Genomic DNA, 112,210 nt, shown 5'->3' on the forward strand with positions numbered 1-112,210 from the left:
TCCCCTCTGGCAGTGCATGCCATAGCAAAGGGATCAAAAGGCCTTTTGATCTCCCCAGTCTGGTCTTGAACCCGCAAGACACCTGTTCAGCCTCAGCAGGGACCTCTGGCATCTCCGTCCCCCTGCAGTTCACTGTCCCCCTCTGCAGTGGGGACCCCCAGCGTCTGCACCCCTGTGGCCAGCCCTCCTTCCTGCCCTCTACAGCCACCAGCCGAGGAAGGCCTGAAGATAAGAAAGCACCAGCACCCCTCTTATGGCTTCTGATGGTCTACCAAGCACTCCACCTAGCCGTATAGAGAAAAAGAGAGCCTGTCCCATCACGTTTCACGAGCAATAGGTACAACCATACACCTCACCAAGTCCTGCCCCTCCAAAGGGCACGGGTTGAAAAATCGCTCTCAGAAATCTGTTTGCGGAAAGATAATTCAGTATTGCTCATAAATCAGGCCACTCAATTTCACTGCCAAGATATTCAACAAATTTCTTTTTTGGGCTGCTCATTTTTCATTCCTTCAGGCTACGTTTAACCAAGTAATCTCCCCATAAATCCCAGCTCCCGCTGCCATTCGCAATGCAGTGGGTCTTGTTTAGAAATTCTTAGAATCGGTGCATTCCTGCTGCATGACAACCCTCCGACCTCTTCCCTTTCGAAAGGAGCAAAATGGAAATCGGTCTTTCTCCAAGTTTATCAGAAGGGCAGCCAAACACTGATGTTATACAGTAAGATCTTGAACTGGGAACTAGGCAGCTATTTTAATCAGTGGGCTTATTTCACGTCTGTCAAGGACAGTATATTTAGAACTGGACAAGCTGTTTCTTCACTGCACCCATGATCTAAAAAAATGACCCAAGCACAGCATTTCTCAGATGGACTCTTATGCACTTTGGCAAACTCCCGTGAAAGAGAGTTTAGATAACACACCAGCTATCAACAAGGGCCAGGATTTAAAAAGTGCAAAGAAATGTCCATGCAATGTAGAGCTGGAGCCATCATTGCTGTTTAATCAATCATAGCTATTTAATCATGCCTTCTAGGCGCCATCAGATTATGTGAGTGAATCACTCGGGTCAAGGCACCAAAATAAAACAAGCTCTTTTATCACTGCTTATCCGCCCAGAGTAAAGCCTATGTGAAAGTGATGTAAGTGATGATCTCTGAGCGACTGACAGTAAACAGAGGAGGAAAGTTCTCCTGCTGCACTGAGACAGAGCGTGAGCCAGAGGGAAGGAAGAGCTTCTTTAAGGTACCACTTTCCCAGCCACGCCACCATGCAGTAGTGCAGCAGGCTGTCGGCGTTTTCAGAAGAGCATAGCCCCCACTTTGGACATCAAAACAAGCAGAAGGATTTTGGAAAGAGCTTGCCTCTAAACTAGCTGTCCTTACCACAATGCAAAGGTGAGAAGAACTGGGTGGGGAGCAGTCTCTGCTTAAAATCAGACTTTCGTTTAGCTGTTGAAATAAGAATGGAGCAGATGCAAAAACAGGATCCTTAGCGAGTGTTGGCAGCATGAAGGGTCTGCAGCATCTGCAGAAATGACTGGGGTTTGTCCAGTTCTAGCTAGAGCAGTAAGAAAAGTCATCCCATGCCTCACTGCTTGGCTAGAGACACTGAAAAAATTGATTTAGCCACCAAAACCAAACTTCTGCACAACATTTGATTGCAAGAGTTTTCTTTCTTTTTAATGAGCCATTTGTATAACAAAGGCATTACTGTCCAGTATGTTCCAACCACCTGAGTCAAAGATACCAGTAATGTCACCCCATCAATCTCACCCAGTCTGCCATATGCCTTGTGTCACCAGTTGAATGCTGTGGGCTACAGCAGGAAGAGAAGACGCCTGTGCTATGATCACCAAGGATCTCTGCAGCTCCTGCGCTGCTTGCAGGGACTACAGCTTATCCGCTGCAGCTTGGGTCACAGAGCTGGCTCCAAATGTCAAGGTAAAATGCAGGTACTTAGCACTACAGTCTCTTCTTCATCCCCTCACTAGTAGCAAGGGAGCTTGGATTGGGGACCTACTGCAGTCAAAATCTGAAGTCTATGAGCCTTTTGGACTTAAGAGTAAGACAGTGAGAGGAAGGACCATTCTCTGCACCCATGTCAGCAGATTCTCTGTCCCTTAGAGGACTTCTCAGCATGCCTTTACAAGTATATGAGTAGTAAGAAAACACTGAAGCACAATGAAATCTGGGCCAGTCTCCAGCAGACAGGAGTCTGCAAGAGCTTCAGTATACTTACTACTTCTCCACTTTTCTACTTTTTTAAGTTTTAAAGGAAGAAAAAAAACTGAGTTAGGAGTTTGGGTCTCAGATATGCCAGTGAACGAACTGCTTAGTAAGGCTGAAATGAAATTACCTGTTCACTCACCACACAGACACCGCAGCCCAGGGATGGCTCCAGACTCACCCACCACAGCCCTTCAGGGTGCCCCACACTGCCCCTGCACAGGAACCACTGTGGAGGGACCATCACAGATAACCACCAGACAGAAAATGCAGAGGAATAAAAAAAAACAACCACCACCCACCCCACCCCATGCCTCCTGCTTTCATCGGGAGCCACCTCTACCCTCTTTAACAGCTCTTAACAATTATCAGGGGGAAATGCTGTGATGATCTTCAGAAGCTAGTCTTGCTCCAGGTGCTGAGAACAACAAAAAACCTGCCTGCCACCCTGAGTAGGGGGAAATCCCATCCTGATCCTTGATCCTATTACCAGTGTCACTGGGAGCACAACAGTCTCACAGGTTGGCAAAACACCTCCCCCACCCTTCCCTGCGCAGACCCCAGCCTTCCCCTGCAGGGGGGGAGCGGCATTGCCCCTCGCCATCCCTTTGCCTCACCTGCTGTAGCGCAAGTTGCAGCCTTGGGCTGTCCCTGGAGTATGTTCGACAGTGCCTGGCACTGCGGGGCCCTGGCTCTGGCCTCCTGGAGGGCTGCAATGCAAACCTGTACTTTTTCTGCTGGTTTAACATCCTTCCACTCCTCTGCTCCCTCTCCTTTTCCTGCACATCAGCTCCACTCCTCCCACCATGCGTTTCTCACTTTGCAGCTCTGTCTTTCCTTTATCTCCCTTCCCATACCCCATCTTGCTTTTTGCCCCCTTTACCTACACGGGTCACAGTTCTGTAGTCACAGGAGTCACTCTTCGCTGCCGGATCCTCTCCATATGAAAGTGCAACATGGAGTGACACCTACATTTCAGCAACATGTTTTACTGCAGCTGCAAACTGCAGTTTCAAGATGAAGAACTGGGGTCCTAACCGCTTCCTCCAACACCCACCGAACCTGAAGTTATTTTTTAAATAGTATTTCACTGGAAAGAAGTATAACGCAAGCTAGCAAAATACCGTTTCCTCCATTAATGCCTGTGGAGTTATAACATTTTTGCCATAATCTGCCTGCAGATGTACCGTAGGTATTGAGAAAGAGCTCAGGGACTCAAAAGATTCAGGAAATGACCACTTTCTGGGGTACAGAGTCAGCTTGTTTTGTACAAACCGTCTGGCTTACTAAGACAGGCTTGTCTTAGAGTTGCCAGCCAAGCGATATGAGCTACTGATGTACGTCTGGAAAATATTTATGATAAAAATTATGGTTGCAAAAAGAATAGCAAGTAAGTAGCTGATCCAGCTGGCATGCAAATAGGGCACAATGTTTATCAGCACAAATATGTTCATCAGCACTACCACCTAGTCCTTCTGGAGAACAGTAGGTACTCAGGGATGTTCATGACCATTAAGAAGTTGAGTTTCCTGCAGCCCCAATAATAAATATTATTCCTGTCTTACAGGAAACAGTGTTTAACCATCTATCATGCCGCCTGACACAGCAACATCAGGGCTTTTGCCCTGACGCACTCTGAGATGGGAAGTAAGGCACTTAAAGCCTTTGACTTCAGCGGTGTTTCATCAGTGCAACTCGGGACTTTGTCAAGCCCGAAGTAGCTGGGTAGAAGAATGCACAGCAAAATCGACATTATTGAAAAACAGAGCAACTGGGCATTGTTATAAAGGCACGGTGCACGCTCTCTGACATCCCTCCTCTGCCTAAGCAAGCTCTGCAGGTTGCTGGAGACGCACTGCAGCAGCAAGTTGCCTTGCAAAAGGGACCTCCCCAGACCATCACGTGCATGGCGATGCCAGCCCCTGCCGAGCGGGCACTACACAGGTGCAAAAGGCTGGAGGGAATCAGAGGGGACAGAAAGGCCCTGGGACAGGGAGGTTTCGCATGGACATGGCAGCCTGCGTGCCCTACTGAAACTGCTCTTCTGCGCACAGGAGGAGGAGGAGAAGGAGGAGGAGGAAGGAGGGCCACCTCTGAGAGGTGTTGGAAGGCAATGCTGGATTAAAAAAAAGGCAGTGTCCCTGGGAGCTGCTGGCTTTGCATGACCTGCAGCTCTGCCTGTGCCCCTGGGGCTCCCTGGCACATCCCGGGGCTCCCCAGAGCTCCCTTTCTGGGGTGAGTCCTCTGCTGCCCACGCGTGCTGCTGAGCTTATACTGCTCTTGGGTCTCCCCCCCTACACAGTCGCCTGTTTGCACAAAACTCAAGGAACTGAGTATTTTTCTCTTGTCTTAAGAGTGGCCAAAAGACAGACTGATACAGCATAACCAGGCAAACTTATATCTCCTTAGGAAACCAGACTAGTAACAGCCTGGTAAGGAGCCATGGTCTTCCCTGGTTTTTGAATAAAACAATTTATCTACGAATTGCTGTATTAGAGCACACCTTAATGTTGCTGACGGAGGAGAAACCAGCTCCCAGCCATCTTCCACATTACCGTGGAAAGGTTGAAGGCAACACCTGGTGAAATCTAAAACAATCAGGATCTGCTTCAGCATCTGCCCTTTCCAGAAATGTCCTGAGACCCACCCTACCAGCAAAGGCCAACAGAGCATCCATGCTCCCTCATTAGCACAGTAGACTCCATTCGTGCTATTTTTTTCACTGTATGTTTTCCAGCCCTATGGCGATCCTACAGTAGACTGTTTTAAAAGGGCCAGATAACTATGAGTCATATCACCAAAAAGTACGATTTGGCTCTAAATCCATAAATGCTGGATTCAGTTCCTTGATGGGCAAGTGTTGTTAGTGTGACCTGGTTCCTTGTACTCTCCCTTATTCTCGTAATAAAACAGAAAGAAAACCTCTCTGGCCATCTGATTTCATACAAATGTTTCTTCTTTGTCTCAGCACAGCTTGGCCAGCTTTGGGATCCAAGACCGGCTTTGTGCCCACCCTGCTCAGGCTTTCTAGAAATGACTTTGTTCCAGTGCGGGTCACTCAGACTGTGGGATAAATGGAAACTTCAGTGTTTATTAGTTTTCATTTTCAGGGCTGAGTGTATTTCAATGTTGACTCACAGAGTGATTTTTAAAGGAATAATTGCTTCCAGATGTCATGCATATTTTGCTCTGAAGGAATACTGCAATCTTTGTTAAGGTTACAGAGCTAGAAAGACTGTTTTCCTCTATCTGAGTGGCTCTCTTGAGAGGATTTGGGAACACTACATGTCCCATGTGGATCCAACAAATGCAGGTAAGCGTTAGGCCCAAGGTTTCTGAAAAACACACTTGGTTTCATATGACACACTTCGTAAAGCCGAAATGTTGAGTATGCATTCGTGATACAATTTTTGGTTTGCTCTGTAGTAAGAGCATTGTGTTGGGGTGTTGCAGTAAGGCCCAGTCAAAACCAGACATTCCTAGAAGACCTAGACCTCCAATTTTACAGGAACATACTCGGACTAGATGCAAACACACTTCTGATAATGCCAAGTCCTCATTGACTTCAGTGTGCAAAGGCTGGAAAAGATAGAAGGTCTTGAAAAAGAGGCATAGGGGAAAAAATAAAACTCTGCCACTAGGGACATGCTCAGTCTTGACTGGTTTTAATTGCACTTCTTCTTCAGTCAGCTCATTTCTGGGCTTTCTCTCTCACTCTTAAAATATGTGGACACATATCAGGGTAAGGTAAAGAATTCATATAAAATCGTTCAAAGATAAGGTCAGAGCCCAGAAGAAATACAATTTTATCCCTTCTGGGAATCAGTAGTTACATTATCCAAACTTTGAGAGCATGTTCTAAACTATTCCTGAGCAGCTTCGAAGTTGCATCAGTTTGGGTGCTGTGCTTCCAAGAGGTGCTCTGTCGTACTATGTATTACCTAGTGAAGGCTCCTGAATCTGTTATCCTAAATTTCCAGTTCCAGAAGGCATTATTTCCATAAACATAATCACTTGTTGAAAGGCAGATGTGTTCTACACATCTGGCACAACATAGGCGTGAGCAAGATTTCATGCGAGGCCCGTTAAGTGGAAAGAAAGGTAGGAAGAGATCGCCCGCTCCAGGTCACGTTGAAAAAGTGTGTTTTGGACACAGACAGATCAGCTAAAACACTCATACCAAGATGAAAATTACTGGTGAAGACAGAATAGTTGCAGTTTGTTGTCTGTGAAGTCCTGCAGGTTTGCTTATTTGCAAGGAACTTTGTATGGCACCCAACTAGGGTGGTAGTAAGTTGCTGAAAGTGAAACGTAGCAGCTTTGGGGGAAAAAAAAAAGCAGTTTATAAGTTGATAACAAAGAACTTTAGTAAGATTTAAATGCACTATTTCAATCTTTCTGCAATGGAATGATCCATTTTCTATTTTGAAAACATTTTTTTAATTCTACGAAATACAGTAAAATCCACTATGCACCATGTGATTAGCAAGATTTATGAAGTTTTTTGGGTTTTTTCCATCCTGTATTAAGAAAAAATTTGAAATTGCAAACCTACCCACAAAGTGAAAAATTAAATTATCTCATTGCTCTACAACTAAGAGTGGGCGGTGTTGAAAACTACTGTCCTAATAACACAGGACAAAACTGACAGCACTAAAAAAAGGGCTAGAAAAAAATACAGCTAGAAATAAACTGTCCTCTGCATCAGAGCACTCCATAATAGGTATGAAAATATGTTCCTTTTCCTACAGAAATAGATTATACAGAACACCATCATTTTGTGTACAACACCTACTTCGAAATGGCCCAAGAAGCTGTCATACCTAAAATAAGAAAACAATCAAACTTGTGTCCATGATCAGCAAAACTCTGAATTTCATTCTAATACCATAACGTGAACAGTTAGTAAGTACATGCTAAAATATATTGAAGAATGCAAGGAAACACAGGTTTAACTTAAAGGCTTAACTGGGTAAGTCCCAAAGACATCCAGGAGAGTTTAAGCCTGTGTTTGAGAGATTTCTTGAATAGGGCCAATTAATTTTAGTCAAAGGCATGCAAAGCTGGAGCTCTGCAAAACTTATAATACTGGTGGGAGCAGGCTGTAGCCACCAAATCTGCACCCCTAAATGCACTTAGTATTTGGCCCTCTGAGCACTAAACAAATAGATTAAAATATTAATAGAGTTTGAGAGATGATATGCTAAGCATTCAACCTGTTGATTGTATCAAAGAATTATTACAGATGCTGGTAGGGCCACCTGCTACCACAAGCTGCCTCGTGTGTCCCATCACATTCTGCTATTTTCCGCTGTTTATAACTTTCTCAAGATACAGCCAAATATTTTTATACCACGTCTGATGTAACTAGATATTTCTTTGCAATCAACGAAGACCTCTCAGTCACCACCAAGAAGAGATTCTGAAATGTACTGTTTTGCCCAGGTTGAAGTTGTCCACAATTTTACCCATTTCGTTGAAAAGCCCTATTGCTTCCAAAATATTAAAGCCCAGGAATGGGATTTGGCACAGGCTACGACAGTGAGCAATCCCTTTTTGGCATCCCCACAAACATTATCCCAAACCCGATGGGGCCGTGAGCCTGGCAAGAAGTGATCACAGTTCACACGCGCCCAAGAGGCCCTTGTCTCAAGGCGCCGGGCTAGATGTTCTGACATCCAGCGGCACTGGCACATTGCACAGCTCTTCTCTGCGTACGGCATAGCCGCAGGCTTTGTTGTAATGCATAATACAAGGGATTGAATTTACACAGGTCATAATTTAATCTGATTCCTTTCATTCTGATATTCCCTAGTGCTTGAATGCTTAACTTCATGATCTTCAAGTTCTTTAAATTGTATCAGGACGTGGTACGAAGGACATCAAGACACCCACAAAGCCTTCCCACAAACGTATTTAAAAAACAAAATCACCGTGCCACCACAATGCTCCTCCAAATATTTTCATTTTAACTAAAAGCAATATAAAATAAGTGTAAGAAATAGTCCACAAAGAGAAAAATGAGTTTCCTTTTCCTCAACAGCCAAAGGAGCTACATGTCGGGACATGTTGACCATGGCTCACGCTTGCGTAACAAGCACTTGCTCCGCATTAGAGATGCTTCCACAGGTCCCATCAGCACAAGCAGTGCCTGGAGAGACTATGCTGTGGCTCATTACTGGAGATATACTTTGCTTTTGCACGTTTTAAATAATATTCAGTACTCTTTATTTATAGCTTCACTAATAGGTATTATTGCAGCAGCTGGAAGAGGTGCTGTGTAAAGACCCAATTCAAATTAGCGGTTAGGCTCATTTTAGAAGTAAGTCTTCACTTTAAAACAGGACTAAGTCTTGGCAGTGCCCAAATCTTGCAATGTGACTAATGTCAAGCAGCAGAAATCCTATGAGATCTGATATTGCGCAGGGTTTCCCATCCGCATGCCTTCCAGCTTGAGAAGCAATTCAGAACCACAGCTAAGGACAAGCATCCAGCTTCAAAGATATGACGTGGACTAATCTCTATTTTAACCCCCCCTTCTCTTCTTCTGGGTATTACAAAACACACAGTTTTGGCTTTGAAGCTTCTGACCTTATCATACTAAGTCTGGAGCTGATACCTCTTGGTTGAGAATGAAACAATTAACAACCTTACCTGGAAATAAGGTTTCCCTGCTCTTCTGACTTGCGTGAAGAACAAGCCATTGCCCGGCCCAGCCCGCGTGGAACAGCAGTGCTGGCAGCTGGTGGAGAGCAGAGACCGCTGTTCCACAGGGGTGATGTCCCTCTGGGATTTCCCTCTCTCCAGCTGCGACCTCCTCTTCTCGCTGCACCAGAACATCTCACAAATGCTCTAAAATGACATTTGCTAAGGTGGAAGCAGTGGTTTGAGCACTGCAAGACTGCCATTGACATCGTCAACATTCAGACACCTGTTAAAATGAACAGTACTGAGTTCTGTATGCTGGCATTCCATATTCCGGCTCAAGGCAGATGAACATCTTAAAGTATCCTTTGAAACAGTATAATAGCAGCTTGTTTAGACTGAGTTAGTTTGGGGTGGGGATTAGATCTTTTTTATACGATGCAGGACACAACAGGACTTCCAAAATCTGGTGAAGCCTCTAAGCTTTTCTGCAACACAGTAGATTAAGTTGTGGAGGAACATAACAGTCCCAAGGATGTGTCAGTGATTCAGTGCACTGTGCTCTGAGCAAACATGCCCCGGGGATGATGCATACCAGTGGTCTGACAACACCCCACCCGTGCAGCTGCCACAAGGCTCGTTTTCCTGAGGACGTGGCAAACAACATTTCCTGCAAGTCTCTTCGGATTTCCCTCGGGGCAGAGTCCACTTCTTCTAGCAGGTCTCCTATGACGGAGGTTTCTGAGCCCAAGAAGGAGCCCTGGTTTGGCTTCCCTGACTTATTCAGCAGCCCCCTGGAAACCTGTGGCAGGGAGAGCAGCCTGCTTTTCCTGACACCATCCAGCTGCCAAAACCAGTATCCCCTCCGCAGTGCTCCTGCAGCCCTGCCTGGCCCCGCGGCCATGGGGCAGGGGCTCGGCCGGCAGCAGCCTGCCTCTGATTCATTCTCTGAGCAACACCTGCTGCAGCGGAGGGCGGTGGGAGCAACCGGGGCAGGGGCGGAAAGAAAATCTGCGACCTTGTAGGAGAAGACTGTGCCATCAGGAACATAGAAGAGAATAGAATAGAATATTTCAGTTGGAAGGGGCCTATAATGATCATCTAGTCTAACTGCCTGGCCAAACAAACTGCCTGACATACAAAATATTAAGCAGCAGTCTTATTTCTGATATTTCCTCACTTTTAAGTCTCAGAACTTGCAACTGAACCTACTCAAAGCATAAATTTGCATGCGTAATTTATTAGATTATTTGCAGTCCTTCTCGCTGCTGGAGGGTGAACACGATGTCCTTATATCCTGATGCTTATAAATAATTAAGAACACAACAGAACTCTTCACTAACAACTACTGCTGCCGTTTCCAGAACTGATTTCTAACCCTTTCCAGGACAGCTGCACAAGTTAATATTAAAAAAAAAAAAAAAATTATGCTGATCCATATTTTTTAACTTGCCAGCTGCCTGCCAGGGTGGTGGCGTGCATGGTCCCGACAGCGGGGGCAGAGCCTCAGCGTCAGCCTGCTGGGATGTCCCAGGTCTGCTCGGTGCCAGTGCTTGCAGCAGTGGCTTGGGAAGGACCGTTTCCCAGCTCAGCCAAAAGTACGCAGGGACTTACCGGTCTGGCCACTGGGAGGAGGCGGGTGGTGCAACAGGGAGGCTCCAGCACCCCAAGTTTGGAGTGGGCAAGGAAGGTAGAACATGGCTGAGCTGGAGGTGCTGATCGCCTCAGCCACCTCCACCCCTCTCATTAGTTAGGGCTCTGCACCTTCCCCTCCCCTGTAGGTGATAGCGAGAGGTAACGATGGGCACCCGAGGGAAACAGCTGGGCATGCTCAAAGGAGCAAGCTGGTGGGCTGCAGTTTCAATAAGCTGACTTACCAAAAAAAACCCAGAAAGGGCCAGTAGTGAGACCCCAGCATCAAAAACTCCAGCTCCCCCTCTAATGTTGCAGCCACTCACACACTTTTTCTCCTCTTGCTTTGTCATTTGTCCTGTAGATCAATCCGTTACCTCCATCTGATTCAAACCAAAGAGTGCCAAGTAAATATGAAGACTATTAGAAAACTTTTTTTTCCCCCTAGAGCAAATTAGACAGGTGGAGGTTACATTTCTTTCGAACATTGACAAGCCATTACCAGGCATAACATAAAGCAGTTGGCTGTGCACACAGCCACGCAATGTTTTGCTGGGCTGATACAGCGAGATCAAGGAACTTGTGTCTGACACCTAGCTGCAAATGCCAGAGAGGCTCCTGAACACCACCAATTTTATGGCAACTCTCACACCAGAAGACCTGATCCTCCCAGACAGTGGAAGTGCGCAATGGACCACATTAAACATTGAGAAAATACCACAGCAGTTCCACATGCCAGTAAAAGTGAGTGACACTGGAAAACAGCTCCTAGCTGGCAAAAGCCATCCCAGCATCAGTGCGTATTTTCTGCTAAGAGTTTACGGGTGAAGTCTGCAGATGCAGGAGCGTGAGCAATTGCCCAAGCAGAGGGAGTCGTAACGTTTTCCCACGAGGCGGTGAAGCAAGACAGCCAAGCACGGCGCGCAGGTGGGTTTATCTGCCCTGGGAAGTCACCGCTACCTCTGCATTCACAGAAGCGGAGGGGCTGGGTACCCCACTCCTCCACTGCTCATTTTGATGCATCCCCCAGGTCCTTCAGGAGGGTTTCCTTTAGGGTCAGAGTGAACAAGCTGAAACAGTGGGCAGGGTTTTTTCTGTGTACAGCACCAAATGTAGCAACTGGAGCTCCTAGCCCTACCGCAGTAGGAAAAGCGTTTGCAATGTCTTTATCATTGCACCCACACACTACAAAGCCTGTCCTGGGCCGGAGGTGGACTAGCGAGAAAAGCACAGCCCACTCTGCTTACAGAAAGCCTTTTGTGTCCTGTCAGCATCACCTAATTACGCTCAGTTGATTTCAGTCTTGCAAAGCTGAAATGAAAGATAGTTGTTGTTTTGGCTATCAGCTCTGTCACAGGTAACAGACACTGTTGCATGTGGTGCTCGCCACAAAGTAATTGCGCTGAAAGACTTCCATGCCATTGCCACACCAGTGGTAACTATTTAAAATATCAATAAAAGGGCTCTGTGCAGGACCTCAAAAGTAGGGCAACGCTGTATGGGGAGAGAACTACAAAATTCAACACTGTGAAAAGTGTTGGTCTGTGTATTTTGCTCCCATGTACCTTGAAGTTACTTGTGGAGTCTGTTGATTACAAAAACATGTTTAATTTTGCCTGTGATCAAACACATGCCCGGGATGCAGCAGCAAGCAGCGCACTTCAGGGAAACGTCACACAGTTTTGGGGATCGTGAATGGGCAGCACAGCTCTCTCAGCATGTGAATTAATACCACAATTCTTTAAAAGTTTCCATTTTTCCACTTCTTTGCCATGCTTTTTCAGTAGAAACACTAGCTGTCACGATCAGCATTCCTGTTGCAACATCTCCTCTTGTGTGCATCCTCACAGAGCATCCCCATAGTTCACTCCCAAACATAAAAGCAGGACTATTCTTAACACCTTTCGCCCAGGCCAAAAGCAGCATCTCATCCCAAAAGCAGCCACCAGAAAGGCACAGCCAGAGGCGCGTGCAGGAAGCACCCTCCTGAGGTTTTGCTACTGCTGTGGTACCCGTGACCAGGGTCTGAAAGCAAAGCCACCCACCAGCACACACTAAGAACCAAGCTGACCGCTTAGAGGAAACAATCAACTCCAAAATATTTTGAATTGGCAAACTTAATCTAGGCTCCGGCCCAGAGCAAATTAAGGTTGGCCAAGATACGACACCCTCATAAATCAATTTGACGTGGTCTGTCATGGCACAAGACCACGACGCTGCATTTCATCTGCAAGGAGGAGGCTGGTAGATGAACTCCCGCGATACCTTTCCTACTGCCTGCTGCAACAGCAGTGTCAAGCAAAGCCGCTCGGCTGGCAGCGCTGGGGCACCCCGAGCCGGGGGAGCGGGAGCCGATCCCCGGCGGGGATGCGCGGCCGCTCTCAGAGCTGTGCAAGCTCCCTCTCGCGGCTGTTTTACGCTGTGCTGGAAAGGCGCGGAGGACTCACAGAGCCGGCACCTGTGCCCTCCAAACTGGGCGAAACCAAGATGCCCGGCCCTGGGGCTTCCCTCTCGCAGGGCGGCGGGGCAGCCCGGGGTGCAGCATCGCCGCTGCGGGAGCACCCGCGGCTGGATTTGCCTCCTGGGGAAACAGCCACGCTCTCGTCCGTCCCCTTGCCCCCAATTACAACAAATTAAGTGATAACTGATGGCTGGGTTTTGACACGTTCAGTGAGGGAAGCAGGCTGGAAAAAGAAAATCCATCAGAAAACTCTTCCCCAAGTTGCAGGCTAGTCTATTGGGAGCAAGACCCTATCAAAACCCACGTTTCAGAAAATAATTCGGGACAATTTAAAAGGCCGATCCTAACCTGGGGGGAGACTTGGGACAGAGGAGCCCGAATATCTGATACCTGGCAAAAGCAGACAAAAAGCAGGAAAATTCACTTCTCTTTAGTGTAACTTGTTCCTTTCTAACTCACCGTGCCATCTTCACAGCCTCAGCCTGCTCTGGGCTTTGTGCAGTAATTTAATTTGTGTGTCCTGTGTTTCTGATCAGATCTCATCTACCATAGGCACTGTGATATGTTAGCATAACGTGGCAAGTTAAGCCTGGAATGCCTCCAGCCCACAGACACCCAAGAAAATCTAAGATTTCTTTGCTGTTTGTGCAGTTTTCTCAGACTGTTTGACAAAAGTTATTGGTGGCTATTTTTTAAATGAAAGGAGTAGTGAGAAAATAACTTTGCGGCATATTGGGCTAGCAGATTGTTCAGACATTGTACAGTGACAATAAAGCCTTTAGGATCCTTTGATTGACATATATAATGAATGTAGCTGTCAAACTTTTGTGCAGCAATTTTATTTTGCATTGACAAGCTATTTTACTGGCCAGGGTTTTGCACAAAAGGAATAATTCACATTGTTGTGGTGCTGCTATTTACAGAGCCCAAAGGACAGTGGCATGGCTACAATATAAATATTAATACTCAGATTTCTTTTGAAATACACAGTTCTGTATGCAACATATACTACGTGCACATCTTGATAGAGGGAAAGAGGCATTGTTCTGCAGAGAGAAGGGGGGCTGGAGCTGCTGGGGGTTGTTGTTCATTCACTGATTCATTATGTGGCCTTTGGAAAGGCACTTAGTCATTCTGCAGTCTAATGTTTCTCTCTGTAGGGTGGAGAACAAAGCCCCAACACAAACTGCACTCACTGTTATCAGTCAGAGTGGCAGAGGTCGCAGAGGCGGCGCAGGGTCAAGGGGCTCCTCTGAGCAGTCCTCGTGTGCACGGAGCCCAGAGGCACGCTCAGGGCAGCTGGGCTCTTCTGAAACAGCTTCCTTCTCCTACCGAAGCAGTGGCAGGGTCTGTCTGGGCTACCTAGCACAGCAGCTACCTTACTTTGGTTATGAGCAATAACTTGCCATGGGTAGACAGACTATTACACTGAAATCGCTAGCCTTGGAGAAAACAGGCAGAAAACGACCCAGCAGGCAAAGCGGAACGTAAAGGAGGAAAAAAGGAGTATAAGCAAGAATGACTCTCACACTGCATTCGTTACGCAGTCAAGCCCACGAGCGGGTTGTACATCTAAAGGTAGGAAATCACAAAAGACATGTCCTGTTCCCTGGGGAAAAGGAAGCAACTTCTGAAATTGTCTTTAGAGGCTATTATTAGCCCTGTGCTAACACTGAAGTACCCTGTGCCCAAAGCCACAGTGTGCGAACACCATATACATAAAAAGAGATGTTCACAGCTCTGCAGCTAATAAAAGTGCTGGGCCCATGCTATGGTACCAGTATCGTTTGAGAAGACTGCTGAGTAGCAAGAGAAGTTACGGAAAGGACTTGCACAGCACAAGCTTGGAAAGGGCACAATAATCCAGCTTGCGGTGCTGAGGTCAGTAGGCACACCTTTTTTTTTTTTTGTTCATTTTGTTTGTTCAATCATTTATTTATTCATTTTAAAATTAAAATTAAATACCAAGAAATTTTAGAATTTAATATGAAATACCAAGAAATCTCTACTTTCTGTGACAAAGCCAATTTGGTAAAGGGTACCAGAGCATTTCACAATCCATTTATGTACCAAAGCGTTATATATATCCAGGAAGCAGAATAGGAGCTGTATGTCACTGTGCCTCAGGCCTAAAAACAGAGGAAGGAGCCAGGGCATAGAGGAGAGAAGAGGGAAGGAGCCTTGTCCTCATTCACATCACAGCCCTGTAAAGGCTTTAACCCAAAAGATAGAACTATATGGTGAATCGTCCATGGGGGACATCCTTGTTTGGGACAGAGGGGTTCTCCAGATGTACTTCCCGGGTGGGAAATGAGCACCAAGCTGGTAATACAGATGTCTTCGGGCCAAACTCCAATACACACCTATAGATTCCACAAATAGATCCAGCCTTAAGCCCAGGAGCGATAAAGGTGGAGAGGAGGAGCCAGGATGGTTTAAAGGGCAGATTTAAGCAGTTCAAGGTAGCTGGAAGCAGCACTGACGCTTGTGGGTTGCCGTGTTCACTATTTAAGAAGAAGGTAACAACTGCATGGCACATCGGGTGCAGAAGCACAGAGATGTTCCTCGCTGGCTTCAAGCTGATAGTTTCTTAAAAGCAACACTTGTTGGTTGGAGTCAGCTTTCCGACCAGCAGTGCCACCTCCTCTTCCTCCTTCCCCAGTGTCAATGATAGAAAATGGCACATTACTCAACTTTGCCAGATTTTAGCCCTGAGAATTTGATTCCAAGCAGTTCGGCATCTGCTTTAGCCAAAACAGTTCAGCCATTTCCAGGAATATTATTAAGGGAAAAATATATTGCTTGGCATGCGTTAAATAAATCCAGACAACCTTTTATATGAGGATCTCTAGCTTCAGAAGGGGAATTTTGAAATTTGGCAGAGAGGCAGCCTTTGTGGTAGAAATGTGTCTATCCCTATTAAAATCTACCCAAGTTTGGCCAGATTACAGAACAAGGAAAAAAACTGCAGTTAAGGGCTCAGCAAAGGCTTTTGAGACTCACAGTTGCCTGCTATTTCTGCTGTGGGCAAGAAGTCCCTTACCTCCTGCAGAGTCGCCTTGAGCTATGAGGGAGGAGGTCAGACACAGACCTGTTGCCGCAAGAGGTGCAACTGAAAACCAAGGAGCTCGGGAGCAAGGAAGAGACAGGACCTGGAGCCCTGGCAAGGAGAAGGACTGGCAGAGACCAAAAGAGATAGAGATTTGTTTCAAAATGGGCCTGCCTTTGGGAGCTAACAGGGGCAGACGAAAGGGGAGGGAAGACGGAAAGGGATGGGGAATAGGACTGGCGAGGGATGGAGACCTGGACTTGCAGAGGTGGAAGAGGAGGTGAGGCAGGTGAGAAAGGGGTTTGCTTTCTGCCAGCCGGCGGCAGCTTGTGCTTACCCGTCACCTCGGCCGGTTATGCCTGCACAGCCTCTCCATGGCTGGATGATGAAGGTATGGAGCCAAGGGTGGGCTGGAGAGACCAGCATTTCCATCTGACATCTCCATATTTTTCCAAATTTGACTGAATTTCAATGTGAAACAAGCCCAAACTTCTGTGACAATTTTTTAGCCGGTAAGAGTTGAGAAAACACTGACTCTTGCTCCTCGTGAAATGACTGCATTCGCCCACCTTCAGAGAGCCGACAAGAGCAGCAGTTTCCACTGGTGGCTGGAGGACACCCAGCGCCTCTGCCCCACCGGCCAGGCACTGCTGGTCCCGGTGACAGCCCGAGCCCGGGACTGATACACCTCAGCCCCGTCTGCCACACAGCCCGGGTTCAACCTCAGCGCCACAAGCGCTGAGCAGGCAAGGGGACGCTGCAGAAACCGAACTGCGACCAAATAAATCAGGGCAATTACGACAGATAGAGGCACAGCTGGAAGAATTAATGTCGAACAGACAATCTCATTGCTGACATCTCCCAATAATGAAGGCTTGAATGTGCTGTCTCAGTAAAACTCTCTAAACGGGGTTTGTGTGCAGTACACTGAGACTTTCTAGAAGAAATATAAATATAGGCCCTCATTCTGCAAACAGTTTCACGCACCCAAACCCTTGCATTCAGATAGCATCTCACTGACTTGGCTGCAAAATCAAGGCCATTCGCTTTAAAAGCACAGACAAGAACAACTGTTCAAACAGATGCAGTGGTAACTGTATTAGTTAATTATCCCGACAACTCTTCTTATATCATGGAAATACAGTTTGAGAACCGGCAGATAAATGCTTTTGCATTTAAAAGGGAGAAATCAGTATTTGCATTGTATCTGTGGCATGAATGGGACTGATGGTCTATGAGAAGGTGGGCTCCAGGGCTCCTATTCATCTCTTACAAATAGGGGTTAAGAGGATTTAGAGATTTACAATGAAAGCACTTACCCGCTTGATAATGTTGCAGCATTTTAGTAATTCTTCAGTCTTGGCTCACGGAGAAAGGACAAAGCCAATCAACCTCCGTCTGAATAAGTGTGTTAAGTAGAGTTTATCTAGACCATGCTGTTCCTTCATCACTGCCCCCGGGGATTTACAGCCCAGCACACCAAGGCAATGGTTTCAAGGCAAGCAGAAAGATCTGCAGAGGAAACACACACGTGAAGCAGCCATCGGACAAAACCACCCCACCTTTCACGGAAGGGTATCTTGTCCGTGATCTTCAGCAGACTATGCAGTCCTTTCCTGTGGGACCTCAGAAGTCATTTTCCACGTACAGAGAGCTGGCGTGTCAACATCACCCTAGAGAACAGTTTCAGTTCATTAACTGCTGCTAGGAAAAGGGTTATTGTTCCTTTTACCAAAAAACTCATGAGTAGGCTATGAAGGACAAATTGAAGGAAAAGTTAACATACCTTTTAACTCCTTTCCACAGGACACATCCACCGTTCCCTTTCATCACCCCCAAAGCAGGAGCAACACCAGAACTTTTTTTTATATATATATATATACTGGAGTGCAAGGTCTGGTTAAAGCACGGTGGCGAGCAGAGGGACTCGGCGGTGCTTCTGTTCCTGTGGGAGAGGGGAGCCATTCCTCCTGCAGAAGGCCAAGGCTCCATGCAGTCTGCAAAAGGCACTCGACAAACATTTTTGCTTTGCCAGACTCAAGTGCTCGGTTAATGATTCACCCTAAACAACCAGGCGGGGAATTAAGGCAAGGAATAAAAGAGCTTGTTCTCCCTTCCATGTATTGGCTGCATTAAGGAGAAAGAGCTCCATGTGGAGCCAGTGCAAGAGAGAAACTTCACACCCTAAAGTGCTGCAGTCAACTCTTCCCAGGAGCATCAACCAGGTTTATGTATCACAACAGTAGGTATGGCCAGACCTAAGGAGTCAACACAGCAACATGTGGGCCTTGTGTTATATTTTTCATTAGGAGAACCCAGATGCTTTACACAGACATTGCCTCCCAAATGGGGAAATCGAGGCATACAAAGCACATTTGGGTGACTTCCCAACGGGCACAGGCCACTTGAAGAGCCACAGGCACAGCTCGGATCTCCCCCAGCCCCAGGCCTGGAGTGCCTGCAAAATCCTCCTTTCTTCTTATGCCTCTGAAAACCGTCTGCATGGTTAAGGCAACAAGGCTAGCCATTTCACAGGGGATTTCAAGAAAATGACATGCTGCTTGTTTATATGTTTTTGCCCATGAGACAACTTCGATATGCCTTGTGAAACACATGCTTTCACAGAAATCCGAGGAGGAAAACCACATAACCAAGAATTCAGTAAAACATCTTTCCGTTTGGAGCAGACAACTTTAACAAGACTGTTTTAATGGGAAGAGGATTTGTAGATATTTTAAAATGTTGGCAGCAGTTTTTGCTAGACAGAATTTTATGATATCATTCATCATATAGATTGCTAATCTGCAAAAAAAATCCTTTAAGACCCAGTGAAGACCGTACAACAGAAGTCCTATGATTTCCATGTGCAGTTTGGGAAACATTGGCATGAGGTCAGGCCAGTTCCAAGCATAAGGTCTACTTAATTCTTTCAGGTCTCTCACACCGTGCCACTTGGCTCTTGGAAAGACAACTTGAGCTACTACAATGCTTCCACAAAGGACTGCACAGAATGACCATGCTCTCCTTCCCTTTAAAGAGCTGCATAAGCAGATAAGTGATTCCATGTTCAATAACCAAAATTAAAATTCCCTCTGCAAGAACGTGGCTATTCTGCTTGAGAAACCACATCTCGCTCTGCGTTGTAGTCAGATAGCTCTCTGTCAAAAGACAGAGCCCAAGTTCAGAAACCTTCCATGACTGCTGCTGATCTCTTGGAGTCCACAGCAAACACTTCTTTGCCGTCCCAACAGCTGGGTCAGCTCTGATAAGCTATAAAATTCCATAGGAATTCCCAGGAAAATGTATGGGACTGACTTTTTAACCAGAGCAGGTGCAGGGGTGCACTTATGGGCCAAATATACTCAGCATCCCCTAGGAAAAAATATAAATCATAGAATCATAGAATTCTCATAGAATTCATAGAATCATAAAATATCTCTTTCCCACTCACAGCTTCTGTCCAGATGGACAACAATTGTCCATGTTTTCCCAGGACTTCCGTGTGTCCAACAGCAGTTGGAACCACCATGCAGTAATCCACTCAGGCTTACCAGAAAACGGTGAAACCAAGACACACATGCACTATAGTGCATATACTCTGCCTCCACTGAGGGTATTATGACACTTTTGGAAAGTCTTCCTCCATATATTGCTCAGGACTGCATGGTGGATTCACGTAAGTCTAATCCTGGGCGAAAATGGCTCCTACTGAGTAGGTACCATTCACACACATACAGTCAAGGACCTCCCAAAGCATCAGATAACCCATGTAGCACCTGGGCCTCATTCCCAGCTTAGGCAGGGGACATTTGACATTTCTTGGATAAAATCCTGTATTTGCGAATTCAAATAGCTATTAGTACAGATAGCAGGTTTATAGAGTCTGTTTTCAGACCCGACTGCTTGAGATACCTTCAAGCAGCTCTTTCCCCACCTCCTACATGCTTCAGCACATAAGAAAATCAGACTGAAGTGCCTAACTTCAGCTGGTTTGCGTGGACCTCGTGCTTTGCAATCTCTCAGAGCACTAGCAGTTGGCCTCCAGCATTGCTGACAAGGACAATCGTGTTGGCAGGGTGGACAGTCATGTTGGTACCGCAGTGACTGACCCCCTGGGTCTCACCACGCTTCACTTAGAGGATGTCTCATAGTTGTTTTGACTTGAAGGTGACCTTCATCCCACCTGATAAGGCCACCAACAGACTGAGGGTCAGGCTCAGGTCCCAAGCCTGTGCAAACATCTGCTGGCAATCGGGCAAATGGGATTTTGCTGTAGAAAAGAAGTCTGATTTTGAGGTCTGCCCCAGCTATCAGGAGGAGACAGGCCCTTCGATGCGCAGGCTGAGGCATCACATCGCAAGCAGTCTCAGCCAAACATGCCTATTTATGGTGGCAAGTTAAAGGTGCTATGACTCAGGTGCCTGAACAGGGATCTCTAATAATACCTTCCAACTACATGTAATATGTAAATACACTATGTGGGCAGGAAACGTATGAAAAAAGGCAGCATTTATTATAATTATTTTAAAGGAACTTCAAAAATATTTAAGTATTTAAACTTTATTTACAGCACAGGAATAGCTGCTGGGAAGAGAGCGGGAAGTGGGTAACCTCCTTTTCCCCAGCTTTCCTACCAGCCACCTGGCAACACGAGGTGAACTCCACCTTTCTGCCTCAGTTTCTTTCTTTTACAGCCACACCAGGCAATACTCAGCTGTTTAATAAACTGATTTGAGCTCTGCTGATGGAAAGGAAATTGTAAAGCCTGGTGAGATTTACAACAGTATAATACAAGGGTATTTGAACTGTGGCTTCTTCTGACAAAGTGGACAAATTCCTGGATTTCTCGGTTGGTGTTCATAGCAAATTAACCTACTAGGAAAAATGCTGGAGTGACAGCCGTGAGGAGCAGAGGAAAGAGGCAGAAGCAGCTCAGCACGAAGGGGGTGAGCAGCAGGGGTGGGAAGGCTCCCCAGGCCTGCGCCTGCCCTCAGGAGAGGGTCCAGGGTGACACTGGTGACTCATGCGATGGCCCGCGTGTGACGTGTGTATTTGTTCGCTGTGCTGGGGGGTGAGATCACCACGCGTGCCCATCGATGGCCGAGCCGCGGCTCCTTGGGGACAGCTCACTCCTCTGTCCCTGGCTCCAGCTTGGGAGCATGCAACATAGGATATGCCTATGCAGGCTCCAGGAGATCCATCTAAAATGGCCACAAGGTAGCTGCCTGACCAGAAGGCGACTTCCTGATAACAGAGCAGAGGATATTCAGGAGAATTTTAGATCTGTCTCTTTTAAGAGGGGTTTGAACCTAAGGGATGTTTTTGGACAGTGACTCATGGTGCCCAGTGCACAGCTGGAGCAGGACTGCACATACAATTACAGTTATTAAAGTCAGTCAGCTATAAACAACCGCCGCTTCAAAGTGGGATTTGAGAAACCACAATTATTTCCCGTTCAAACTGTAGAAGAAAAATGTGGTATTTTTTGGTACCAGCATGCAGCAGTGTTTGCAACAGCTGTACATGTTCAACTGAAAGGGAAATTATGTTTTCTGACAAATTTAGTTTCTGATATTAAAAGTCTGGTCAGTACAAGAAGATCCATCAGCCATGAAACACATGCATTACAGACGCAACTTTCAGTCCCCCGCTGCCAGGGCAGGCTTTGCACCAGCGATGTAGTCATACCTATGCTAAAGTACCATTTAGCAAACCCTGGCATCATCTGTTCCCTCCTTTCTAATTTACAGAGAGAACAAAACTCACTGATAGAACGACAACTTTCTAAAGAACAAAATAAATCCATAGAAGTTAGGGACAGCAAAGAATTTGAGGAAAATAACTGTTGAAGTAAACTCTCAAATGAAGCAGAGAACCTTTGACAGCAACTGTGGCTTCAGACTCCCAAAACATAGGGAAAAGCAAAGTGAAGCAGAGTCTTGTACCCGGCTCGTTTCCAGACATGCACCTGGGGAACTCCTTGCATGGGGCTGGCATGAAATCTTCATGGCAGGATGACCACTCAGAAGCTTTCCAGCAAGCACACGGCAGAGAAGAAAGCTGTCCTGTACCTACCCCAGGGATTCAATGGAACCATCAGTCCAGAGGAGACGTCAAGGAGAGCATCAAGAGCGAGGAGCAACCGCATCCAACGTCCTTGGGCCAGCTAAGCTGCAGTGCTCCTTGTCCAGTTGGTAACTGCCCCAACACTTTGGTTTTAGCAGTTTTAAACAGTCAAACCGAGGTGGGGCAGGGAGGAGTAGTCTGAAATAACAGTTGTGCGTGTACTATGCTCCCCAGCTTCTTCTGATAGCAAAATGATCTCTTTCGGAGAGCTTACCACTGCTTCTACTAGCTTAAAAGCCTGGCTAGGTACAACAGCTACCGACCTGGGCCTTTTTCCTCCCATCAGATTTGTCCAGAATGTGATTTTTCCTTGCTGGCATCACACACCTGACAGGCAAAGAAAACTTGAAGCTTTGAGACAGGCGGTTCCAAGGTGCCCACAGAGGGGTTTCCTCAGAGTCTCTGCTAAACACCGGGTAACAGACTGGCTTTACTGGAGCAATACACTCTGCACCCGTTCGGCAGCACCCAGCGTCTGTTAAGGTTTCTCAGAGAAGCTCGCGTGCCTGGGGATTTGAATTATCTCTGCATTTAGGAAAAAAGCTGTTGTCAGCATTCAGCCACCGTAACAAGGACAACAGCATTCCTACAACAGCACTACATCTCTGCTTATCTCCACACTTACACTTAGCAGAATATTTTCTCCTTTACCCCAAATCATTCAGCACATCTCTAAGGGTATCTTCTAGTTTAACCAGCCAGATTCTGCTCTTTAAGGTATCAAGCCTGGAGACGAATATAATTTTTATGTTATGAATTCAGTATTTTCAGGCCTCCCTGGCTTCAGGAGAGACTTAAAAAACCTGCAAATAATGCAGATTGCTTTGAAATTTTTTTTTAAACCCTCCAACCTGAAACAGACATTACTGGGGCTTTGTGTACTCAGAAGTAATCAAGGTTAGATCAGTCTGACTTCCTTCATTATCACAAACAAAATTCAATTTAAAGATGACACATATTTAGACTATTATTTCTAGCTCTGATAACACAAAGATTGTTCGGTTAATTGATTTTTTCTTTACCTTTTACAATACAAGACACTACAGTACTCTCACTTGTTTTAATGAGTCTCTTTACAAATTAAACTTTTCAGGTATTACTATTAAGGGACATTACTGTTTCACATGATAAATAAGATTTACAAATAGGAGATTTCATCCCAAAATGAGTAGTCCCATTATGAATGGAAATGTGGGTACGTCCCTATTTGCAGTGCACAGCTCTAATGTCACAGCTACTAATCTATAATTTAAAAAAACGCCCACAATTTCTGAAGGTTTTCTCCTATATACCCATTTAACATTTTTAGGATAAGTAAATTTTACATAGATCTTAAATAAATAGATGTTAAAAAAAATAATCCCAGCAAGCATCATCACCAGAATAGCAAAAAAATAATCCCAGCAAGTATCGTCACCAGAACAGCAGGTCTAGTCTGTTTAAATTTCAACAATCACTATATGAAAGAAAAGGCAGTGAATTACTTACACTGTTTGTCTCCATGCCAGCTTAAAAAAAAAAAAATCTGAGTTTATTTTTAGTCATAATTATCCACTCAAAGCACAGAGACACATAGGACCTCATTCAAGTGATAACACGTGTAGGTGAGTTACCATGCTTCATGTTTCCATGACCTGTTTTAATCATCTTTGGGAGGCTGAAGGCCCTTTCTCTCCTATCAGTGATTGCTGGATCATGACCAAAACTCTTTGGGGTGTGTCCTGAGGGAGAAATTTATACAACTAAGTTACCTACAATGTCTCCAAAGCCCATTTCATTTGCTGGAAGACGGCAGGCTGACCCTTCGGCCATCTCAACTCCATAAGAGCGTGAGCTGAGCCTGAGGCCTTTGCTGTGGCCGCGTATGACTTGCTTTTGGCAAGCAGGTTCCAGGATGACTGTGTGTGTCATCCCAAAAAAGTTTGTTTGACTGTAAATACCCACAGAAGAACTGGGAGCAACAGGGAACGCCGGAGCGCAATCCTAGCCGATTTGCCGAGGACAGAGTGAGCTGAGTCAGCCCATAACGTGATAATACGACAGAGGATGAGTACGCAGGCGGTGTAACAGCCACCAAATAGCACTGGGTCCCAAGCCAGATGTGGTAAGCAAGGAATAATGGAGGCTCAGGCTTTCCTCCAGCAAACGCACAACAAGAAGTCTCTTATTTGGACAAGTGACCTAATGCTAATAGGGAACAAAGGACAACTGTGTCCCTGAAGGACTGTGGCCTCACAGAAAGGGTCTGGGACAGCACGTCCATGCTGTGAGACATTTTGAAGAAAGAGGTGAGCATGCGCCTTCCCCACATCACGGCTTCCGTGCAAACAACATACAAACACGTAGCTCAAAATAATTGCGGCAGCCTGCAATAATTTGCCAGGCTGGCTGACTGGGGAGCTAGGGCGGTGGGGTGCACCCCAGAAGGTAACCCATGAACACCTCACAGCCCCACACAGATAGGCAGTGCTGCGCAACCCAGTCCACCGTTTCTGAGTCCAGTTACTCAAGTTCCCAAAATAAATCCAACCCCGCCCCCCCAAAGCTTTCCCTTACATCCCCATTGTAAGCTCATAGTAATTTCTCATCTCAAACAACAGTATTTAATCACTGCAGAATAAACCAATTAAATCAAGACAATACACACAAATCATTAAAACCTGCAACTTCAAATTCCGTATTTCTAAATCTAAAAGCTACCCTACAGAAAGTTGCAGGTGACATGCCGATCCAGGTCTGGTTGGCACTTCCAGAATCTCATACAACTCAGAAGGAATCCCAGTCCTGTCATTTTTCCTCCAGGTTCCAATACCTGTTGACCCATCACGCACATGCCGAGGACATCGTCTGACTTTCGCCTAACGTGTATACTGACCAACAACAACTGCACAGTAAGCTCTGGGAAGGGGGTAGCTGGAGATATAGAGATGGAGATATATATATGCACAAGTACATTAGATTAAGCTATAGAATGAAGATGCAGCTTCGGAAGGTCATTCTGTACATGAATACATTGTAAGAAAGTTTTAAACTCCTTTTGTATATTTACTGTTTAGTTCAAAAAGCTTTAAGTGAAGGCATTCGCTTGAAGTTTTCCAGCCTTTTCCTCATCCATGCAAAGAGATTGGTTTGGCACAGAAAAGCATCCTCTCAAGTATGACTTCAGTAAGCTTGAAATTTTTCACAAAATTAAGTAATAAAAAAAAAAAGGTATCTGTTAAGGCACATATTTGCTACATCCCAGTTGAAATGTATCAGAGTACTCCTGCAACCATTTACACAGCGCCCAGCGGCATGCGCTTTGCTTACCTTGTGTCTGGAGCAGATGTAGGGTATGTATTTCCCCCCCTCATTAAAGTCACTCTGATTAAATGTATTTTCTGAACAGGTCATAGAAATGTCATTCTTCCAGGAGCAACATCCATTTCCACAGACTACTCACTTAGTAGACAACCCTGCTACCCCCTGAACCTGAGCAAATGACGTGGTGAGGTATTTTGCAGTCCTTCGGAGAGCGGTGAGCTGAAACCACACCGTACCTGGAAGCCCCCACATCAGCATGCTCCTAGGTAAAGATGCAACCACAGTTCCAGGTAGCTGCTTTCCTCACCCAGTCCACCCGAGTTGTCCAAGCTTTGGTGGTGGTATTTTAACCACATTTAATATTTCCATCCTCTCACTTTCATTATAGCTGGTATCACAAACAGCTTTAGATAAAACAGCTGAGCCCCAGGCTTCTGTTGTGGAAGGTCCTCCCAACCAGTTTCATGGCGTTCAAATAGAAAACCAAAAGGTTCCTCGATATCCGAGATAAAATGGGACTATTCAAATATGAACATCTGCAGTTTTGGAAAAGACAGTAATTAGCACAAACGAAACTCCCTCAGATAGAAAAGTAAAGCAAGCACAAAAGGTAATTTTGTCAAGACAGAGACAGTACTGGGAGGGCCAGCTGTAAGGGCATGTATTGCTCACCCTTTTCATCGATTTGACAGCCATCAGAATGGTTGCCATGGGCTCAGCGATCTGATCTTCATAGATGTCTAAACCGGTTTAAATATCCCCTAAGGAAAGAGATTTTAAAATAACATAGACAGAGGAAAATTGAAAGAGAATGAAAGGAAGTGTTTCTAAATCCTTAAGGTTTCTAATCGTTGCAGGATGAAGGAGAAAAATAGTGTTTGAGCAGCAAAGACGGCTGTAGACAAACTTTTAACGAAGAAGCTCAGACACCAAACAGCATGCCAGAACGAAAAGGGAGGAACACATCCCTGGGGAAAAGAGATGACTAAACTTCAAGCAGAGAATCTAATTACTTGGCTTTGGCATTCATTCTACTGTTAATTAGGGTATCTCCCAACAGAAAAGCAAAGCCGTGATTTAACACTGAGGGCCATATGACTCACGGACTGAGGGCAATGAATGGAGCTTGGAGTGGAGATGCCGATTTAAAAATCCGTGAGCAGGTCTGAAACATAATGTTGATCCGTGCCTACTTGATCAATGCTACTGATTAGTAAATGGCTTAGTTATTTTTGACAAAACTTGGTGTAGCAAAACAAAGAAATAAGCTATTACTGACTCAAGTTACAATGGACATGATGAGACTAGACATTGTCTTGAGAAAATCAAGAGGAGCCCTTTGAAATGACCTGAAGGGGACAATAACGCTGCAGAAATTCCCCTCATGCAAAACTGAAGGCAGCTCGCAGCTCAGCGTGCAGATTGCTCGTGATAGGGGTGCAGAGACATTATCTCTGTGCTCTAGAAGAGGCAGCCTGAGGAGAGCCCTGTTCCATTACCCTTAACCGAGGCCGCTGGCAGAACCTCTTATCTTGCACATGACAAGGGGGATGCCAGAAGTGGCCCTGTTAGGACAGAGGGATTTGGCCCACAGGCTCACTCAGGCAGGAGCCAAGCCAGATTTTCTCCTGTGAACCTGAGACTTCTGGCTACAGGAGGGCACTAAAAGCTCTCTCACTACAGGGAAAGCAGGGTTGGTCACCAGATCCATTTTCTCTCTGGTCTGAGATGGGGACCAGCTCTTGTGCCTGGCCCTCTCTTTCCACCTACAATAGGTCTCCCCAAGAAGCAAAGGAAGGTTGAGCCACATTCAGAGCCTCAGACCATCTCAGGCTGTTTCATTAGGTGGCATTGGTCCCAAGGGGAGCGCAAGGATTAGAAATGGGACCTTTGTTAAAATGTCTAAACTGCCAGAAACCAGGACCCAGGGCAAGCTCTGGAGGGCACCAATGTCTACGAAGTACGTAGTGCAGAAAGTGATGACCTGCTGGAAAGTGACTTCCAAGGCATCTACCAAGAGCCGCAGCCAAGTAGTGTTTCAGGGCACTACTCAACTTTTCTGGGCAACTGTATCTCCGGAGCTGGTGCCAGTCTTAAATTCCTGTGAGAGATACCAGACACCTGAGAAATTCAGGAGGTCTTAAAGCGATACAGATACCAGTCTTGGAAATGGTTCTTTCGAAGTTTGTGCTGGAATTATTTACAAGTACCTTTTCCCTTCTTTTCCTTTCCCCTCCAATGTAAAAAATCTAGTTGAGGTGACTCGGCATAGGGATTAAGACTCCTTGAAGTACGGAATCAAGATGAAGCTAAAATCTTCCAGAAAAAAAATAGCTGAAGCTGTTGCTTCTTGCAAACTCTTGGCTTAAAAGTCCTGCTCACAGAGTGCTTCCCACCGGCTTTTTCCTGAACAGCATAAACACTGGCAGTACTCATCTGATGGTCAGTGATGGCTCCGACATATCTGGAACAGCTTAAAGCCACAGCCTTTATGCAAAGCCATGCCCACAAAGACAAGAAAGCAAATTTTTAGTTAAAAGGAAAAGTTTGATAGCTCCGGCTCCACTGGACAGTTAGAAGAACAAGGGTGAAAGTGTCCTCCAACCAAGAGTACGCAACATGCGTGCCAGACTGGGGAGGAGGGAAGGACAGTACCCTTACGAACATTGCTAGGGCAGAAAAGTATTTGGCTTAAGTATCAGGCATTCGCGCTGCCATAGTATGAATGGTTATACAAGCAAGCGCTTGAAGGAAAAGTCTGGCTTTTTTCTTCTTGGCACATAATGAAACCGAAGACAAAGGGTGTATAAATAAAACGGGATGCTTCTGTAGTACAGAATGATAACAATCTCAGCAATTCATCGGCTCATGCCAGGAAATTCTCCTCACACGCTGCTTGCAGGTTATCAGCTTTATCAGATTGGATACAAAAAATGAAATGACAGAAGCGAGGAGGCAAATACAATGTCTCCACAACAGAGCTTGCAAGGAGAAAACAACACTTTACATGGGGAAAACCCAAACTATGGCTTGACAAAGGGCTGGGTTAGGAGATAAAGGGCGTATGGCACTCGACACCCTACTTACCTATGTATCGTATCCATCATGTCCACAGCGGTCAGTTATCACTTGAGCAAAACCACTGAAGTACAACTACTGAGAGTGGACACATACCTACCTCGGGTCTATCACTCGGTGAAGGAAGGGTGTCAGACATTCCCAAATAACACAGACTAGTTGTTCTATTATGCTGCTCATCACTAGAGCGCAAAGTATTTCACAAACAGATCAAGTATCATCATTTTTCTTTCACTAAAGGGAAACCTGAGCTAGCGAGCAGCAAAGCGTCCAACTTACCCCACATCTAGCAAGTCCGATTCCAAGCAGCTCTTTGTGACTAAGTCTGTGTCCCACTCTTCAAACTGAGATGAATTTACATATTCCTCCTAACATAACAGATGAGAGCTACAACTAACACTATTCTGAAGATTAGAGACCCTATAAATCGCAATTTTTATTCATTTCTGTAAGTGTTAAGAGACTACAAAAGCCCTACTGAAAGTTTACAACCTTGACTTTCCAGATGCCACAGGACACTTGATGGGAGAGCGAAGGGAGGACACTCTCGCAAGCAGGTTGTGCCAGCGCCATTTCACCCGCGCCTGAGCTATCCCATCGACTGTTGGGAAGCTCACATGTGGAACCATACTAATGCTCCTCGCACCACCAGCTGCTTCAGAGGTGAAGTGACACCACGAGTCATTTGTCCAGGTCCTCTGGGTTCGGCGGCAGTATCGTTGCGTCAGGAATCTCTCGTGTGTGGAAAGCTCTTGTGTTGCTTCTCAGCATTTGATTTGGGTGACCACATAAATGCTTGTGTGGGCAAGTAGAAGCCCAAGAAACACTTCTACAGGTACGTATTCTCTTCTGCACAACTTGCGCTAGTGCAGCCAGCCATGTTCATCCTAGGGCCTTGCCTGTATTTATTCTATATACCTATGGAATATGTTCTATTCTAGATACCTATGCACTTTTGACATCCTGCAAAGTCAGAACATGAACAGCTTTCCAGACAGACTCCTAAAATTCCCTCTTCTAGGCAAAGTGACACACAAGAGACCGATTCCAGAAATCTTAGCTTCAGATCACCTGGTGTCTTGAACCCCTTTTGAAATATTATTGTGCCTACATCTTCCTTACCTAAACACTCAAAATACTTAATCATATAATATTATGAATGAAGATCTCTGCCATAAGTTTAACAGAATTAGAGCTTCGTATTTCAAACACACCACTATAATAGGTAAGTTAATTCCCATAACTTGCATTTATTAATCAATTATGGATTTATTTTAGCTGAGTTTAAGATAATTAACCTTCTGCATGTTTCAATGAAGCTACAACTACAAAGGCAATCTCGATATAAAACAGAAAAAAAACACAGCTTTGTTTTCGGGGGTTTGTTTTCATTAGTTCACTAGTGGTGAGAGATAAAGAGTCCAAAGGAGCCTAGATTAAATGTATTTTCTAGGAGCAATGCTCTACAAAAAATACAATTAACAAATTGAGAAGCCTGAAATAGTTCAGCAGAGAAGCCCGCAATACTTTTTCAGCATGTCACATGGCCGTTGTTGTGCCCAGCTGTAACTCCTCACCAGCAGCATTTTGCCCAGTTTTCATGGTCCATAGACTCTGCACCAACTTGCTTTAGGAGTAGCTCCCATAGGGCGCGAAGGAGAAACTCTCGCAGTTCACAGGAAAACAGCTACGTCCATTCCTTAGTTTGTGCTCATGGGGGCTGTGCTCTATAGAATACACGTTTATGTCACAAAAATGTGTACTCAACCCACAACTGGGGGGGGGGGAACTGGAGAATTAAGTGAAAACTCGCTAAGTTAAGAGCTGCTGGAATTTCAGAATGTGATAAAACTTCTAAAGACGATAATTACAGTCTCTGGATCTCTTCACTCAAGTATTTTAGATGCAGAGAAATGGACTGGAATAAGTATGAGTTACTGATTATTTTGATCTAGCAACTACTTATCCTTTTGACATGCATAATAACTAAATATTTGTAAAAAATATGTATTTACAGTATAGACTTAAAATAAGCTAATTAAACCCACAACTTTTTGCTCCCAAACGAATATAAAAAGAAAACAATATGGTAGTTTATACCCCATTTATTAAGACAGAGCCATCGATTACTTAATACACTGGTTGGGTAGCCATAAATCACATTATTTTCTTACTATATTAAGATGCAAGACAGTTTGGCAGCCAGTTAACAGAAACAAATTAGGCAGGGTGGAGAAACATTTAAGCTGCAGCGGGTTAAAAATCATCTAAGCTAGGGAGACCTAAACCAGCACAGTTATACAAGGTGCTGGCATCAGGCAACGCTCGGCACGGCACGCTCGCCAGCCAACTCCTCGAGTGCCCGGCAGGCCTGCCAGGGCCCCTTCAACTGGAATGTTGGGAAAAGGTCCAGGGACCATCTTGGGTGCCGCTTTTTTGGACACCTACCAAAGAGCACATCACCAAAGCTACAGTTTTTCTGTGCAGGGATCGCATAGTTTTTTATAAGAATGAAGGCTTCTGGTAAGAAAGTTTATAGTGCAATCTGAATTAATTTGTGCCCACAGTGTCATTATTCATTCTCCCAAAACAGTTTAAATATAATCATGTAGGAATTTGCTACCTCCATAAAGATATTACAAAGTAGTGCTTATACAGTTGGTGACTACATAGATTCAATTTTAATAAATATATCTCTTCATGCTTTTGTAAAACTACAAGTCCAAAAGCAAGAAGTGACAAAGCAGCCAAGTACTTTTGTGTCTTCCAAAAGCTATTAAAATTCTCAGGGCTCTAAAAAGTTAATATACCTTATCGCACAGGAAGCACACACCATGTTCAATTTAACAGCTGCTCAGAGAAGAACAAAACCCAATTCTGCTTCCTCTTTGCCAACGTGCCACCAAGTTACAACGCCTGCTGAGAAATCGGAGAGGTTGCTTTACTCCAGACAAGCAAGTTCAGATATGTTCCTGCTTGTCAGTGTAGCTGTGTGCTTAACAAGGAAATATGCAACATTAGCTATATCACACATACAGAGTTATGTATTTTTTTCTACTGAAGACAGAAGAAAAGGGTCAAGCACCAGGAGCTTCAGCTCATAAATACATTGTGTTGGCCCTAATAAACCTAGCTGATAACAGCTGTAGCTTTAATGCAAATTTACAAAGTGAACATTTATTCAGCTTGAAAAGCATATACACAATAGTTACCTTGACAACAATAGATTTAAAGACCGCATCAGGTTAACATCCTGTTGATACTCAATTTTTGTAAATGGAGTATTTTACGAAAATAAGAAATGGCGATGCTTCATTGAAATAACAGATTTAAAAATTTGCTTCTTGAAACAACTCCTCTTAAATCAGTATGGCAACATGCAAGCAAATGAAGTAAAAGCACCAGATTTCTTTTCAGTCTTTAAATGATTGTAAGGTTAAAGCAATCAAAAGGTGGGGTTTTTTCTTTTAGAGAGTCTTGATTTAAGACACAGTGAGAGGGGGAAAACTTAAAAAGCATCTTCAAGAGATCCTTACCTCATTGCAAAATATTTACTTTATGTATCTTGCTGTGAAAACGTATCTTGCTGTGAAAACGTCAAGCCTTTTTCTTTTCAAAGCCCTCATCAGTAGCATTTTCAATTAAAAAGGAAGAAAAGAAAGCTTAAAATTCAGACATTTTAAGTCAGCTGCATTTGGTAGACACAACCCATGGCCAAGCTAAATGATTCTTTGTACATCAGTATTGCAAAAAGGGAGAGCAATTAGCAGTGTCATACTATGCTTTGTAAGAGTTAACACTTTAAAAGCCAACTGATTTGATTTCTGTCTATTGTAAGATTTTTTTAAAAAGCAATTATGAACCAAAAAAAATCTTCTTTGGTCACAGTCAGGAGACAACTGTTTAGGCAAGTGTGGCAATAGCAGGAAAACACACACCAATCAACTGGCTGTAATATATAAATACAGCTGAAGATACAAATACAATAGTCCTTTTATTTGCAATGCATGCCACGCACAGACAGAAAGTTAGAGAATTTTTAGAATTCCAATATACTAATGCTCACCATATTGGTGTACTTCAGGGAGCTTCAGAAAAAGACCATGAATACACACTTGCTTGGAGGCATCTTATTAAGAGAGAGATATATATGGGCTATGTAGATTCTTGCAGACTTTGGCACATATATGATCATTTCACACCACCACTAAGAAAATAAGACTCAACAAGTGCTTTCATAATTTTAAATGTGGTTTTAAAAGGAGACAAATATTGATATTTTAGAAAGAATCACAGAAGATTCAGTTCATATTTTTCCATTAAATACTGTATTTCAAGGTAGCTTTGAAAAAAACCAAAGAACCATGCTCCCTGCAGATTCATCTCTCTGGTACTCAGCAACTTCCGACTTGACAGCTTCAGCCTTACATGCAACTTTGTAGCAGAGACAAGCTTTAAAGCATTCTGCAAATATTTTGGTTTGCACATGGAGACTAAAGCAAACCCATTTTGTATCACAGAAATTCAGAATCTTTGCTTATTTCAAAGTAGTGCAGAACCTTAAAGTTAAATATGGACTTAAGGATGTGACTGTCAGGATGACATCTAGCAAAGGCCTGAATTCATCTTATCGAACACTATGGATACACAGACAGGTCTTTCAAAGACTGTATGCTTCTGATTTAAAGACTACCATTTTGTAGGCAACAAGTCTGCAAATATACACAAAATTTAAAGTGCATAAATGCAAAACATGGCTTTGTAACTTATTTTCTTAAGAGAAGTTTCATTCTGACAAGTAAATTATCTGGACAAGTGTCTACATGTCCTTAAGAGTATTTTCAGAAGAGTTATGCCTTTAAAACTGATAAAAAAACCCCAGCCCGTAGACCCTCATATATAGTCAAAATACAGTATCGTTACTCTTCTCCAATTCCACGGGGACAATCAAGATAGATTTCTAAAAAGATTTTGATTTAATGTCCTAATTTTAAAAATTGTAACTCTGTTCTACAATGATCCAGTTAAGAGTAAAAAACCTCCATGCGCTATATGTCAATGCATTCATGACATTGTTTTATTTACACAATAATTTTCCAATGTTAGATAACTCGTTATATGGAAATTACAATTATTTTAATTTCCGTATCTTGGTAAACTGGAGCTGTTGCTGACTTTCTAAAAATATAATTATGTGTGTATTTATATGCAACAAACCACCAAGTTGTGCTAAGTGTTCAAAGATCTTAATTCCCACATAGCACCACCACCCTGTTCTTTTCAAATATTGTCAAAGATCTTTGTAAGATTTTTTGCAAAACAATCCTGCCAAATATGCCCTTTCTATAGCCCTTTCTGCAGAAAAGAGAATCACCTCGAAAGAACACTACGAGATTGAGGCTCAAATACTTATCTGTCATGTAACCAAATTAGATTGGAAACATGCTAGCATACCTTATTACATTGAATCCTATTGTTAAAAAAAACAACAGTGGTTTGTGCACATCTTTTGAAGACAACACATACAACATTTTCTAAACAAAATCAGAAGGTCAAAGCATACTCCTCAAACAGAAACGAGGAATCAACTACTTGCATTCTCAACATACTAACATTTTAGTGCCTTTAGAACTCAAAATGTATTCATTAAGAAATACACTGCAACTTGAGTAGTCAACGCTCAAGTCTACTGCAATTTAAAAAGTGATTATATTTAGCATAACCACACTAGCAAGTTATTCTGTATATTTCAGTGAAGCAAAGCTTTAAAAAAAGTTGTAGAGAAACAGATCATTCCTTTTTTGTGTGTTTTAAGGAAGCAATAAATCCCCTCCATAAAGATGATTTACACAAATGCAAGAGCAAACTTTCTGAGATAAGGGTTTGGGGTTTTTATTTTTTTTTTCCCAAAGATTCCACCACATGGTAAAAAAATTAAATGACTGTGTATTCCTGACCACATTGATAATGTCACAGCTAGAATCTCATCAGCTAGTTTATGACAAGCAACTGCAACGGGTGTAAACAAAAAACAGGTCCCTACATCGGGACAAAGCTTGGTTGCAGGTTGACTGTATGATACTAATATTGAAAGCAAGATTTAAAGTAAACTCATCTGGAATTCAGATCCAACCGAGGGAACAGTGAGAATGACACAGTGAAGGTACACTTGGGTGCAATTTCATGCTGGTGACTTTTTTTTTTCCTCTTTTTATGCTTAGAGCAGATTTTAAACCAGGAGTTGCATATCCAATGACACACACACAATTCAAAACTTAAGTGACCATTAGCACATTTGTACACACACTTACACAAATTTCGTATTTACATATTCCAAACAAAGTCCCATTTTAACAGTTGAAGTCTTTTAACACATGAAAGAAGATAAGCTACTACAAAGAATGCATAACGGGATCACAAATTTTCCACAAGCATATAAACACATGTTTTAAAGTGCTTTCTGGGTGCTTCAGATTAACCCCTTGCAGTATGAGCTCCTATGTAGTGCTGTTCCAGTCATTACAAAATTATTTAGATCATTTCCCTTCAGGTGCATTGTAAGTTCAAGAAAAATGACGACACCATTGATGTAAAAGTTTTAAGCTCTACCAACATAAACGTATACATTACTTCAGTTCAGATAAAGTTGTCAAATACTTTGGTTTATCATAGCTTGGGATAAATATTTGATAGAACAGAAATTGCACCTCTCCACTCTTAAGTTTTTTACTAAAAAAATACCCCAACATAAATTGACAGTATTCTTTGGCCAGTTTGCATGTACATCTATTTAATAAAATAGTCTAAAAGTGAACAAATGCCACTGCTGTACTGTCAATTACAGGAATAACCATCCCTTACTCAATGGGGAGTATCAAAACATTAAGCTTAGCAGTTAGCTATATAACAAGCTGAAACACCTTCAGCAACCATTACAGGGGATCAATAATGTTTTAGAATACTTTTTGCTTAACATTTATCCTTTACATTACAAAAACTGTAAAATGCTCTATGCCTGCAGACAAGTTCATTGCTTTGCAGTGACTACAGAAACATTATTCAGTGGTGTACACTGTTAGGTTTCTGATAAGCGTGTAACAAAAACCAGGAATATGGTGTGCTGAACAACCAATATTCAGCTGCACAGTATTTGTGCATTACCTATACTAAGTACTAAGAAAAGCCTATTAAAAATTCAGCTAACTGTTACAAGTTACGTGAATATATAAAAACAGAGCAGATATACAAGTATAACACTGAACATACTGTACTTTATTAGCACAAAAAGCCAGAACAAGGCACAGCAAGCAGAAAAATACATCAATAGAAGGGTTAGTGTAGCATACAAGAATAACGTTTATTGTACTTGCAGCCAAAATGTTCCCTACCTCGCACAGGTCACTGCCATAGAGAAGTAAGTAATAACATACTGTAGCAGCTGGTAAAGAAACTAGGGAGCACTCATAATTGGTACAAAACATTAAACAGGGGTCAGGGCATTCCAACAAAATTTTAGTGCAAAAATGTCTAAGACAGAACTATTTTAAGTTCCATCTCCAATTAAATAAGCAAACAGAACTTAGAATCTTGTTTCCAAGTAATCTGTTGAAACTATAATCAGTGCATATTACTTTAAAACATTTTTAAAAGCACAAAGGGAAAGATATTTACAAATGAAGTGTAACAGTACCTTTGAAACCTGACATTTATTTCAGATATGTCAGATTTTGTATTCCGATTATAATAATTCAACCACTTGTAATTTTCTCCATAAAAATATCAGCCTTTAAATAACTAAACATTTTTTTCTCATCACTATTACCTTCCATTGTAAGTTACTAGCAGTCAGGCCACCAAATTCTGTTTTAGAAAAAAATGCAACCTTTTGTTTCATGGCAATAATCTAATCCCGTGTCCTGCCACTGAATCAGTAATCCACACTGGAAGGTATTTAACTGTCCAAGACAGTATTACTTTTGTTAACAATGCCACTTAAATCTCCACGTGTTTAAAATAGAATTACAGTACTGAGCAGGCATATTCAAGTCTTAATGATTAGGAAACCTTATACACTGAGAAAAGCATGATTCATCTGTTAGCATCAAAACACTATTAACTCTTAATGGACTGCTTCTAATGAACTGTTCTTCATTAAAAGAAAATACGCTTATTCACTAGTATTTGGAAACTTGTTTGTGAGCTAAATTAGTACTTTGAGTAGTGGAAACTTTTCAAGAAGATAATTTTAAAAAAATACTTCAAATATTAGCAAAAATGCTCCCCTAATAAAGCCTTTCTTTATTAGCATTACATGAATGCCCCATAGAAAATGCCTCATAGTTTCTTCATCCAATTACTACAGCTATAAAAGGGAAACAAAATATTTAGAAATTAGCAAAAATATTTTCATTAGGCCTTAATCAAAAACGTGCAGAATTGTGTCTGCTTACTGTTTCCAAGAGGCATCACAACTTAGTTTGATTAACAGCAGGCAGCATCTGACAGGATACTAACACTCAGCTTAAATAGGATATTGCAGAAAAGCTAGACATTGTTGGTGCGCTCACTGCAGTTAAACTGTAACACACAAAAAAAAGCATATTCTAGAAGCTTATTCTGATTTCCATCTACTTTGTTTTTATAGGTTCCCGCTCCAGCCATCGCACCCTGACTTTTTGTTTATAGTGATACTCCTTTAGAAAGTCTTGCAACATTGAGGGTAGAGGAAGGTCGTCAATTCCATCATACGTAGTGCACCTGCAGATTACTGCCCGGCAGATATACTGCAGACTAAAGGGGAAAGTCCTGTTCAGAGATACAGTAAGTAACGGTTCAAAGAACATGCAAGAGCTAGGGTCTTTGTAGTGTTCCAGAAGCCCTGTAACAGTGGAGGAGTGAAACACGCAGGGATCATGGGCATCAAAACTAAAGTTGTGATTCCACTGCTCAATGCGTGCATGTAGCGATCGGTTATAACGACGGAAGCTCACAGAGAAGAGGTAGTCCTCTTGCGCAGAATCCCTGAGCAAAAAAGTGCCTTCGGGTTTACCCTCCAGAAGCGCTTCTGCTTCATAGCGGTCCATCACACCCCAGTAACATGGGTTACCTGTGATCTGAAGTAAGTCTGGCACAAGGCAATGAATGTAATCAATTTGAGTATGCACCTTCCAAGCCCCCTGCCTGCTGATATGGCTGTGGCTCTCTCCAGACATCTGACGCTGCTTCTGCCTGCGTGACTGCAGACAAAGCGTTGTTGTGTCCTCTTCAGAGTCACAGTTTCCTGGAGGTGTTATGTTTTTGTCCCCAGTCAGCTCAGTCATGCCAGGGGCTAACTTTGGTCCCAGTTTATACAATGGATTAACCTGTGCTGTAGCTTCAAAAGTATGTATTTGGGCATTGGGAGGGGGATCAACCCCTTCTTCAATACTAAGTCTACGTCTCTCTCTGAGCCTGTCTTCTTCATCTTCTGTGGAAACCAAGGAAGGATCAAAGGTGTCAAAAAAAGTTGAATGAGGACTCACAGGCGCTGTGTGTTGTTTAATCAGATGCCACTTCTGAGCCAGATCTGAGCCTGCAGGAAAAGGGCATTTCTCAAGCATTAGTTCAGAGAGATGGATCTTTCTTTTGTTAGAAAACAGAGGTTTGGACTGTTTGCTGTAAGTTCTCATGGGAAAACACAGCCCAACAGTATCTTGTAGACGCTGTCGCAGAGAACGGCTACCTACTGTCCTGTTAGATACTGCATCCATATCATGGACAGAGCTCACCCCATACCTTCTCTCCCTCCTCTGCAAACCACTTCGTGTTCTACCAAATCTTTTTTCAGTATCCAAGGAGCTCTGGGTTTTGGTAGAGCAGGAATGCTTCTTCTTCCCACCCCAAGGAGCATGCCGAGAATAAGAGTCCCTTCGAGCAAGTCTAGCTCCTGTGGCGACACATGAGTCATTCTCTTTCTCAATGCTTATTTCAACAATTTGAGGAATTTCTGTGACACAGTTTTGGTTCCGCCTAGCCGAATTCTTTGAAGGACTTAAACCTAATTGCAAAGCAATGTTTTCTCTCAGAGGGCTGCTGGGTTGTTGTTGAGCCAAACCAGTTATCTGGATAGCTTTCTCTTTAGCAGATGAGCAACTATTGGAGTTCACAACTACATTTTCATTTTGGCTTCCACTCTCATGACTGAAGAGATTCTGGCACCTGTATTTGAAATTGTTCCACATCTTTCCCACTTTATCCATGGATTACGTTATCTAAATTCAAGAAGAGAAGAAATATTAAAATAAAAATATAGTTTAAAAAAATGAGGATACGTCTTCAGTTACCAATTAAGTTACAGGCACAAGACAACTGTTAATTGAACACACTACGTTTGAAAAAGTGCCCTAGTGTGTGTATGGTTATGTGGAAGTGACATGCATCACACCATTTTGATATTTAGAAAAATCAGCATGAAGCAAATGTTTGGGAAATTACAAACATTTTATTTACAAGCAGGCCCTCTCATTCTTCTGTAGGCACGTAGGTAGGTCTGCACAGTTGTATTTGATGGACAGGAAATATGCAGTCTAACATTCTTCATTTAGGAAGAATTTGTAAGCCGTATGTAAGGTAAGACTCCCTGATAAGCTTCCAATAAGCAGCAGAAAAACAAATCCTGAAAAAGAGCTATTCAAGTCACTCCAAACTATGACAGCAGTTAGTGAAATCCAACAAGTGCATTGCAAATGTCCAGATACACCATCTAAAAGAAAAAGCTCCAGCCGCAGGTCAGATAAATTCCAAGCTATAACTGACAAGATTAAAAAAATGAGCACAAAAATAGAAATTTAGGGGAAAAAAAGCATTCAGCATTCTTAGATGAGGCAATCACCAAAAGACAAGGAAAGGCAGTAAGGTATCAGCAGAATTTTAGAATTATAAAGTCTCTGATATATTAATAAAAGCCATACATATGAAACTTCTCAAAAAAAAAAAACCAACAAACTGTCTGGCTTTATTACTTAAGATATAAAAGAATGAAAGAGCCCAAGGAGCTTTTCTATCTTTAGTAAGAGCACTTAAAAAGAAAGCAGCTCCGCAGCAGAAACACGATGACAGTGAATCATGAAGATACAGTAAAAAGCTAAAAACATTAGCAGTGTGTATTCTGTAACTACTTCTTTAGAAACCAAGTTTGATAATTGGAACAAGACTGCCAAAAACACAGGACTGCCCTAGGACAGACAGAAACAGGCTAATTCTGTACTAAAAAAAGTCAGGCAATGCCAAGCTAAATTAGATCTAATTAAGTTCTGAGAGAAGTGCTAAACTTAAAGGACTAAAACATGTAATCTTATCTAATTTAACTCTTAATGGAAACTGCTCTCTTCTTTGGAAACACATTATTTTGAAGCAACATTCCTCTGCTGCTGCAGCTCTTTTCTGTTCACAGCTAGAAAGGAATCTGAAGCAGTGATTGAATGCACCGGATCTCATGAAATAACATGGATGATAAACAAGTAAGCAATACTCTAGCGATCCAGTCTAGAAGTCCCCTAAGACAGAAGCACAGCTGTAAGCCCATGACTTTATAGCAGAATCCACTGAGACTGGGGAAGAGTCAGAGGTATGGCTTACATGAGAATCATGAAAGAATAATGAATGTGAAACACCTAGCTGTTAGAGGACCAGAAAGCAAAAGGAGCAAAAGCTTTCTTCCCCACCACCTCGTCAGATACTTCAGCAAACCCAGCAAGCTAGATACCTAGGTATCTACATCCAATTGCATAAAATAAAACCTTAAGAATTTAGTGTGGATGCAGAGAGGTGGGGGGGAAGCTGGGAAATCAGGCCTTAACAGTCTCTGGAGATTACTGGTACAAGTTGCCTAGAACACGGTGTTAATGACAATTTGAACAACATCCCAGTAGTTATTAAGGAGGGAGACACTTGCAGAGAAGTGTTATACATAGAAGAGGCTATAGAGTTCTGCGCATACGTAGAAGTGAAAGTGTGTAAGCAAATGAACAAGGAATGTCTTCCTGATTAAAAAAAAAAAAAATTCTTAAATTTGTTTTTTCTGGAGTTGTCTGGACCAAGCTAGGGGACTGGGGGAGTTCTAAGAGCAGCAGAACTAATAAAGTCAGATCACATACAGGTTTGTAGGAACCATGCAACCATGTATCATGCCATCACAATAATCATAGCTGTTTGTAGTGTCTCAGAATATCCACACGGAGCAGGAGGCAGCATATCTTTGCTGGCTGCCAACCTATCAACACAGTATATATAAGGTTGACTTCTACCTAATTTTCTCTCAAGTTGTACATTTCTTTCTATTTCTAGTCACAGAGATGTTTAAAATTTGGGGGAATGGAAAAGGAAAAGAGAGTATATAACCTCCGTTCCCTTGGGAAATCAGGCTAGAAACAGTACACATCTTTGCAACAATGAACTGGAATTACTTTTCTAACCAGTCATACACTAGTCAGTGGTGTCTTTTATTCTAAAATTGCTCTTTATTGCTTTTCCTTTGCACTATTAGTCTAGAATGTCTTTAGACTGTTAGATGGGTGGAAAGTTCTCTACGCTTGCCCAGAAAGCTTCAAGAACAAAGAACAAACAACAAAACCCCCCACCCACAAAACCCGCACCACACCGGTTTGACAGACTACTTTTCAAAAGTTAAATTTAAAAGGTTAACTACTTTTTGTCACACTCAAGAAAATATAGACACCCTTCTTACCCAGAAAAGCATATGAGTCACTGTATCTTGTCTTCAGAATATACCTCAACATGAACTTGCTAGATTCCTTCTCTGAGTTGTGGACATGATTACTACAAAGAAAAAAAACAGTATTTTTGTTAGTTGTTAGAATATCTTTTAATTTAGATATTTACAATTAGTCGGTGGTATCAAAGGGATATTTTACTAATTATATCTTAAATGTGTGCATGGAACTGCCTGCTCATTACATATCCTTAATGCATATTAACATAAACAAAAAACTTCACAGAAATTCCTTTTTCATCCATTAACAACATTTGTCAAATAGAGTCCAGGGAGGCCCCTCAAATGAAGCTTTTGAGAATCAAGAGCGAAGCCACAGCATCTGGATTGCTGAAGTGCCAGGCACAATGGGCATACTCAGGCCTGTAAAAATGGTTTCCTCACATTTTGGTCTCAAGTCCAAAACAGTGGTTCCCAAGTTGTGGTTGGCAGTGCTGTCAGGTCACCTCATACCGCCTCTCCTCCTTGTTTCCAGCTGCTACATCACATCAAAAGGCAGCTAAAAATACACTCTTTTCTAATATTACTTTTCCAGGTAAGCAACTGCTGTACTTGCCACAAGGATGTTATATGATTGTGAAGCAAGAGGAATATGAACCATGATTCTAAAAATGGGAAAGTGGAATACAAGACAAGTTCTTTATTAAAAGAGTAGGTCAGCACTTCCCTAAAATAATCATATTGTTTTTCAGAAATCCAAGAGGAGCTGAGGGATTTAGTATGCTTGCACCACTGTCAGAAATCTAACAGTAACAGGACAGAGGAGAATAATTTGCTTCTCTACACTAGAACCAAGCCCAGGAGAGCAGTTAAGAGTTAACAGAAAACATTAGGAACTTACGTTAAAGTTTTACATGCAGAACAGGGAGAAAAATATTCAAATATGATGCATATTAACTGGAATAAAAAACTATGGGGTTGATCAATCACTAGGCAAATATTAAAAGTTAATATTCCTAGGCAGAAACTCCAGACTAACGTCAGAAAAGTACTAAACATTATCAGTTTCCATTCACCTCTGGAAGCACTAAAATTACTGAAACGCTTTTAAAGTTAGGCCATACTACTACTATCGAAAGACTCCATAAAAGTAATCTTTCCAGAGAGCAACAGAGTTACAAGTACAAAATCTTAGTACAAAACGAAGATTCAAGCAAAAGTAAAGTTCTTTTGCAACTTTAACATTTACATCCATTTCTTTTCTCCCTATTATGGTCCTAGCAAGTCTACAAACACAAGACAGTAAAACCTACTATAACTGGTTCAGAGCAAGGCCTTAACAGAGCAAATGAAAGGTAAAGTTGCTCGAATAAGGGCTATAGAATTTTCAATAAAGCCTTACTTAAAACATTAGGTCATTCAGGCCTCTGAAGACATACATGCATTCCAAATAAAACCAGTAATGCTGTTTTACTGGGCACAGGTGGCAAAGGGGCTGCATGCTAACCGTTTTAACTCATTAAAAACACAAAAAGTACACGGAAGCCTATCTTGAAATTTCATGCTTAATGGTACCTATCTTAACTTTATACAACAGTATTATTCCTCAGTTCTGCTCAGAAACATGAACAGTCAATGTACCACATATCACATCACCTTGCTAGCCAGCTGATATGGTCTGTTGGACAAGCTGCCCCGTGGCTTCAGGAGATAGTGGTTGCTTTGGGAACCATCCTTCGCTAATGGAAAACAATTTCTTGAATTTGAATTAAACTTCTCAACCTTGTGTTAGAATAAAACTTGAGTCATTGGTAAAGTATTTAATATTCAATCTACTGATTTTAAATTAGTTTAAATCAATGTGCAACAGATGTATGGTTTCACAGATTTCTTGTGGCACGCTAAGGTTGCCAAAATACAAAATACTTCTGAACTGGTCCTAAAGCCATCCTGGTTTTACAAAGGAGCACTGCCAGTGGTTATTTTAGACTAAATAGAAAATAAATTTAATTCCACCAAAATCCACAAAGTGAATTCATCAATTTGTAGATTTTCTAAGAAAAAGAAAAGTTATACTGATGTTCCTAAAACAATCTCTTTTCAACTAAAAATTATTTCTATCTTAAAAAAATAACAGGTAGTAAGCACTTTACAGGGATTACAGAAGCAATAAGCAGTAGTATCTTAACACCATATTCCCATTTGCAGTAAATTCAGAGACATTCAAAGCCATGACGTTTGCATGAGTGTAATCTTCAAGTATTCTGAGTGTACAAATGATGAAACTACAAAGAAAGCTAGGAAAACCAGTTGTGTAATATGATTTAAATAAAGACAACAGTTACAACCTGTTTGTAATCCTGAAATACCACATATTAATAGATAACTGTGAAAATTCAGTCCACTCTTTCCAGAAGCGTCATGAGATCTAGCCAGAGCTTCCCGCCTGTGACTTCCTAGGAGGAACATTCAAAGCCAAGGTTGTGCTCTGTCCTAAAGATAATACACTTGTTTCACTCTCACAGTGTTACCCAATTTAAAAATTAGTTGATATGGCAAATTACATTAAAAATATTAACTCCTAAAAATGTACCATCTTCACAAAAGCTGATACACTGCATAACGTATGACACCTTACAAAACAGGTATAGTATGCTTATTTCAAAAACAAGAATCTACAGGATTCTTTGTTTTGGTATTTTCATATGACAATAGCTTCAAAACATTGAAAGATAACAAGGACAAAACATTGAAGGAAAACAAAAACAGACAATTCTTACAAGTCAAAAAAAAAACCTGAAAGGGGAGGGCAAAGAGGGGAGGGCGAGAAATCACAGTCTCTCTGCTCCTTGCACACTGTTTAGTTCAATGCTAGCATGAGCCTACACGGGCAAGCAGGCTAACACATTCAGTGACACAAGGCACATCACCTTGGACTATGGAAGTAGAAGTAAAAGGAATGGAGGGAGACTACACTTCTATTTGGATTGTTCCTTACTTTAAAATTATTCACTTAGCAGTGACAAGAGACTCCATTATTTTGCTTCCATTAAGGTATGCTTGCTGAAAAGGTTAATGTCCTATTTGCACATTGCTAAATGCCTGCTACAGGCTACTGCTCCTAGGGATGCACTAACAAAGCTGCTCGCATAAGCACTCCTCAACCTTATTCAGTCAAAATGAATAAGGCTGGCAAACACCTACCGTTTGAAGTAACCCACTTGAAGGAGGAAGAAAGGGCAATACTAAGGATTACAAAGCGATTTCCTCCCTTCCAATACACATTCCAGAAATAATGAATAACTACTGTAATATTAGAGATAACATTTCTTAAAAAACAAGGAATATGTTGGCTTAAGTGGAACCATGCATTTTTCTACACACACACAAAAATGTGCTCACTGCAGACAGCTTGAAGAACTGATTTGGAGGGCTGGAAGGAAGAGGTGGCTGTTATTTTTTTAACTAGACAAGGTAAAGGGGCCCAGTGTCTCAAGCGTTCATGAAAGCCTTATAGGGCAAAGTACTACTGTTTTCTTCCTAGCAGGCTCTGATAATTTGGAAGTGCAGTTGCATAGGGAGAAGAATCTGAAGGTCTGAACCCCCAGATCAAAACTCAAACCTGCCAAGAAGAGGTAAAGGATACTGAGCTGTAATTCCAACAACACACAAAATTGGCCTAAGTCAGCATTGCAACCAAATGAAATGGCGTCAGCCTCTTCCTGGCCATCTGTGCTGGTGCAGGAGGTGGTCTGTACACCTTATGGCTGCTCATTCAACCAGCTCAAGGAACTGATCCAGACTAAAATGAATTCTCAGAAAAAGTCTCAATCATTTACTCCATCTGGTTTATGACTTCTGCATAAACATTCATGTTAACACTAGGGAGGAGCAGAGGAGGACGGAGGAAGCAGCAGCCAGGGCAAGACTGCTTCCTTCCACAGAAGCACTGATTTGTTCTACTCACAATATTAAGACCTTAGATGGCTACTTTGAAGACAAATATCAATCTGAAGCCTATATATTAATCAACTGTGGGGCTCTGGCTGCAAAGAGAGAGATTAGGACTCTATTTAAGCTGTTGCTTTGAACATTCATGTTGAAAGTTCAGCCACTGAAAACGTTTACTTCGAGAAATAAAATGCTGAGTTGGCTTGATGCGTCCTGCTAAAACACAGGGAAAGCTACAAGTTTCAAGGACTTAAGCTGGCAGACTGTCAAGTCAAAGAAAAATAATGATATTTTGCCATTGTTCCAACCTGAAAGTAAGAAGTAATTTCCTCCCCCTCCTTGGTGCAGATGCACAATGAGCAAAAAGTGGTCTTAGCTTGGACAGCTGATGTTCTGCCAGTTTCTTTCCAAGCAGCTACACATTGGTAACTTCAGTTCAAAAATATTGTTCCAAGATATTTTGAATGGTGGGATACATCCTTGTAGCCCCTTAACTAGGCTTTGGTGTTCAAAAAGGACAATGTCAGGACTACATGTGTTCACATGTTAGATTTGAAAATACTGTACAGTTGCCATCCATTTCTTTTCTGTTCAGAAAATCTAAAATCCCTGAAACAGAAAAACCATCAACGGAAGAACAGAACATGAACAAACTGAATCAAAAATAAAGAGACAGTTGTTTCTGAAGTACTCTTTTCCCTGTACTTACACAAATCTAGTGGATAATAATACAACCATCATGAACAAAGCTAGTATTTCTAATTATATAAGGATCACAGAACTACACATAGCAAGCATAAGTTTCAGTTATTAATACAGAAATAATGCTATACAGATCTACTGAGAACTCCACATACTAGTAGATATCTATGGCAGAAGCTCTGCAAATTCAAGACAATGATGCATATTAATTCCAAGTAAAGACACCCTCAAATCATTTAGGCAGTGTCCTGATGGCCACTCATCACAACATGTAAATCCACACAAGCAAATGAAACAGAAGCAGTTTCCTGTAAATTACCTCCACACACCCTAAGTAGGCAACTCATAACTTCACCTTATCATTTGAAAAAGTAAAAGAAAAAAGCATTAAGTTAACAAAGTAAGGTACCTGCTACAGAAAAGAACTCTAGGTGACTCACTGAAATAATGTTTTCTGTACTGCTATGTTTAACTCTCCTCAAACAGAAGCTGCCAATGTACTTTTTTTTAAATTCAGGTGAGCAGAAAAAAAATGGTTCCAGTCAGTGTTCAAGTTAAGTACAGCAGCCCTCTTGATGATCTCTGCAAAAGCCCTAAGTACTCTGAGAAAAACTTATGGAGCTCTCCTCCAGCAGAGCAGAATTTGTTTCTACTTTTAAGAACACTAACAAAGCATATCCTTCTCTATCAAGTTCTAAAATATAAATAGGTCTCAAACCGATATGAAGAGTGATCTAATGGTTATTCATATGTAATTCTTGGGAGTTCTGAGTTAAGAAAAAGCATACCTTAATAGCTATGCTTCACTAAAAGCAAAGGCAATTGGAAGCAAAGTTGAAAAGATGGGTCAATCATACACCACATCCTTGACTTGCTCAGTAGAAACATCCAATTTAAGATATTTTGTAAACAGAGCATTTCATTCAATTGCAAATTGGCTATTTTGCAGACAGTTCCTCCATTCTGGGATCAATTTACACTGTTTTAACAGTCTTATTTCTTCTCACTACATTTTTCAAAACCTCAACAGCCTGCCTAATGCCTCTCCCCCACCATAGTACGCTTGCCCCCCACCAGCTTACAAGCATCTCCTTTACACACAGAGCTCTTCTCATGCACCCAGCTACTTCCCATGTTTCCCTTCTATCTGACCAAGCAAAAGATCATATTCTCCAATACAAACTAGCTATCTGCCACCTCTTAAAATTGATAAAAACAAAGTTCTACTTGTCTTTCTGTAGTGATGTATCTACAATGGTGATTACATAGGAAAAAGCAGTATTACTATTTATGCAATTTGCAAGACATATTAAAAAAAAAGCCACCTTTCTTTCAAATGTGAGTGAAATGGACCCAAAAGTTCAAAAGTTTCTAGAACGACAACAATTGAGAAGAGTGACAGCCTAAGCCGTGATTTCTTAGGAATTGCAATTAAAGAAGTTAGTGTTAACCTGAAGACTAATTATTGATACATGAACTTAAAAAAAAAAAAGTCTCTTGCACTATGAGTTGCTCAGTTCATCAATTTGCCATTTCTAATTAAAATAAAAAATGCACTGACATTTTATGGATAGCATCTGTATTTTTTTGTTCAGTGCTAACATTACTGGAGCAAAGTACTTGGTAGTAGCAAGGTCATACGCACATGTAAAAGACAAGAAAACTCAGGAAAATTCCACAACTAAAAATGAGCTTCTCTTTGCAGCAACATAAATTACTTGAAATGTTTAAAAATATGAAACATTTAATTATAATTTATAGTACAACTATATTAATGGATGACCTGTAAATTGGTCAAACTCCCTTGTGCTACTGCAATACTGAAGAGAGATTAAACTTCAAGCTACTGGGGAGAAAATTGCTGGACTAGCCTGGTGTCTTATCCAGTACAGCTATGCTTTACATGAAGTAGAACGTGGCCTGGGATGGACAGTTCAGATAGCATCCACAAATTTATAGTGACCTTCATAATGACTTAACTCCCAACTTACATTCTTTCATGCCAGAAGTTTGACAAGTACACTCTATCACTATAGCACCACTGGCAATCTTAGATCAGTTTCTGTATAAAACGTGTTTTCATAAAATAAAAGCATATTTGAATAACTGCAGAATGAGACCAGGGGATTTAATCTGCAAAGTATTTGGCATGCAAGGAGTTAAAATCCTGCCTAAGACTACCCCACAGCTGCTGTCAGCAGTCAGGCTTGTCAAGAGAGGCTCTGGGCTGCCTTGACAAGACTAATTGGCAGCAAGCACCTGGTTCCCTAGGCTGGGCCAGGGTAGGTAAAAGAATATAAACCCTGTAAAGAAGGAGAAGCAGCTGGAAGGCTGCCAGTAGGTCTAGCCTGTTTCATGTTTTCACTTTGATCCACAGGCAACTCTATCCTAGACTATATCCAGTTAGAGCTATCAGAAACATTTTTCTGCAACTTTCCAGCTGAAAGGAACCCATGCTTTATGGTTTTGTACCTGCGAGCTCTGCCACTGAGCGCCCACCAAGCCTCGCTGTGCAGGGTCACGCTGCGGCACAGCCAACTGCAACATCAACACTATTATTAAATTGCAGCGGAATTGAAATTGTGGTTTTCAAATGCCACCAAAAATTAACTAAAGGCATTATTATAACTTTAAAATTACGGACTGATATGCCAGAAAATCAAAACTAAGACTGTCTTGGAAATTCTGTATATTGGACATATAAAGCATGTGCAATGACAGTTTATGATACATAGCAAATTACAGTGCATCTTTAAGGAAAGGAAAAAAGTAAAAAAAAAAAAACCAAAACAAACCCCAAAAAACCCAAAACAAAACAAAAAAACCCACCACACAAACAAACAAAACCCCCACAGTATTCTGGAAACTAGCTAAAAGTAGGCTGCATGAACCACTTCAAGTGGGACTTCCAAAAGTGTGAAAAGAGACTTAGAACATATTTTGACCTCTACTAGGAATCATGATTTCAGTGAATTTGAAGCTTTCTGAAATTCTGCCCTTTGTTTTTTCGCAATATTAAAATTCAAGTAAAAAAATTTAAAGCATTAGCCTTGCAGGTTCAGCCCTTGAGGCAGGGAGATTTTTCTTAGGAATAAGGGAAAAAAATGTATCAGTTTGTTAGCTTAGCAGAGTTTTATATTATTGAACCAACAAGTGTCTAATTATATATACAGACACATACAAACTATAAATATTAATATATATAAAATATATAAATCAATATATTTCAGATTTTAATTTTTTATGCAAGACAGTTTAAGTATAAATACTGAAAAGTCAGAACTAAATTTCTTTAAAGCAAAGTGCTCAGCAGAGACTATATTTATGCTTCTGCCAAGTTTCACGTTTTTAGGCATTTTACTTTTAGCTTGCTAGTCAAGAATTCCAACAATGTACAGTAGCACGAATATTTCCATAACTTAAATAACTGGAGATTTAGAAGTGTTAAAAGGAAGAGTCAGTACTTGTACATAGCCTCTGTATGAAAGACATTTCAGTCAATAAGTATTAATGCAGAATTACGGAGTTTGTGAAATCAAGAGGCTGTAAAGGAACTGCTTGATAGTCACACCACTGGTATCACTAGAACAAACCTGCCCTAAGCCACAGATCATGCTGCTCTGTTTTTAATTGTACATGTTATATAAACAATTGCACCATTCCTTTAATTGACAGTGATGTTAAACAGTACTAATACAAAGATCCATTAGCAATCTTTAAACGGAAAAAGCTCACTGTAATGAGATTATAAATTACTAAGTTTAGAGTTACTGCTCTAGTAACAACAAATAAAGTTTCTCAGAGTGACAGCACAGCAAAGCAGCCAACTCTTTGCAAAATCTGCTCTCCTTTTGTATTCTGCACCTTTACACAAAGACGACTAATGAGTAAATTCAGAGGCTCTCTTGGTCTCTACTCAAGGAGCAAGGAGAATTCCACGTTTTTAAATGGAATGCTCATGACTCAAAACATAGTATGAGGATGTACCATAAAAGCTTCAAGCGAAAAAAAAAAATCTAACTCTTCATGTTGCCAAAAATGTAAGACTATCACTATATGCACAGGATAAGCATCAGAGAGACTGAACAATCACTGATTAAAAAAAAGTCAGGTCTGTCTTTCCTCTTAAGAGCATTTATTGCCTCAATCCATTACAACTGAGGTGTTAACTAGATTATTATGTTACTATCTTATCTTTAGGGAGCTGGATCCTACTGCATAGTGAGATGCAAAGGAGGTGATACTATTTGTCAAGATGTGGCTACATCTTTCTTCTTGGCCTTACATAATGCAATCAGTTACATCAAAACTATTTGAATGAAATGCTTATTCTAGCAAAGAAGCACCTGTGTATGTTAATTGAGCCCCCACAGTATGAGAATTTTCTAAGAAAAATGTATGTATTTGGTTAGCTCCTAAATTCTTCTGAAAATAAAATACATAAATGTTTTGCCTTTCGATGTCATCTATCTAATCCTAAAGCTAGCTCCAGAATTGTTGCACCAAGACCTAGTCATAGACCAATAATCCACTGCTTAGCTAATGTGCATCCCTATTAATCAATAGGAGGAAAATGGCTTATCTGAAAAGGCAACTCACTAACCTGTGATACCACCCTAACAACCCAACGCACACAACAACTCATTCAGTATTGGAAAGTTGCTAAGTGTCTATGGGCTCTTGTCTGATACAGGTAAGTATAAATTATAGGCTGCAAGAACTCCCAAGAACATGCAGCAAAGGAACGGACTAGAAAAATGAATCTTTACAACAGCACTACCAGCTGCACAAGACTAATAAAACTAATAATCCTCTTTTGCCCTTAATCTGATCTATGAAAGCAGAGATTCAGTTGTATGAATGGTGTAAAAGACTGCATTTAATGCAGAAAGAGTTTGCAGCACCACATAAAACTGAGCAAACCTAAATCAGACAATGATTACTGGATGATGAACTTGTCAGAGAGCAGGTATTTAAAAAAAAAAAAACAAAAAACCAAAACACCACACACAAAACCAAACAAACCTTAAAACACAACAGAGACAGTGAATGATTTATACTATTTCACCATATCAGCTTGAGATGATAATTTACCACCCCCTGCATGAAAGGAACAGAAGAATACAGGTCTTTCTAGGTTGTTTCTCATTAACAGAATTTAGCCATAGCCAGGGCACCCTAAGGGTGATAGTCCAAATTCTCATTCATAGATGAAAACTCAGAAATTTCCTTGAGATACCCATGATTAGCCACAACTTGAGCACCCCCCAAACCATTAGATAAAGCTGAAGGGTCTGAATAACTAAAACCAGTTGTGCAACTTCACACAGAATTTTAAACTCTTCTGCTATAGATCGGCAGGAGTCTATCAGTCAGGTGGGGGGGGAGGAAGGGAAAACCAGAGAACATTGTCTAGTGTTTGTGTGTACATAAGACTGCAAATTTCTGATAGCAATGGCATCAGTGGCACATAGGCATACAGGACTAACCTGTAGGTAACTTAAAATCCGTCACGATTTGAAGAAAAATGAAGATTTACCTTCATAAGAGTTCTGATAAACAACCAGACTGCTACATCTTTCAGCAAAATCTGTCTGTTCTCTCCTATACTGAACAAACATGGAAAAGAAACTCCTGCTCATCCGGGTACTAACTTCCTGTGAAGTTCACACAGCCACAGTGAGCTCTGCTGCTAGTTCAGAGTAAGGACAGCAATAAAACTCAGTGAAGGTTATCTCATACAACTTCAACTGTCTACATAATTGACATGGATTTTCTACGGGGGAAATGCATTAAAAAAGATACTTTAAGCTGTACACTCTCAACAGGCAGGCCATCTTTCTTAAAGCTTGAACTAGCCACCTCAAAAGCAGCAGAGAAATTCAGCCTATTTGGCAGGCTTAAGGTCTTCTTCCCAACAAGAGGGACATGCCTTTGAAAACTTTTTTTTTTCAATGTAATTTATTTATTACCATCACCCAATGCTTCCCATTATCAGACCACGTTCAGTGGCTTTCTGATTTGGTCTGAATTTTATAGGCCGGGTAGCTACCTAAAATAGTTCTTCAAAGTTGAAGTTGACGTAGGAAAAGTGTCCAAAAAAGTTACATTTCGGCTGTCTTAAAAACCCACCTCCTCATCTTATAAATTCAGGAAGTGTGGACTTTGGGTGGAACATCTTCTGCTGTCCTTATAGAAGTACACCCAAACTTGGTCCAGTTTGGAACTCCTGAAGGAAAAAAACCTTTAGGTTCATTGTCTCAGTAGCCTTTCCAGATTTTGTCTGTTAAGGTCTCTAAAGAATAAGATTGAGCTTTTTTTGATGACTGTCATGGCAATCAGTACTGACCAAATGCACACACCCTACTCGCATTAAGTGATTGAGTACGCTCCCTACAACCCACAGTTACACATTAGTATGACGAGTGGCATCCTTGTTATGCTCAGAAGTAACATATCTGTTCGCATACCGGAGAAGCCAAGCTTTAGCCCAGTACGGATACCTCACCTTCTCTAAGAAAAGCCTTAACACGGCCAAAGGTACAGTCAAGAGTACAGGTGTTGGTAGGAGTCTGGAGGTATTGGGGAGCTGATGGGACAGGAAAGCAGGAGGAATGAGTGCATGATTCTGGAGCTGACATGTGCCAGGGCTGTCTCACAGAGATTTCCCACCTGGCTTTGTGCCATAAGATGCCTCTCAACCCCCCAGTTAACTTGGGACAATTCTGGTTCCCAGGCTCTGCACAGCTTACCGCAGTCCAGAGATGTGCTTGAAAGAAAAATCCTGCTGAGCACACAGAGTGCAGGCAGTCTCCAGGGAATTCCACAACGAAATGTTGCCATATCCAGATCACAAATTTTCAAAAAGAGAATTGACTCAATTTTGGCAGATTTTCATATAAAATTAAAACATTACATCTCAGCCAGAGGTCATCCACTGACAAATTTCAAGTACATGTTCCAGTTCAGAGGTGCACTACAATATTTCAAAGAAGAGACTGCCATAAAAAAATGGCACAGACAATTATTCTAGTTTTGTTTCTGAAAACAGATGAAGAATTTTGGCTGAAAGCTTTAAACAAAATTAAACTCAAGGCAAAGAAAAGTCTTAAAGTATTTCAGTCCAAAAGATTAGAGTTCAACAAAGCTATAAACAACTGAATACAGCATCTCTTAAAAATTTTCTAACACTTCCTATTATCTATGGCAGTAAGAGATGAAGGAAGAACACCAGCGGGAACAATGACTCATGTGTGAACTCCCATTCTCACTTACACAGCAATGCACATTGCTACAGAAGTTTACAGCTGCACAACAAAATAGGACACTTTGTCAATGATATAGAATCACAACTATTCAAATTGTCCATTAAGAGTTTGCAAAATGATGGGTGGACAACTAGATGCTCTTGGGGTTATTTGTGTAATGGACAATGTCAGGTTCAGTGTAATAAAAGAGCAGGGTGATCCAGCAAACAAATAAAACATAAAACTATCTTCCTCTAAAAATTCCAACTGTTTACTCTTTGAGATCACATTAACACTCTATGCCATCTTGCTTTCTCCAGAAAACATTGTATGAAAGGCAAATCAGAGTGACCTTTGCAAGCCTCAGAGATATTACACTGAATTGGAAGACTTAACAGCCTCTATCTTGTACAATGGTATACTCCATCCTAAGAGTACTGAGTGGAGGCAGCAAACAAGAAAGTGAGGCAACATGGACATATACAGAAGGCAATATTCTCTTAAGTTATTACAGAAAATAGAGGACTTTTAGACCCACAGTAAGCAGGAGTTGAAGTCCACAAGGACCAGATAAGAACTCTCAAAGAGTCTGAAGAGGGGAAAAACCCCACCTCAACAGTAAGAAAATGCAATGACCAGGAGAGGTTTTTGTTCACTCTTCTGACTCTCTTCCAAGCAGTCCTGGACATCCTATCTAACCTCAAATCATATACAAAATGAAAACAGAAACATCCATGGCCACTAACTCTTTACTTCCAGTTACCATTGCTCAACTTCCACTATGGGCAATTTAAAGCTATTTGAAGTATGACGAGAAGAGCGCTACACGCAGATAGCCTAAAATTGGAATACCTTTGAATATAGCTACACCTGGTCCAAAGTTATACCTTTGTCTAAATACTGTTTGGTTGTTGTTGGTTTTTTTTTTAGTTTTTTTGTGTTATAGAATAGAATAGACTATTTCAGTTGGAAGGTACCTACAGCAATCATCTAGTCCAACTGTTTGACCAATTCAGGGCTGACCAAAAGTTAAAGCATGTTATTAAGGGCATTGTCCAAATGCCTCTTAAATGCTGACAGGCTCTTAACACTGACCACCTCCCTAGGAAGCCTGTTCCAGTGTTTGACCACCCTCTCGGTAAAGAAATGCTTCCTAATGTCCAGTCTAAACCTCCCCTGGCGCAGCTTTGAACCATTCCCACATGTCCTACCACTTGATACCAGGGAGAAGAGAGCAGCAGCTCCCTCTCTGCTTCCCCTCCTCAGGAGGCTGCAGGGAGCAATGAGGTCGCCCCTCAGCCTCCTTTTCTCCAAACTAGACAAGCCCAAAGTCCTTAGCCACTCCTCAAAGGACATTCCTTCCAGCCCTTTCACCAGCTTTGTTGCCCTCCTCTGGACACATTCAAGGACTTTAACATGTTCTCCCAACAGATTTCCCCCACAAAAGACTTCCATGGTCATACGTCCATTCTACCTGACAAGACGGGAGAAAGATGCAAAAGCAGCAATAGTTCTTTTAACAGCAACACCTGTTGGCACTATATTACAGCCCAGGGATGGCACACAGGTTTGGTATCACCACCACCAGCGGTTATGCTACTACTGACACGCTGCAAGCTTCAGCTCTGTAGACTCCACACACGCAGAACTTGATTTTGCCTCCTTCTCCTCCCTCACTTTATGATACACTCCTTTGCTGCTGCTCCTCACCAAGGAGGCTCAAGTCTATCCTCTTTCTGTGCTCTCCCATACAACAACCGAAGTACAGTTTACTCCTATCTGCTTAATTCCTGCACATATAGGGTAGGTATGCTTGCAAAGTCTTTTCAGTAGCAATTTTCTACATGCGTTTATTTGAGCCCCAGGCTTAGCTCCTGCATAGAGGCATTTAACTACCTATGCTGCCTCGAATGTTGAAGTACAATCACTTCCCATTAGAGCTAAATACATGGTTCAACTCCAAAATCAGTAAAAATATTATAAAATACAAATGCAAAGCTAAATGAGTAGGAAACAAGGATCAGAAGCACTGGATTCATCTATGCTTAAGGGATTTACAAATGGTGCTGTATCGGTAGGCCTACCTAGTAAGATTTTGTAACAGAGACGTAGCTTTGTACATTGACATTCTTTTCCTGATTTGGCTTCCATCACTCCCAAATCAAAGACCAGAATTTTTGCCGACGTAGCTGTATCTGTAACACCACCATAACTCCTGCTATATGCAAACCATGAGGGTTTCTGACAGCACAGTAATGACAGCTGAGATCAAGACTACTTTCCCATGCTAATAACAAACCCAGCTATGTTTGCAAAGTGTTTCCCTCTAGATCATTCCTTATACCAGTACCATGGTGTTTTTATAAAAGAAAAGTGCATATTGAACATTAGGAAAACTTACAGCGATTAATGAGACTGCAGAACTAAAATACCCTTCAGAAGAGAGGCATCAGCTGAATACTATCACACAGTATTCAACGACTAAAGTACATCATCCTGCTGCCGCAGAGAGCCACTGTTGTCTCCTCAGCCCCTCCAGGACACTAGAAGAATGCTCATAAACTAGCAAGGCAGAAGAGAATAAATTCTGTTAGGTATGTCATCCATGATGTCAGCATATTCTTAAACCAACAACTGTTAACTTACTGTCCTCTCTGAATTCAGAATAACTTGAAAAAAGACAGGGTACCATGCTTTAGAGATGACAACCTCACTGTTGGCAGGAAGCTTGGAGGCAGTAGGCTTTAAAAATGCCTCCACATCAACTTGTTTCTAAGAGTGAAAATTAAAAAGCTTCCACAAAATTGCTATCTATTTTACAAGTAAGCTGTACCCCAATAACTTTCTCACTAAGTGAAATCAGTTTTATACTTCCTTGAGCAACAGCTCACAGTAGATCTACAAATTACCTAGGTAACAGAGTTTTGAAAACCTTACTAGCACCTACTCCTATGTTTGCCTTTGGCAGAAAAAAGTTTTTGACTCATTTTTATGTTCAATTAATCCACACTCACATTCTTCATAGAAAGACTGCTGGAAAAACTCAACTTGCTGGAAACAGTAACTGTAATTACTGACCCTCTTCAAGTCAGCCAAAATCAAATTGCAAAGTAGATTTTTTGGCATTAGAGTTATAACTTAATGGTACAAAGAAAAGCAAGTCTGTGGGTAACAGAAGAAACCAAGCCCAAGATTTGTGAGGACTCAGAAAATGAGATACAAGCAGTGAGTTTACAGGAAAAAATTGAGAACGGACCCTGAACAAGATTAGCCTCTTTCTAGATTTGCACTGCATAACAAAAAGGGCAAAACTATTTCTTTGCACATCTTTGCTGTATCAAACTTTTGTCAAGAAAAGCATTAATATTAAAAAAAAGGAATATAATTTTATCAAATTTCATAGTAATGAACAAATTGTAAACCACAGCTGTATGGCATTTTATCTCCTTACATAACAATATTTTCTTTTCTCCACAATTTTCAGGTTTGCTTTACTCACTACTCTCTGGGATTATGAGGAAAGGAAAAAAAAAAAATCTTAGTGCCTCTGTATTTCTCAGGAGAACAGAAAACACCACTGCAGGTGTCCCATTAAGAAACTTGCGTGAAATTATACATGCCTCTGTCGATGAAACTGGCAAATCGAGATTCTTTTCACTTATTACAAGGCTTTAAAACAAGTACAGTGATGACATATTCCTCAACCATGCATAGATATACTACTAGTATGCCACGTTAACTAGCATTGAGATGATTGGCTTATGGTACAAAATTGATTCACCTCTCATATTTGACTAAAGTTTAAAAACTATTATAGAATTCATAAGCTACATAGATGTTTTGCAGTCTTTGTTTCTACTGCTATACAGTCAAAATACAGGGAATTACTTGCATAACTGAAACAAAAAGTGATTTCATAACATGATAATTTTTGAGCCTATAAGCAAGAACTTACAGGACTAAGACCTAAGTCATTTATATCTTAAGAATCATTTACAAAATAGGTAAAACTGCAAATCTTCAGCTTATCTATTGTCATCTATGATGCTCAGGGAGATTATTTTCTATCCAAATAAACCAACTGTATTGCTGAAAACAGAGCTGTAAAGTTCTTCTGGAGCTCACTACCAACAAGGATTTCCAAATATCAGTTAAATATAGATAGCCTCAAAAAGACAACTGGTGATACATTACTATGCTAATTTTTTTCATTCTTAAAATTCTGATCAAAACTAGTTGTAAAAAAAGCCGAACAGCACTCACCAAAAAAATACAACAGTGATCAATAGATGTGGGGAAGGGATGAACCAAACAATGCACAAATGCAGGGAGATTTCAAACTTTCAGACCACTTAAGAGTTAGTCCCTAGAAGCCAGCTTCCAGACCCAGTCCTGGAAACAAGTATAAGTTTAATCAACAAAAAGTCAGTTTTGCCTGAATTATATACATTTCTATGGTCTACAGTAGAACAAAATGTTTTTCCAAAACCACACACCATACTGAATCTAAGTCCAAACCTTAATCTAAAATACAAGATGACTACTACTTTTTCAGACACAAATTACTCTACTGGTCTGGACCTTAAGGCCCCTAACCTCATTTATTCTGTTCACAACTGTTAGACAAATATCAAAATAGAAAACTGTTCAATGCAGTGGTCATCAGTAATCCACATAAGCAACTCTGAGCTATAGATGAGTGCAATTACTTGATAGTTTTGAATTTTAGTCACATTCCTTCTGACAAAAACACTGAAAATCCTTTAACAGATGCTTCACTCCCAAAGGAGTTTGAGAGAACAAAACCATGTCATATGCATATACGGACTAACAGTTCTACTGACAAAAATGCTAAATCCTCTAACAGATGCTTCAGACCCCAAGGAATTTGAGAGAACAAAACCATATCATCTGCACATGAGAATTGACACTGGTCAACCCAGACTGAGGCAAAGCAGTTTTCTCACTTCTTATAGCACAACTGTTTCAGCATTATAAAAATTAAAGCTTCTGACAGATTCCCAGATTTTCTCATTTTAGTTCCAGTAACAGGAAACAGTAGATCAGCAGGTCAATCTGAAAGAATCCTTGTATTTATTCAAATAAATTTTGCTAGAATATAATTCAATGGGCAACAAAAATACCTCCATAATATAGACTACTGTGTGGATTTACTGGACTTGCAAACATTTTAATTGAGACATGAAAGCACCATAGAAGACCATAAGAGAAGTTATTTTGGAGTTGTCATACTGGAGGACTAATGGCTAAGTTATCCTTCTAACAAAGAACAAAAAAGAATTTTCATCTTCAAAGTGAGTAAGTGAATAGGAATTAGAAAAATCAGTATTTCTACAATTTTACAGTGCGCAATACGTTAAGCTTCCAGAATAAATGTAGATTTTCTCCAGAAGTCCATTTCAAACATTCTCTTCTAAAGATAACTAAGTCATCAAACGAAACTAACAATCACAATGCATAATCCAAGATGTGACAGAATTTTGTTAATTGCCAAACCAGGCTATAAACTAATAATGTCAGCAAATACTAACAGGCAGATGATGCGCTCCTGAAATACAGTAATGGGATGTAACATAAGAATAGCCCAGACCATCAAAGGGTACACCTAGTAAGAAACCTGTCTGGCCAATACATGCTGCTCAGGAAAGAATACCAGAACAGGTGAACTATTTATTAACAGATCCCTGATATCTTCTCCCAGAGTCAGTACTTTGCAGTTCAGGGCCTTAAACCCAAAGGTAGTACCTTTGCATTCTCCAAGATTATATTAACAGAAACTTTAGTCTCATAATCTCAATCTAAATTATTACATATAATTGTCCTACATCTGTAAGAACCAGAGGTCCTGTTGTCAAATTTCTTGCTTCCATAAATAAGGCATCCAGATCTTAAGGACAATAATTATGAGGAACTTCTTCAGTAGATAAACCACTTACATTTTTGAAGATAAAGCTGGTCTGATCCTGAAACTTTAAATCCAATTTATATCCAAATCTACCCAGCATTGCAACAATCTGCATTAAGGCCTTGACTTACTACTAACAAAGAAACAAATAAATAAAAATAAAGCAAAAATCAAAGGAGATCACGTTTATTGCCAAAGTTTTTAAGAATGTCAAATGTCCAAACGAGTTAAGCCACTGGCGAGAACTTGTAGAAATACCCAGTGAGATCTTGGCAGCAGAAACTTTGCTCACTGGATTCAAGAGACTTTTCTTATATTAAGGGTATGGCTAGATGAGAGAGACTTAAGAGAGAACAAGTCACTGCAGTCTGAAGGGACAACACAACACCATTACCCCTCTGCACCCCCTCGCCCCATCACACACCCCAGCCCACTCTCAGGCCAACGCCCGCACTCAGAGCTGGTCTCCCTGGCAAGTTGGTCTCCCTCAACAAGCCATTACCAACTAACCCAGAAGAGAAAAGAAAGGATAACATCACGGATTAAATGAACCGGTTGAATAAAAATTGAGAAACTGTGTCAGAGAATCTGGCGACTCCAAGTGCGTAATAAGGCAGGTACAATTTAGGACAGTTCAGACAGAAGCTTTATTAACTACGATCACAGTGAGAGAACATTGACAGCATCTCTTCTGGTTCTCTGCCAAGTGATGACAGAGACCCAACCTATATACTATTTCAGAAAAACGAAAAAGGCAAGGAAAAACAATCATTTCAGTGTTAACAAAGCCAGGTACCCATCTTTGGGAGGGATGGACTCCTTACATCCCTTGCTAACAGCCACAATTCTAAGGAGGACTTAAGCAGTAAATAACATGACAATATGGAGAGATGGCTCTTGGTGGAGCCTATAGGAGTGGCACACCTGATATTATCCTAGCTCAGAAGTGGGGAGTTGGAAACAATCACAGACTGCTAGCTTTTAGTTGAAAGGAATGTTGTTTTAGTAAAGATAACCTCGTGGCCAGACCTCTCAATCTTAAGTATTAATAATTTTACCACCACAACTGTTTGGCAGCTTAAAAATACATAGTTATTTTCCTCTTCCAAGCCATGAGTAAGACCAATGAATGAGAAATGAGATTTACCAAGTCTAAAAACTGCAAGATACGAGTGAATAGAAATTTTAACTTACTGAGCCAATTTTAAATAAAAAAACGTGTTTTGGTAAAATTGCTGGTTTAACTACTCATCCAGCACATCTGAAGTAATAAACAAATTTTTATTTGGTTTACAAACCAATTTTAAAATGCTATTTGTATATTTAATTGAATTCCACTTTCTATCCAAGTGAGGTTTAACATATGTTTAAAAAAAAAGGTATATAATTCACCATTCCTCAACAGAAATGTGAAAATTAAAGATCTAAGAAAACAAAGCATCAACTAAGCAGTATAAGTGTTTAACCAAATCTATCACACAAAGATTCCAGTCAACTGAAGATTAAAGATAATTTGCAGTCTAAAATTAATTCACTTTATCCATATGCTACTTCAAAAGAATAAGAGACCTCTTATTGCACTAGTGGAATGATTAAAATACTTCCTTCTTCACAGAGGCCAAATGTAAAAGCTCTCCAAAAACAAAGTTTAGTAATGGGTACTTTTTCCATAAGCGAGTCAATCAGTAAATCAGACTCTGCTGCACAGGCCTCACTGCAAAACCAAAAACCTAAGGTACAGAGGCAGAGTATATAGTTAGATATAAAAGCAGATGTACCTAAGCAGACAGAATTCAAGGTATCAGAAGTTAGAGACATCTTGGAGATGGAAGTCTGGCGTTAAAGTTCTTTTCAAGAAACAGGGCACTTGCAGGTCTGCCCTATTAAACGTGTTCATCCTTAGCTAGCCAAGTTCCATGAAGAAAATTAGAGTCAAACTGGCATAAGCAATCACTCCAACCTAAGTTTTTGCTGGTTTAAATACTTCAGCTGATAACACAGTACATAATCTAGAATTCAGCTAGCCAGGAACACACCGTATATGGCTACCTAAAGAAAATTCTTCAGAGTCCTTAAGAAGTATTACTTATCTGGGCAGCCTCCATCTCCCCCTCCTTCTTATCCCAATCTTTCAAAGATAGGCTTTAAATGTTTTGCAGCTGTCCAACATTAAGGCTGAAGAATTCAACAACCACGGCTGTATAAAAGCACAGGGTGAAAAGCAACTACCACGTTATCCAGGAATTCAGGACCAGTTACAGATCCAGAAGACGTTCCTGACTGCAAACTTCTTTAACAAAATCTGGATAAGGTCCCAAAAGCAGATAAACCTGTAAAATTACTCTTTCTTCCTTCCAGATAATTCTTCAAATGAGCTTCTTCCATATAAACTAGTGCAGACTATGCATAACTACATTGAGTTTTAGCCAACCTCTCTCACAGCCAAAAATATCAACCACCACCACTGCACACATTTTCTTACTGAGATTTTCAGAAGGTCTGCAGAATCTTATAACCATGAAGTTAGTGAGCCATTTCATATTTCCTGAAACTAAACTGCACATTAGATGATTCACCAATTAGTGTATTCATGAAGCTTTAAAAAGCAATCAAAATTTCATTTTTGTTGAAAAATTTAACAGAGATGTCCAGCTGTATGCATGGAGAGAGCATGTGGGCTTTTCTCCTTTATTTAACCTAACGAACAGCTATGTTAGCTGGTGAAAAATATTCAGCGTGTCAGAGTTAATTTATAGAGCTGACAAAGTATAAGGGCTCCAGAAGGTATAGCATACATTTACTAAACTTTAAATACAATATTTTAACTAGATATAGCTCAAAGATTAAAATAAGCTGTCCAACAACCAAACCACACAAATACATATCGTTTCAGAGCACTTCTTATTTAATGAAGCAATTGCATGTTTGTTTCAAACTAATGCATAGGTTTACAGTATCAGAAAAGTTGATAATCCTTCTGACCCCAAACCCCATAAATCAAAATGCATTTTTTTTAAAGAGGTAGACATCTTTAGAAAACAGCAGGCATCTCAATATAGTGCAGGCCATGATCAGATGGAGGGGAGGCACTGCATATTGCTCAACACAACCAAGCCTTGTGGCCTTAATGAAGCTTCTAAGCATAAATACCACAACATAAATACAAAGTGCTAATTTCCCCTTAAGGTTGAAGAAACTACCAAGCATAGCTCTTGGGGAAAGAAGAGGCAAGGAAATCAGCCTAAAATAGACAGCTACTCAAGAATTACTTAACTAGCCAGCCTATACTAATATTTTGGAATAGGAATCAGTATTTTAGGAGTTTATGGTGAAGCCTTTACATCAAAAGTTCTTTCTTTCATTCTACAAAGTCATGAATGTACATTTTAGTGAAGAAATTGTTTAGATTTTACATTTGTTTTCACTATTTGTAGCAGTAGATGACACATCACCAATTTAACTAAATCTTAAGAATAGATAAACCTCCTGTATGACAGTTACATGGAGTCATCTGAGTCCCATGAAGTATCTACCAAAAATTGAGCTATTGAGCAACAGGCTATCACAGGACAAGGTAATTTACAACTATTAAAAGCACTCATCACTATCCTTTGATTAGACTGAAATACATCTCTTACTTAACCTTAAACCCAATGAATGAGACCAGAAAAAATGCATGTTATACCATCTTGGGTTATTAGTCCATCACGGAAACATGTGAATTGCCACATCAAATTCGATGAACAGTCATCTCTCTAGAACTTTGCACAGAGTGACAGGTTTCACATGTTTCAAAGAAGATTAAAAAAAACCCCTTCTAATAGAACACAGTTGATTTCTAATCCCTTCCATCTGCTCTCTCTTTCTTAGATGTACCTGCCATCATTAAAAGACCAATAGAAGAGAAATTCTAGATATTCCTCCAAGGACTAACCCAGCCATTTTTCCAATGTTCTCATACATATGAAGTCACGTCAAGCTATTGCATGCTACCCAGCTGTCCGAATTCACTAGCTAGTTGTATTGCTAATGCAATTCTGAAACCAGAGTAGATGCAAGACCAACTGGAAAATCAGAACAGATTTCAGCAGCTCAGCCCATCAGGTCTCAAAATTGTTTTGTTTTCTCTTTTTTGTAGTTTGCTTTGGACTGACAAAGAATGCACCCTAGAAGTATAGCTAATTCACTCTGCCATAGTTATTAATGTACAAAACCCACAGAAAGACAGAATTAAATCTGTTCTGACAGAAACCCTATTGCTAAGGCTATTGCTTTGACACCAGGTCCACTTGAATATCTTGGTTTACAGATTGACAACTGAATGAATTAGGAGGTTGTTAACACGGAAACTTGCCTTCTTTCAGTATCTCACTGTAGTAACCTCATCAACTGGGGATATTCAAGGTAATAAGGGTTATGTTCAGGCTGAGGGCTACATGACATCTTCAGCAGGAAGCCTTTAATGGCACAAACCTGAGTGACAGGAGATCTTGAGGTGTGTGAACCACACCTCAAGATTTTTATGGATGCAACACAATTTAACTACAAAATTGCCCTAATGTAATCTGTGAGCACAGTGGCCCATAAGAGATTTGAATTCAGAAGAAAAATTATGAGATCTAAGTGAGTAAGGCAAACGGCATTTGGGGGCTATGATATACTCCATGGTCATTACCTAATGACATAAACCCAGTTTCCCTTCCTGAAATAAACTTATGAAAGGACTTTCCATCCTCCTCAATAATTCGTTGGACTCAAAAATTCTGGCGCCCATAAATTACAATCTCCATGTTGCACAAATACACTTTGTGAGGAGGAATGGGACTAAAAAGTCTCTTTTGTAAGAGTACTGTATCTTGGAGTAACATCCCTAAACTGAAGTTAATCAGGTTTACATGAAAGGAAATTAGGAATTACACCCTCATTGTACAATCCCTTCATCGTATAAGCACTTCTAGAAAGGCACCTTAAAACACTGATTCTGTAAAGAACTTCACACTAAAGGGTCCGGCAACTGAACAGTCTCATTCCAGTATTGGGTCCTAAATCATATGATATTAACAAAATTATTAAAGTGAAACTACTCTAAAGCTACATTTTAAATGATAATGCACTTAAAACCTAGTAAAATATTTACTGTGGTGCTTACAACCACTGATGGGTCTTTTTTGCCATTCATCCAGAAGGGGGGGGGGGGGGGGGGGGGGGAAGTGCCCTGAAATGCAATTGCTCCTCTAAGGGAATTTTAAGTTTAAAAAATAATTACACAAAAGATGTTAAGATAAAGTAAAAACTCGAGAAAACAGAAGACTCAAATGTATTTGAAGCATTTGAAGTATTTAGCTGGCCATGAAAATGCAGTTTAGTCTTTTGCACGATGTTTTAAAGCCAGGAAAAAACCTCTCAAGATTTTCAACTCTCATCTTGATATCCAATGCACATACTTAGTTCACATGTCTTCTGAAGGAGGCAGAACAATTTAAAATGAGATCCAGTCAACCTCTGTGCAAATTTATAGAACACAAGTATTTTTAAGCAAGGTTATATAAATGCAAGCTTTAGTAGTACTATCCATTCACGTCATCTCCCTCCAAATAATTCACTTGGGCCACAACTATCCCCAAAATATTCTCCTGTAATAGGAGTATACTGCACCAACCAAAGCACTCCTGAAGTTGTTGCAATTTATGTGAGAAAAGGTGTACCTTTACCAAACTAGGCAATGTCACAAACCATAATGGAATTAGCTTCAATGGAAAAGCATAGTATTTTTCATAATAGGGTTTGCATGGCAGGGTCAGGGATCACACCTCACATGACGGGATATGGTACCCCATATGATGATTAGCATAAAATTTACAGTTTACAATCATAGAAACATTGTAGAAAACTTTGACAAGTTTTAGAGGAGAGAGAAAAGAAGACAGAAGCATTCTGTAAGTATTCAAGGGAATGGAAGCGTAACTATTGTACATCCTGTGTTCATAAGAAACATGCTCAGATGATACACAAACCTGATGAAACAAACATATCAGAGACAGAAGTGTATCCCACGGGATTAAGCCATTGTGATGCAGTGCAAGTATTGAATTACAAAGTTAACAACAGCAGAAATAATACGATTTACTGCTTCTACGATTCCAAGAAACCATTGGTAACTTCGCGTTAGATGCATATGAAGACGACTTCCAAACTTTTGTGAGCGCCCATGAGGGAAGCAGCCTGATGTTTAACGTACCAGCCCTCCACAGAAGGGGTTAACAGTAGCTTGTGTGCCCTGAAGACTCTTTAATGGCAGTTTTGCAAGGGCGATTTCCATACGGACTAACATGCGTGCAAACTCAACTACGGGAGACCGCCGACCAAACCCCCTGCTCCCGCACCAGCTTCAAAATTAACCTGGAAGCCCAAGAGGAGCAGCAGCTCGGCGCTGCCTTCCCGCCAGCTGCCCCACACGGGGCGCCCCCGACCCGCTGCCTCGGGGTGCCGACACCGGTTTCGGGCTGGGGCGGGTTTAAGCCCCAGCCCCCCAGGCTTCGCTACAAACGCCAGTCCCGGCTTGCCCCGGCTTTCCCCGCCTCTCTCAGGAGGGTGGCCAGCACCGAGCAGAGCTGCCCCCCGTACCGTGTCCCCCCCCGCCCCGGGGCGGCCTTCTCCCCCGCGGGCACCCCGCCGCGCCCCGGCCCGGCCGAGCCCCGCGGCGGCGGTCCGCAGCCGAGCCCTCCCCCTCCCGCTCGCCCGGCCCCGTCCCTTCCCCCGGCTCCCTCGGGCGCTGGCTGCCCACGGCCGGGAGACGGCGGCAGCTCCCCGCCTCCCTCACGGAGCCGCGGCCTCGGGGGGCAGCAGCGGGTCCGGGGCCGCGGCGGGGAGCGGCCGCCTCTCGCTGCCGGGGGGCGAGCGGCGCAGGTCCCGTCCGCCGAGCCCGAGCCCCGACCGGGAGGCACCTACCGCTGCGCCGCGGCGGGGACAGCGACGCCTCAGCGCCGTCCCGGCGGCCCCAACGGCCGCAGCATCCTCCGCTGCCCCGCCCGGGCCCGCCGCCTGCCGCTCGGCGCGGACAGAGCGATCCGAAGGAGCCCCCTCCCCGGCCCCCCTCCGCCGAATGGAAAATAGTTCCCCGGGCCCTGGAGCGGAGAGAGCGGGAGCGACACCTCGCTAGCCAATGAGAGCGGACCTGGCCCTCCGCAGCGCCAATGGGAGCGGCAGGCTGGCTGAGGCGGGGCTTCGTGCAGCCTACCGGGCCGCAGCGTTCGGACTGACCCGCTAGGATCTCTACGGCTAGCCTCCATTGACGACCATCTTGGAGTCGGGCACGATGCCCAATCTGGGAAGGGGCTCGCCGGCGGCCATTTTGGGTTCGGGCGAGGGGCGCCGGGAGGGGCTGGGTCACGTGGCGGGGGCCGACGGGAGGAAGCGGCGGGGGAGGGGGTGGTGGCGGCCGCCGGCGGGGCGGGGCGGGGCGGGCCGGGGGGCGGTGGCTCAGCCCGGCCCGGCCCGGCCCCGCCCCGCCGCGCTGTGCCGGGTCGGAGGGCGGCTCAGGCGGGCCGAGTTCGCCCGTGGCGCTCGGCGTCCGACTGGGAACCGCGGTGGCCGCCAGGGGCAGGCTGGCGGGAGCCGGCCGCGGCGCTTCTCCCCGGAGCGGAGGCCGAGAGGCTCCCCGCGGGCACCGGTTAAGACGTGCCCGGCCGCCCTGGCCTTGCGGGACAGCCCCTGGGAGACCGTGCCTCGCCCGGCTTCCAAAGTCCCACCGAGCCCGGGCCCGGGACGGGGCTCGGCCGGCCCCCCGCGAGCGGGCTGGGGGGCGCCCGGCTGCCCGGCGGCGGTGCGGGCCCCGGCTCTGCTCCCCGCCGCCCCACCGCTCGCCCTTGAAAGCTTGTAAGAAGTGTTCAGAGCAGCTCCCCGACGTGGTCGGAGTGCGTATTCTTTCTTTTTTAAAGAGATGGCTACCTGGCTGACGTACCTGCGGTGGCAGCTGCTCATTTAGGTAACGCCTCCAGCTGCCCTAGCATTGTATTGGGAGAAGTCAAGCGGTTCCTTGCAAGCAGAAGGGCCTACTAAATGCTTACAAATTGAGGCTCTTGAAGACACGTGGGTATTGCTGGAAGGGATAATACCCCGTACAAAACCGTTTCCTCTCCCTCCCTTTAACAGGGAGCAAATTCATTGCTTGGCTGAAGTACATCTGAAGTACATTTGCTCACGTCAGACAAAGGAATCGCTCATTGCTGCACCAGTACAAAAAGACAACTTAGTACTCCGAGTAACGGAGCGCATCTCATCTTTCTGCATCTAGCAGACAAACTGGGACACTGCAGTACGGAGGGTAGGCAGTTAGATGGGAAAAAAATGGTTAGATCAGAGGGTAGGGGTCAATGGGCTGTACTCTACTGGAAGCCAGTAGCAAGCAGAGTATCGCAGGGGCCAGCTCTGTTTGACACCTTTCTCAGTGACTTTTGAGGAGGAGATGGAACGCATGCTCATCAAGTTTGCAGGTGATGCCAGAGTGGGACAGTGGAAATGCTGGGCGACAGAGCTGCCATTCAAAGGACAAATGCAAGGAAGTTCAACAAGTCCAGCACCTGGGAAGGAAGAGCCCTCTGCAACAATACAGGCTGGGGAGCAGCTTTGCAGGAAAGGACGTGGAGTGTTGGTGGACTGCAAGTTGGCCACGAGCCAGCAGTGTGTCCTGGCAGCAAAGGAGGCCAAGAGCATCCTGGGTTGTATCACCAGGAGCATAGCCAGTAGGCCAGGGAGAGTGATTATCTGTTTCTGCTCAGCCACACGTGAAGAGTGTGTCCAGTTTTGGGTCCCCGAATGCAAGGAAAACCTTAACAAACTGTAGCGAGTTCAGTGGAGGCCACCAAGCTGTCCAGGGGAAGCTGCAGCACTTGCCCTGTGAGGAGAGGCTGAGGTAAGAGGCCTCATTCAGCTTGGAGAAGAGGCAGCTTCAGAATACTTCTGCATACAGAACACAGCCTAGCATATACATTACCAGCAAAAACCCTAAAGATGAAATAATACACTGTATAAGCAATTCTGCACCTTGGAAGAGGATGAAAAATATAATGAAACATACATAATTGATGTTAGTTGCATTCAAAATTATACTGATGAGGCCAATGTGTGAATTTACATTTCTAGAACAGGGTAGCACTCATGAAGGATTTATGTGCACCCAGCACAGATGCAGCTAAATTGCCACTTCGCAGTCTACATAAACAGTGCAAGAAAAAATGAGCTAACAAGTGGTAAAAACAGGCAAAACAAATATAGAGGCAACATAGCCAGAATCTAGTTAGTCTAACAGCTCAGCAAGGGAAAATGCAAAGTCCTGCATCTGGGGAGCAACAGCTCCAGGCACCTGTACATGCTGGGGGCTCACTGGCTAGAAAGCAGCTTTGGAGAGAAGGACCTGAGGGTCCTGGTGGACACCAAGTTTAACATGAGCCAGCAATGTGCCCTTGCTGCAGAGAAGGATAACAGTATCCTTGGCTGCATTAGGAGGAATGTGGCCAGCAGGTCGAGGAAGGTGATCCTTCCCTTCTACTTTGCACTGGTGAGGCCACAGTACTCACCAGTACTGTGTCCGGTTCTGGGCTCCCCAACAGAAGAGAGATATGGAGCTACTGGAGAGAGTCTAACAGAGGGCTGCTAAGATGATTAGGGGATTGGAGCATCTCTTCTATGAGGAGAGGCTGGAAGAGCTGGGATTGTTTAGCCTGGAGAAGAGAAGGCTCAGGGGGATCTCATCAATGTATATAAATATCTGAAGGGAGGATGTAAAGAGGACGGAGCCAGGCTCTTTACTGTGGTGCCCAGTACCAGGACCAGAGGCAATGGGCACAAACTGAAACACAGGATGTTCTGCCTGAACATCGGGAAACACTTTTTCACAGTGAGGGTGACCAAGCACCGAAACTGGTTGCCCAGGGAGATTGTGGCGTCCCCATCCTTGGAGATATTCAAAAGCCATCTGGACATAGTCCTGGGCAGCCAGCTCTAGCTGATCCTGCATGATGAGGGGAGGTTGGACGAGATGACCTCCAGAGGTCCCTTCCAACCTCTATCATTCTGTGATTCTGTAACATTTAATATCACCACATCACCTGAGAGATTTTGCTTCAAAAGCTTCACTTATCTTTGTGCTGGTTTTGGCTGGGATAGAGTTAATTTTCTTCACAGTAGCTGGTATGGGGCTATGTTTTGGATTTGTGCTGAAAGCAGAGTTGGTAACACAGGGATGTTTTCGTCACTGCTGAGCAGTGCTGACACAGAGTCAAGGCCTTTGCTGCTCCTCACCCCACCCCACCAGCGAGTGGGCTGGGGGTGCACAAGAAGCTGGGAGGGGACACAGCTGGGACAGCTGACCCCAACTGACCAAAGGGATATTCCATACCATATGACGTCATGTTCAGCATACAAAGCTGGGGGAAGAAGGAGGAAGGGGGGGGACATGAGGAGTGATGGCGTTTGTCTTCCCAAGTAACCGTTAATCATGATGGAGCCCTGCTTTCCTGGGGATGGCTGAACACCTGCCTGCCGATGGGAAGTGGTGAATGAATTCCTTGGTTTGCTTTGGTTGCGTGCACGGCTTTTGCTTTACCTATGAAATTGTCTTTATCTCAACCCACGAGTTTTCTCACTTTTACTCTTCCAATTCTCTCCCCCATCCCACCAGGTGGGAGTGAGTGAGCGGCTGGGTGGGGCTTAGTTGCCGGCTGGGGTTAAACCACAGCAATCTTTTCTGCAGTTACCCAGTACTGACTCCACTTGTATAAAAGTTCCATAAGTCAGTTTTAACTTCAACTTGTAGGCTGTTTCCCTTTTAAATTACTTCTGCAGCAAACTAGCATTCGTTTTCATTTCTAGTATATGGTAAATATTTTTATGCTAGACACTTACAAACTTCTCAGAAGTATAAAGTTTTAGTAACATAAAACCCCAGATTTGCTGTATCTCTTCTTCTTCATAAAGCAAATCCTCCTGATGTTACCATTTTTGTCAGGATTAAGGTTCAGTAACAGTCGTCTTCATCTAATGAAAACACTTGCCGTTCTGGACTGCTACTCCGGCAAAAAACTAGTAACTGAATAGAGGGAAATAATCAACTGCTTTGTTCTTACTACCGTATGTTTCATTTTGGGGATCTGATGATAGGATGGAGGAAATTAAAGAAAATAGGCTGCTACTTGCTATATACAAGATTTCCTAATACCAGAAGAACTAGGCTGTAGCCAGAGCCCAGCAGGATGGAGACTGTGTGGCTGGTGGTTATCATCCCCAGGCTTCCCCAGCCTGACCCGCACAGCTGTGGGATCTACTTAGATTTTGGGAGGAAGCATTGGTGCAGGGCAGCAACACTGAGACCTCAAAGCATGATGCCACTTGCCGTAGTATTTCTGTACTAATGTGTTAGTATGGACATCTTAAAGAACTGTATCAGTAAGACTCAGAAGGATATAAGAAAGCCATGGGCAATTGTGGACGCTCCAGATTATGAGGCTGCAATGAGTCTATTAAAAGAAATCACATCACCTTCTTTCTCAGGATGTGCACACACCCTTGAATGCAAAGCAGTTCTCTGGGGAAACATCTGGGCAATCCCTTTTTTCATAAGGCAATTCATTTTCCTGATGGAGGGCAATGATCCATTCATTGTGGGAGGACAAGGGGACACTGTGAAGAAACAGGGCTTGGAAGAAGGTGATCAGAGGCTGGAAACAGAGCAGGCTGCTACCTCCCACACTGGCCTGCTTTCATCTTTCGATGTTTATTTCCCGGGCGTGCCGCCAGCTCCTGTGTGTGCTGCCAACAATGCAGCGCAGCACTGCTGGGCATGCCATGCACAGTGCCCTCAGCCTGCCTCTTCTGGGTGACACTGCCCACTTTCTGTGCTATCAACCACCATGGTTGCTTCACCAGTCCTGAGCTACCACATTAACTGCATTTCTCTAGCCCAGCTCTGCTGGATTGTTGCTTCTCAGTGTGTCCCTGACTGATCCTGCTTCTGGGTGAAAAATTGCCTGACCCTGGCAAGCTCTGCAGCTCTGGCTCCGAGCACCTTCTCCCGCTCCCTTCTCCAGGGTTTATCCTCTCTGCAGCCTAGAGCAATTCTGAGAAAGCAAATGCAAGCATAGACCTTAAATAAAATGTTTTAATATCAAACAGAACTTAATAAAGTTTGATGAAGTTAATCAAGGCATACGTTCTCCCCTCACTCCTAGCAGCAGCATCATTCACATACCAAACCTCAGTTAGTGCGTCAGGAGTTGTAAAATCGAATTGTAGTTCAGCAAAGCAAAATAGCGCCCTTTCAATTCTGGCTGGCGTAGCAATCAGCCTTCTCTGCAGACCCAGCATCCCTGCCCTCTGACCAGAAGTCTGTGTGTCTGTGAGAACCGTGGTGCAGCTATAGCGGTAGGACTTTTCCTGTGCTAGGGTGCTTCTTCTAGGCCATAGTGACACACAGCCAGAGGATTGCCCATGAAAGTCAGAGCAGTCGTCAGAAGTGTGATCATTTGATACTGCCTCCTCACTTCCAGGCTTTTTCCCTTCAGACTGGAACTAGATGAACACTCCTCTCTCCTTCAGCCAGGCAGAAGAGAAGAATTAGTGATGGAAAATCTAAGAAAATGGCAAAGAAAGAGAGCTGGAGTAAAACAATAACCCCTTTCATTATCCTGCTGAGGAAATCTGGGTGTCTATGGTTAAATCCTGTCAGCAAAGAAGACTTGAAGCAAAAGGATGATGAGCATGTACTAGATAAACCACAAGATTTGGGAAGAGGGACTTGCAATAGGGACAGAGACCTCTGCAAAGCAGAAGTGGGCAATTCTGGGGAAGGTAGAGCAAGCTCACACAAGTGTGGAGCCTTGCCTGGTGTCTAATCCAACAAAAATAATCCCAACATGGAACAGATTACGAGCTGAGGAATCCCCATCAGCAGGCCAGCCAGCTTCATGCAGCTGGGCACCTTGAGTTACCAAGTGCTACCCTGCTTTGCCTTCACTGACCTCTGACAGTTCTGCTCGCATGTAAAATCCTGACAGTTCTGCTCGTATGTAAAATCAGCCGCAGCACGGTGATCTGGTTGTTTGCAAGCATACTCATTGTTAATTTTACAGGACCAAAAGTTGCATCTTGCCCAAATGAATAGAAGGCAAATTTGCACTTAAACCTGTGAGCACCTCAGGTATCAGAAGAGAATTATATTTTTGAAATGTTGACCTGAACATCCAGCACACCTGCCCTAGCCAGGGACTGCCCTTCGAAGAAAAGGCAAGGCTGCTTAAATGACTGGAACCAAGCTGGGGAGACATAGGTCCAAAGGCTTTTAATCTGGGCTAACTGAACATGACTAGAAGTAGAGGGGCGTGAAGTAAGGACACCTTGGTGTAATCACTGTGGCGGAGGAAGAGCTCGGAAGCAGTTACTTGCTTTCTCTTTCAGTCCTTTGCTTTCTTCTGCCTGCTTCAGTGCAGTTGAGCTGGGGGAAAGACCTAGAAGCCTTTCTGGATTTTTCTGAAGCTATGTCATTTGCGTGGATGAACTAAGAACATCTATGATGCTCCTTTCTCCATCGTTGCATACCTTGAACGAGCATTGACACCAAGGCTGAAACATCAGCTTTCTGATTCAGTTGCAGGTTCCCCATTTTGCACAGGTGTTAATAGTGATTCCTCCTGCTGGGCAAAGGACAGCCAGGCTCCAGGACAGCTTCAGGCAGGCGCAACGCATACAGTGACATTCAAAACTACTCTGACATGTCCAAGCACCACCCAAGGCTGTAGGATGTGGTCTTGATCTTTCTTTTACTGAGTAATACGAAGAAACTGCTAGAACCGGTCCCTAGCCTACCCTCTTTTGCTTACGTGCTTGCTCATTAAGTAGCTTCCAATCATCCCAAGAGTCTAGAAGTCTGTTCTTGCAGGTGCAAGGAAGGTATCATTTTAAAATATTTCCCTTTGAAATGCATTTATTTGTGATCTACTCTGGTGCTCTATTACTAATTTGTGAATTGACATACTTTTCTCTTGTTAGCAGTAAACAGCATCTACCATGACCTTAAAATGAAAGGGTCTGAAGGTTTTAAGAGGAAGGTAGACAATTTGTAGAAAGTCAGTGCTTAGCATTTTTTGAAAACCAGGTCCCTCTTTAAGGTATTTCAAATTGAACACATAAAAGCGAAGAAACCCAAATCATTAGCTACTTTTGAAAATTTTAGCCAGGGAACACTTTTTTAGTGCTGGTTGTGGAGTCATTAATTATCATTGCATGGAATGTAATAACAAACCAGAGCTCCCCAATGGGCAAAAGCAAACTACTTCTCTTCTAGCTTTTTTTTTTTTTTTTACAGCAACAATAAAACATATTATTATGCACTTCCAATCATGAATATTCTCCAAAGCAACTTGATATTAAAACCCAAATCATCTGACTGGATGAGTTTTTACAGATTGTTACAGCAGGGCAAGCCAGGAATGTTATTAGAGTGGCCTGAGGCACAGTGCTATTCCATGGAAACTTAAAAACAGTTAAAAATTTAAAGTGTTCCAAAATTCATTTTCTCAAAGGGGATTTGTGGCACTGCTGAGATTAGAGCTGTTCCTATTCAAGCAGCTATATTCCTGATGAGACCTTCATTTGTGCCTATTTTGTCTGAACGATCTGGTTTATTTCACTGTGGCAGAATACTAATGTGAGCTGGCAGTTCTGTTGTCTGGACTTGTTTCATTTTCCCTCCTTTCTTCAGCAGCAATGCATTTGCATAGTTTTTCAGGCTACAGCAACAGTAGGAAAAGATTGGGTTGAAACCTAGTTAATGCCACCCAAATACATTCCAGGTTTGTGTTTTCAGTGCTCGGTCTCTGTGACTGCACACTGTGCTGCAAGACTGGCAGACCATGCCTTCTGCGATTCAACGGAAGACCAGTTTTCAGCATTGATGTAGCACTTTTCATCTGCAGAAGTCACAGTTAGTTAGAACGAGGCTAAGCAAAATGATGTGTAACTCAGGTGCCTGACACCAGCATGAACAGGGTTGCGTTATTTCATCTTTCCGAGTTTTAGAACAAAATTTAGGTGCAAAGAGGTAAGGAATCAATGCAAGAGACATGGGCCAAGGTTTTTGAATATAAGTATGAGCAACCTACAAAGTTGCTTTAAAACATCTCTTTGTTCCCCAGGTCACTTGACTGTCAGCATAATTTGACTATAAATTGAAGCAGCCAAACAGTCCCCAAGAGTATCTGAGTAGGCTATATTCTTCCGTGGCAGTGCCTGCCAGGAGGTGTTTTGGGAGACATTCTGGTTAGTGGCTTCACTCCACCTGGAGATTTCCACACTTCCAGCAAAGACGTTTTGAACTTGCTCTGTGTTTTCAGAGCACTGAAGATCAGTGATGTAGGACTGAGGATTTAAATCTCTTACTCTCATAAAAATCCGATTATAATCAGTAATGTTCGGTGTTAGTGGCTACTAATGTGAGTTCTGAAATCTGACAGCTAAACTTAAAGAATGGAAGAAAGTGTTGAAGGAGTCCATACAATGTCAAAACACCTGAATGATTTAACTTAAATGATCTTGTGTCTAAGCATGTGCATGTGTGTATGCATAAATATAAATATAGATTAGTAATCAATAGCAAAAAGAGAGAACACATCTCAAATTTTCTTAACTCTCCATCAAGAAACATAAAAAATACACAGTGTATTTATTTATTTGCATTTGGGGTTTTGTTGTTGTTGTTGAGGGGAGAATGCAAACTGGGAAATACAACTAAAGCCATAACTGAAGTGAGCTGCACAAATGAAAATTATAGGCAAATGAGAGTGAAAGGGATAGAATACTAATAAACGTACAATTCATGTGAATCCAGTGTCATTTACATAAGGGTGAACCAGGTTTAAAATTAGCACCTATTTCCTGTATCAGGGCTGTCTGGATTTACTACAGATTGGACATTAAAAGATGTTGTCCTTATAGTACCAACTCAATAAAGACTTGAAGCTTTCTTATCTTGAAGCAAATTCACAGAATGACAAAGTCACAGAATGGAGGTTGGAAGGGACCTCTGGAGGTCACCATGTCCAAGACCCTGCTCAAGCAGCATCAGCTAGTGCAGGTTGCCCAGGACTGTCCCCAGCTGAGTTTTGAATATCTCCAAGGATGGAGACTCTACAACCTCTCTGGCCAACCTGTGACAGTGTTTGATTGCCCTCACAGTAAAAAAATGTTTTCTTGTGTTCAGATGGAATATCATGTGTTTCAATTTGTGCCCATTGCCTCTTGTCCTGTCTCTGGGTTCTACTGAGGAGAGTCAGCCTCCCTCTTCTTCATTCCCTCCCATCAGGTATTTGTACACATGGATGAGATCCCCCTGCACCTCCTCTTCTCTAGGCTGAACAGTCCCACCTCTCCCATCCTCTTCTCCTACAGAAGAGGCTCCAGTCCCTTAATGATCTTTGTGGCCCTGTGCTGGCTGGACTCTCCAGCAAGTCTACATCTCTCTTGTACTGGGGAGCCCAGAACTGGACATAGTACTGCAGGTGTGGCCTCACCAGTGCTGAGTAGAGGGGAAGGATTGCCTCCCTTGACCAATGCTCCTCCTAATGCAGCCTAGGATGGTTTTGGCATGCTGTTTTCTGGGCGCAGTGGTGCACGCCTGCAGTCCCAGCTACCTGGGAGGCCGAGTCCACCAGATCGCTTGAGATCAGGAGTCACGGGCTGCAGTGGGCTATGCCGAGCAGGCGTCTGCACTAAGGCCAGCATCAGTATGGTGATCCCCAGGGAGCTCAGGATCACCAGGCTGCCTAAGGAGGAGTGAACCAGGCTAGGTTGGAAATGGAGAGGGTCAAAATTCATTGCAATAGACAAATTAAAGACGTTGAGAAAGTTTTAGATGTGAATTTTAAACATAGAATGGAATTACATTGTCTTAAATGTGCTATATTTTGAAAATATTTCATGATAGTTTGACTTATTTTTTAAATGAGGGGAGACTTTTATCACATATTCAGCTAACTAAATAGTAGCTATTCATTTTCTAAATTAGTTTTCTAAGCTTTATCTAGGTTAGAACAGGATGTATTACCCTACCTACCTTGCCATTGACATAAAGGGAGCATAGGTGACTAGTTTAGGCAAGATACCTGGTGCTCAGGTAATAGAGCTAGGTAAGACAACTCCCTGATCTCCTACTCACACACCCACATACACATATACACACACACAGCGGTTTGGCAATGTAATTATCACTGAACCAAGCACATTTGTCAAGCACGTACCTCTTCCCAAGCCTGCACAGCTGGGCAGCGATACACCGCTGCTGTGGCTGTACTTCCTCAAGGTAAGGCTAGGCGCTGCTTCATCCATTTCTGTATCACCCTGTACTGTTGGAGTGACAGTGAAAACAGTGCGCTTTTGGGGCATTGTTGTTGTTTCCCACAGACAGTTCAGGAAACTTTTCTAGTTGCTCTTATGGACCTTAAATGGGTTGTTGGGATCGACTTTGGCTAAGTCACTCACGTTGCAAAATGGGCTGAACAACAAACTGCATGTCTCATCAGACCTTCACTTCACCAGCAAGTATTTCTGTGAGTGCCATGCTTCATTGCCAGCTACCCAGACCACTTTTGCATCTAGGATGGAGTCTGCTTTTAGGACATGTCTATCAGGACCAACATCGGCTCCAGGAATGTAGACATAGACATGTCTGAGAAAGCAAGCAGCAAGTTATGGTTGTTTTCAAGCCTCTTCTGAGGCAAGAGGAGGCCTCGGGGGTACATCTCAAAGTGTAAAACAGTGACCAGATTAAAGGAGATTTAAAGCACAGATTAAAGGAGCCCTTATTAGAGTACACATTAGAAGAAGTAGGACAACTAAAACATTTTCTCAGGATGCACTCAGAACCACACAGGAATCGTTTCAAAGAGCAGTGGCTTATGACTAAAAGAGACAGTTTAAAGTGTTTTTGGACATCATATGTCTCTCATCTTTACCACAGGTTTAGCCTTGCATGGACAAACAGTCCAACTCCAGCACAAGGGGCATTTAATTTCTTATTAAATGATGCTGTTTAAATGTTGGCAGTTTGAAGCAATGGTGCAATGCTAGATTTTTATGCTGTGACTCTTATGACCCCTCTTCTCCACCCTTCTTGTCTTGAAAGCCCATTTGGGTTAACCTGCACACATTGGCTGGGTGGGAGCACAACCTATGTTCAAATAATACTACTGGTTCCCGTGCTTATTTTTCTAAGCAATCCTATTGTCTCCAGTCGGGCTATTTCCATCAATAAAGACCGTTCTGGTAGTAAAGGTATGTACTATTAGATTTTTTTATTTGTAACTGACAAGTAGATGGCCTTTTAGCTGCCAATATCCCTAAAGTATATGTAGCTATATAACTAGAATAAGATTTACTTGAAGAAACTTAAACATTCATGCCGATCTCTCCTTAAAACTTAAACGTCAGAGTTACCTATCTCTGAAATAACTAACTCTCACTGATTCCAGTGAAATAGATACTAATTACCCTTTGAGGATTTGAACCTGGAACATAACAGAAGGCAAAATGTAACTCACAGAAATGCATAATAGAAAAATAATTATGATACCATAAAAATAACTTGTAGTGCTGTTGTAGTGAATATTCTGCACTTAGTTGTTTCTTTTAAAAGGATTTACAAGATTTATAAATCTGATTTTACAATGGTTTAGAATTCAAATCTGAGATAGACCATGTCCTTCAAATTGCAACAACCGCCTGAATTTAGTTTAAATCAGTTCAACTTACAAGAATGAGTATGATTTTTTCAACAGGCTCTATTTTCTCCTGTAAGTATTTGATAATATAAGCTACAGAATCATTCATTTGTTCCTATAAAAGACTACGCTTCTGCAAAGTTCTAAAAGCAGGTTCTTAAATCAGCTTATTGCAGTATCTGTTAGAGACAACAAGCTATATTGTCTGTTATTAGGAACAAGATATGTATCAAGCTTTGATGTTAGCTACCACCTGTGGGAAACATTAAAATAAATTGGCAATAGTCAGCATTTAACTCTGTATGATAGGAAATGCAAGCTATGAGTCTAGTCCCAAAATCTAGCTGATTTTGGCCTGCTAAGTCAAATTTTCATTTTTAGGCACAAAACACTGTAGTTATAAACAGCCAGCTTATATCTGCAGACAGACATTGAACTATCCAGTTGCCTGCATGACAGATAACATTTTTGGTGTGCTTTTGAGCGACATGGTTTTAGATGTACTGAATCTGGATATCCTTACCTTGGGTTCAGTAGAACATAACAGGTTTTCAGGTGCCTTGTGGTCTCACTTTGTGAAATGAAAGCATTCAGGTAGTTTTCCACACTCTTCTTCATCATATATATTATATGACTTATCAACCTACTCAAGGCTATATATATATATATTATAATCCTTGGAAAGACTGCTATGTCTTATATTCCTCAGAATCTCCCCGGGCCACCTAAGTAAAATTTAGATGGTAAATCTGAGCTGCCCATTCACAGCTGGACCGGAGTCCATCTTTCCCTGGGCTTGGCCTATGCTTTTTGAGTGAAGATTACTGTAGTGCCATCTAGTGCTTCTCTGCTGATCCTTGCATTCGCTGTATAGCATTTCCAAGCACATTGCTCTGGATTCATTACTTCTAGCTCTAAACACTCTGAAATCTTGAAAATGCAATTAATTTCCTCGAGAACGTTCACCATCCCGCCCCCCACCCATTTTTTCTCAGGCAAGTCATCATTGTAGGTTATATACATTTCTATAACAGATCTTCTACCAATGTTATGCATTAAAATTGGCTCTGAGCAGCAAGACTGTGTGGAATGGGGAAGGAACTGGAGATTATCTTGCAAAGAACATGTGTTCCCATATCTTCAAAATGTGCAACTTCTAAAAATAGGAATGCAGAAGTTGGTCAGGAAAGCACGCCTAGAGAAGGAACCTGACGCCTTCCAGCATGGCCAGTCTGGGTTTGGGGCTGGAGAGCACCAGTGAGGAGAGGGGAGGTATACTTGCTTGCAAAGATGATTTTGAAGCACCAAGCCCAGCTCAAATGGTGAAGAAACTATTCTTTTCCCTGTATATATGGGGTGCTATCTCTGTTGAAAAATCCACAGGGATTCTCACACCCCAGGGGATGAAAAAAACTTCCAAGACTTTCTATACAATTCTGTTAACTAAAATGTACCTGGTTCATGTAGCAATTGTCCCTGTTAACTCACCCAGGTTTCCTGCGTCCCAGACTAGGAGCCCTAGAGGATTTTGGTACAGACATGAACAGCTGCCCTAAAAATAACTGTAGTTGAAAACCAGTTACCCAACCCAAGCTTCTGGCTTCTGGCTTTCTGGAGCCTGAAGCAAGGCAATGTGCCTTGAGACACCTAATGCCGTATTTTTCAATTATTTCTAAAGTATGACTACAAAGACGGTCCTAGTGAGAAACCAATGGGAAATAAGCACTTTGGGACGTGTGAAAATCCTGCTGGGTTCCTGTCTACATCTGCAGAAGCTTTTAAATCTGACCTCAGGACACCTTGTGGTCAAGTAAATGTGCTTTGCTAAATGTGACACTGATTTTGTGTGCTGTGGTACAATGTGACTTGTGGCCTCTGTGATTAAAAGTAGCTGCTGTCGCCAGATGTTCCACGTGTCTCCCTAGCCGCTTATTTAAAGTGCTGGCAGCATCTACCACCAAGCAGTCCAGCTCCCAGGGGGTCAAACGACTATTTCTGTTTTCCTGAAGAGCTGTAATGTCGAAGCATTTATCTGAAGTAGTTTGAGGCTATGCCCATGATAACAACTGGGGGGGTGAATAATTTCAGGTATATAACAGGTTCCACTTAGACCAGTAAAGTCTATTCTATGATTTCTTTCATCTCACAATCATTGTAGTTCAAGAACTATACTGGGCTTGCTCTTGAAAAGTCGTACTGACACTCCCAGCATTCGCATTTTCATCGCACCTTCAATACCAATCTAAAATTAGACTCTGTTCTTGAAATGAATATATTGCTCTTCAATACTCAAGCTGCAAATTGAACAATAAATTCTTGTCTTATATACTTAGTGTTGAATTAGCTTGAGGTAAGATAGGAAGATTAACATTTTGCCACATCTAAGGTCATAAAGTAAATAAGAGAAACTGTTTTCCATGCAGTCTGCTTGAAAGTTATAGCAATCTATTAGCTAACAGAGCAAATTTTGCTTGGTAGCAGATCTATAGGTAAAATAGTAAAATAGGTAAGAGAGATAATATTATAAAACTCTAAATAAATATATATCAAGAATTTAACCCAGCGTACAAATCTAGAAGCATTATTGCTATTTTTTTTTAACTTAGGAATAAGCACAAATTTCCATACACTTGATATAAATGTCTAGACCTTATCTTATTTGAGTGAATTCCTGTCTGTTTAATAAGCAGAATGGTGCCAACAATTTTATAGAAAGCCCCACATGTTTTTGTCCTCTGGAATGTCTCCAAGCAAGTCACACTCTTCAAAAAAAATTTTTGGCCCTCATCCTACAACGGCTTGCGTATATGTCAAGTTTTACATGCTGTGAAGAGCCTCATTGATTTAAATGGAGCTACTCACAAAGTAAAATGTTAAGCATCTGCACAAATTTCACCGGGTTTAGGACTTTTGTTTGAAATACATTTATATGTTCTTAACTTTCATTTTGAAAGGGTCCCCACTGCCCACTGTTCAGTTTTTGTCTATCCAACACTTTCTGTAGCTGTTCTAGTATTACTCCAGCCTGAATTTGCTGGAACATTTCACCGGATCCTGTAAACTGTGCAAGAGGCAACTGCAAGTAGAAAACCTATCTAGTTTATACTTTTCGCAGATCAAGAGTGCAACACATGATCCTTCGAACAATATTAATAGATCTCTGTGAGTTAGTGAGAGATAGAAGAATTTGATGAAGTGTCTAAAATCCACTCAGCAGGAGTAAGGATGTCCCCCCGTGAATGGCAGTAACTTTTATTTTTTAAAAAAGTTGCTAGTGCTGCTCCTGAAAAAAAATTCAAATGTGACTTGAGAATGACACAGTACAGTACCATCTTCCTGAGTCTGCAGAAGATAATTCCAGTCTCCGCTGCTGCCCAACACCTTCTCAAATTGCAAAGGAGTGAAAAAACCTGATGTGAGAAGACACTTTTCAGATTTTGCCACATAAGTCCTACAGAATGACAGCAAACCTAATGTCTTCCTAAAGTCTTCGAGGTGACTGTATAAGCTATTTCAGAGATGTTCACTGTCTATCTTGGATAGTGCTCAAGTTAGAGAACTGAAAGCAATGGTTTATAATTACCATCTGACTGCCACCCGTTTGGAACATATCACAGGAACTGTGGGAAAGCCTGATACAGTTTAATTTAAGGACATTGTTACTGAATTTTACTTTCCACTCTACATTAGTTCTGATAAGAGTCTCAATGTTAGGACAGTGCTAAATATGTCTTAGCAGTAAAATGTACCAAATGTGCAAGTGAACTATCTAGATTTTACTCTTTTTTTAAAGGTCAGGATTACATTCCCATTGTATCTAGAAAACATTTCACAGACTTTGTGAGCACAATGTATTAAACATAAAAATGAGCTGTTTGACAGTGTCACAGCTAAAGACAGTACACAACTGTCTCATTCTTTCAAATGTCAAATAGATGTTCTGCTCTGTATACTTCAAACTGGTTAAGAGATTTAGATATAACAGGTGTAGATCAATTTTTCACTGTCAAGCAATAAATATAACTTAAGAAACAATATAGAAACAGAAGGCTTTAAATATAAATATTTCCTTCCCCTAGGAGTTGTACAGAGGATGTCAACACATGCGACTTCTGAAGATTCAGTGACATCTGGCTTCACATTTTTACCACATATGATGTGATATTTGGCATATGAAGTTCTCCTCTGTGATACTGTTCCTACTGCTAAACCTTTGACCTGGCCTGATTTCTGTCAGAAGGACTTTGGTCTCATCTTCTTTCTTTTGTGTGTTTGGGTTTTTTTTTTTCCTCTTTGCTGCTTTTATCCTCAGGACAGAACCGGTCTAATCTGTCCCTTCCTTCCCAGATGATGCTGAACATGGTATCAAGCAACAGAGTAGGGAACCAACCACTGCTCTGATGTGAGTCCTTTCCAAAGAGCAGGTACCTGTGTGAATAAATCATCTCTCTCCACTCAACCTGATGAATGGAGATAACTAACCATTGACTTCTGTATTAAGCATGTCTTTTTATATGTCAGAGTCACATAATGGGTGTGTGCGCATGTGCATGAAGTGAGAGGTCAGAACATACTCTTACAGAAGATACTGATGTTGGATGTTAGAGAGGGATGTGGGGAGGCACTGAGGTTTGAGGAGGTGAAGAAGGGAAGGAGCAGCTGTGTAGGAATGTGGCAAGTGAAGCGGGAGAGAGGAGGGTGAGAGTGAAAACCAGGATGGGCAGGTAGAGTGAAGAGTGGGTGAATAAACTAAAGGAGAAGCAGCAAACAACAGCAGTGGGACAGACAAATGGAGGCTGGGGCAGAAATAGCAGACACCCAGATTTTGGAGTTCAAGGCATGGTTGTGTCCAGGAGGACGAGGCCCCTCCCAGCTGCTGCTGTGCATCTCTTTAGAGGATGGGAGAAAGGAAGGTGTTTGAAGGCTGTGGCTGTTACTCCCCGATCTCAGCCTCAAATGGCTGCTTTGAGAAGGAATAAGATTTTAAATTGTTGAGGGAGAAAGAAAGGAGCAACAAGGGAGAGGGAAATAGTCAAGCTTCAATGTGACTTTTGATTTTATTTCAGGCTGCTTGCCAACACATAGTTTATTTATTTTTCTGGTTACTGTTGAATAATATTAAGACGTGTCAAGTTGTGACCTGTTAAAGGTGTTCAGAAGGCTTTCAGTCCTTAGCAGGGAAAAGATTTTGCCACTCCCCAGGATAAATATTTAATATGGCCACAGGCTGGCTGTGAGTGCAGTGGAGGATCCAGCTGGAGCTGAACACGGTGGAGGTGGTCTCTGATAAAGAGAGGTGAGAGCAAACTGGAAACTGAGCTGTGCGGAAGCCTGCAAGTGTGAATGTCATCTGTAGCCTAACTTCACATTGAAATAAAATACATTTATAATGAACACTTCAGGCCTTAAGAAAGATTGATGCCCTAGAGCATCAGTGAGATCAGTGCCTGGGATCCTCTTCCCAGCTCCTGCTGCTGCTCCCCCAGTGGGAGGGAGGCTGTCTGACCTGCACTGTCTGGCCAGCTGGGGCACAGAAGTTCAGAAACCCTACTAAGCACCTGAGACCATGACTATGGCTAGTCTTGATGGCACCAGGGAGCCCCTTTCAAACTCTCTCTCTCACCCCAGATATCTTCTTTATCCCTTATCCCATCACCTTTACGAGTGAAGCGGAAATTGGTGAATGCTCTCTGGGTACTGTCACTGAGCTTCAGGGACTTAGGGCTCCAGTGCAAAGGTGCTGCAGCACCCATCTCCCTGAGGCATGGGGTCCTCTATCAGCTTTCACTACTACAGCAGGAGGCTCCCAGAGTCAGGACTGCAAAGTAGCTCTGCTGGCCAGCCTATGGAGGGATGGAGGGAGTTATTTTACCCGTTCTCTGTTCCATGTTGCCAAATAATAGTGCATGGGCAAGTTGGCTTTCATAACTCACTACAGATGATCTGATATTTAATAAGAGTTGCTGGTTTTGCTTTGAAAAGAATTGACATGTTGCAGGATTGTTAGCTCTGGAGCCAATCATCTCTTGCAAAGAGTATCCCATTTCGCGTTGCTGACTAACATACCCATCTCTCAGTGGCACTGTTTCCTATCCCCTCCATTTAATAGTCAGATTCATTTTCATTCTTTATTACCATTCCTTTAGCTTTACACAGTTCACTGCTGTAACTCCAAATAAACTCCATCTGGAATATCATTTTGGCTCTCTTTTTTCATATTAGTGGGAACTCATTTAGTTTTGTCAGTGTTTCAGTTTAACTCTGCCTTCAATTTTTTTTTTTTTTAATTTTGGTGGTGAGTTGCTGAAAGATTGTTAGCTGAGTTTCTGGGTGGATTGCATTAGCTTCTCATTCTGACTTAAAGGTACCAAATGCTAAAAGTTAACAGGTTGTGTCACAGGAGAGATTTCACCGTTTTTTCAACAACCAGGAATAATGCTTATAATGAACTTCTTTTTTGTCCTCCTAATGCTTGCAATTTACTTGTGATGGACACATCAAGACAGCGAGTTCAGACAGGAACTTTCACAGCTGTTCAGCTGTGATCCCAAATCTCTGTAACTCCTTCTCGGTAGTGGAATGCCTCCCCTCTGCCCCCCCATGATTATGTAGTTTCATGTCTCAGTAATTCTAAAAATTATTTTTACTTAATAGCAATAATGTGCACTTCTATATAACTTTACTTGTCTTTCTGTAAGATTGGTTTCATTCTGTTATTCTTTTCCCTTTTATCCCTACAAACCTAAGAGTGTTAGAACAGACTTGCCTCTTTACCAAAGTGCTCCATTAAAATCAGCTAAATCCTTCTTCTCTTTATGATTTCCGCACATGCAGAGCAGAAAGCAATAAACTCATTCAGGACCAGGCTCTGTCCTCTTTTTCACAGGAGTAAATCCAGAGATCTCTGCTGACTGCTCTGGAATTGTGGTTGAGGTATCTCAGTTCAAATGGGACCAAAATGTCTGCTTTAATGTGTAGCCAGCAGTACAGTTCTGTCATTGTCAGGAAGATGCCTCATTCCTATTAGTGTTTAAACTATGTTTTCAGAATGGTTACAAAGATCTTTTTTCAGCATGCTCTGAACTTACATTGATAATTAAGGGCGTTTTAGGAAGTACTGCAGAAATTAAATACACTATCAATAAAGACAACTGATTTTTTCACTTTCCCTTCAAATTTGAATGCATTTGAAATCTCTTTGACTTTCTTGGCCAGTATAGAATTACGGTGCTATTGCAGCAGGTCGATACCTACTGGTGCAGCAATACAGCTTTCTCTGACCTGAGGGATTATCTGTAGATCTCTCTTAACATTTTTCCCCTTCCTTGGGCCTAAAATTTGACAGATTCATACTCTGCTCAGAGGGCTTTCTGTAATATGACTGAAATGTGTTTTATGATGAAGTGAGGCAAGAAAAGGACTTAGAAAATATTATTTTTCTTTTCTATTCATTTAGCACTGCTGTGTGATTTGAGATTCTCTGGCAGAAAAAAAAATACTCAGTTTGCTCATGTGAATTCTGTGATCTGCAGTAAATATTGTCAAAATTGAAAAGTTTGAAAAGCAGCTTTCACTCTCCTCGAATTTTCAATAATCTACCCTTATCCAACACTGTAGATTTAATTATGGGCTTCTGCATGTAACTTAAGGAAATTCTGCCCCAATAAATGGAGCTCTCTTTCAGCAAGAGGGAATCCTTCCTACTTTCCTATGCTTTTGCAAGTCACTCACTCCACACAGGTAAGCTCCCTTCTTTTGGGGGGCCAGAGCTCTTGGGCTTACCTTGAGGGCTACAGGTAAATTGGAGAAGGCTGACTTGTGGACCCCTTGGTATTTGCCATGTCAAAAGCCAGGCTGGGTATCTTTCCACTGGAAGTGGTGGGCTTGATTTGTGAAATCCAACTACCTCTATTATGTTGGAGTAAGACAAGATGATCTGTGATGACTCTTTCTGGCTGCAGGACTTATGAATACATGAAGAGATGAAGAGGCATAGAGAAAGAGCCCGTGTTCTTGGGGAGTCCTCTCACACATGAGGAACAGCAAATATGTTCACATGCATAACAAGCAGAGTTAGAGAGGCCTAAATGACCTTCAAATTATTACTGCCCAAAATCCACGAACTTTGCTTTCTACTTTTTTTAAGGTGAAGGTTTTCCATAGAATTCATCTGTAATTTGGACACATCTGACACCTCTATTGCTACATTTAGGAAATCTGAAAAGATTTATTATTTTTGTGTAGTAATTGCCTTCTGCTCCTGACAGAGTAGTAGTGACACAGCACTGTAACAGCACTGACACTCTGGCTGCGGGATTCCCGTGTGTCATTCATTCTGTCGCAACACATTTTTCTACCTCTGAAATTTTCTTTAACTCGTATTGATTGATCTCATCAATGTGCTACAACAGAGAGACACTGAAAAACAATTGCAGATTCTGGTATGATATGTTGGCTGGCTAGAAAGATTTACTCTTTTTGTGAGATATTTACTAAAACTAATTAAATTTTGTTTTAGAAAACATCAGAGTTGCATTATTGTTTTTAAAAATTGCAATGATTTCAAGAAAGCCTCTTTTTATAGCTTCTAGGCTCTTAAGGAACATAAGTTTTCCATAAAATAATGCATTATTTTTCAAAAAGAGTTGGTTTTACTCCAAATGCCAAAAGCTAAGACATTTGAGAATGCGAAAATCTTTTTCTATTTTCATTGGCAAAGAATTCCCGTTTCTTATGATATATGGTTTTACAGCTTTGTAAGGTGATATGAGCCACTATTATTGCTAACATTTATTTTGCTTTAGAGGAAAAATGATCAGGGAAGAATACGGGGCTTTGCAAGACAGCAGAGAGCATTGTAAGTACATTAATTATCCTGGCACTTTTAATATTTCTTCAAATAAATTTGTCTGAGTGTTACAGCTCCATTACAGTTAAATGCCAGTCAGCTTTTCAGTGTTCTAACGCGATTTTTAGGATTTAGAAAGGCATCATATGAAATTGTCTCTCAGCCCACTCTATATTTTTGCAATAAAGCTCATTGTTTAGATATTTGTTTACCTTGTCTGTTCTTAATCATTTCCCTTTCATTTTAAAAAAATCCAAAACATTATTTGAACTAACGATGTCTGCTTAACTGACATATAAATTTAATCGTTCTTTTTAGATGTACAGATCCTTGAGAATGACTTAGTGGCAACATTTCAAGTGCACCGTTGTTGCACATGCCCGAAGCTCACCCCCCTTGTACTGTTCAATCCGTTTGTGCAATGTGCTGATTCAGCGTGTGCCCCATCCCTCCTCTCCTTGCCTGTCCACACGATAAACTGAAGGCTCTTGGTGATGCAGTAACAGTGACCACTGAGGCAGTTTCTGCATGCACTCGCATGAGCAGGTGCGTTTGTGCTCTTTTGAGCATCTGGCCTTTATGGTCATATAGAGCAAACCCCACCTTGGAGAGCTAAGGATCTAGAGCAAAGCTATGGATAAATTCGGAAGGCCCCAGAAAAAAAGGAGACTAGAGGCCTAGCTCTCACCTCCTTGAAATTTATTCCATAGACACCAGCAAAGTCAGTCTTTCATTCTGATTCAAAAGGAACCAAAAAAAAGCTCTGAGTTTCCAGATGTCTGCATACTTCTGAAGTAAACAATTCTGCCTGTCTCCAAATCTCCTCCCTATTGTCCTGCCCTGCATGACCTGTTGTCCCCTCACTCCGCCCGCTCCCCCTCTGTTCCTTCAGTAGATCCTGCAATTTTGCACAGGGCCTTCTCTCTCCAGGCCCATTTACCTCTTTCGCTGCAGGAAAGAAGGAGCTTTTTGAGAGAGAAAAAATGCATACATGTGTTAAAAAAATACAAGCCTGGTCATGAGGAAGCCACTCGATACCTTATTTATGTACAAAATTTCATTGCCGATTCAAAATCCAAGTTAGACGAGAACCCTGCTAGTTTGATGTAGCATGCGTGACTTGAGGCACAAGTAAACGAATCCCAGACTTGCTACTTCTATCATCTTTCCTCTGTACATTGCTATGTGAATCAGCGAATAAGGATGTGAAAGTCAGTTAAGTGACTCACAGTTTCCAGAGAAGTGAAGGTTGCAGAATTATCTCTTCCTGGATACATCCATGGCTTCAAAGCTTGCTTTCAAACCCGCTTTCAAGGTCAAAGTTGCTGTTTGTTCACAAGCGGTCCAGAAGCCACTACGCACTCAGACTTGGGTCTGGCACAGCCCAACTGACTTGCTTTGCACTGAAAAGTGAGTTTTTATCCAGAACTCATGAAATTGCATACCAGAAGTGTGCATGCTACATGCATCAATCTAGCTACACCTTCAGCCTTCCCTGATACTACTGTGGCATGTCCACCCAGTGCAACCAGACTTAGATGATAGTATATCCGGCCAAGTCTAATGCCTCTTCTGGAAGGCAGAGAGTGAGAAACAGCCTGGTTCCTCTGCTCTCGTTTCATCTGGGAGTCCACAGCCCATCACAATGTCCATCAGAGTGTTTCTAAATACTGCATAGCAGTACATCTGTTCTTTCAGTTCCTATCCGGAGGGTCAGTTCTGGGTAACATTTTTCGGCTTATATATAATAAGCCAGATTTTGTTTTTTCTCAAAAGTTACATCTTCTTCTCGGACAAGGCTTGTCATAGTGTGTACAATAGTTTAAAGAACGTTTGATTACCTTACAAGGCATGCTGTCTCCCCTAATCCTTTGCTTTTTACTCCCCCAAGGCCAGCTGAGGTGGAACGTTATCAGTCCACCCAAAGAAAGTACAAGGGGGTACCAAATTTAGGTGTTCCCAAGACAGGATTTGTCAAGTGTGACAAAACCCACCAAGCACAGCAGATGCCCTATGTCACACAGGACACATAAGCCTTGATGGAAAGCAGAGAAGAGGTTGCAAAAGAACTGTCCAGGTCTTTGGCTAATAGGTGCCTCCCTGTGTCCGTTTTTTCTAGTCCATACAGCAGAGAACCAAGCTAGGCTTGCTAGCTGGCCAGTTCTAAAAAAAAAAAAAAAAAAAACACCACAAAAAGATGCAAAAACCAGACACTCTTGCAATTGACTGCTGCATTGCAGTAGCTTTGGCCAGTCAAGGCTATGCCAGAGTAATTGTGTGAACTGATTTGCCTGCGAACATGCAGAGCCCAAGTGGCTGTGTGTCACAGATCAACTTCTAGACTAGTCATAGTAGTGGCACTACTGCTGACAACTCCAGCAGATTAGGTTGCGTTGCCAGCAGCCAGTATGGTGATGGCCAAAATGGCCAGAAGAGTTGATTGAGCTGTAACCCTAAGCCAGGCAGAAAGGAAACATCCAGGATGTTGCTGAGGGCAAAAGGCTGGCATTCAGCACAGCCGTCATTTGCTTACTTGGTAGCCTGCAGAGAACTCTGACATATATGTGCATCAGCCATGCTGAAGCCCTCTGGCAGAACATGTGTTTTGGTTGATTCTTGTTGCATGAAGGGAAATTCCCTCTGAGGAAGATCCCACAAGGAAAGGGACACCCCCAGATGGGCGCTGGATTCATGGAGGAGAAGTCTGATTCCCAGCAAGCAGATGATCTCTCCAGGGCTAGCCCATGATCTCACATGCCCAGATGTCATCAGCAAAGATGACTAGGGTATGTAGGGTAGTGACTCCAAAGGGAAAGCAGGGACTGTCAGGGAAAGACTGAAGGGTGATTGCTCCTCTAACAGGATCAAACAGGGCAGTGAAAGATTGTTGAAGTCTAGTTGTGTTTGTCAAAATGCTACAAGCTGCCCATGGGGCATGCCCACGTGAGCATGGCATTACAGTCACCCTCTCCTAATCCACAATCCTCTCCCTGCAGCTGCTTTTCCTTCAGTCTGGATGTCTGGGTGAGCAAATCTTGCAATGACTTGCCTTTACAGATCCAGTCTTGGTGTAGGGGATTCCTGTCACGCTCACAGAAATTATGGAGTACAAAGTGAGAGAGGTCTGTGGGGTTGCTGGTGCACCAGGTTTGCTACTGCTGAACTTCAGCCTGGAGTTACTGGAAAAACTGAGGTTTCCAGTGTAGACCAGTGGAGCAAGACACAGGGTGTACTGTGGTTGAACAGCTATAACAACCTGAAGACCCTGACAAGTTAAGGCCCAACATCTTATTTTGGTATTGCTAGTGACAAGTGTTCAAAATTCATGAGGCAGCACCTCAAAACGGTAACTTGGGGATTTTTTGTTAACATTTTTAGGGTTTTAGAATTCATCATTTTTCTTTGCCATTAGATATGACATAACATGATTCCAGGACTTAGATTTAAGAACTCCATGTCATCCTACTATTGTAAGATACACAATAAAATTATGTACTTCTAGACCAATGATTAAGATTTCAGGTTATTTCCATTTTATTTCATTTAACTTCTTTCATTAAATTGCTTGAGTAACATGGCATGAAGTATATTTAAATCATTTCTGTAAAGAAACCCATAAATGTAGAAAACTGCAGAGAAGCACGCAAGTCATATAACCGGTACATTCTTCTTATCACACAATGGCTTGAGTTCTCACAAGAGCCTACTCACATTTAAATAGTGACAGTCTTCAGTGCCACTGAAATCTCATAAATTCTTAATCAAAGGACCCCACCGCCAGGTGACATCAAAACTGGCACTTTTCACTGTCATTTACATACAGATTATAGACACACTATATACTTACAGTTTTTCATTGCATGTGACAGCTCATGACCTTCTGGGTTTCCTTTCATGTGCAAAAACATGAAGGGCTTATAGTTCTAATGATCCATTTAACTAAGACAAAGGAAACCCTTTTGTTCTCTACAGAAAATAGGAGCTTCGAACTTCAAATGTATCCCATTTTCCCAGCTACACAGACATCTTGGGAGTGATCAGGACAGATCTGAGCTAGGTATTATGCCGTTTTAGATGACCTAGGTTGTCTAAGACATCTGCATTGGGCTGTCAGGTATGATAAGGACTTAAGGAGATCTAAGCCCTTTTGCAGCAGCAGCTGGAGGCTGGTCAGGATCTAAGAAGACACTAGATGCTTCTGATTAGGCAACTGAATCACCTAGCGTCTAACATTCAAAGCTGCACCTAAACAGGGTAGTTGACTAAATCCATGTGCTGTGGTGCCCACCAATTCCTGTGTCTGTATATGCAAGCAATTGCTTTTAGAAGAGCTGTTGATTTTGCACACGCGCATTTCAGGGACTGTGCCTTGTTCAGGAGCCAGTGTTGATCAGTTGCCTCTCTGTCCTTTACATTTTTCCCATTAATCGTTCATGAAATCTTGCAAAGATGATAGAAGGCACAAACAGGAGCCAGAGACTGAGGTAACTCACATACCATACCACTGAGCAGACACCAGAACTGGTATGTAGCTGAACAGGATTACTTAGGAGACACAAGCAGCGATGCAGGAGTAGTAAGTCCTCAGACCGAGATTCACATTTCTTCCCTGTGATGTCCCATGCCAGTGGGCCTGGTGCTTAGTATGGTCATGAAGATGAAAGAGAAGTAGCTGCTCAGCCAGTCTTTGGCAGGCTACCACATGCCTCCAAAGAAGGCTTCTTTTCTCAGTATGGATACCATGGGAGGATGTTATAGGATAACAGCTAAAGAATCCACCATAGAGGAACCCCTTTACCCCTGGAGAAGCAGCTGGAACTTCTTAAAGATCGTGCTTTAACCTAATACTCAGGGTGAAAGGACTGAGAAGGTCACGTGCAGGATGACCTGCAGCCTCTCCACTTCCTGCCTCTGAGACCACGCTGAGAGTTATGAGAGCCTCCATCCAGACCCCGGGTGGAGGAGGAATCCTTGTAGTCCCTGCTCCCCAGCAAGGCAGGCTCTGTCCCTCCTCTGGGACTGCTGGGGGAAACTGCCTCCTACCCATGTCACTCCCTGCTGAGAAGAATTCCTGTCTTTATTCAAAACAATAGCAAAACTCCTTTTCACTTAGCAGAACAGAAGTTTCATCCTTGGAGAAACCAAGGAGTAGCTTTGCATTTGCAGCCTGAGTAGCTCTTATCCCAAGGAACTGGAAAACACTCCAGTACCTCAGTGGTTCAGCAGTGGGTGCTCAGGAAGGAGTCTCTTTTTCCTTGAAATGATTGATGGAATTGGCCACAATCTGACCTATTAAAGCTGGAAATTTACTCCTGTACTTTGAATACATCTCTCTCGGTCCTAACTAATTTTTGCCAGCTACCAGCTTGTTGAGTGGACAACTTGAAATAAAGTGCATAGAAGGAAACATGCAGCTACGATCAAACCTTTGTAATACTTCTGTATTAATTTTTTTCACTCATGAACATTCAGGTTGCCTGTACAGTCCACATACCTATTCTAAAGTGCTAAATTCACTGAATGCAAACACTTACCAAACAATTTGGGGGTTTTGAGTGGTGGGGGTGATGCTACAGACATCTGTGGTTGTGATAACAGGAATTAAGTACTTTGCTCTGACTTCAGTTTCCTGATGACAGGAGTAGAAAACAATTACCATTTTCCCAACTGAATTCTGAGTTTATTGTCTTGGGAACATTCCTTGCAGATGACAGAACAAGAAGAAAGTATCCTACCAGATGTACTTCTAGCTCTTCCACTATTTATCTCTCCTGCCAATTTTGAAGCCTGTTTATTTGGTTTATTAAATATTACAGCTTACTATTTAAAATTCCATACAGTAGGACTGGAAGAACTACATGCTTAACTACTATGTTATCCTCCTTTTTCAGCTCTTATCTGACAAGGTCATTATTTAAAGAGTGTAGGCACATATAACCTTCAAGACACAATATGGCAATAAATTGTTCTCTTTTTAGTATCAGTTGTAAAATCTGCAGGATGACTGACAATTATAAAGACCTTAGGAAATGAGATATGAGATCCGTTTTAATGCTGGATTCTGATATCTATATTCTGTCTTGGAGGCATGGTCTCTCTAGCAGGAGCTGTGTAAGCAAATAAACGGGAGCATATGAAATGTTTCATTCTTAAAGCTCCATTGCATCTTCCTCTTACCAAAGGATAGTCACCATTAGTAACTTTCCCCCCTCATCTTCTGTTTCTGCATCAGACAGAAAAAGCTAATTATTGTCTTTCAGATATCTAGGCAGCTGGAGAGCTTATTGTGTATTCTTACACAATAAAGTGTAAACTCCTGCCCCTGTGGTCCCTACATAGCACAATTCAGTGAGGAATGTATCTTTTACAGGACGTTACATTCTGTATTGGTCTTTACTTTAAAAATATATGTGATACAAACACTTAAATAGGTTCACTGCATTTCTTTTTTACTGGCTCTTTACTGAGACAAGGCATTACATTGATTAACCCCTATGCCATACCATTATCTGTGTATGATACCATACAGAGTACAGGTGCACACTTCTGAATTCGCTCACATTACCTTTGTTCTGGTGAGAATGACTGCAGTGATCCAGGATGGAAGTGAGAAATGCACGGAGGAAGGCAGCACCGTCCTTGACTAAGACACAAGGTCCGTGACCTGGTACTCACAGGTTGGTAGTCAGGCACAAGGGGGTTCCTGCCTCCACTGCAATTTGCACATCCAGAGGCAGCCAAGGAATGCAAGCTCTAGGGAAAAAAAAACAAGGTAGGCATATCGTTAAATTGATGGGAAGGGTCATATATATCTGTCACTCCATCTGAGCAAAGTAAATACAGGTTTTCCTGAATTTTGACAACATTAACAAGACTTAGAGGTCTATAGCTGGAAGGGATTTCCTGGTATCATTTACTCCATTCCCCAGCACCAGCACAGAATGACGTATATCAAGCTATTCCTGGCAGATGCTTATTTTTTAACCCCTTCCAATGAAGGTGATTCCACAATGACTGCAAGCAGCATCCCCTCACGCTACTTCATTGCCCTTCTAACTAGAAATTTTTTCTAATTGCTAATCCAAATCTCTGTTGTTACAAATTAAGGTAATTACTTCTTAACTTTGTACCTGCGCTGGACATAGCCAACGGTTGAATCAACTTCATGACAACTGAAAACATACTCAGCAGACTGCTATATTTCCCCTTCCCTCAGTTTCCTCTTTTTTTCCAGCCTGACTTCCTTCTGTCCTTTCTCAGAGCTCAGGATTTCTGAACAGCCTGTCATCTCCATGGCTTTTCTCTCAGCTCTCTCTAGTTTTTCATTCTTTTAAAAACACAGTGCCCAAAATGGGACTCTCTATTCCAGCTGTGGAAGAAAAATGCCAAACAGTGCCAAACAGACCCCAAAAATTATCTTCTTTGGCTTATGTATGGGCCTATTATTAACACTTCCCAGAAGATCATTTGTCTGTTTCGCAATCCTGACTCACGCTCAGCTTGTGACCCATGTAACCCTGGGTTCTTCTCTGCAGAAAGGACTGCGGCGAGCCCTGCGTAAGGGTCTTGAGCTGACTCTGAGGGACAGACGAGGGTAGATCATGTCATGTTGTGACAGCTGTGAGGAAAGAGAGCCTCAGGGTCTGTCTCCACCAGCAACAACCAGATTAGACACAGCTCAAGTAAAGCGCTGTCAATTAGTTTGCACAGAGACCTGGGTGCAATCAGTCCCAGAGAAAGGGTTGATCCTGCCACTGGTTTTATGAGTAGATCCTTGCATTCATCAGATCGTTTAATACAACAAAAATAGACTGAAACAAATGTAAATGGAGTCCACGGGTAGAGGGCAGTGGGGAACAGAGACGTCAAGCGCATGCAGGTCAGTTTATGTACTTACAGGGCATAGGTCTCAAGACTATCATGCCTATTACCTTTATCCTCAGTATGCTGAATAAAGAACAGAGAAGGGAGTTCACACCACTAATGGTGAGCTTTTTTTCAGGTGTCTTCTTCTCGCCTTGCTTCTACTTCCAACTTAATAGAGGATTCATCCCACCTAACTGATCTAAAACTGCCATCATGTCTAAGCCCCTTTTGGTCTCCTCTGCAGTCTGGGAAAAGAAGAACTACCTTCCGAGGTCTGGATTCACCCCATTCCAAAATAAATGTCTTAGAGACAAGGCATGAATCACCTCCCGAACGTGCTGCTTCTCTATGTTGACCAGCGAGGGAGTGACCAGGACAGCCTTAGGCCAGGTGTCCAACTCTTCGACAGCCATGGAAAGGCAATCACAATTATTTCCTTAATGATGGGCCAGGCTCTCTAGTCCAGCTGATTACTTTTCCGGGAAAGCACTCATAATCTGTTCCATGCATAGCCAAATTCAGTGTATGTATGAGAATCCATAAAGTTTAGTTTAAAAGCTGAATATCCTCTCTGTTCTCTGTCTTCCACACATCCTCTGCCTCTAGCTCTAGTTTTCTGTAGCAGATTGTCTTTTCCCAGCCATTCCTGGCAATACCTCAATAACCAGCAGCTGGGTCACATTCATGGAGTCACAAGAACAAGACAAAGCTATCAGTTAAAAATGATATCTCCTCTCCCTGGCTTTCATTCGGCCTGGCATAAACTGACAAAGGGATGTCATTTTTTTTGCCTGACCACAGTTCTCATAGCACGTAGAAGGAAACTACGTAATTTGCTATCACAGCAATTTTTCCCTTTCACACTTGGCTAACCACACTGTACATTTCACACAGATCTTTTCACTCAGCTGCCGCAAGTAATGGTCCCGAGGTACCAGAAATCAGAGACTACGCTGTCTCAGCTTTGTTAGAAGCCATAGAATTCTATGCTAAAACTATACGTGCTTTACTGATCTTATTAAAACAAGTGTTTTGGTAGCAAACTCATTAAATGCAAACTGTTGATAGAAAAGCTTTGCTGGTAGATTTTTGCGGAATAGTGTATGTAATTATACATGTATATATGTATATATATCTAATTATACACATATAAATATATATATGTAATTTTGGTTGTGTTTCTACAGAGCTTCAGGCAAGAACTGGAAGGTCAGCATCACTCCCTAGAAAGAGGGATAATCAGCAGCTAAATTTGGGATGCAGAGGGCTGCTGTTAATGGTTGAGTCAGAAGCTGCCACTAATCTAGAATAGGAGCAGAAAATAATTTTCTCCTTCCAAGCTGTGCTTAAAGATTTATCTAACACCATACTTATTTCCATGAAAAGTACCGTACATTTGCCACTAGTGGACACGCAGGTGTCCATTTCTGACACTGAACTGATCTATTAGTTCCAGTGTAACATCAAGGGAGAGACAAGGGATTGGAAATCATGAAAAGTCTTTTCCATATCCTGTTCTGGTATATTTGTATTTTGTAACTGGAAAAACGTAATTGTGTGAAATTAATTAGGTGATGGTTCAGAGCACCACTAGCTTTTATTATGGCTGAAACGTCTTTGTAGTGACATTCTGTGCTCAGTGGTCTAGAGTTGGTCTACGTTTTCAAACACTAGATGGTGCCAAGGGTCCACACATAAAGAAAAGCTGACACTAAAAGAAACAAAAATGTTCCATTTAATGGCAATACTGGCATAGTTTGGTCTCTGTGTAGTTCTGTGAATTAGTTCAAAATCTACTGTTAAAACGTCTCATTACTTAGGAAGTGACAGAAAAAAATTCTGTACAAGATGATAGTAACCCAAGTAAACTCACAGGTAATTTAGTGCTGGAGTCTACAGAGAGGACAGCAATTCAGAAGTTTCAATACAGGGATCTTAACAGCATGGGCAGGTCCAGATTCATCTAGTCCTAAACCTTTTCTCTGACAGTGACGGGTACGAAGTCCTTCAAAGAAACCTGTAAAAGCCCTGTGGCAAGTCAGAGTCCTACCCTCGGTCTTAGCCTGGTACCTAACACTTACAGGTTGGCTTAAGCTCTAGCATATGAAGCCAGACTTTGCAAAAAGGTGTTTCTAATTTAAAAAGTGGTTGTTCTTGCTAGATATAAAAAACCAAGTTGACCTATTTTATAACTTAACTGTGGACACTGATTGCAAGATTAAAAAATGCAAACAGCTGCAAACTGCAAACATGCCTACATAATAACAAAGATGATAAAAATCTTTAACTTTTTCCAGATTTAGTGCTTTCTTGAATAGATAATTTAATATTTGCTCATCTGATAGTCTTACTGGTCTCACTATATGACTAAACTCTAGGGAATGAGAAACAAATTACCATAACTTTAAATCAGAAATGCATAATATCCACTGCATACTGCTTTATAGCATTATTTGGGGAAAAAATCTGTAGCCATTCTGCAAGCCAGTATCATACTTTCCTGAGGCAGTTTGTATGAGACTATTATCTGCGAGATAATGACATTGATAGTTTGCAGGAAGACTGTTATTAAATTACTAGCAAGAAAGGACAGAAAGAGAAGGAATATTTGACACCTCATTAGCATTTTTATTCTGATACTGTATTGTTTCAAGTTATTGACGTTGTTCTTTTTTCCCAGTCCAGATTTTCCTGTTTGTACACAGTTGGAGTTCTGTGGGAAGAGGAATTTCTGTCTGCCAAGGATATGCAAAAGGGTGCAATTATCTGAGTCTTGGGGGAAGGGCTCAGTTCATATCGTTATTTGTCAGTACAAATGCTAGATCCTGGTCCTGCAATCAGAAGGATTATCATAAGGAACTTCTCACAGATGTCAACGTAGCTGGACAGAGGGTCTATTTTCTCAGTGGAGAGTACAATTTCTTAAATCCTTCTGACCCAAGTCTTTGAGAAGGATCCTTGGGTCCACTCTTGCTGTAAAATTGTTCCCTGCAAACTGGGCTGTGATGCCTACACAGTGCTGTGTCTCTGTGTCTTTTGTGGCAGCATCGTGTGTGTGTAAATAAGTTACTTTTAGATGACTGGTTGACAAGACTACAGCTTTCTCTTATCAGTAAGCTTATAGGCTTACAGCGTGCGGCCCAGTCCATAGGCAACAGAAATGATGTGATGTAGCCCACCATAAAGCAGGCTGAGCAAACAGAAGGCACCATGTTTCTGTTGCTTCTACATCTTGCATTTACCAGAATTATGCTGCTTCCACAAACTTGTGTTCGGAAGCTGTGGTGGGAGGGTGCATAGGACAGACAAACATACCGTAGAGAAAACAACAGTATACCTATGCCTAACTGATGATGATGTTTAGAGATACAACAAAGATTACAGGAGTTGTGAAGAATGAAGACAGGTCAATAATACAGAATAATCTGGGTGGCATGGTCAACTGGAGACAAGCAGAAGATATAATCAAACATATAAAGTTATAGATCTAGGATGAAAGCATGCAGATCACATTCAGACAACAGATGAAAGCTGGAAGATCTGTCCTGTGAAGATGTGACATTGGAAAGGATTTGGCAATGAGTAAGACGGATTGTCTGCTGAGCATTCAGCTTCTGATCTGATTCTGTAGCCAAGAGCACTAATGCAATCCATAAATGTACTTATAAATCAAAAATGAAGGGGCCTATTTGGCATTTGTGTGATTGATCTCCACTAAATTCAGTGTTGAGACACTGAGAAGGTTTAGAGAAGACTCACAATTGCCATGAAAAATTGGAAAACATTTTGTAGTGAAATACTTTAGGAATTTGCTTTGCTTTGCTTATGAAACAAACGTAAGTCCATAACCTCCTGTGCAGTTCCTCTGCAGATTAGCATTACTTCACATGCCCACTGCGTGCACTGTGTCACTCTTACAGTACATGGGTAGATCAGGTTCCTAGGATGGGGTCATTTTCAATCTCATTTTGACACAGCTACATTTTGCAAAGTTAGGTTAAATATTCTTAAAGAAAGGGAGGAACAGTGACAGGAGATTAATCTATTACCCATTCATTAAGGATCTAATGGAAACAAGAACTTCGGTTAAAAACCCTGTTCTGAGAATCAGCCACCTCAAGGTTCAACTCATGTCTGTCTGAGCAGCTAATTGCTGCAACACCACTTCCCCGATTCCAGGGAAGTCCTGAGTATATAGGCAAGTACTGCTGACACGTGACTACAATTCACGCAATCTGGGGATGAGCACAAGCTGGAGAGTAGTATTGCACCTGTGGGCCAAATGCAGCCTTGTTGCCCAGACGTTGAGCAGTCCTGCCTTAAGCACGCCTTCGCAGACAGTCTCATTTCCTAACGTTGTAATTGTAGATCATCTGCCAAAGACTGATTAGCTTCAAAAGGCTAACTTCAATTTCTAGAAGTCCATACAAAAACCACCTACTCATGCCCAAAACCATCAACTCAAGCCTAAAGCCAGGAATCTGCAAACTAAACGATACTGCTGCAATGCTCAATAAGCAAAACTTCCCCACTCGCAAGCAAAACATCAAATAAATGGTGTTAATTTAACCCTTTTTTACTAGAGACAAAAGAAAAGGAAAAATAACAAAATATCTACTAGATATGCCTGAATAGTACATAATGCACAGGTGAACCACATCCCTCCCAATATGAGGCTGGAAATAGATCCATCATAATTCTCCTCCAAAAGTTATCAGGAATGGCTGAGATAAACAGCTACTGCTCACAGTTTGATGTTCAGGCTCAAAAGGGATGAACTGGTGGGTGCATCTATGAGCACCCTATAAAGAGGATGCTCGTTCTCTAGACTTGGCAAGCAGCTTACAAAAATAAAGACATTTTGTGAAACAGACCACATCAGTATTTTCAGCCTACAATACAGAACTATTATAGAGCATTAACATGGCCATGGGTGTCAGAACTGTTTCCTAACTTTCCTTCCCAACTTTTTTCCCCGACTTAAAATTAAACTTATTATGTGATACAGATCATGCCAGAATTTTCACCTACAAAAGTGTGAGTTTTACACACATGTTCACCTAGGAAACTCTGCTTATGTACCAAGTAAGTAGGAGTTAAGCTCAGGCTAAGGAATAATGAGATATTGAATCAGATCACAGCTCATTTACCAGTTTATAACCATTAACAAATTTTTTAAGTTATCCATATTTGAATTTTTCATTTAGAAAAAACCAACAAATCTTAGTATTTGCATGCTTCATAGTGAAGTTATCTAATCTATTAAACTGTAAAGTGTGATGAGTTCCTCAGCTAGAAGATGTTAGGAACAAATAAGATTGATTTGAAAGTACAGAAAATGATCTGAACAAAAACCAGATTTGGGTAAATTAATAGGAGGAAAATATACTCTGTTTCACTCTATTAGGATGAATGGCATTTTGCCTGGAATATGAGTCACGGAGAACATTATATTCTGAGCGTAAGACATGGCTAGGCAAGAAGGAAAGGGGAATAGTAATCTGGAGGATAAATTGCAGGAAGAAATAAGTAGGAATACACTGAAGTGAATACTGCATGAAGAACTACTTTAAGACTAAAAGCTAAATTGTATCTTATCACTTTGAAAGCCATTCAAGTTAAAAGGCTCAAGGATTCTGCTGAGGCAATGAATCAGATCTCAAAGCCTGGCATACAGCGCGTGAGAGCGTAGGACAAAGCATTCTCAGCCTGAGAGACTGGCTCTGGAAAGAATTTTCAGTAGAGGTTAGATGAATCACGGTCTGAGCTCTCATGAGTCATTGCAAAACCTTCATTAACACTTGTAGACCCGAATAAATATTTACAATACTAACCGAAACTCCCAGCTCTCCCACAGAACAATGAAGGATTAGCAGAAACAGCCAGGTCCAAAACAAAGTGAAATGTGAGAAAAGCCAGAGACTCAAAATTGAAACATTATTCATTGCTTCTATAAAGAATACCCCAGAATTAGTGATGCCATTTCCATCTTCTCTGGTCACATGTACTTAGACATTTTGGCAAAATGACAATAGCAATGCTTGCGTCTATCCCTGCACACAGTAGTATCTCAGCTTGTGGTGGCAGCAGTTTCCATTTGCTCTTTTTTCGTGGACTAGGGTCACTCAGACCTCATCTGCACTGGAACCATATGGTATTACTGCAGTCATCATCAGTTACGCTGTTCAAAAGCAAGGACACCAGAAACACAAAAGCATGTCAGGACTGAAATGGGGAAAGCTGTGGGCATATCTGAGTGACAGAAGGACAAAGCAGACAAACTGCCAGTGCACAATGACTGCATTTTATCTATACTGCTTGCCAAATGCAGTACTATGCGGTGTCATTAACAGAATCCAGTCTTTTGTGTAGAGTATTCACAGGCCCTGATTTGACACATCTATTACTGACACTACACAAGTCCTGCTTTGAGTCATTTTTGATTGAATGTGCTGATACAGACTGCAGCCGGAGCTGCAGATATTACTTCCATAGGACTTTTGGAAAAATACTTCTTGCAGCAATAAGCTGGTCAAAAGATGCATCTAGTATTTTTTACACATTATATACCCTAAAAATATGTTTGATAATTTAAGTTCGATTTGCTGCTATATTTAAATCTACTCACTTATGCTTTCAGTAATGCACTTCAATGCACTCTGCCTAAATTTTTTGTATTGCTATGCACAGGCCCTCTGAATTTTGGCTTCGCAACGTATGAAGCTTATTACCTAGGACCTCTCTCGGGGCTATCAGTTTTATTTAAATTCCATTCAGATTTTAAATTTATGGCTAGGCTTTGATTTATCTGGCTTGATTCAATGCTCAGTGAAGTCAATGGAAAGTTCCTATTGACCTAAGAGGAAGTTGATTGAGGCACTTTCATGTGCCTGGTTTGATCTGACATTAAAGTTCTTTTCTCCCATTACGTTCCCCATATTTAAAGTGGGTTAGGAACTGTCATAAAGTACTGAACTGTTTTCTGAATGCAGAGATGTGAAAAAAAAGCATCGCTCATGAGGGTCTGCCCCAGCTCTCATTGAAATCAGAAGCTGTTTCATTTACTGCGGTGCAAGCTAAGCCAGAGCTGAACATCAGAATTACATTTATTCCAGGATTTATTCCAGAAAGTGAAAACCTATTGTAAAAAACAGATGGTTTTGCCCTTTCTGGGTCTTTATTGAGTTGGAGAGAAGGTAGGATTCCAGTGCTGTTCACAATTGCATGAATTTCATAAAATGCAATCCGTTAAGTTTCCAGAGTTCTGTGAAACTCTCAGCTTTCATCTTAAAAAAGAACAAAAGGAAAAAAGTTAACTGTTTTAAGACTAGAGAGAAAGGTGGAAAACCATAAATCCTAAGAGCTCAAAAATAAGAATGCCAAGTCCCTCCTCCCAAAATGATTTATGATAAAATGCTATGATTTTTAAATCAGCTTCATAGTTTGGAGGTCTGATTCACTTTGAAATGCTTAGTATTGTTAATGCCTCTGTCTCACTGTGCTGGATGATTATTTTCTGTGCCATGACATTTCCCAGAGACTCTCAACAGAGGCAGCACTCCCGTCATGCCAGAGGCTGTCCAAAAGGTCAAAATTTAAAAAGGGGAAAAGTCATGTAGCATGTCAAAAAAATTAATTTTACTGTGAGCTAATATGCAAATGGATTTAAAAATGCTGTTTAAACTACAAATTGTAGTCTGCCTCAGTCCTTGTATAAAATCAAACTGGAACAGAAGACCTTCTGCAAAAATATCTAAGAATGCATCAGTTTTTTTTTTCTAGAGGGAAACCTGTGTCATATACAGAATATAATACAGCTTTGGCAAACATTTATATATGCAAATGCTTATGCATATGTGAATAGCTATTTGAAATGCCACGGCTCTGTTACTGGTACAAAAATGACTACTGACAGCCCCATCTAATTCTGTGTATGATCTGCTGCTTATCCGCTGTACCCAAATTTCTTCAACACAGAAACTATTGCAAGAGCAACTACATAATATACTACTCATAAAATGTCTAAGTTCTTTATTAGCTCTGCATATCTAGTTATCTTATGCTACTGTGCTATTCATAAGAAAATTGCTTGCTGTTTTCACAGGAATGAATTGTGGTATCACCTGTGAATTTCCAGTGCATTCTGATCCATAAGGGGCATGCAGATTCTCCCACCAAATCAGAGGACCATGGATGAAATTTCAAGGAACTTCTTGTGTGTTACTTATTGTTCTTTATCTGTTTGATTAACACCTAATACATCAATACATGTCATAATACAATATTTTAGGTTCATCTTTGCTGGAAAACCTTGATACAACATTAGTAAGAAAAGGAGCTTTTGTTTATGGCACCTAGCCTGTTTGGTGATTAGGGGATTTTCATTAATATTTTCAGCTCTGAAGTTCAGGAGAGGTAGCAGTCAACGTATTAGAAATCCACTCCTACAGCCCACTGCCAGCTGATTTCACTGGCTGACAACTGATACAGGCACAAAGTATGGCAGTACTATTTAAATATCCATCCATGACTTACTTTCATTTGCTGTACATCTCTCCCTACCATCTACAGTCTAAAAGGCATCTGGTTTTATTCCTCAAGCCAGTCAGGGAAGGAGAAGGGAACATAAGCTAAATTCACAGAGGGCATAAAAGTTCAGTTTGAATGTTCCAGTGAACCCCCTAGATCCTCATTTCAGTCTGCAGTGGGTTTCAGCCACTGGCCATGCACAAAGGCATCTCCTGAGCCAGTTACAGCAGGGCACTCACACTCTGTGTTTCCAGCCTGCAGAAGCCAAGCCAGGGGAAGATGTGCAAGATGCACTTCTAAGATGGGACGAATCACAGTCTGGAAATAAATATTTCTCTCCACTGATGGTAAGGAGAACACAAAGTGATTAGCTCAGACCTTCGAACTTCAGGAGATGTGTGATGAATCACTGTATTGGGTTTGCATGGCAAGGGTTTGGTAGCAGGGGGGGCTACAGGAGTGGCTTCTATGAGAAGCTGCTAGAAGCTTCCCCCATGTCCGATAGAGCCAATGCCAGCCAGCTCCAAGACAGACCCGCCGCTGGCCAAGGCCGAGCCATCAGCGATGGTGGTTGCGCCTCTGTGATAACATGCTTAAGAAGGGGGGAAAAAACTGCTGCGTAACAGCAGACGGAGAGAGGAGTGAGAATATATGAGAGAAACAACTCTGTAGACACCAAGGTCAGTGGAGAAGGAGGGGGAGGACGTGCTCCAGGTGCCAGAGCAGAGATTCCCCTGTAGCCCGTGGAGGTTAATGGTGGAGCAGATATCCACCTGCAGCCCATGGATGACCCCACGCTGGAACAGGTGGATGCCCTGAAGGAGGCTGTGACCCCGTGGGAAGCCCGCACTGGAGCAGGCTCCTGGCAGGACCTCTGGACCCATGGAGAGAGGAGCCCACAGGCAGGAACTGTGACCTTGTGGGGGACCCACGCTGGAGCAGTCTGTTCCTGAAGGACTGCACGCCGTGGAAGGGACCTACACTGGAGCAATTCATGTGGAACTGCAGCCCATGGGAAGGACTCACGTTGGAGAAGTTCATGGAGGACTGCCTCCCATGGGAGGGACCCCACGGTGGAGCAAGGGAAGAGTGTGAGGAGTCCTCCCCTTAAGGAGGAAGGAGCGGCAGAGAGAATGTGTGATGAACTGACTGCATCCTCCATTCCCAGTATCCCTGAGCCACTGGAGGGGAGGAGGCAGAGAATTCAGGAGCTGAGCCCGGGAAGAAGGGAGGGGTAGGGGGAAGGTGTTTTAAGATTTGGTTTTATTTCTCATTACCTTACTCTGATTTGATTGGCAATAAATGAAATTAATTTCCCTGAGTTGAGTCTTTGTTGCCCGTGACAGTAATTGGTGAGTGATCTCCCTGTCCTTATCTCGACACACAAGCCTTTCATTCATATTTTCTCTCCCCTGTCCAGTTGAGGAGGGGGAGTGATAGAGCGGTTTGGTGGGCACCTGGCATCCAGCCAAGGTCAACCCACCAGAATCACCACAAAGGAAAAGGGAAAAAGACAGTAGTGCAGCAGTCTAGTGAATGTATAGGGAGACAAGGTTAGATAGCTCATGTGTATACCCCTGTTGACATCTATATTTTGACATTTAGATGTTGGCGTCTAGATTTACTCAGATGCATCCCACCTTTCTAAACACGCGAAACTTCCTCTCCAATTGACTGGCCAGTCTGCGACTCTGAGCACAGGCTCTGGTCTTAGCCGGGTTTCTGCCTGGAGGTGAAGATTTGCCTCTCAGAGCCGCTTTCACCTCTTGAATGAGGCTTCTCCATGTTCAGTCTCCAGGCTTCACATGCCTGTCAGAGTGGCAGGGTTTGTGTCAACAGTTTTTTGTGTAGGCCCAGGACTTTACACAGCCTCTGCAAGTATCCAGTGAATCTAGCTCTTCATGTGACTTTTGCCACTCCTCTCATTCCTGAATTTGGCAACACCCACGCCTCTGCTTAACTCTGTGACCTAAGCCGGCACTAAAATGGGGATTTAGCAGAAATAGTACTAGGTAATAAAGAAAACTTTTCTAAAACAAACCGGTATCTGGTAATCCAGATTCATAAGGCCAAAATCCCCAGGTTAGCAAGCCTAGTAGGCCATGCTTACTTTAACAGCTAGATATGAGCTCTTGATGGATTGCTCTTCTCCTTGTGGACTGGTAGGTTCTCCCCATCTGTCTTTCCAACTGCTCTGCTCTAAGCACTTTCTTAACATCCTTATTCATAAGGTGAAGCCCAGCTGGAGGTGGCAACCAGGCTCTTTTAAAATACAGTAGAGGGAGCTTCAATGTGCCGATCTGATGAAAGTAAACCAGGCATCGCTACCCAAGTACCCTTCACCCCATGTGAATGCAGGAAGCTGTTTGGGTGTTGGGAAGGGGTCCTTCTGTAGGACGACCTTCCTGTAGGACTAAGGGTGCTCATGGTTAGTTGGTTAGGGTTTTGGGTTTGCTTTTTATGGAGAACTGTGAAAGCTGGTGGAAGTTCCAAACTGTGCAATAACACTACTCTTGTTTTGTAAGTTTTATCAGACAGGAAAATTTTCTATACCCAGCTTTAATCACATGTGGGTGGATCAAAGGTTGTACGGAAACTTTGGGAGAATTAGATCAATTTTGTTTTCCCTAGCATGCCAACCAATTATAACTGGACCTTTGCAAAAACATTGTTAGTAGTATTATGTTAGCTAAATGATGATAAAGCAGTGTATGCCAAAAAAAAAAAAGGTGCACAGATTAAGATATTATAATATAGAGAAGATCTGTATCTGTATACATCCCTACCAGAAAATATAAACAAATAAACATAAATACATATCTATCTTAGATAACCATCCTAGGTATATTTACCTTATCTCTTCCAGTGTATTACTTGTCATGACATTAGCTTTTGTGATCTGCAGCATTAACTCCTGACTACTTGCTAGATAATTATGCAGACAGATGTACTATATAGGACATCATGGTTTCAAACACTGCACAAGCACAATGTCACAAGAGTGACATACCCTGCCTCAGAGTTTGCTGTCTAAAAGATGTACTAGAACAGAATTACTGAAACGTAAGACTGCAGAGCCAGAAAGGACTTCAGGAGATAGTATAGTCCAACTCCATGCATTAAAGCCAGCTGAAGTATGTTTAGACCAACCACAAAGGTATTTGTCCATTGTCTTGAAAAGCTGCAATAAGGCAATTCTACAGCATCCCTATACAACCTATTTTAGCACTTTATATAATCAAATGATGAAAATAAATCAGCCTAATTTGCACCAAGGAGGATATATTTAACATATGAAATATGTTACTGTTGTAAGGATGAAGAACAGCTGAGCACTGCATTTTTATAACATCCATTCATGCATTGGAAAATTGTTAAAAACTCTACCCGTAACCTTCTCTTTTTTAAGTGAACAAACTAATTCCTTAAGCTTTGCTTTAAGTTATGTTTCCTAAAATCTGCCACCAGGACAAAGTTTTCCAACTGAGTCTTTAAAAGGATCAAGTAGAGCAGAATAATTACTTCCGTTGTTTAAAACATGACAGCCCTGTTCATTCATCCCAGAATGACACTATTTAGTTGACTCATCTGTAGTTTGTAAAATACTTTTGTTCCCACATACTTTTCTGCTGTACTGCTACATAGGTGGTTATTTTCTATATATACCTCTACAATTTCTCCCTTCCTTGCTAGGCTAGTTATCCTCTTAAAGAAGAAAATTAGACTTGTTCATCTAATGACAGATTGGGGGGGGGTTGTGGGCGGACACTTATCAGTGCCTTATCTCGACTCTCACATATTCATTCTTCGGTATTTCATGCCAAAACTCTCCAGGGCATGAAGTTAGGCTGATGAGTCTATCCTTTCTGACTTCTCTTTGGAGCTGAATGCATACCATTTCTCTCTTCTAGACCTTGTAGATATCCAAGATATGACTGCCAATGGTTCAGAGATTAATTTCAGCTAATTGCTTGAGTAAAAGGAAAATCAAAAATGTCATACTTCAGGTGAATGGCAAAATCAGAGAGCAATTGCAGATTATCTACTGTTTGATCCAGAACAGCCACTGCTGTACATAAAGATGTTGTCTCAAATTAAGAGATATGAACCGATTTTACCTTGTTCTGATTTGGCCAGTACAGAGCTTCACAGGTTCCCTCTGCATACCAAGCGGGGCAAGCCTGCCTTCTGCTAACTGCTGTGTGCACAGCTCACGCTGATACTGGGAGGCCCACGCCAGTTCTGCTAGCTTCACAATTTTCTTTGTAATAAACATTTTCCAAACACAGTACAAGATTGATTGCATAATAGCATGGGTTAAAGTGCAAATGTGTCATTAGGGAAAGCCTGGATGGTTGGAGTGGCAAGATACATGAATCAAGACTCAGGAAAATAGGCTGTTTAGCATCGCTCAAAGGCAGCTTCAGCTGGATGCACGATGCAGGGAGGGAGAGCTGGACCAGGACTGGACCAGGGAAGCATGGGGTCTGTGGGTGCCAGGCAGCATGCAGCTGAGCTGGGGGGTAGGCGGCTGTGCCATGCCACACTGAGCCATGCTGTGTCATGCCATACGAGACTGTGCCATGCCATGCTGTGCTGGCATGTCCCATACCAGGACAGGCCATACCCAGCTGTGACAGGTCATGCCATACCGGCTTGTGCTGGGCTATACTGGGCTGACAGCCCCTGCAATCTCATTAGCAGGCTGGGGGATGACTGGGGGAGGCAGGAGTGCCCCAGGAATTACAAGCTGTGCTTCAGGCAAAGGCACCTATGGGGCAGCATGGCCCTTTCTCAGCTGCAGGCAAGCCCATCTGGCTGGCACCACACTGCACTTAGCTCCACTGCTTTTTGCTCTTCCATTGCTGATTGAGTATTCCTCCCCTAGATTTCCCTTTTCCTAATTTCTCCATCCCAGACAGTATCGGAAGAAAGTGTTATCTGTAATGGGAAGTTAGTTGTTGAGATCAAGGGTGTTTGGATTTTCCTGGCTCAAATTGCTGCAAATAAATAGAACCAGGTTTCACTCAGTAAGGTCTGCACCTTCTGATGGAAAGCTTTGAGAGAGTTGTGTAAAGACAGCCTTTCCCCAAAAGAGATAAATTTCAATACCAGTCAACTAGGAGAAAGTTGTGATAATAGGATTCTTTTCTACCTGCTCACTTGCTAGTCAACTTGCTGTAAACAGAGGTCCTTTTCCCTGTCAGAAGGTCCTAAACCTAAGGACATCCTGTTCTAGCAGGGCTGCTGAGGAGGGCTCTCAGAGCCTCCTCTTGCGTCAGTTTTAATGTCAGATGCAAAAAAAGAGTGAGCCATCTGGGGCTGCTGGTGCCACCATCTTGGGGACACTCTAGGACTCAGCAGGACATTCAGACCAGTTTTATCCCCATCCTGCAATGGGGCAGGAGGGCCCCTGGGCAGTAATTGTCATTTCCTAGCTATGAACCTCTTCAGGACCTTCTCCGCCCATTGTCTCCTGCAGTACATGAAATATGCCCTACAGGTCTGAGCTGTAAGGTTTTAGCATGTGCCTCCCAAGGCCAGAAAAACCAGCCATTCCTGATACAAAGGATGCAGCCAGGGGCTGGCTGGTTTCCTCTTTTCTGAACAGCACCGTATTCCTACTTCTTGAGAAATCATTTTTATTTAATGAGATATTCTTTTGCTATAATGGCCTATTTTAACTCATGGGTCTGCCACGTCAAACGCGTAAAGAATCTTTTTAATGGAAAAAATTTGTTTCTTTTTTAAAAGGTCCTGCTTCCAAAACTGCCCAGGGTTTTTATTTCCATTTCTCCATTTTTAATAACATGGATGATAAATAATCTGAACTTTACTCCCACAGATTACATTTGCATGCTTTAAAATCTTCATTTTCTTTTGAAAATCCATTGCTCACATTAGTCCTACCATTGCTATTGTTATTTTTTTAATTCTGGATATTCATACAGCAGTAGGTTAGAAAGTCCTCCTATTATTTCTTTTGTTGAAAATATGTCAAGGGTAAGCCTTTTAGTAGGGGTCTTTTATGAGTCAGTATTTGAAGACCAACTAAAAAAGCCATCTCCATGCAAAGACAAAAATCAGCAAGTAGTTACAAACATATTTGTCATTAATGAAATGAAAATAAGAACACACACCAAGATACACAATTTTGTTTATCCTCCATTCTGAGAATCTATTCCAGCCACCTTTTAAGATGCTTCAATTATGTATGATAATTTGATACTAAAAACAAAGGCCAAATCTTGGAAGTGTTTACATGTATGTATTATCTCTGTTCACATGGAATTTGCCTGGGCTAACATGATTAAAGCAAAGGCCGAAGTGTTCACTGAACCAGGTCATACACCAGGTCAGAAAGTACTCACGGACAGTGCTCTTGAGACCAAAAAAATATCCAGGAGCAGTTTAAAACAATTAACATTTAGCGTGTGATGAGAAGAGAGATTTGCAGAACTCATCCTTTGTACTTAGTCTGACTGTGCTTTCCCTTTCTTTTGCTAAGGTCATCTGCCATTTACCTCTGTTTCTCCCCTAGCAAGCTGCTCAGTTTTTGGCCAGTTTAGGGCTATGATAATACAGTAACATTGTTAATAATTGGTAAAGACATTTTTTAGGCATTACTGCAGCAATAACTTAAGGGAAGGATTTCAGTGAAGAAAATGGGAGATAAGCTGCAGGGAAGAAGTACGTACAAAAGAAAGGTACATTATGGAAAATGTGAAAACTGCTTTACTTAAAAAATCTCCCTCAATAAATTGCATCTTCTTCTGCTTAGTTTCTCTAATACTGGAAAATTTTCTTCCTCTCAAGTAAATGTTTGTTCTTTGTTGTCACTGCTTTCTGGGCTGCAGCCTTTTATTTGTGAAACTGAAAATAATGATTTATCTAGTGCTTTTACTGTGACTCTCATTTCATTCAGGGATCATGGCTTCTATGTGTCAACTTGACTTTGCTCTCATTGTAATTCATATGTTTGGGAAGAGGTTCCTCTATTGCTGCATTGTGCATGGGAGACTTATTTTCTCATCCCCTCACCTCAGCACACTCTCTACTTGTAAACTTGGGATTCTAGTTTGATTTTTCAGTGTTATTTGATTTTTTTCTGTATAACAAATCCATGTCATTTGTCAAAATACTGAAAAACGACCTTACGAGTATTGTAAGACTTCACATTTAGAAGGGCATGTCACTATGCCTTGATTTGCAATCAGTAAAACAAACAGTTAAACAAATCATGATTAATCCTAGACATTTATCACATTGTGACCGGGACTCAAATTAGTCAGAACTCAAACTCGGAGAAATCTCAGCAACATTCAGATCCAGGTGAACAGTTCAAGACGGGAAATGTACCAGAGTCACAGATTTGAACCCAGAGCAGAATCCTCACTTTCTTGAATGGTTGGAAAAAGGAAAGGGCAGGTCTGGATGCAAATCCCCATTTCCTCTTAGAACTACTGAGTCTTCAGCGTAACCCCATAGGTTAACTGCAGGTTTCTTCATTAAAGCCATTTTTAAGGGTTGGAATGTACACCTGCATTTCCCATTCGGCAAATTTGGGCTCATTTGTTGCATTACATAAACCATAAATCCCTTTAAAGCAGAGTTTTCTGCTCTAAAGTCAGATATTTCCTTTCCATCTGTCCTTTTAAGTACACTTAGTGACACTGTCTTGGTGAAGGTCATGATGAGATGATGACCATCAAGGATATTGACAGGTTCTCCCTTTATAAGCACCAGTTACTACCCTTCTTTTGTAAGTTAGTTATTCTCCAGCTGTTTTATGGAAAAGATCTGTTTTTCAGAGTCTTGGATGTTGTGTCGAATAAAAGCAAATAAAATGGGAGATAACAGTAAAGAGAATAAAGGAGGAAAAAATGCTGTGAGTTCTTAATGCCCAGCGAGGTACACTAGAATAGCAAATACTCATCCTTAAACGAATATGTAAAACAGTAGCTTCTTAAGAAGGTAGTTTGAGGAGCATGAAATGTGAAAGTAGTTGTATCTGTGGCATAAAGCAGTCCAGAGCTGGTCACTCTAGATATCCACTAAAAGTGATAGAGTTACATTTATTTCTGTAGCTAGTTAGCTGAAAGCTGATGGCCTAGTAAGGGGTAAAGTTGCTGCTCTCCTTCAGGAATTCATAATTCCCTCTGAGGTGAATGACTATAGCAGGAGTATTGCTCACATAAACACTATGCAAGCTACACCAAGGAAGTATCTCTACCCAAAATCAGACAAACTTAATCCAAATTTTATATTCACTGGCTTAATCTTGAGATCCCTCCAGAACACAAACTCCCGCTGAATTTATTTGCTGGAATGACACTTAAAGAAAGCAGATTATTTTTTTCTCTCCAGTAGAACTTCCTTTTTTTTTCTTTCAGTCATACACTTTGTCTATACATGCGCTGCTTAGCTAAAGCTTTTTCTGTTTATGACCCCAGTACTTACTCCATGCAAACCCCTGGCAGCTTGAATCATTTGGAATGTGCAAAAATATACCTGCCTTCTTTCCTCCATACTAAAAATCCTACTTGTGATCCAGACATGCATAAACTGTGCCTCAAAGTAGACTGATTAATAATTTGAATCACTGATTTAATTTGGCAAATGGAAATTCCTGACTTGAATAGTTTATCATTTTCCATTCCCATGTTTTTGTTACTTCCTGAAAAAAGTTGGATTCTCATTGATTAGTAATCTAGCGCTCATTTGCAGCAGAATGTAGTCCCTACATTCTTCTTTTTGCTAATCAGTAAGACACGTTCTCTACATACACAAGCACTTATTTAACATTACATATATTTATTCATATTTCTAATGTTTCTATTTTATGATGCTAGAAAAAGGTAGCTGATATTTCTTAGTGTTGATTTCATTCCAATTCCTGATTAGTGTTAAGCTACATGTAAGTGCAAATTGGAATTCAATATAATACGAACATTCAGAATATTAAAGTAGTGTTTTATTAGTTGAATAACATCAGGTTAAATTCCTAGCTATAGGAATAAAAAGGCTTGTCAAAACAAAATTTCCATTTAAAATGTCACCTTATCTTCATGAACTGAATGATTGTTCCTGGGCATTCCATCCTTCACAATGTTAAAGGTAGTTTGATCCTGAAACTGGAGGAAACTG

The 112,210-nt window shown here is 41.9% G+C and overlaps 1 protein-coding gene across 5 annotated transcripts; it reads right to left on the reverse strand.

The window, feature by feature from the left end:
• Window positions 1-35,772: 35,772 nt before the first annotated feature.
• On the reverse strand, window positions 35,773-100,697 carry SOCS5 (suppressor of cytokine signaling 5). Of its 5 annotated transcripts, XM_075146858.1 has the most exons (5): window positions 100,498-100,697; window positions 93,234-93,421; window positions 76,342-76,446; window positions 41,246-41,337; window positions 35,773-38,771 (listed from the first exon to the last, which is right to left on the reverse strand). In XM_075146858.1, the coding sequence occupies exon 5, from the start codon at window positions 38,757-38,759 to the stop codon at window positions 37,149-37,151; it is 1,611 nt and encodes a 536-aa protein (XP_075002959.1). In that variant the 5' UTR covers window positions 38,760-38,771; window positions 41,246-41,337; window positions 76,342-76,446; window positions 93,234-93,421; window positions 100,498-100,697; the 3' UTR covers window positions 35,773-37,148. The 5 variants fall into 5 exon arrangements, with proteins under 5 accessions (XP_075002959.1, XP_075002958.1, XP_075002960.1 ...); XM_075146857.1 differs by lacking the exons at window positions 93,234-93,421; window positions 100,498-100,697 and adding an exon at window positions 76,583-77,620; XM_075146859.1 differs by lacking the exons at window positions 76,342-76,446; window positions 93,234-93,421; window positions 100,498-100,697 and adding an exon at window positions 66,005-66,168.
• Between the last annotated feature and the right edge of the window lie 11,513 nt (window positions 100,698-112,210).

Source organism: Calonectris borealis, chromosome 3 (assembly GCF_964195595.1).
Source record: "Calonectris borealis chromosome 3, bCalBor7.hap1.2, whole genome shotgun sequence".
Taxonomy (NCBI): domain Eukaryota; kingdom Metazoa; phylum Chordata; class Aves; order Procellariiformes; family Procellariidae; genus Calonectris; species Calonectris borealis.

What these genes read in the sequence shown, in the direction of transcription:
- SOCS5 (XM_075146858.1), bottom strand. Translation starts at nt 38,759, where the DNA reads ATGGATAAAGTGGGAAAGATGTGGAACAATTTCAAATACAGGTGCCAG.